At 43.3% G+C, this 144,179-nt stretch overlaps 1 protein-coding gene across 1 annotated transcript; it reads left to right on the top strand.

Moving 5' to 3' along the window:
- Window positions 1–50,313: 50,313 nt before the first annotated feature.
- Window positions 50,314–132,181, top strand: SF3B2 (splicing factor 3b subunit 2). The gene is made up of 21 exons (XM_033956817.1): window positions 50,314–50,944; window positions 68,247–68,293; window positions 68,464–68,628; window positions 75,108–75,365; window positions 76,824–76,923; window positions 78,384–78,484; window positions 81,113–81,218; window positions 87,233–87,324; window positions 106,394–106,579; window positions 106,725–106,859; window positions 107,404–107,484; window positions 107,576–107,803; window positions 107,947–108,096; window positions 108,405–108,494; window positions 126,499–126,606; window positions 127,571–127,678; window positions 127,974–128,116; window positions 128,809–128,910; window positions 130,324–130,420; window positions 130,950–131,135; window positions 131,764–132,181. The coding sequence occupies exons 1-21, from the start codon at window positions 50,839–50,841 to the stop codon at window positions 131,833–131,835; spliced, it is 2,661 nt and encodes an 886-aa protein (XP_033812708.1). The 5' UTR covers window positions 50,314–50,838; the 3' UTR covers window positions 131,836–132,181.
- Window positions 132,182–144,179: the final 11,998 nt, after the last annotated feature.

Below are 144,179 nucleotides of genomic sequence, written 5' to 3'. Positions count from 1 at the left end.
TACGACTATAGCTAGTTTTCTGGCATTCAACTTTTTATCTGTGGAGATGGCAATGTCCCAGATGATCATAACCTCTTTGTTTTCCACAATTCCCTTAGGACAGGACTACTCAGTTTCAAACCCCAAGGCAGGGCAGGTTTTCAGGATATCCAGAATGAAAATGCATGCATTGCCTCCTTCAATCTCCACTGTATTCCCCAACGCTGAAAATGTTTAACACTGATGTCAGTGTAATTTATATATTACAATCCACACTCGTGATATATTTAATATATTATATAAATGAATGTGGCTTCAGGCACACCTCCTCCACCCTTGATAGTAATTTATATCTGGTGGGAATGTCGGTGTATCAGCATCTTCATTGGCCTACATTCTTCTAGCATATCTCCTATTCATTTTCATTTTATTGATTTTTTTTTAATTTTTTAACGTTCATGTGTTTTTTTTAGAAGTTTTATAAGAATATTGATTAAATCTTATAATGAATTTCATACTTAACTTAAATTCATCATGCTCTCATGCTCCTGGGACTAGATGATCTGACATATTTTGCAAAAAATTTGCTTTATCAAGGATCCCCCAGAGCCGCTGTGTCCTCTACCTTACTCAAACTTGTTAGCAAGATGGCACCCTCCTTGGCATGCAAATCTCTCTCATGTATATTCATTCCAGATATCCTGAAAACCTGGTCTGCCAGTGGACATCAAGGACTGAAATTGAGTAGCCCTGCCTTAGATACTCTAAGGAGGGGTAATTTGTATTGTTTATGCACCCCCAATTATTTTGAAATGTTGGCACCTATGGATGCCAGTAAGATTTATTTATTTATTCAATTGTTTTATACCGTTCTTCCAGGGGAGCTCAGAACAGTTTACATGAATTTGTTCAGGTACTGAAGCACTTTTCCCTGTCTGTCCTGGCGGACTCACAATCTATCTAATGTATCCGGGGCATTTATTTATTTTACCCTTCTCCCCCAAAATGGCATTTTTACCTCCCTCCCTCCCCCCTCCCGGGTGGTAGCGATGGCATCTTCTCTCCACTCTGCCCACTCTGGAAATAAGAAGTTGTCAGAGAGGGTGAGCCGCAGTGGAGAGAAGATGCTGAGATCGGCGGCAGGGTAGCTCTGTGTATTGCTACCGCTGCCCGGCAACAAGTTTTACTACAAATGAAAGGTAGATGGGGGGGATGGGAAAAAAAGTCATTTCGGAGAAGGGTAAAGAATTAGATATCAGGAAAAGGTGCAGCAGAGCAGCTGACCAATAAAAGAATAAAGGGCAGGGCTCAATATAGACAGATTTGGGAGATGGATGGGGATGACAAAGGGGCTAGAGAGGAACAAGGAGAGATGGACTTGGGGAGGACCGAGGGGGCAGGAGAGGGAGAGATGGCTTTGGGGAAGGACAGAAGGGGCAGGAGAGGGAGAGATGGTGAAGTTGGGGTCAGGGAGAGATGGGAGAGGGTGTGAAAGGGGGAGAGGGAGAGATAGACTTGGTGGAGGATAACAAAATGGGGAGAGGGAGAGATGGACTTAGAGGAAGGCAAATTGAGAAGAGAGTGAGATGAACAAGTCAAAGATAGCAGAGGGGGGAGGAGAGATAAACTGGGAAAGGCGGAAAGGATATAGACTCGGGGCCAGAAGAGGGAGGGAGGGGGTAGAAGTGCAGAAAGGAGAGATGTTGGACTTGTGGGAGGGAGGGAGGAAGTGAGAGAAAAAGGATCTGTAAAAGTTAGAGGAATGGTCTAATATCTGGCAACTAAAATTCAATGTAAAGAAGTGCAGAGCAATGCATTTGGAGATTAGAAATCAGAAGGAGCTGTATGTGCTGGAAGGTGAGAGGCTGATATGCATGGATGGGGAGAGGGACCTTGGGGTGATAGTGTCTGAAGATCTAAAGGCAAAGAAACAGTGTGACAAGGAGGTGGCTGTTGCCAGAATGATGCTAGGCTGCATAGAGAGGTGTGACTAGTAGAAAAAAGAAGGTGTTGATGCCCCTGTACAGGTTGATGGTGAAGCCCCACTTGGAGTATTGTGTTCAATTTTGGAGACCGTATCTGGCAAAGGACATAAGATGACTTGAAACGGTCCAGAGGAAGGCGACAAAATGGTAGAAGGTTTGTGCCAGAAGACGTATGAAGAGAGACTGGAAGCCCTGAATACGTATACTTTAGAGCAGGGGTGGAGACAGAGACTGTCTGAATTCAAGAAGGCATGGAATTAGCATGTGGGATCTCTTAGAGAGAGAAAGAGATAATGGTTACTGCAGATGGGCCGACTGGATGGGCCATTTGGCCTTTATCTGCTATCATGTTTCTATGTTTCTATAATGTGCCTAGTAGTGGAGAACTTTGTGTTGCTATTGCTCAGATAACATGAAAATCAGGTCGTTGTTTTTTTGTATGGTGACTTTTCATGCAGAAATGTTCTAGTTTATGATCTTCACGTTGTGCTGAGGTAGAATATCAGCTCCCATATAGCTAATTTTATTATAGTGTATTAAACCGAGCTTTTCTTTTGCTTTCTTTCTAATTTTGCTCCTTGTATTTTGAGCATCATATATCTCCTTTGCAGTGGCGTACCTAGCATATGTGACACCCGGGGCCCATCATTTTTTGACACCCCCCCCCCATCTATATGAAAAATATGATTTTTAGTAACAATCCACATATCGCACAAGAGTGTACCTAGGAAAAGGCAGCATCTTAAACACTACACCAACACATACAATGTAAAACTAAACAAGCCAGATCCCGCACAGTCAATTGATCCTGCAGTCAATGCCAACTGAAAACTATGTCCTTTTCATACACACAGAACAGAGATATACCCTCGCCCAATATGGAATAATCACAAACTAAAAATAGAAATATGTAAACAAAAGTTATACTGAACCGCCAAGAAACCAGACTCTGCATACAATGCAACACCACAACACCACAAAAACAGTGACACATGTCCCCTAATACTGGGCAAAATATAAAGACAGTAGATGTAAATTTGAAAAAACTGATACATAACAATCACCACTTTACAAATTAACAAATAAAAATAAAACAAATAATGAGAAATAAGAAAATACAATTTTATTGGACTAATCCGTTTTTCAATTAGCTTTCAGAGACCAAATCTTTCTTCAATACAGTATAGTATACTGCTGTTATAGTGTCCTGACCTGAGGAAAGGGGTTTAGTCCAAAAAATTGCCTTATTTCCATTTCCTATTTATAAACTTTTATCAATACAGTTACAATACTACTTGATTCTAAGTAAAGCAACAAAAAAATCTTTCTACCTTTTGTCGTTTCTGCTTTAATCATTTTCTCTTTGCTCTCTTCTTTCTATATAACATTTGTCCTCTCTCCCTTCCATGCAACATCTGCCCTTTTTTTGCCCCTTACACCCAGCTTTTGCCCTCTCTCTCTACCCCTTCCATCTACTGTCCACCCCCTCTCTCTTCCATATGGCATCTTCCCTCTTTCTATTTCCCTTCAATAAATTGTATATCCTGTGTCCCTTCTCTCCTTTGCACATGATTCATTTCAGCTTCACCACCTCTTCATTTTTCTGTCTCCACCCCCTCCCCTATGCTTTGGCATCTCTCTCTCTCTCTCTCTCTTTCTCTTCTCCTTGCCTTTCTTCCTTCCCACTCCACACCATGGTCTGGTATCTCTATCTCCTTCCCTTCCATCCCCCCCATGCCATGGCCTCTATTCCTCCCCCTCCATGGTCTGATATCTCCTTTCCTTTTTTTTTCCTTTCCCTCCCTCCCATGGACTTGGCATCTCTGGTTCCTCTCCCTTATCTTCCTTCTCCCTCCTTCCATCTCTCTCCCCAATTGGGTACTGCAGCAGTAGCATTTCTCTCCCCCCTTCCCTGCGCAGCAGCAGCATTTCTCCCCCCCTTCCCTGTGCTGCAGCAGCATTTCTTTCCCCCTTACCTGTGCAGCATTTCTCCACCCCTCTTGCCTGTGCAGCATTTTTCCACCCCCACCTTCCCTGTGCAGCAGCAGCTGCAGCATGTCTCCCCCCCTTGCCTGTGCAGTATTTCTCCACCTCCCCTCTTTCCTGTGCAGCAGCAGCATGTCTCCCCCCTTTGCCTGTGCAGCATTTCTACCCTCCCTCTCTTCTCTGTACAGCAACAATATTTCCCTGCTCAAATTCACGGCGTCTATACCTCTATACCTCACGCGATCCGCGGCTGCATTGGAAGCCTTCTCTCTTACGTCGTGATGTCAGAGGGAACGCTTACGATGCAGCTGTGGATCGCGCGAGGAGCTGATGCCGGCCAGAAGCTGAAGAGCCGCCGGAGTGAGCACCCGCGGACACCCCTATTTACTGCTGCTGTTGCTGGTTAAGGAAAGCAGCAGCAGCAGAATAGGGAGGGTGGCCGGCTCTGCATCCCCTTGGGGCATGCACCCGGGGCAGACTGCCCCCCCCCCCTTGGTATGCCACTGCTCCTTTGTGTTTTTGCTGAAAAGCAGGTTAAAATATGTGTGGCGAGAAACATGGTTCTCTGAGTTTGTCTGGCAGGATCTATTGTTTTGCTTTAAATATGAGTGACCTGAGCCTAAAAGGAGAGGTGCATGAGGCTCTGCTGTCATTTACTGTGTTGCTGAAGCTACTATTCCTCTAAGAAGCTGCTGCCATAGGCAGCTGGCTAGTCTTATCTAATAGTTGGGGCAGCCCTTGCCCCCACCCCCATCTTGGATGCTCGGGGTTGGAGGGGGTGGTGGTTGCTCATCTCTTGCGTCAGGCAGCAGATTGCCTTGAGCCACCCCGGCAACCAAGATGATAAAGGGCATGGAACTCCTCTTGTATGAGGAAAATCTAAAGATGTTAGGGCTTTTCGGCTTGGTTGCCAGTTGTGTTTCGAATTCAATACAATGCAATTATGTTATGTCATCAGTTTCTATGCCTAAAAGTTTTAATATGATGTCTAGTTATCAACCACAAAGATCCCTGCGTTCAAAAAGTGCCTTATTGCTGAAAACAAAGGCTAACCCTAAATATGTGGAAACAAATGCCATGACTTTCACATGTGTAGGAGTCAAGCTATGGAATGGCCTTGTTGGCCAGATTCGAAAATGTGGAGAGAGGAATTCATTTAGGAAAATATTAAAGACTCAACTATTTATAGATGCATTTATTTGAGCAATTGGTTTTATTTAGGACTGAATTTGTCTGTTTATATTTTTGTCTTGTTTAGATTCTTAATATTTTATGTATGTAACTCCTTGTAAACTGTTTTGGAAAAAAACAGTATAGAAATTTTGAAAACAAATAAATAAATATGATTGAAATCTACAAAATCCTGAGTGTTGTAGAACAGGTACAAGTGAATCAAATTTTTTACTCCATCAAAACATACAGACTAGGAGAAGCTCAATTAAGTTACAGGGAAATACTTTTAAAACTCAATAGGAGGAAATATTTTTTCACTCAAAGAATAGTTAAGCTCTGGAACTCATTGACAGAGGATGTAGATGAGTTTATAAAAGGTTTGGACAAGTTCTTGGAAGAAAAACCCATAGTCTAATATTAAGACACACATGAGGGAAACCACTGCTTGCCCTGGGATTGGTAGCATGGAATGTTGCTGCTACTTGGGATTTTGCCAGGCTTGTAACCCAAATTGGCCACTGTGGAAACAGGATACTGGGCTATTTTTATATATTACGTTCTTGTAGTTTCAATATTTTTATTGATGTTATAGACATTAAATTTATTGATTTTATAGATATTAAATTTTATAGACACTTTGTATTACTATTTAAAAGGGGTTTTCAAAGAAAAACCCTTCAGTCACTTTTCCTCACTGGGAAGAATACCAGGAGTTCGAAATAGTATACAAATTAAGTTTTATTACATAAATATAGTATTTCTAGCCATAATCATTAATTAAGTACAGAGTTTGAATCAATACGTTACCGGTTATTGCATCATCACTCCGTCGGGGGACCGCGATCAGGAGGCTTATTCAATATGTCATCACACAGCTCGTCAGCAGTGGAAAAGTCCCTAGCTTTTTTTAGGGAAAGCACCATTTATATTGTACTTTTTTACCCATCCCCTCATTGTGGATTGGATAATCAGATGCGTGCTACTTGTATGCTGAACTGATAATCACCAATCAGTATGTGTTAGAAACACCTAACCTGGCTCGTGAGCTGAGTACCCATCCCCTCATTGTGGATTGGATAATCAGATGCGTGCTACTTGCATGCTGAACTGATAATCACCAATCAGTATGTGTTAGAAACACCTAGCCTGGCTCGTGAGCTGAGTACCCATCCCCTCATTGTGGATTGGATAATCAGATGCGTGCTACTTGCATGTTGAGCTGATGTGTTTCTTTGATCACCAATCAGTATGTGTTTACGACTTGTTTTCATAGTACTTGTGTTTTCCCTGTAACAACTGCCACGTATCCAAGGCAATCTCACTCAATATTAATATTCCTCACATTCCATTCGTTTCTCATTTGTATCACACACTTTCCCGTCTTCCATCTTTTCTCGATAAAATCATCATTCCTCTTTGCCCTTCTCGGACACTTAAATCAGCAGATCAGAATCTATTAACCATCCCTTCCATCAAAGAATTCTACTACACCAGGAAAACTAACTTCTCCATAGTTGCTCCAACTTTATGGAACGCTATGCAACCTCAACTCCGCCTCGAAAATTTCCTTGACAAATTTAAGACTAAACTAAAAACATTTTTATTTCAAGATGCATATCACAGCCCTTAAATACTTCCTCTCCAACAGCTAGTAAAACTTAACATCAACCGCTTTTAAGAAGCGACCCCCCTCTCCTGATGTCATATCACCCCTCTCTTTCCTGTTCTTTTATTTTGTTTTTAATGATGTATTTATCGACTCCCCCTTCCCCTCTTTACCCTCAAGTCTAAGTTTGTATTTGTAAATTGTCTTTTAATGTTCACTTTTCCTCAACTTATAATTATTATATATATATATATATATTATTATTATTTTTTTTTTTTTTACTTTTAATTTAATGTTTTTAGCATTGTAAACCGGCTAGATGCATGTCGATGGTCGGTATATTAAAATTAATAAAACTTGAAACTTAAACAGTACAACAATAAAGGTACATAACTAGTATTAAAACAAAAATGAAAAACTACATTTTCTTGTAGGTTTTCGCAGGACAATATTCTACAACTCTTTCAATCTATAAACACGAAAGGATCCAATATGAACACAATACCTCCATTTATCCTAAAATGATTTTCCACTGCTTTGGACCTTTTATTCATAAACTTATCACAAGCAGTTTAGCATCCAGGACCCTTCCTAAATCTTGGAAAGTGTTGACCATTCATCCAATCATTAAAAATCAAAAGAAAAATCAAAGTAACTGTTCTAATTTTCGCCCTATCGTCAACATTCCATTTCTAGTTAAAGTGACAGAGAAGGTGGTCTTCAATTCTCAGTTCATTGAGAAAACAAAAGCTTTACACCCGAATCAGACAGGTTTTCAACAAAATCATTCAACCAAACATTCCATGATAGGCTTCATAACAACAATCCTTTATTACCTAGACCATCACCAATCGGTTCTTCTGATATCATTCAATTTTTTTCGCAGTCTTTGACACTATAGATCATTGCCTACTCCTAAATAGACTCATTTCCATAGGATTCAGCGACCAAGTTTTACAATGGTTTCGTTCCTGTTTTTCAGAGAAATCCTCCATGGTTATTTTCAACAACTCATCCTCAAATACTTACATAAACAACTATTATATGCCACAAGGATCCATATTATCCCTCATTCTATTTAACATTTTTTTGGCCCCACTACTGACTTTGAGTCAATCCATTGGTTTTTCGGCATTTGCCTATGCAGACGACATTCAGCTTCTTCATCTAATAAATTCAAACAACAATGAGGAGATAACATACATCAATCAGAATTTAGCTAAAATAAATCAGTGGCTAAATGACAATATGCTGTCTCTGAACATCCCTAAGACCAAATCTCCTCAAGCGGCATGGACCTGAGGAAAGCGACAGATGCCGCCATTGCTCGGACTCTATGTCCCATGATTCGACCTTGCAGCGAGAGACCAGCCTGAGCGTAGCAAAAGGAAATACAAGCAGCCAACAAATTGGACAAGGTGCACTTAGAAACAGGGCGGCCCAACCCATTAGGATCAAAAGAGATGAAAAGTTGAGGAGCTGTCCGATGAGACTCGGTACGTCGCAGGTAAAAGGCTAACGCCCTCTTACAGTCAAGCGTGTGAAGCGCCACCTCACCAGGATGGGAGTGGGGCTTCGGAAAAAACACAGGAAGAACAATGGACTGGTTGAGGTGGAAATCCAAAACCACCTTAGGCAAGAACTTAGGATGAGTGCAAAGGACCACCTTGTCATGATGAAATACTGTAAAAGGCGGATCCGCAACCAGAGCTTGCAGCTCACTGACTCTGCGGGCAGACGTGAGAGCAACTAAAAACACCACCTTCCAAGTGAGAAACTTCAGAGGAGTCTTATCAATGGGTTCAAACGGAGGTTTCATCAATTGAGCCAGAACCACATTAAGATCCCAAACCACCGGAGGGGGCTTTATAGGAGGATGAACATTGAAGAGACTCTTCATAAAGCGGGAAACCACCGGATGGACCGATAGCGGTTTCCCATCAAGCGGCTGATGAAAGGCAGCAATCGCACTGAGGTGGACTCGAATAGATGTCGATTTGAGGCCAGACTGAGACAAGTGGAACAGATAATCTAGCACAGAAGACAAGGAGGCCGAGGGCGGATCCATGCGGTGTTCAGCACACCACGCCGCAAATCTGGTCCATTTCTGGGAATAGCATTTTTGAGTAGAGCTCTTCCTAGAGGCCTCGAGAACATCCCTCACCGACTGGGAGAAACCGAAGGAGGGAGGCACATGGAAAGGAACCAAGCTGTTAAATGTAGAGACTGCAGATTGGGATGCAACAGCGAACCCTGACTCTGAGACAGCAGAGATGGAAACACAGGTAGTAGCAGAGGCTCCCTGATACTGAGCTGGAGGAGCAGGGAGAAACTACGGTTGCCGGGGCCACCGAGGCGCTATCAAGATCATGGTGGTGCGAACCGACTTGAGATGCACCAGTGTCCTGAGAATCAGAGGAAAGGGAGGGAACGCATAGGGGAACCCATCTGTCCAATCGAGAAGGAAAGCATCCGCCTCGAGACGATCTGGGGAGTAAATCCTTGAGCAGAAACGAGGCAACTTATAATTGAGGGGGGAAGCGAACAGATCTATCTGCGGAGTCCCCCACCGAACAAACACCTGTTGCAGAGTGTGAGAATGGAGCGACAATTCTGCCAGACAATTCCGCTCGCCCTGGATATACACCGCCCGAAGGAAGATGTTGTGGCGCAGCGCCCACCGCCAAAGACAAAGGGCTTCCATGCACAGCGAGAGGGAACCCGTACCCCCTTGTTTGTTTACATAATACATCGCCACCTGGTTGTCCGTACGCACCAGGACAACGGAATCCTGCAGCAAATGACGAAAAGCCACCACGGCATTGTAAATGGCCTGGAGTTCTAGCAGGTTGATGTGGCAGCGCCGGTCCGCACTCGACCAAAGCCCCTGGGTCCAAAGGCCATCGAGGTGCGCTCCCCAAGTGTACGCCGAGGAGTCCGTCGTCAGAACCCTCTGATGCGGGGGAATGAGAAAGAGCAAACCTCTGGACAGATTGGTAGAGTTGGCCCACCATCGGAGCAAGCGTTTCAAGGAGAGAGTCACCGTAATGTGCTGAGAAGCGGGATCCCGATCCTGCCGCCACTGAGACGCCAGAGTCCACTAAGGAACCCGAAGATGAAGCCGGGCAAACGGCGTGACGTGAACGGTGGAGGCCATGTGTCCCAGGAGAATCATCATCTGCTTGGCTGAGACCGAATCCCGCTGAGCCACCAGCTGACTCAGCCGCAGAAGAACCGCCTGGAGGCGGCGGCAGAAATGACCGGAGGCGGAGCGTGTCGAGCACGGCCCCGATAAACTGCAGGGACTGAGAAGGGCACAACTGAGACTTGGGGAAGTTTATCTCGAACACCAGATGCTGAAGGAAGATAATAGCCTAACGGGTCGCTGAAATAACCCCCTCCCTCGACGGGGCTTTGATAAGCCAATCATCAAGGTATGGGAAAACCTGAAGGCCCTGCGACTGCATGACCGCCGCAACCACAACGAGGCACTTCGTGAAGACCCGTGGAGATGAAGCGAGCCCGAATGGGAGGACTCGATACTGCAAATGGAGGCTTCCCACCTGAAAGCAGAGAAACCGCCGAGAAGCCGGATGTATCGGGATGTGAGTGTAGGCTTCTTTCAGGTCCAGGGAACACAACCAGTCCTCCTCGTCCATCAAGGGATACAAAATGGGAAGCGAAAGCATGCGGAACTTCTCCCGAACCAGGAACTACCGTGAATACACACTGGAGCCCTGTTGGCCAGGGGGAACCTCTTCCACAGCCCGCAGGCGAAGGAGGGCCTGCGCTTCCAAAAGAAGCAGAGGAAGCTGCGTCCCGTCAGAAAGAAACTTTCCGGGAGATCTGTCCAGAGGCAAAGCCTGGAAGATGAGGGAGTACCCCTCCCGAATGACGGAGAGGACCCATGAGTCCGCAGTGATCTCCGCCCAACGATGATAAAAGGCGCGGAGAAGTCCCCTGATGGGTAAAGGGGGAACCTCCAATGCGGAAGGGGCCAGCCCCCTCACGCCTGGCCAGTCAAAAGGACGGCTGCTGCTTAGGTGCAGCGGAGGTCTGAGGCTTAGGAGGAGCCCTCTGATGCTGCGGCCGACGAGGTGGAGGGCAAGAAAATGCCAGCGTGGACTTCTGCGGATACCTCCGGGGAGGAAGCCTGTAGGACTTGGGTGGAGCGGGTTTTGCCTGGGCGTTCGTGTTCGGAGAGGAGTTTCGTGGCAGCCTCGATGGAATCATCGAACAATTCATTTCCCAGACACGGAAGATTGGCTAACCTGTACTGCAGGTTCGGGTCCATATCGACAATGCGGAGCCACGCCAATCAACGCATGGCAACTGCGAAGGCCGAGACCCAAGACGACAGCTCAAAGGCATCATAGGAGGCCTGGAACATGTACAGCCGCAGCTGCGACAGTGTATCCAAAACTCTGCACGGCGCACAGAAGGCAAATCATCCTCGAAGGATGGCAAGGACTTGATGCATCACTTAAGGTAAGAAGTGAATGTAAAATTATATTCAGGACTTGGTTCGTCATCATGGAGTTCTGATAGAGGCGCCTCCCGAACTTATCCATGGTCCTGCCCTCCTGGCCCGGCAGGACAGCGGCATAGACCTTTGATGGGTGAGACTTCTTAAGGGTAGACTCCACAACCAGAGACTGGTGAGAGAGCTGCGCCTTCTCAAACCCTTTGCAAGGCACCGTTCGGTACTGAGACTCCATTTTGGAGGGAATAGCTGGGATAGCGTAAGGCGTTTCCAGGTTACGAAAGAAAGTCTGCTGCAACACCGGATTCAATGGCAGCCGCAGGGATTCCCGAGGAGGGTGGGGAAGCTCCATCTCCTCCAAGAACTCCTTGGTATACCTGGAATCCGACTGAAGGTCCAGGTGTAAGGCCCTGCCCATATTCTGCACAAAGCGAGTGAAGGAAGAGGGCCTGCTCTCCGAATGCTCCCCAGGCGAGTGGTGGAATGAGACCGCAGAGCAGCCGAAAAGGAGGAGGAAGCCTCCCGAGAATAATGCGGAGGTACATCCATGTCCACCAGCATGGACGCCGAGGACGCCCCGCTGAAAGAGCGAGGAGGCGTCGATGAGAGTGTGCGCCTCGAAGTCCCCCGAGGGGAGGATCGTGAGGCATGGACCGTCGAAGTCCGAGGATGATACCCCGGAGAACCCCGGCCCCGAAGACAAGCCTCGGGAAAACGAGGCCAGGTTCCCCGAGGCAGGCTCCTCCCTGATCAGAGAATCCAACCGGACCGGCGACCTCAACAAACTCGGATTGGACAGAGTGAGGTCCGAGGTCTTAATGGAGCCCGTAGTGCGAGGCCACGGGGACCTGCCCCTCCTCAGGGGGGGAGTCCCGCGGACGCTTCACAAGGCATCTCGACCGGTGCCTCGACCGGGGCCGGCTAAAGGGAGAAACATGCCTCGATGGAAGAGGCGAGGAATCCGACGAGGACAGACGTCGAGATCGACGCGCCTTGCCTCGAGAAACCTCGATGCTACGCTCAGGCTGGTGCACCGCACAGTGAGCCAACACCGAGGAGAGCTCCGAGGATATGATAGCCTTCAGCACCTCCTCAAACATCGGCACCGTGACCATATTCGGCCGGGCAGGTGCAGCAGGGCGACCTCGAGGATGAGTATTCCCGTGTGGTGGAAGCACGCTTGGAGGATTTGGAGGGTGGTCTCGTCGAGGCCGGCGGGACTACACTCACCACCTGGATGGCCAGAGACTCCGAGGAAGGCTTCTTCGGTAGCTGAGCTGAACCTGAAGGAGGAAGAGGGGACTTACCCGAGCCGAGGTCTTCGAGGTCGAGGCCCCCGAGGCCTTCGAGGTCAAGGGAGACTTTCCCAGGGCTGCGGTCTTCGAGGCCGACGTCGAGACCAAGGCCGGGGTCGAAGCAGGAGCGGCTTCCATGGCGAAAAGCTCCACAATCCTGGCCCTACGTCACCGAAGAGCCCGAGGCTGAAGCATGGCACAGCGAGGACAGGAATCCGTCAGGTGATCAGCACCCAGGCACAGGATACACCAGCGGTGCGGGTTAGTGATGAAGATAACCCGACTGCACTGGGAGCACTTCTTAAACCCAGTGAGAGGTCGGGACATAAGGTAGGATGGCCGCAGCCACTCGAGGCCAAGTGGCCACGGCGAACCGGGAGCCCCCGGTCACCGAACGAAAATGTACAAAAAAAGAAAACCAAAGAAATTAAACAATGAGCAATGCGCACAGCGACTCCTGATGAAAACAAAGAAGCCGCGGTGCTAGAAAGGCACTTAGAGAACGCAGAGAAGAGAGACAGGGCTTTCTGGCTCCGCGGAAAACTAAGAACTGAAGACCATGAGGAGGGGATGCGCCCTCTAGTGGAGCAGAAAGGCACGCATGCGTGGGCAGTACTAGCAAACTTTGAGGTCTTCAATCAAGTTTGCTTGAAAAGCTGTCCGTGATGGGGCTTCGTGGATGACGTCACCCACGTGTAGAGAATATGCTGCCGGCTTGTCCTGGGATAAAGGATGCTACCAGTGATATGCCTAAAGGTTTGGTTCTTAGGCCTGTTCTTTTTAACATTCTGTAAGAGATATTGATTAAGGGCTGTAAGGTAAGATTTGTGGATGATGTAGGAATATTTATGGTAGATACTAAGTAGTTACGTAAATAAATTACATCTCTGATCGTTTTTGTCTAGGGAAAACCATAAACACTGATCCAGGTTCAGCTCTATTGCCTGTTTACACGACACAAGACCCAGGCTAATGAGAAATACTTTTATTATGAAAATAGAAAAATATAATTCACAAGCCAGCTGCAATGTTTAAATATTGATCACAAAATATCTGATTACATAAATGAAACTCAGTACATAAGTATCACAATATAATTGTTAGAAACTAATTAATAATACTGGTTACACACACACTAAACAATTCCTTTTAATAATAATAATCCCTGATTAGCAAATGATTATATTATCACCAATGGAGCTTTACGAACCTTGTCCTTTATCACAATTTGATCCTTATCTAACCCAGCTGATAAGACCGTAAATTCCGTATCCTCACCTTTTGATCAGCCTCTCCGAAATTAGGTGAAATGGAAACTTTTCTTGTCAGCCGTAGTAGATGGAAGAAGTCCTTTGTTAAAGTACACATGTTCGTCCATCCTGGGTAAGGCAATAAATCATCAGCAAACAAGTTCCTTTCAGTGCTAAATTCAGAGCTGTTTAAAAGAGTCCGAATTTCTCTCTCTTAGGCAGAGAGTCACACGAGGTAACTTACAGGTCTAATTATTAAAAAGAAAGGTTACGTGCAGAACACCTGTGTGAAGATGTGAGCTACCCCGCACCTCAACACAGACTAACTAATTAATTAGCACCTTCTTTCTTGGATCTCATCAGATGACCTCCTCGGACCAATCCAGAAACAGAACTTGGATGAATAGCCTTTCTGTGGAAAGTATCATATAGGCTGGTAGACCCAGGGCCGTTAGACAGATAAGAACAGGATAATTTCTCCAAGACTCACACCGTCCCATTATGAAGGCACAGATAGATGTCCTTGCATAGTAACATTCTGGTACATACCCATAATGTATCAGGCAGAAACAGCAAAGCTGTGTACTTCTTTCTTCTTGCAATTCATGCTGGAAAAATCTCTTGTTCAGCAGAAAGATTTCTTGACAATGGTTCAGGCTTTGATGACATCAGAGAGGCCTAACCTACAGGTGTGAATACGGAAACACCCCTACAGTCCCCCCTCTTGAAGGAGAAATATCTTCAATGGAGTCTATTCACCTTCAACCTAAGTAGGAAAGGATCGTCAAGACCCAAGGTGATACAAAATGCAAAAACATAAGCAATACCATATAAATCAGCAATAAATCAAAGATATCAATAATCAATGTATAATAATCATAAAGGGAAGGGCCAATATATGAACCCAGCCAAATAAATGATAACAAAATCACTGATTAATGGCAATATATGATAAAATCAAAAATCATAACTACTTAGCAAGGCACAAAAGGTATGCCATAGCAAAAGTTAAGACAGATAGATCAAAATCTAAAATACGGCTGGCAAAATCACTCCTTCATAGCCGCAATGTAATCATGCATTCTTAAGTCCATATGTGATGGTTTATGACGAAAAAGACGTCGAATCCGGATGGACTCATAGAGTGCAAAAACAGAGAACCCAAATAAGAGAACCCACAGGATGGCAAAAATTGGAATATCAACAGTGATAAAAAGATCAATACTGCGGGTATCAACAACTTCATGTACATTGGAGGAGCCAACATGATAGTCCTCAACATGAAGCTTATCATTATCAACTTTCAGTTCAATAGTGTGGGAAGGTTTTGTCAACAAATATTGTTCCACTTCAAGGGTAAAGTTGATGGGATGTCCACGGAAAACATCCAGGATTTCCAATTCAGTTTCAGTAGGAGAAGAGTCCAAATGGAAAAGAGAAACATCGAAAGAAGATGTTCTGGAGCAAGATCTGGAACGGGAAGAACAAGAAACCAGGAGAATCTTGAAGGACAACACGGGACTGCGGACCAGGATCGATCACTTTGGTAACAACTCCAATCAGCAGGACAACCAGGAACAGCATCAGCAGAACTCTTTTCGCCATCTGAAAAACAGAAAAGAGAGAGAACAGCCTAGGCTGTTGCTAGGTTAATGTCGTTCATCACAACAATGGTTTCATCCTGGGCAAATTTACTGGGATGACATGGTCTCAGTTGATTAATGTGGACCCATTTAAGGACATCTGCACCTGGAGAATTTGACTTGGTACGAATTTGATAGGCCACAGGTGAAGCTTTTTCCACTATAGGGAATGGACCATGCCAGCTTGGCAAAAATTTACTTTCTTTGGTCTTGGTTTTGCCAGAATTGTAATAGAATACCTTGTCGCCAATTTGGTATTCCTTTGTGGTAGTCCTATGATCATAATAGGCTTTTCTACCTTTAGCAGCAGTTTCCAGATTTTTCTGGGCAAAGGAAAATGCATCCTGTAAATGTTTACGTAAATGGGTGACATACTCATGAGCAGTAGTAGCACTAGAAAGATTTACATCATTAGTTCTATACAACAAATGATTTGGTAATGTCATTTCTCTACCTGTCATCATTTCAAAAGGCGTCACCCCCGTAGACCGGTGAGGCATGGCACGAATAGCCATCAGTACCAAAGGTAACTTCATGTCCCAATCCTTACCAGAGGTAGACACGTATTTCTTCAGGATTGTGATGATGGTACGATTTGCTCTTTCCACTTGTCCCGATGATTGAGGGTGGTAAGCTATGTGCAATTTACTTTTCACTCCGAGCATCTTCCACATGTGTCGCATCACATCCACAGTGAAATGTGATCCTTGGTCTGAGTCCACTCGCATGGGCAAACCCCACCTACTGAACACATGATTCAGTAACAAGGTAGCAGTAGTCTCTGCCGTACAATTGGGTACAGGCAAGCACTCAATCCACTTGGTAAACAAACAGGTGACAGTCAACATATACTTATTACCTCGGGAGGAATGGACCACTGGGCCGATTCAATCAATTTGGATGTCGGACCAGGGCATGACCAAACCCTTCTTTCTCAAGGGAGCTTGGTGAAGTGGTGTAGAGGGTTGAAATTGACAACAAGTCAAGCAACCTCTCCTATATAACTGCACATCTTGCCGCATATGAGGCCAATAGACCACTTGCTTCAGTGTCTCATAGGTAACTTCTTCACCTCTATGTCCCGCACAAGGTTCATCATGGGCATGTTGCAACATGATTCCTCGATATGCACGGAGTACAACCCACTGCACAATACCATGCTTACTCGTCCGAGTGAGCAAGTCCTGGTGAATCGAAAATTTCTCTCTGGAGGTGTAGAGTATCCTCAGTTCTTCATCCTTCTGGTCGTCTTCAGACAATGGATGATCCTGTGGATTCTGTATGAAGTTATAGAACTTTCCCAGGATAAGATCTGTCTTCTGAGCGGTTACAAGATCAAAGGAAGGGACATCATTACCCCACTGCACTACAGGTGTTTCAGCTACCTGTTTCGCTTGGCGTCGAGTAATAGCATGTACCATCGAGAACAACTCTTCAGGGCATTGCCATAGTTCACCTGACAAAGCACCTTCTTTGGCCAGTTGATCCGCAAGGTCATTTCCGATCATGTCATGACTATTAATCTTGGCGTGACCTTTCACTTTCTTCCAATAGATGGTCACGTCATTGTCTCGTACCAATTGATCCAAGGCTAGAATCAAGTCGCCATGATGGACAGGCTTTCCTTTGGAATTTAACATGTCCTTCTTTTTCCATAAGGGTAAGTGAGACACAAAGTTCTGACGCACATAATCAGAATCTGTACAGATAATCAGTTCTGTGATCCCCTTCTGTACCGCAGACTGTACAGCGACCAGGGCTGCTACAATCTCTGCATATTGGTTGGTTTTAGCACCCAATCTATACTTCAAGGTTTCCATAGGTGTGTCGACATTCCACACTACACCTACTCCTGCGACCAGAGCATGGGTCGAGGCCTGGTGGAAGGCACAGCCATCCACGTAAACTTGAGGTATATTGGCACAGAGCTGTTCATCATAAAGATGATGACGATGGAGTTCCTCCTCTTCTGGTGGAACATCAGGTTCCGGTATACCTGTAAGAGAATCTTGTTCTGTACAATCATGCAATTCTGCTATCCCTTGGGCTACTGTGTTACGATGTTTCAGGGCATACTTTACCTGTAAAGGCCATCCTTGGAGAGCCAAAGTCCATGAGACTATTCGGCTATTGGAGACATGACCAGTCTTGATCTTGTTACTGCCCAAGAAACTAATGGGTTGATGACAAGTCTCTACAATGAGTTTTTCTCCTTGGATTTAACTCCGAAAATGTTGAAGAGCCCAAACAGTTGACAGTAGAGCTTTCTCACATTCAGAATACTTCTTTTCTACATCGGTGAAGCCTTTGCTTGCATAGGCCACCACACGCTTGTCAGAGTCGTATTTCTGGTACAGGACAGCACTCATAGAGTGTTTGGAGAATCCTAGGTCGATGAAGAATTCACGACCACTCTCGGGGTAGGCCAAGCAAGGAAAGCGACTAAGCTGCTCTTTCATCTCTTGCATAGCATTGTCCTGTTCAGAACCCCACGACCAAGGTACATCCTTCTTCAGTAAGGCGACCAAGGGTCTAGAGATCTCTGCATACTGATCTATGAACTGTCAAGAATAGTTGCATATCCCTAAAAATGAACGAAGTTCCGTCAGATTGGTAGGTCTCCTCAACTGTTGGAGGGCCTGTATCCTTTTCTTCTGTGGTCGAAGACCTTCAAAGGAAATGTCATACCCTAAGTAATTCAGAGATGTTCGGCACCATTGACCTTTGGCAAGGGTCAATTTAGCTCCTGCATTTTGCAATTGTTGGAACACATGTTCTACCTCTTCCAGGTGTTTCTGAAAGGTGGGACTCTTGATCAGGATGTCATCCACATAGACTAGAGTTCCTCGAGCTTCCGCATCTGGAAGGGCTTTAAGGAGAAATATGTTGAACTCAGCTGGAGAGTTCAGAAAACCAAAAGGTGTTCTATTCCACATATACTGTTTCTTCCCAAAGGTAAATGCTAGTTTGTATTGATCCGGTGGATGTACAGGAACTGCACAGGAACTGCACAGGGAAAAAAAATGCTTCTCATACAACTGGACTTAACTGCGGCATTCGACTTAGTGGATCACAACATCCTTCTACAGATCTTAGACGCAATAGGCATCTCAGATAAAGTATACTCTTGGTTTGAAGGATTCCTAAAACTCAGAACCTACAGCGTAAAATCAAACAAAGAAAAGTCAGAATCCTGGTCAAACCCCTGCGGCGTACCACAAGGATCTCCACTATCCCCCACCCTCTTCAATCTCTACACTGCTTCTCTAGGAACGCATCTGGACAATATGGGCATAACCACCTATAGTTATGCTGATGACATCACCATCCTCATCCCATACGATCACTCTAAACCTACCATGACAGACAAACTTCACCAAACACTTGAAACAGTCACAACCTGGATGAAAAATCACAAACTTAAACTCAACCAAGACAAAACCAAATTCATCCTTCTCGAAAATGACAAGATCCAAACCACAACCAACTTAGACATAAACACAATCAAATATCCCATCCAAACCACCATAAAACTACTTGGCATGACCATAGACAGATGCTGCACTATGCAACCGCAAATAAATAAAACAATTCAGAAATCATTCGCAATCATGAGAAATCTGAGACAAGTCCGAAAATTCTTTGAAAGAACACAATTCCAACTTATAGTACAATCCCTAATACTAGGGATATTGGACTACTGCAACATCCTCTTCCTTCCTTGCCCTGCAACTACGATTAGACAACTCCAAACAATCCAAAATACAGCTTTGAGACTCATCTACTCATTGAAAAAACATGACCACATCACTGAAGCCTTCATCAACTCACATTGGCTTCCAATCCAAGAAAGAATCCAATTCAAATTCTACTGCATACTATTCAAAACACTACACGGAGACAGTCCATCATACTTGAACAATCGCCTCATACAAGCACCCACTACAAGACAAAGAAAAACGCACGCCCCATTCATACCCCCCCCAATCAAGGAAGTAAAAAGAACAAAACTACACGACGGCCTCCTAGCCACCCAAGCCGCAAGGCTGGACAACCAGATCTCCAACCTCTTGATGACCACCCCAGACTATAGGACGTTCAGAAAAGAAATAAAAACCACACTTTTCAAGAAATTCCTGAAGCAGCAATAACATCACGACCGCTTAGTAACTCTAAAACTGACACTTGATCTACCCACTACTGCACTAATAATAACAAAAGAACTCCCACTATGACCACCTATTAACTCTTTTACAAACCACCTCACCCTCAACAACCTGCTAAATGTTTATAAGATCTACAACTTACCTCTCTAGCTAATCATTGTAACTCTGTTTTTTTTTTTAAACTAACCTTTTGTAATCCGCCTTGAACCGCAAGGTAATGGCGGAATAGAAATCCCTAATGTAATGTAATGTAATGTAACTGTCCAAAATCCAGACGCTAAATCCAAGCTGGTAAAATACTTAGCTCCTTTGATGGTAGTCAAGTTCTGGTCAAGATGGGCCATAGGCCACCTAGACAAGGGTACTCGCTTGTTTAGCTGTCGGTAGTCCAAGGCAATTCTCCAACTGTTATTCTTTTTCAGGATTGGCCACAAGGGTGAGTTGTATGTACTGTTACAAGGCCTAATGATACCCTTAGTTTCCAGGGTATCAAGTATCTCTTGCACGGACTCATACGAGGCCAAAGGAATCTTATATTGACGCATGAAGATGGGCTTACTGTGGGGATCCGTAGGAATCTTGGTCATATGTAGATCGGTCAGGCCAGTGTCATAAGAATCCACTGCAAACAGATCTCGATATTTGTACAACAACTGTGTTAACTGAGCCTTTTCTTCCTCAGAAGAGCACGCTTCAGCTAGATCCACTTGTTCCTTTACCATGGCATCAAACTCAGAAAAAGGTTGGTTGGAAGAGATTTCCACTTGGTCTTCAATCTGTTCTTGCAAAGATGAATATTCAATGGCATTCACCGCTTTGGATTGGTCAGACAGAGCTAACTTCCTGGATAAAAGCAAACAATCATTCTCCACTGTTACATGGGAAGTCGATGCATCATATGGCCAGAGGAAGTCCAGTGAAATGAGTCCTTTAGGTGAGGTAAGAATACAGTCCAGTATGTCCCCCCCAGGCAGGGGTGGACAATGGAAGACAAGCTGCCAATGATAGGCAAGGTTACCTCAACATCAGGAAAGGATTCACCCACCAGAAAACCCAAAGGTTCTCCAGCGGAGAGAAAGACTTCCGTAGGTTGAGAATTGACAATCAATACATGGAAAGAAGAGGTAGGTACTTCAAGACAGGGTAAAGCACCCAGAGAAAGACCATGCTCGAGAAAAGAGGAATTCGGGTTGAAAAAGCCAATATCATCGAGCATGCGTTGACCATGGGCCAAACGAAGAGGCAGAGCAAAATCCTGCACAAGGCCAGGAATCTTGACGTCTTCAGCACAGACCACTTCACAAACTTGAGGAAGAGGTTGTCCAGCCTTCAGACCATCCATCAGGTCCACATCTTCTACCGGGGTGCCTTGCAATCTGCTCCAAAGCACACCGTTCACCAAATCAACGTAGACTCCTAGACGAACAAGACAATCTGATCCCAAACACAAGGATGTGTGTAGGCCTTTCACCACAGAAAAGTGATGAGTGAAAGTCTTAGAACCCAGGGTCAGCGGTAGGCTATAAACCCCAACAAGAGGCTTGACCCCCTGACCTGGTATAGGTAGGTGAGTAGACTGGCACCTAACAAACGGAACGGGTGTGGTTCGCTGAAGATGACAGTAAAAAGATTCACTAATCATGGAGATGTCACTCTGGAGTAGCAGTTGAGCTTGAACTGGGACAGAACCGTGCAGGTGAACATCAACAGACAAGTTAGTATCATCCTGGTGAAGTACAGCCAGTAGATGAGGATGAGAAGTCAAAGAGCTGGAAACAGATGAGGTGGGATCTTGGACAGTCTCTTGAGGTGGGTCCGGCACGGGGAACGTAGACTTCAGAACAATCTCCAAATGGTCAGCCTGGAGAACAATGTCAGATATTTGTTCCTTGGGAACGCTGACAATCTCGCGGTCTGTGGGACCCCTCTCTGGAACATTGGCGTACCGTAGCTCTAAAATGTGTGGATCCGCTGAATGCAGGAAATTGATTCGAATTGAAGTATCGTTTCGCTCCACAGTACTGGCAACCTGGGGCAGGCGTGTAGTCGGTACCTTTCCAAAAGGAAGGGGACGAGTCACCTGGGCCCAGACCACTTCTTGGACGTAATCCAAAATAGGCCGCAATCTCTTCAAAAGATCGTTTCCAATCAAAAACTCCTCTCCTGGACTTGTGGTAATAATCACTGGGTGTTTAACAGTCATTTTGCCTAACTGCAAGGTAAGCCAAGTTTGACCAACTGTCTCAATGTTCTGATGTCCATATGCAACCAAAGACAAATCACAGGGAATAATTGACAGTGGATTCTGGGTACCCAGGGTAGCCTGCAAACGTTGGAATAGTCCCTGAGAGATCAAAGTCACTTCAGAAGCCGTTTCAAGTAAACCGGGACAGGACAAGACCTGTTGGAGAAGCAAATGTATAGTGTACCGTTGACCCATAGGTGTTAGCCTACCCAAGAAATACTTGTGTGACTTAATGGAATCCCACGAAGGAAGCCACTCTGTGTCCTCAGATAATTCACTGGATTGTACCGGATCTATGTCTTGTGTAGCATCAGGAGATGTTGTTTGGACAGAAGATACAATAGTGGGTGGAGACATTGGTTCTCGGACTAGTCATGCGTTATCGTCCTCCAACAATTCGGGTGTGTCATCCAGGTCGTCTACTGAGGGAGCCTGGGTGTCAGTTGCTACAGACTTGACCACTCGAGTGCCGGAAGGCTTGTAACCGACATTGTTATCCTTTCTCCTCAGGGTCTGTTCCTTTCTCGCTGGGACAGGTACTGCCAGTTGTTTGGAAGTCAGTTCCAGGGCAGAAATACGATCCATCAGCTGCGCCAATTGTTCCGCTATCATGCGTCTGTCCTCATCATCATGCTGCCGTGGCTTATTTGGCCGTCTCTTCTTCTGTGTCTTGGGTCCTTCCCTTTTAGGTGGTGCAGCAGAAGAGGAAGGCAAGTCCGCTGGATGGGGTGATACAGGTCCTGGAGTGGAAACTACAGGGCTACTGGGTTCCAAAGCAAGTGAAGTCTGAACAGCGCATGCACTTAGCTTCTGTTCCTTAGATCGTGCTTTGGGCACCGGTTTCTCAGATTGGCCTGCAGGAACGCTGACTTTATGATCATAGAAATCCTCGGCTACGGCCAGGATCGATGAGTAAGAGGCCTTTTTCATACCAGCCACAACCACACTCATATATTCAGGCAAGGCTTTTGCAAAGAGAGATCGGAATTCTCCATACTCCAGTTCGTCCTCCGAAGGAGTCCTGTCTGGAAAATAATGTTGTTTCAGACGGAAGTATCACAATATAATTGTTAGAAACTAATTAATAATACTGGTTACACACACACTAAACAATTCCTTTTAATAATAATAATCCCTGATTAGCAAATGATTATATTATCACCAATGGAGCTTTACGAACCTTGTTCTTTATCACAATTTGATCCTTATCTAACCCAGCTGATAAGACCGTAAATTCCGTATCCTCACCTTTTGATCAGCCTCTCCGAAATTAGGTGAAATGGAAACTTTTCTTGTCAGCCGTAGTAGATGGAAGAAGTCCTTTGTTAAAGTACACGTGTTCGTCCGTCCTGGTTAAGGCAATAAATCATCAGCAAACAAGTTCCTTTCAGTGCTAAATTCAGAGCTGTTTAAAAGAGTCCGAATTTCTCTCTCTTAGGCAGAGAGTCACACGAGGTAACTTACAGGTCTAATTATTAAAAAGAAAGGTTACGTGCAGAACACCTGTGTGAAGATGTGAGCTACCCCGCACCTCAACACAGACTAACTAATTAATTAGCACCTTCTTTCTTGGATCTCATCAGATGACATCCTCAGACCAATCCAGAAACAGAACTTGGATGAATAGCCTTTCTGTGGAAAGTATCATATAGGCTGGTAGACCCAGGGCCGTTAGACAGATAAGAACAGGATAATTTCTCCAAGACTCACACCGTCCCATTATGAAGGCACAGATAGATGTCCTTGCATAGTAACATTCTGGTACATACCCATAATGCATCAGGCAGAAACAGCAAAGCTGTGTACTTCTTTCTTCTTGCAATTCATGCTGGAAAAATCTCTTGTTCAGCAGAAAGATTTCTTGACAATGGTTCAGGCTTTGATGACATCAGAGAGGCCTAACCTACAGGTGTGAATACGGAAACACCCCTACAATGATACCAAAATCTGCAGTGGTGTGGATAATATGAGGAAGGAACTAGCGAAGTTTGAGGAATGGTCTGAAATTTGGCAGCTAAGATTTAATGTTAAGAAATGCAAGGAGGGATGGAGGAGTGGAAGACCTTGATCGATTTCACAAGGCAACAAAAAAAATTAAGGGGGTTATCATCTGAAAACACAGCACATTTTTCTAAATCAGTTTTTCATGCTGATTTCAGATCTGTTATTAGTTTATTCAGTTTAGCTGTGAAAACACAAGTCAACACATCACTACTTGGAGAGGTTCCCCCACAGTTCTCCCCGTCCTTCCTCAATAATCACAGGAGAACTGTGGGGGAATCTGTCCAACTAGTGCAAACAGATTGCAGATTCCAGGACTGGAAATTGAAAAGTTATTTTTGTGATTTTCTTGAACTGTAAAGATAATAAGCATGGTGGGCTAACAGACTGTTTAGCCACCAATGAGAGTTTTTGTATGTTTTGAATTGTACTACAGTACAGAGCCAGAGAATAAAGTAATCTTATAATTCACACTAAACACCTGTGCTGGACCTTTTTTCTATTTGATTTACGGTAATTGGGTGATGATGTGCTGTCGTTGTGAATGAACCACAGATGTAACAGAAACTATCTGGATGATTAGTACAATGTCACCATTTGTAGCATAAAAAACCAAAGACAACTGTCGTTATATGTTGTGACAGAGAGAGTCCTGTTTTTCTGGAAGAAACCCTGCAGTGCTCTAAAACTATCCCTAAATCTGCTCCTAGAAGCAGGCAGGTTAGGGAAACTGCCCTGCAGAATTTATCCCCAGTGAAAGGCAACTCAAAAGTGACCCGATTATACTTGCCTAGTTCTAGTGTAGGGAAGGCTAAAGGAAAAGAACTACAAGTACCAGCAGGCACCAGGCCGGTGATAGCAAAACCACAAAGGGATTAGCTCCTGCAATCAGCTCTGCTGGGGGCAGGGCTAGTCAGCAGGGAAGCTATCCAGGCTCATTAGCAAAGCACCAGAGAACCATAGGTGTTTCTAAAAACAATCAACCCAATGCTAAAGGAAAGGGTGTAGTCTCTAGGCCAAGGGGACAGCCACAAACTTATAGCATACCTGAATCTTTGGAGAGAAGCAGACCTGTGCAAATCCGGATTCAGAAGGCAGAGACTAGCACTTTCCAAAGCAATCAGGTAGAAAACCTCAGAACTGAAGCCTCTAATCATTCTTCTGAAGGTATGGAATATGATGTGGAAATGCCAGAAGAAATGGTAGTAAATGATATGGAGCCTGAGGAATTAATAATAATAATAATTTTATTTTTTATATACCACCTAACTAAAAATGGTTCTAGGCAGTTTACAACAATATAACTAGTCATACAGTGAAGAATACAATTTAAAAGGAAAATACAATTCTAAGCAATGTACAATAAATAGGAACTGATCCTAAAGTGGAGAATATGATTTAAAAGAATGGTTCTGAACAGTTTACAGCAAATAAGAACCGATCGTACAGTAAAAATGCAATTTAAAAGGTGATATATTGCATGGAATTTTTAAAAGAGAAAACCAGTTAGGATACAAATTTTTCAAATAATTGGGTCTTCAATAATTTTCTAAAATCAAGATAAGAAGAAGATCCAATATAATTTTACCGAACCAACCATTCAATTTAGCAGCTAAAAAGAGAGGCATGTTTGAAGGCATGATTACAGAGTGAAGTTTGAGGGAAGTAAAAGCTGGGTCTGATAATGTGGTGTTGCCTGATAAAACAAACAAGGTAACAGAAGAATCAGGAATTACTGCTTCTGATTTAATTAAGGGTAACAGAAAAGTTAAGAATCGCTGCTTCTGATGATGCAGCAGCTGGTCACAATCCAGAATTATCTGATCCTGATGTGAATGATGACGATTCAGAACCAGAGACCTTTACACCAGCTGAGCTCAATGATCTTATTTGTGTTTCAAATCTTTCAAAAGAAAAAGCAGAACCATTTTAAGGCTTACACAAAAGCACTTGCTTGCAAAAGATGCTAATATAACTCATTACAGAAAAAGGAATCATAACTTAACAACATTCTTCACTGTAAATGGCTCATTGTGCTTTTCTCATGACATCAACGGGATCTTCAACAGTTTGTCACAAGTGCATTGTCCAGATGAATGGCATCTCTTCATTGATTCTTCACAGAGAAGCTTGAAGGCAGTTACTGCACAACAGAAATTCCAAACCAAGTATACCAATTGCCTATTCTGCTCATCTAAAGGAGTCTTATGAGAATATGAAGAATTTACTAGAAGCAATCAGTTATAAAACACACCAGTGGAACATCTGTGGTGATCTGGAGGTCATTGGCATGCTAATGGGAATGCAAGGAGGATTCATTAAATACTGCTGTTTCCTGTGCTTGTGGGATAGCAGATCTATAGCTGAACATTATGTCAAGCGTGTCTGGCAGCTGAGGGATACCTATAACCAGTGTTCCCTCTAAGCTGCGCTGGCGTGCGCTGGCGCACAAAATATTGCCTCGCAGCGCACAATGTCACGTCACAGCGCACGGCGTACGGAGATGGCAGGCCGCGGCGAGAGGAGAATCGGGCGAGTTGGTGCTGGCGCCCGATATTTTTAGCGCACGGGGAAAAAATTTTGCTCACACCACCCGCCCGCTTAGAGGGAGCACTGCCTATAACCCAGGGAAAAGCAGTGTGAAATTTATGCCATTGGTGGATCCTCATAAAATATTTCTTCCACCTCTTCATATCAAGCTGGGGTTGATGAAGAACCTGGTAAAAGGCCATGGGTAAAGCAAACTCGCCAGGTTTTCAATATCTTGTTAAGAAATTTCCAAAAATCAACACTGCAGGATGAAGATTTTAAGCAATCACTCTCAGCAGCTGAGCTTGAAGCTTAGGAGGCATTAAAGTGGTTAGTGGATAACTTTCTGGGCAACCATAAGTCTCCTTCATACAAGGAAGGAGTTCAGAATCTCCTTGACTCATATCAGAAGCTTGGCTGTCGCATGTCAATAAAAATACACTTTTTTCATTCACATCTTGACTTTTTTCCGGAAAATCTTGGTATGGTAAGTGACAAGCAAGGAGAACGTTTTCACCAGGACATTCAGTTAATGAAGCAATGCTACCAAGGTTTCTGGAATGAGAGTATAATGGCCAACTACTACTGGATGTTGTGCCGTGACAATCCAGACACAATTCACAAAAAGAAATCACACTCTAAGCATTTTTGAAGAAATATTGTTTGCTAAGTGACACAGTCCAGTATAATTATGCAATGCTATCTGCTTATTTGACTTTGGACCAAAGATATTGCAACATTTCTTTAAGTTGATGCTGCAATTCTTAAAACCCTATATGCTAAAACGCTATAAACTAACATTACTCATAACTTTAAAAGTTTATGTGACTGAAAAAGCTAATAACAGATCTGAAATCTGCGTGAAAAACTGATTTAGAAAAAAATGTGCTGTGTTGTCAGATGATTACCCAAAAATATTTTTGTTGCCATGTGAAATCGATCAAGGTCTTCCACTCCTCCAGTTTTCCTTGTTGAGAATCCAGGATCTCCCTAATTCTAGAAGACCCCATGATTGGGATACACCAATCAACATCTGGCATTCTAAAATCCCCTAGCTATACGAGTTGTTACCCATAAGTTTGCTTACCAAAATTCCTAGATTCCACCATTTCCTTTGAAGTAGTCCCCTTGAGAATGTATTCAGCGATCCCAGTGTTTTTCCCATGAGTCCATACATCTATGGAAGTTATCTTGGGTGAGTGCCTTGAGGACCTCCTGCGATTCTGCCAGGATCTCTTCAATCGTGTTAAAACAGCACCCTTTCAGTCGTAATTTCATTTTGGGGAATAGGAAAAAATCAGAGGGGGCAAGGTAGGAAAAATGATTTTATTTTCAATTTAGTGATCAAAATGTGTCTGAATTTAGATCTTCTATCTATAGTTTGCACTATGCACTATATTTTGCACCACAGAAACAGTGACACATGTCTCCTAAAGCAATAAATAAATAGAAATTTTTTTTCCTACCTTTGTCTTCTGTGGTTTCTGCTTTCCTCATCTTCTTGTAACTCTCTTCCTTCCATCCACTGTCTGCCATCTTTCTTCCCCTATATGGCATCTTCTCTCCTTCTATGCCCCTTCCAGAAATTGTATGCCTCCCCCTTCCATCTCTCCTTTCACCCCCATTGGTCTAGCATCTCTCTCCTCTCCTTCCCTCTCCCACACCTTTCCTCTGCAATCCCTTTCCCTTTTTTCCCTTATTTTCCTTTTCAATTTATTTTCTGCATCTGTCTAGATTACGTTCTTACTACCCTCTCATCAATGTCCTTTTTTACTGTTTGCCTAAAGCTTGCCACCTCTTTCCATCACCCCTCCAGTGTTTCCCTAACTCAATCCTTTTCTCCCCATCATGTGCCCTCCTTTTATTTATCTCCTCCTTCCATCATGTACCCTCTTTCTCCAACCCTTCCATCTAGTACCTTCTCCTCTCTCTGTCCACTTCCATCCAGCGTCTGCTCCCCTCTTTCTCTTCTCCCATTTCCTTCCTGCATTTGCTCCCTTAACTCTCCCATCTGCACTTCCATCCAGCATAGGCTCCCCACTACCATCCAATGGCTACCCTATCTTTCGCCATCCACCCCTCTTCAATCAGTATCTGCCCCCTTTCTATCCCTCCAATATCCTTCCCCCTTATGTCTCTCCCCTTTCTCTGTACATCAATTCTATCAGCACCACCCTTCCATACCACCCTGCCCCCTTTCTTTCCCTCCACCACTCTTCCATTCCTGCAATCCTGCTCCTTTCTCTCCCTTCATGCAGCAAGGTCCCATGATGACTGTAGCTGCCGGCTGACAGTCCACCCCACTCCGACGTAATTGCTCTGGAGCGGACTCAGCAGCCACATGCTGGAAGGTCCCGCAATGACTCGTCTGTTGGCTCTGCTCTGGCAGACACAGGGAGTTGTGGCAAAGTCTCGCAATGACTGCGTCTGCCGGGTCCACCCCCTCCGACATAACTTACTTCTTCCGGAGCAAACAAGTCATCACGGGACCTTCCTGCACCTCAGCGCGGCTGCTGACTCTGCTGCAGAAAAAGTAAGTCAGAGGTAACGTGACCATTTATTTTATTCATCAAAAGGGGACATCTATTAATTGACTGTGTATCCTTTCTTTCATTTCTTTCTTTCTGCACTCAGGCCCAACAATTGTCCCTTTCTATTCCCTCCCTCCTTCCTTCCCATGTCCTTAGTGCCCCCAGTGCCTCCTTCCCGTGTCTATGTTGCCCCCAGTGCCTCCTTCCCATGTCCATGGTGCTCCCAGTGCCTCCTTCCTGTGTCCATAGTGCCCCCAGTGCCTCCTTCCCATGTCCATAGTGCCCTCAGTGCCTCCTTCCCATGTCCATGGTGCTCCCAGTGCCTCCTTCCTGTGTCCATAGTGCCCCCAGTGCCTCCTTCCCGTGTCCTTAGTGCCCCCAGTACCTCCTTCCTGTATCCATAGTGCCCCCAATGCCTCCTTCCCGTGTCCTTAGTGCCCCCAGTGCCTCGTTCCTGTGTCCTTAGTGCCCCCAGTGCCTCCGTCCTGTGTCCATAGTGCCCCCAGTGCCTCCTTCCCATGTCCTTAGTGTTCCCAGTGCCTCCTTATATCCCCTCCACTGCCTTCCAGATTTTCTCCACCCCAAAGCCAGCCTACCTATCTCCCTCCCTCCCTGCTGCGCTAAAGCCAGCCAGCTTGCCTGCCTACATCCTGCCCTCCCTGCCGCGGAAAAAAAAAGTGTTTCTCTCCTTCTTTTCCCCCCGTCCGCACCTGCAATCTTACATCCCCCCCCCCCCCTGCCGACAAGAAGTCTTTCCGACGTTAATTCTGACATCGGAGAGGATGTTTCAGGCCAGCCAATCACTGCCTGGCTGGCCCGGAACGTTCTCTCTGACGTCAGAAAGACTTCTTGTCGGCGGGGGGGGGGGGGGGGGGAAGGTAAGATTGTAGTTGCGCGGGCCAGGGGATAGGAAGGGCAGGAGAACCCGGACTTGGCTGGCTGTGCACCCCCCAAGCCGTGCACCCGGGGTGGAACCCCCACCTTGGTAGGCCACTGTCTTTTACTCTGTGTTTGTCCTTTTTCAGGCTGGATTGAAGCCTATCCCTGTAGAAAAGAAACAGCTGGAGAAGTGGCAAAAGTATTATTAAATGAAATTATTCCAAGACATGGAATTCCTTATGAGATAGCCACAGATAATGCCAGCCACTTCAAAAATGCATTATTACAAGAATTGGCAAATTCACTATTAATTAAGCACAAATTTATAACAGTTTACCATCCTGAATCGAATAGTTTTGTTGAAAAATCAAATGATTTAATAAAAACTGCGTTGCGTAAAATTATGCCATTGGAGTCTAAAGACTGGCTGAAATATTTGCCAGCGGCACTCTATGTAGTGCGCAATAGGCATATGCCTAGATTTTGCTTTGACTCCTTTCCAAATTGCCACAGGAAGAAGGATGCCCCTTGCTTTTGTGAAACCCGGGAATTGTACTAATGATGCTTTATTTTCTAATCATGTTGTAGCATTACAGACAGCTATAGCAGAGAGATCCAATCGCGATGGACCCCCCTAGTCAGAGCGTGGATCAAGCTCTTCCAGTTTACAGGTTCCACCAGGATCAGTGGGTATATAAGAGGTTACATTCAAGAAATATATGGACTCAGCCATACTTTTATGGACCTTTTCAAGTAGAAGTGGTGTTCCCTTATGCAGTGAAATTAAAAGGGTATACACCATTGGTACACGTGAAAGACATTAAACCAGCACCCATTGCTAATACCTGATTACCTGAGCATATCTATTGTTCCTGTAAGGAAACAAAGGACTAAAGACACTATTAGTAGTTCATCTCAGGAGAATCTACATTAATTCAGTTTTTGAATAGTTGTTATGTTTGCTATTATTATATTTGTCTATTTTTGATACTGTTTATCTTTTTGTTATACTGAACAGTTAGGTGCTCATTTTAGTCATGTTACTTATTTGGTGTTCTCCATTTCTGTTCTTTGCTTTCTTCCCCCACACTTTTGCAGAATGGAACCTTTTCCTACCTATAGTGGGTCAGGGAAATTCCTATGAACAAATGAAATTTTGTGTAGCTAGGTATGCTAATGGAAGCAATTGCTGGGTTTGTGCCCACCTTCCACATCACTCTGGTGGATTACCTTTTCGACCTGTTTCACGGAATGTTTCTGATCTTTGTTATTATTCTCTTTACCTTATGGATAATCTCTCTGCTGACTGTGATTGCAAAGATCGACTTGGCAAGTATTTCTTCAAAATTTGAGCCAAATACCAGGTCGCTTCACCCTAAACCACTTGATGGATAATTGTCAAAATTTTATACGAGGGGCCACTGAAAAGTTCTCAGCCCATCCAAGAAGAGAGTGATATGGAGCTGTGAAACTTATTCCACAGTTATTTACTAAGCCACAGTAGAGGTTTCTACTGGAGCCTGGAGCACTAAGGCCCAAATTCTGTAACCAGCGCCTAATGTTAGGTACCTATTTTGGAGACGCCCAACTAGATAGGCGCCTATCTAAATTGAATAACAAGCTCAATTAAGCTTTTAATTCAGCTCTAAATGAAACTTAGGCGCCTATCAAGAAAGAGCGATTTTGTAACAAGGCGCCTCTCAAAATTTAGGCAGCATTCAAAAAAATAGGCGCTATGCATGTTAGGCGTGGCTGTGGCTTCGCGTTATGCGCCTTGTTACAGAAACGCTGCATGGGCACCTAACTTTTAGTTGTGCCTAGAGCTGGCCTATTTATTGGGCGCCTCCAAAATAGGTGCTGCTCAGCGTAATTCACTAACCAGCACCCAATTTTACTTGAATCACGCTGAATGGTGCCTAATTTGGCGCCTAACTTTTAAGCTCTTCTTATTTAACTTGCCCTTAAATGCTCTGACGCTCATAGAATTCCTATGAGCATTGGAGCAGTGCCAGAGCATTTAGAGCTCTGGGCCATGGTAGAAACCTCTACCGTGGCTTAGTAAAAGGGGGGGGGGGGGGATTAGAGGTTACCAGGATCTGCATCACTGTACGAAAATCAGATACTGACAAAATCGGTTTTACTCTAGAAAGAGTCTGTAATTGAAATAAAGCTCCCTTAATGACCTGTAGTATATGTTCCTGCATTGTAAAGCAAGTATCTAGATCAGACATGGGCAACTCTGGTCCTCGGGGGCCGGAATCCAATTGGGTTTTCAGGATTTGCAACGTGACATAATCAGGCTCGAGGAATGGGCATCGACATGGCAGATGAGGTTCAACATGGATAAGTGTAAAGTGATGCATGCCGGTAACAAAAATCTCATGCACGAATACAGGATGTCCAGGGGGTACTTGGAGAGACCTCCCAGGAAAGGGTCTTGGGAGGTCTGATTGACAAGTCGATGAAGCCGTCCGCACAATGTGATCGGACGGCTATCAGATCGGAGAAGGTTATCATGCCGCTGTACCGGGCCATGGTGCACCCTCACCTGGAGTACTGCATCCAGCACTGGTCGCCATACATGAAGAAGGACATGGTACTACTCGAAAGGGTCCAGAGAAGAGCAACTAAGATGGTTAAGGGGTTGGAGGAGCTGTTGTACAGCAAAACAGTAGAGAAACTGGGCCTCTTCTCCCTCGAACAGAGGAGATTGAGAGGGGACATGATCGAAACATTCAAGGTACTGAAGGGGATAGACTTAGTAGATAAGGACAGGTTGTTCACCCTCTCCAAGGTAGGGAGAACGAGAGGGCACTCTCTAAAGTTGAAAGGGGATAGATTCCATAGAAACGTAAGGAAGTTCTTCTTCACCTCGAGAGTGGAGGAAAACTGGAACGCTCTTCCGGAGTCTGTCATAGGGGAAAACACCCTCAAGGGATTCAAGACAAAGTTAAACAAGTTCCTGCTGAATAGGAACGTGCGCTGGTAGGGCTAGTCTCAGTTAGGGTTCTGGTCTTTGACCGGAGGGCCGCTGCGTGAGCGGACTGCTGGGCATGATGGACCACTGGTCTGACCCAGCAGCGGCAATTCTTATGTTCTTATGATTTCCCCAATGAATATGCATGAGATCTATTTGCATGCACTGCTTTCAATGCATATTCATTGGGGAAATCCTGATAATCCGATTGGATTCCGGCCCTCGAGGACCGGAGTTGCCCACCCCTGATCTAGATGAACCCCCAACAATCTCATGTGTGGCAATATTGAAAATTTCATAGCTAATATATAATCCATCATATTAATAACTAAGTGGTGTACTATATCAAAACACACTAAAAGTTAAGTGGGGACAGAAACAAAGAAAGAAACACTACATTTTTTATTGTTTTTAATTTTGGAAGTTGTATTGAAGTTTAAATGTCAAGTATAACAAAGAACATGTATCCTAACATCCAAGTTTCCAAGTTTCTTTATTCTTTGATATACCATTTATCAACAGGTACCTAAATGGTTTACAATGGAAAACTAATTTTAAAAATTTAAAATTAAAATATACCAAATACAGGTATGATAAAAAAAAAAAAGAAAATAATATGAGAGGAAAACATAACAAATGGACATACTGGAAACAAAAGGATGGATGGATATAGTAAGTAAATAAATACATTGAGGTAGAAAAATAAAAAATAAGGGTGGATAAAGGGTAAGAGCAAAGTGACCCAGATCCACCACGGAGACTGGACACTTTGTGAGTAGGTCCGGAGGGGCGCTCAGATGAAGGCTGCAACCCTTGCGCAGACGTATCAGATCTGCGCACTATGGTCTGTGAGGCCAATCTGGAGCCACCAAATGACCCGGCCTATCATCGGCTAAGGAGGAAATACATACAGGAGAATCTCCCAAGGACATGGCTGCACCAGAGCATCAAGCCCCTCACTTCCGGGCTTGGATCTTCGACTGAAGGAATGATCTGTTTTCTTGTTTCTCGCTGTGATCATTAGGTCGAAGCGTGGCCGACTCCGTGTTTTGCTTTTAAGTTCTTTTGGGTATCTGTTTGCCAGTTAATACAACACACAATATAATGCAGAGAACAAGTTTTTATTCCTTGTACATTAGTCTAACAAACTGCTCATGCGTATATACATAAGTTAAACATATATTAATTATTCACCACCATTGAAGTTGTATGCTTCATCTTATGCCAGTGACCGGAGAGATCCAAGTTGGGGGCAAATACCCTTTGATGTCCACACAGAAAAGATCTCTAAGGCTGAATGTCACTTGCTCCCTTTTATAAATTATTCAAGCTGGATAAGTAACTGATTAATAGAACTGGCATTTTATTTATTTATTTAAAAATTTATATACCACATACAACTATACGGTTTACATATCATATACATAGTATCTTGTGCTCCCTACGATTTCCATACATAAAACATAGACATAACTGGACAACTCCATTTTATGGCCTAAACATCTGTGTTTCGACATTCAGGAATTGACCAGGTTCCAGAGTGAACCAAAGACAGTGTTATTCCTGTTCCCAGGTCCTAACCTATCAAGTAATTAAGTGAGTTAATTGCACACATGGAATATGTGTGTTTTCAATTAACTCAAAACTTTTCTTTTTAAATATATAGTGCTATTCCTGTCCCCAGGTAATTTAATGAGTTAATTGCACACATGGAATACATATTGTATGTGTATTTTCAATTCACTTAATCCACTGAAAGCCCTCTGCCTTTTCAAACAGGTGCCTAGACTTGTCTGTGACCTCACTGTTTGAGCTAAGTGTAACATTTCATTCTCTCATATTTGTAGCTGGCTAATCTTTAACTACTAGTTTTGGATTTTTGATTATTCTCTTGCTCTGAATTTCTGTGCTTTCTCAAAAAAAAAAAAAAAAAATTAAAACTTTTTCTTAATCTGAACTTGTGCACACAGCTTAGTCTAAATTTTCAAAACTGTTAAATCTCTGTGTACTGCCAGCCTTGGTGGAAACTAGATATTTATCAATGGCCCTTCTAATAACTTTATTTCTTTCTTTAAAGTATTTGTGCTAGTCTCCAGTGGCATACCAAGGGGGGGAGGTCCGCCCCGGGTGCACGGCCCAAGGGGTTGCACAGCTGGCCATTCACTGGGGAATAGGCTGCCGCCGGGGAAAGGCTATCACTGCCGTCATCAGGAACAAGCCGGCACCGAGTTCTCCCTCCCTGCTTCTCTTCCCCACAAGCCGACCATTTCTAGTCGTCCGACATCAATTCTGACATCGGAGAGGACGTTCTGGGCCAGCCAATCACTGCCTGGCTGGCCCGGAATGTCCTCTCCGACGTTAGAATTGACGTCGGGCAGCGAGAGTTGTTCGGCCCGTGGGGAAGAGAAGCAGGGTGAACTCGGAGCCGGCCTACTTCCGATGGCCAGTGGCAGCCTTTCCCCGGCAGCGGTGGCAGCAGCATGTTTTCCAATGGCGGTGGCATGGGGGAGGGCAGGGAGAAAGAAAGAAAGGGGGGAGGAAACAGGGAGCCAGAAAGAAAGAAAGGGGAGGCAGGGATCCAGAAAGAAAGAAAGGGGGCAGGGTGAAACAAAGAAAGAAAGAAAAAAAATGGGGCATGTGGAGAAAGAGAGAAAGACAGACATAGAGAAAGAAAGGGGGCATGGAGAGAGAAAGAAAGAAGGGCGCAGGGTGAAAGAAAGAAAGAAATGGGGCACAGAGAGAGAGAGAGAGAAAGGCAAACATAGAGAAAGAAAGGGGGCATGGGGAGAGAGAAAGAAAGAAGGAGGCAGGGTGAAATAAAGAAAAAGTTTGGGGAGGGAATGAGGTCTGGAGGAGAGGAAGCATGCAGGAGACTGAAAGAAGGGAAGAAATATTGGATGCACAGTCAGAAGAATAAAGTGCAACCAGAGACTGATGAAATTTAGTGATCAAAATGCATCCGTTTTGAGAATTTATATATGCTGTCTATATTTTGCACTATGGCCCCCTTATACTAAACCGCAATAGCGTTTTTTAGCGCAGGGAGCCTATGAGCGTTGAGAGCAGCGTGGGGCATTCAGCGCAGCTCCCTGCACTAAAAACCGCTATCGCGGTTTAGTAAAAAGGGAGAGGGATATATTTGTCTATTTTTGTATAGTTGTAAAGTCATCTGCCTTGACCTCTTTGAAAACCCGCGGAATATAAATGATAATTAACATTTTCTCTGCATACAGTGTGCTTTGTGTTTTTAAAATTTTATTGTTGGTAGATCATTTTAACTTGGCCACGAAGATAAGGGGGAGGGAGAGAGGGAAGCTGCTGAAAGACATCTTGTAATCCTTGCAAGCTTGACTGTGCAGGGAATTATTTTTGTAAAATCATGTTTTGTTATGTGACTGGCATTATTTAGACTTTAATTTCTATGAATGAATAGAATGAAAATGATATAAAATTACTTGCTTGTTTTTATGTGCGTGCGCTGAAGGAAAGTGGAGAGAGAGTGGGCTGAGGACGCTGAAGGGAAATGGGGAACAGAGAGTGGGGAAAAGACGCCAGGAGGCGAAAGAGGACTATCTAGAGAGATCTAGAGCTGTCAAAAAAGTAGTCAGAGAGGCCAAACTCCGAATGGAGGAAGAGCTAGCACAGAACATTAAGAAAGGGGATAAATCTTTTTTCAGCTATATTAGTGGCAGGAAAAAAAACAAAGATGGGATTGAACGCCTGAAGCAATCAGACGGTAACTTTGCAGAATCAGATTCTGCCAAGGCAGAACTGCTAAACGATTACTTCTGCTCAGTCTTCACATGTGAAGCACCAGGAGATGGTCCACAGCTTCAGACGGGAGATAACCAGAAAGACCCGTTTCAAGACTTCGAATTCACGCCCAGTAGCGTTTACAACGAACTATCGAGACTCAAAGTAAACAAAGCCATGGGGCCGGTCAACCTACGCCCCAGGGTGCTCAGGGAGTTAAGTGAAGTCCTGGCAGAACCATTATCTGTGCTTTTCAACCTTTCCCTACGCACAGGAAAAGTCCCCTTGGACTGGAAAACCGCCAACGTAATCCCACTCCACAAAAAAGGCTGCAGAACAGAGACAGCAAACTACAGGCCAGTGAGTCTCACGTCTATAGTGTGTAAGCTCATGGAAACTCTGATCAAACAGAATCTTGACATAATCCTGGATGAGGAAAACCTACGTGATCCCCACCAACACGGGTTCACCCAGGGTAGATCCTGCCAGTTCAATCTTATTAGCTTTTTTGACTGGGTTACTAGACAATTGGATGCCGAAGAGTCACTGGATGTGGTATATTTGGACTTCAGCAAAGCATTTGATAGCGTCCCACACCGAAGGTTATTGAACAAGCTGAAATCGACAGGATTGGGGGACACTCTAACTACATGGGTTGGAGACTGTGGCTAAGGGTGGTGGTGAACGGTACCCCATCAGAAGCGTCGGACGTGCTCAGTGGAGTGCCGCAGGGCTCGGTCTTGGGCCCGATTCTATTCAACTTATTCATAAGTGATATGACGCATGGACTTAGAGGAAAGGTATCACTGTTCACCGCCGCCGCCAAAATTTGCAACATAGTAGGCAAAAGCTTGTTACCTGATAATATGACACAGGACCTACTGCTGCTGGAACGATGGTCAAAGACTTGGCAGCTGGGCTTCAATGCTAAAAAAATGCAAGGTAATGCACCTGGGCAAGAGAAATCCGCGCAGAACTTATGCACTAAATGGTGAGACCTTAGCTGCGACCACGGTAGAACTTGATCTAGGGGTGATCATTAGTGACGACATGAAAGCTGCCAATCAGATGGAGAAGGCTTCCTCCAAGGCAAGACAAATGATGGGTTGTATCCGTAGAGGTTTTGTCAGCAGGAGACCTGAAGTCATCATGCCGTTATACAGATCCATGGTGCGGCCTCACTTGGAGTACTGTGTCCAATTCTGGAGACCACACTACCGTAAGGACATGCTGAGGCGAATGGCCACCAGGATGGTCTTGGGACTCAAGGATCTGACATACGAAGAAAGACTAGAAGAATTGCGGCTGTACTCACTTGAGGAACGAAGAGAGAGGGGAGACATGATTGAAACATTCAAGTACATCACAGGTCGCATCGAGTCGGAAGATAATATCTTCTGTCTCGTGGGACCCTCGACTACCAGAGAGCACCCGCTGAAAATCAGGGGAGGGAAGTTTCATAGCGACTCCAGAAAGTACTTCTTCACCGAAAGAGTGGTAGATCATTGGAACAGACTCCCACTGCAGGTGATTGAGGCAAGCAACGTGACGGATTTTAAGAGAAAATGGGATGCTCACGTGGGATCTTTAAGGGAGTAAATTCAGGGGGGCGGGTACTTGGAATGGGCAGACTCGATGGGCTATGGCCCTTTTCTGCCACCATTTTCTATGTTTCTATTGTTTCTTTTTATATTTTAATATAATAAGTTCAATATAAAACAATTCAAGGCTTGTGTGGATGGAATCAGGTGGTTTGCAGGGATGGGGACCGAGCTTATGGGGATTAGTCCAATAAATGGTATTTTCTTATTTCTCATTATTTGTTATGTGGTGATTGTTATGTATCAGTTTTTTCAAATTTACATCTACTGTCTTTATATTTTGCACAGTATTAGAGGACATGTATTACTGTTTTTGTGGTGTTGTGGTGTTGCACTGTATGCAGAGTCTGGTTTCTTGGCAGTTCAGTTTAACTTTTGTCTACATATTTCTATTTTTAGTTTGTGATTATTCCTTATTGGGCGAAGGTGTATCTGTCTGTGTGTATGAAAGGGACATGGCTTTCTGATAGCATCGACTGTACAGGATCAATTGACTGCGGGATCTGAGTTGTTTAGGTTTACAATGTATGTGTTGGTGTTCTAGTGCTCACTGCAGTGTTTAAGATGCTGCCTTTTCTTAGGTACATTCTTGTGCGATATGTGGATTGTTACTAAAAATCATATTTTTCATATAGATAGGGGGGTGTCAAAAAAATGATGGGCCCTGGGTGTCACATATGCTAGGTACAAAAAACTCAGATATTATGAAAACAAAATGCGTAAAATAATAAACACTTTCAATGTAGATTATTGTGATGTCCTATGATATAATGTAAGGACAGTAAAGGCTATATTCCAGTTGAAAATGAAGGAAAAAGCCTCAGTACAGGCCTCCCACCACCATCGAAGTGGATTGTAAAGGTGGTCAAGCGGTAACCTTATTGGCAAAAAACCTTCAATATATAATGGACATTTAAGCCTCAAACTGTGCTTCACTCGAAATTTAAAAGACTAATGGAAGAAAAAATTCCACTTATCTTCTGCTGATCGGCACACCAACGAAGGCCAGCGTTTCACCGACTGATCAGGCTTCTCTCGAAAGGGACACCGAAGCACCTCACACATTTTTTCTTCCATTAGTCTTTTAATTTCGAGTGAAGCAAAGTTTGAGGCTTAAATGTCCATTATATATTGAAGGTTTTTTGCCAATGAGGTTACCGCTTGACCACCTTTACAATCCACTTCGGTGGGGTTGGGAGGGCCTGTTCTGAGGCTTTTTCCTTCATTTTCAACTGGAATATAGCCTTTACTGTACTTACACTATATCATAGGACATCACAGTAATCTACATTGAAAGTGTTTATTATCTTACATATGCTAGGTACGCCACTGCTAGTCTCCTCCCCCCACCTTTTGTCTGGAGGCAGGCTCTATTATTGCAAGCAGAGGTGTGGTTATAGCACTTTTTTTTCAAGATGGCGCTTGGTTAGGCTGTGAGTTGTGGTGCCTCCCACCTTCTTTTTGTTTCTATTTGTTTTATTTTCTGTTATTTTTGCATCCTTTCACTTTATTTTTACTATTCTAGGTTATTTCATTCTTTTTAATATGGTCCGACTCAATGATCATATTTAATCATCTTTTTCTCTCTAACTGAACCACTCGTGCTTGGCTGTTAATAGCCATGAGAATTCTTTGATCTTACTCGCCTGCTGTGTGGTAGCCTGCTTTGGTACTTTCCATCTCTGCCTGGTGATGTGGATGAGCGTGTGGAAGACTTATATTGTGCGGTATGCTCGGAACTCCTTCTGTTTCTGTCACTTCTTCCCTGCTGCTGGTGACTGTTCCTCGGATGCATGGCATCAGGCCATGTCTTTCGCATAGGGGTGAGGTCTGCTGCGGGCCTCCTATCATCCTCAGCCCGTCGCACCCCTTGTCTGCCGGTGCCTGACTCATCCCAATGTGATGGGAGAGATGACGACAGCGGGAAATCACTGCTTCCTTTGGACGCCTCTTCAGGGCGAAGGCAGGAGATTGCTGCTCTTTCCTGCTGCTGACCATGGCATCGGGCCCTGCCCTGCAAGTTGGGTAGGATCTGCTTCATCGGCAGCCAGTTGGCCTGTTTCAGTGCCGATGCTGAGGTGTTGTCGGAGAAGGTCTGTTGTTAGCATTTTGCCTTGCCGTGAGGATCCAAATCCTGGATGCTTCATTGCCGGCCTCGCATGGAGTGGAATTGGTCATGGCTTTATTTGCACTGAACTAAAGTTTCTTACTGACTGAAATTATATTTTATTTTGATTTTTTTTCTGAATTGTTTTATTTTGCTAAGTTATGCTGTATCCTTGTATTATTTTTTTCTTGTGTTAATTTTGATCTGTAATTGTACTTATACTATATAATATATTATACCTTTTCCTCTCAGATATTTACTCTTCTGCCTTTTTTGGTGCAGGCTGTGATCTGAAATGCTTTCCACCCTGCTTTATTTATCTTTCTTTTCTTGTATATTCATTACATGAATAGTTCATACCATTTACTTCTTACGCACTTTAGCTTAAATTGTGATCCCAATTTGGGACAGATAGGGAAATTCTATGTGCCTTAATACGGTGTCAGGTCAAAACCACAGAAGACAAAGGCGCGCGCCGACAACTGAGCGCAGCGCGGAGGCGCGCACCGAAGAAAATAACTGTTTTTAGGGGTTCCGACGGGGGGGGGGGAACCCCCCTCTTTACTTTATACAGATCGCGCCACGTTGTGGGGGCGTTTGGGGGTTTGGGGGGTTGTAACCCCCCCACATTTTACTGAAAACTTCACTTTTTCCCTAAAAACAGGGAAAAAGTTAAGTTTACAGTATAATGAGGGGGGTTACAACCCCCTAAACCACCCACAACGCCACCGTGATCTTGCGCTCAGTTGTCGGCGCGCACCTTTGTCTTCCGCGGTTTTGTCTATGAACCCCTTAATACTACATACAAGTGGTTCTATTAATTTTTAATGTTATAATTTTTCTTCTTCCTTGTATCTGTTTTTCTGTAACTGCATTGAACCAAAAGGCATTTTACGGTATATAAAGACAGGCTTGTTATGAAAGTTCTCTGCCTTTTCAAATATGTGCCTGGACTTGTCACTGTTTGAGCTAAGTGTAACATTTCATTCTTTCATATTTGTAGCTGGCTAATCTTTTACTGCTGGTTTTGGATTATTCTGTTGCTGTGAATTTCTGTGCTTTCTAAAAAAAAAAACCCCAAAAGATATTCAAACTTTTTCTTAATCTGAACTTGTGCATACAGCTTAGACTAGCGTCTCAAACTCGCGGCCTGGGGGCCATATAGGGCCCGCCAGGTACTATTTTGTTGCCTGCAGTCTGTACTAATGCTGTCTGAACTAGTGCTGCCTGCTCTTTGCAGCATCCTCCGGCTTCTCTCCTGGCCTTCCACTCGTACCTTCAGATAATTACCGCAACCTGCAGAGAGGATTGTCGGTGCTGTAGCGATCCTTGCAGGCTGCCATTGTCCTCAGCAGCACATTCCCTCTGTCGCGATCCTGCCCAATGTCAGAGGAGGGGCGGGACCACGGCAGAGGGACTATGCTGTGGAGGCCGATGGCAGCCTACAAGGAATGCTACAGCACTGGCAATTCTCTCTGCAGGCTGCGGTAATTAGCTGAAACTATGACCGGGAGGCCAGGGGGGAAGCTGGAGGACGATGCAAAGGAGGGGGGAACATGCAGGCCTTTGGGGGGGAAGTTTTATAAACTATAAAGAGTTTTACCTCATGCAAAATTGTCATTTCTTTAATAAGACATCAACTATTCTTTCTGTGGCCCTCCAAGTACCTACAAATCCAAAATGTGGCTCTGCAAAGGGTTTAAGTTGGAGACCACTGGCTTAGACTAACTTTTCAAAACTGTTAAATCTCTGTATACTGCCAACCTTGATGGAAACTAGATATTTATCAGTGGCCCTTCTAATAACTTTAATTCTTTCTTTAAAGTATTTGTGCTAATCTCCTCCCCTCCTCCCCAACACACACTTTTGTTTGGAGGTAGGCACTATTGCAGAGTTATAGAAAGGTGCTTTATAGAAAATAACACTGCAGATAGGTTTCATAGCTAACAAATCTCACACATCTCTGGTTGCATAGGTCCTAACTTTCATCTGCTTGCTTCTCTGCTGAATTAAGGACATATTGTCCCTCCCACCCCAGGGTTTGCTACTGAAAAGCATTCTTGACTATTTGGGTTATCTGTATATAAGTCATTTCCCATACCAACCAATCAGAATGACTTTTATTCAGTGCAATCATTGTGGTGCTTTAGTTCCAAGGCATACTATTTGAAGACTGAGGGCTTGCCCCATCTGTCTTTAGCTTTCTAGTATAAAGGAAGAGCTCTTTAATTTTAGGCAGGAATTGGATGCAATCAAAGCAGCTTCCATCACTCCACAGAGTCATACCAATTTATTACCACTGCTCAAAGAATAATGCAATCAAGGAATAAATGGATCACAGTAGGATCAGGTAGACTATGACTAAGGTGACCATATGTCACTTTTTGAACGGGACCGTCCGTTTTTAGATCCCCTGTCTCGATGTCCCCCCACACAGTTTTGGGATACCGAAATGTCCCATTTTCAGGGACAACGTCCCAAAGCTGTGCACGGGGACAACAGGACAGGTGATTGCTTCCTGTCTCTCCCTGCCACGCAAAAAAAGCCTCCCTCTTGCGCCCGATTCAACTTCCCACCCCCGGTCTGCCACCGCTGCTGCTCCAAACCCACCGCCACTGCTGCTAATTGCCGCCCAGAAGCCTTCTTCCCGACATCAATCCTGATTTCGGAGAGGACGTTCCAGGTCAGCCAGGCAGTGATTGGCTAGTCCAGAACTTCCTCTCCAACGTCAGAATTGATGTCTAGAAGAAGGCTTCTGGGTGGCAATTAGCAGCAGCGGTAGCGGCAGACCGGGGGTGGGGGGGAAGGAAGGCTTTTTTTACGCATGCGACACGGGGGAAGGAGGTAGGCAGGCAAGCAGGCTGGCTTTGGCGAAGCAGGGAAGTAGGTAGGTAGGCAGGCAGGCTTTGGGGGTGGGACAAAGTCTGGAAGGCAGTGAGGGGGACATAGAAAGGAGCCACTGAGGGCACTAAGGACATAGGAAGAGGCACTAAGGACATGGGAAGGAGGCACTAAGGACATAGGAAGGAGGCACTGAGGGCACTAAAGATATAGGAAGGGGTACTAAAGACATGGGAAGGAGGCACTGGGGGCACTAAGGACATATGAAGGAGACACTGAGGACACCAAGGACATAGGAAGGGGCACTAAGGACATGGGAAGGAGGCAATGGGAGCACTAAGGATATAGGAAGGAGGCACTGAGGGCACTAAGGACATAGGAAGGAAGGAGGGAGGGAATAGAAAGGGACAATTGTTGAGCCTGAGTGCAGAAAGAAAGGATGCACAGTAAGAAGGAAACGCAACCAGAGACTCATGAAATCACCAGACAGCAAAGGTAGGAAAAATTATTTTATTTTCAGTTTAGTGATCAAAATGTATCAGTTTTTATTTTTATTTAATGATTGGATTTCTGTATGTATTATGAAAATTTTCATTGAAGAATTGTTGGGTGGGGGGAAAGGGTTATAATTTCTACTTTAATGGATTATATGTATAAGAATGTCAAGTGATGTATATTTTATTAGTAATGTAATGTTTTAATATTAATCACTTGTTTGTCAGTTTTAAAATGAATAAAGAATTTTTTAAAAAATTGTGTCCGTTTTGAGAATTTATATCTGCTGTTTATATTTTGCACTATATTTGTCTATAGTTACTGAGGTGACATTGCATATTTTAAAGTCATCTGCCTTGACATCTTTGAAACCCCCCAAATATAAATGATAATTAACATTTTCTCTGCGTATAGTGTGCTTTGTAGTTTTTTTTTAAATTTTATGGTTACCATTATGAATTAATAAGATATTACAGTATGTGTACATGAAAATGAATGGAAGAAATGGGGGGGGGGGGTGGGATTGGGGGTGGGACTGACAATTAATAGATATTCCGTTTTGATGACAAAATAAATGTTCACGTTATGCATGAGTAATCATGTAGTATAACAAAAGAAAGCAGTAAAAAGCTAATAAAAAATTAATAAGAGCATAGAAATGCAATACATAAACCAACAGTGTAAACACAATCTATATAGCATACCTTTTATGACTTTGCTGGAGGACTTGAGTACACCCTTGTTTTTGTCTAATTCTTATCTTATTGCAATAACAGGTACCTGAAGTAGCATTCAGCATTTTGATTTATTTACAGAACACATACAGCAAAGGTGGTGGCGGCACAGTAAGGATTTTCTACCCCAGCACACACACACATTCAGTTCCAGCATGGAACAGCAGAGCTGCCAAGATATTTTTTGACTGGTCCTGATTTTGAAATGACATCCCGAGGCAGTGTGGGATTTATGCCCCAATTTCTGCCCACCAAAATCAGCACTGCAGGTCCCCCATAACGAATCAGCTTGGGGTTATCAGAAATTCAGGAATGGCCCAAAATCATTCTTCTGGAACTGGGTTACTTGGTAGTTCTGCACACAGATAGAGGCACACCAGAAAAGCTTTACTGCAGCTCTCATGTGGATATTAAGGCAGTAGCGAGAGAGCACGAATCATAGCAGTGCACAGCCGAGCCTCCTGGGATTCACACAGGACTCTGTGCAACCTGCTGTAAGATGAAGACAAGGGCCCCCCTCCTGAAACAAGACTTAAATTGTCTGCTTCTCTATCACTGCAAAACATTCCCCCTGCCCCCCACCTTATGGTCAGCGCTGGAGGGGATAAACATTTCTCTCTGTCCTATCTGATTACTGTAGAATTCCCTCCTCCACCCCAAGATGCAGAAGAGCTAGATTAGGGCTGATAAAATCAGGCACACAGAGTCCATTTTCAGAGTCACTGGAGAAGCACAGAGGGGCAGGAGAGGGGACTGGAAGCTAGGATTACAATGCCTGTTGTATGTTCAGGGTGTAGGGCAACCTCTGAGGCTTTCATTATGCAAGTCCCTGAATCTGTTGCAAAATATCTTTGGACCATTAGAACTAGGTGAACAAATCAAGCATTGTCTGGGATCAGTTAAAGACAGAAGATCATAGACTAGTAATAGCTTTGCATGTTCTTGCTTTCTCAGGGCTTCCTACAGTTATCCTACTCTCCTCTTTCTTATATTGTTGGGCAAGTCACTTAACCCTCCACTGCCTCAGGTACTAAACAAGTACCTGTATATAACATGTAAATTGCTTTCATTGTAACTACAGAAAGGCAGTATATTAAATCCCATCCCTTTGGTTCTCAACCCCCCCCCCCAGCCAGTCGGGTTTTCAAGATATCCCTAATGAATTTGCATGAGAGAGATTTGCATATAATGGAAGTGACATCTTGAAAACCTGACTGGCTGGGGGGTCCCCAGGACAGGGTAGAGAACCACTGCTTTAGAGCAAAGAGAAAAATCTCTCATTTATTAAAACTGGCTGCTGGCACCATGATTCCAGTTGGTTCAGCATTGCTGCACAGGGTAATATAGTAGAGGAGTTGCCTACTAGTTAGAATAGCAGACTGAGAATTAAAGAAACCTGGTGTTACAGCGGGTGATCATCTGGCATCCAGGGATTATGGAATGGTTAACGTGACCATTTATTTTTTTCATCAAAAGGGGACATCTACTAATTTTCATTCCTGCTCCCAATCCCACCTTAGCCCTTCCTCCAATCCCGCCCCCAATTTCTTCCATTCATTTTTCATGTATACATTAATATCTTATTAGTTCCACAATTTTACCCCTGCACAGCAAAAAGTCATTGCACTGGTTTTTTACATATTTTGGATTAGCATTCGCCTTTAACAGAGCAGAATTTTCAGAATGCAATGATCTTTTAAATTGATAATTAGGTCATCTTGCTCTTTAAAAATTCTGGGATTGTACCATACAGAAATTGATGGCAAATCATCACTGCCTTATACTGAACTCTGAATACCACTGGCAGCCAGTGTAACTGTTGAAGATAAGGTGTAATATGAGCATATTCGACATTCCCAGAGAAATGTTTGCTGCGACCCATAATTCTCATTAAAAAATCGGTGTACACATTTATGCTTGCCCACACTTTCATTCATTATAACTGGAGAGCCTGAAGAAAAAGGTCAGACTCCTGGAATGCAGAATACTGGAACTATAAGTACTTTGATCAGTGGAGGAGGAGGACAGAGAGGCAGAAGACGCCAAGACAGAGGAAACCATTGAGGAAGAAGTCCGAGAGTTAGAGAAGTTCATTGACGGACACGATCTGATGAGGACCAGCCAGCATGGCTTCAGCAAGGGAAGATCTTGATGAACTTGCTACACTTCTTCGAGGGAGTAAACAAGCAGAAAGACATGGGTGACCGGTTGACATTGTATATCTGGATTTTCAGAAGGAATTTGACAAGGTCCCGCATGAACGACTACTTCAAAAAATTGCAAGTCATGGAATCGAGGGTGAAATACTAACATGGATTAAAAACTGGTTGTCGGATAGGAAACAGAGAGTGGGGTAAATGGACAATACTCAGATTGGAAAAGCGTCACAAATGGAGTGCTGCAGGGTTCGGTGCTTGGACCGGTGCTCTTCAACATATTTATAAACGACCTGGAAATTGGTATGACGAGCGAGATGATAAAATTTGCGGACCAATCGCCTCAATACCTCTATTTATCAAACTAACAGAAGGATTAGTAGCCAAACTCCTCACTATCTGGAGGACCATAACTTACTCCATCCTAAGCAATCCGGCTTCAGAACTAACTTCAGCACAGAGACATTACTAGGTTCCCTTATCGACACAGCAAGACGACACCTCAGCATTGGAAAAAAAAATGCTGCTCATACAATTGGACCTGACGGCGGCATTTGGCTTGGTAGACCAATACATCCTACTGCAAATCTTGGACTCAATAGGCATCTCAGATAAAGTATACTCCTGGTTTGAAGGTTTCTTAAAATCCAGAACATACAAAGTAAAATCAGACAAAGAAAAATCCAAACCTTGGTCCAACCCCTGCGGCGTTCCACAAGGATCCCCACTGTCCCCTACTCTCTTCAACCTATATATGGCCTCTCTTGGCGTTTACCTGAACAAACAAGGCCTAACCTCTTATAGCTATGCTGATGACATCACCATCCTCATTCCTTTTGACCAACCAAAGCTCTTAATGACAGACACACTACACTGAACTCTAGTTACAGTTACGACTTGGATGGAAGACCACAAACTGAAACTCAACCCACACAAAACTAAATTAATCCTCCTAGAAAATAACAAAATCCCAACCATAACCAACTTAGAAATCAACTCTATCAATTACCCTTTGCAAACCACCCTAAAACTACTAGGTATGACTATTGACAAAGGCTGCACCATGTAACCACAAACAAACAAAACAATACAGAAATCTTTCACAGTAATGAGAAACCTTAGACAAGTCTGAAAATTCTTCGATAAAACACAATTTTAGCTCCTAGTACAATCTCTAATCCTAAGTATCCTAGACTACTGCAATATCTTCTACCTCCCCTGCCCTGCAATAATGATTAAACAACTACAGACAATTCAGAATACAGCTCTGAGACTCGTCTACTCACTGAAGAAACATGACTACATTACTGAGGCTTTCATCAACTCACATTGGCTTCCAATCCAGGAAAGAATACAATTTAAATTCTACTGTATACTATTTAAAACAGCCCAATCTACCTGAACGATCGCCTCATCCAAACTACCTCTACCAGGCATAGAAAAACACACACCCCATTCACTTACCCCCCCAATCAAAGAAGTAAAACGGAAAAAACTATACGATGGCTTACTGGCCACTCAAGCTGCAAAAATAAGATAACCAAATCTCCAACCTATTGATAACTACCCCAGACTATAAGATGTTCAGAAAGGAAATAAAAACTATACTCTTCAAGAAATCCCTTAATAAAGCTTAATACCATGAATACCCCTTCTTACCTTCCTTTCCCCAACCCCTGATCCTTCTTATCCCTCTCTTGGAAACGATCTCTGATCTAACTTTGTAACCCTTCTTCCATAACTCTTTTTGTAATCTGCTTTGAACTGAAAGGTAATGGCAGAATAGAAATATGTAATGTAATGTAATGTAATGATACGAAGTTATTCAGAGTAGTGAAGGCACAGGATTGCGAAGAGCTGCAACATGATATAAACACGCTCGAAAAATGGGCTACGACATGACAAATGAGGTTCAACGTGGATAAATGTAAGGTGATGCATACCAGTATCAAAAATCTTATACACGAATACAGGATGTCCGGTGCAGTACTCGGAGAGACCCCCCCCAGGAAAGAGACTTTGGAGTACTGGTTGACAAGTCAATGAAGCCGTTCGCGCAATGTGTGGCAGCGGCGAAAAGGGCGAACAGAATGCTAGGAATGATTACGAAGGGGATCACGAACAGATTGGAGAAGGTTATCATGCCGCTGTACCGGGCCATGGTACGGCCCCACCTGGAATACTGCGTCCAGAACTGGTCGCCGTACTTGCAGGACATGGTACTACTCGAAAGGGTACAGAGAAGAGCGACTAAAATTGTTAAAGGGCTGGAGGAGTTGTCGTACAGTGAGAGATTGGAGAAGCTGGGCCTCTTCTCCCTTGAAAAGAGGAGACTGAGAGGGGACATGATCGAAACATTCAAGATAATGAAGGGAATAGACTTAGTAGATAAAGACAGGATGTTCACCCTCTCCAAGGTAAGGAGAACGAGAGGGCACTCTCTAAAGTTAACAGGGGATCGATTCCGTACAAACATAAGGAAGTTCTTCTTCACCCAGAGAGTGGTGGAAAACTGGAAAGCTCTTCCGGAGGGTGTTATAGGAGAAAACACCCTCCAGGGATTCAAGACAAAATTAGAGAAGTTCCTGCTGAACCAGAACGTACGCAGGTAAGGCTAGACTCAGTTAGGGCACTGGTCTTTGATCTAAGGGCCGCCACAGGAGCGGACTGCTAGGCACGATGGATCACTGGTCTGACCTGGCAGCGGCAATTCTTCTGTTCTTATGTTAACTTCATCCTATGTCCTCTCATTGCCTGAGCACTGTTTCTGTTTGAGTTGGTTCAGATTTGTACTTACTAGCTCTGTGTACTTTCCAGTGCTCATGATTTAGTTATTACCTTATCATGATGCACCACATTTTAAATGTTCTCACCAGTCATGTCATTATTATGCACTAAAAGCATCAGCTATTTTGTCGTCTGTTTATGGTTGGTAGAGCTGAATCAACTAATTTCTGTCTCAAATTTTTGTCTCTAGAAAAAGCTATAGTAGGACGTTTACCACAAAAGCAAGGGTGGAGCTCCAATATATACCAATGTCTTCTGATAATTTCACTGATCTTATGTGTTGGGTGGAAAATTTTAAACAACAGATCATAACTGAAGCTTTCCTGTTGTCTTGACCTGTAACAAGAAGTTCTTCTGGATGTTTTAGATTTAGATTTCCTATCCTATACCCTTCTAAGATGTGTCTCCTGGGATAACCTTAAAGCCATGATTTGTGCTTGTTGTTCAAATTTGGGCAATTCAGTATGAGCTTAGGGCCACGTCTGGAGGGTATCTGCGCATACGTAAATGTCAATGTCCGCACATATGCAGATGCTGTCCAGATGCAGCACCGAGCTCAGGGATTTCAAAACTTGGACAAACTGTTGTGTTTTGAAAATCCCTCCATGTACCTGGATAGTCCTCTATAAAGAGGACATGTCCAGGTTTTCCCGGATGTCTGGTAACCCTATCCAGCAAGAGTACGAGGTAACTCATGAAAGTGGGATTCTCTTGCAAAATACAGGAGACTTGGCAATGGCTTTCTGATAAGCCTATCATGTTGGTATTATTATGGAAACTGCAGCATGAATTTCAACGGACAGAATCAGGGACAACAAATGCTACACAGCTTTGGGGTGTATAGCGGCGTAGCGAAAGTGAGTGGCACCCGGGGCTATGACGCCCCCATTTCCACTCCTCCCCCTGCTGCGCTCGCCCGCGTCATTTCCCGGTACTTTTTTAACTTCGGTGCGAGCAGCGACGAACTGGCTGCCCACGTCAGCTTGGGCGCTCTCTCTGACGTCAGAGAAAGTGCCAAAGCTGACGCGGGCATCAAGTTTGTCGCTGCTTGCGCTGAAGTTAAAAAGGTACTGGGAAGGGACCCGTGCACGCGCAGCAGGGGGAGGGGTGCTGGCGCCCTTTGAAAGACCGTGCCCGGCCTCCTCGCCCCCCTCCCTAACTAAGCCACGGGGGTGTAATTTCTAAACTAGGTTGATGAAAAAGTCTCCCTCCAAGAACTGGGTAACTTGCTTTGGAGGAGGAGGTGCGGGACCGAATTGAGAAACACTGGACTATAAGACCCATGAGTCTCTGTCTCCTACTTCTGCCGTCCCATTCTTTCTATACTACAACTTCCGACGTCACCGCAGAACTTGTCATCGCCTACCCAGAACAAACAAGGACAGAAAAAAAACTCGAAGAGTTACACGTGCTTTCATCAGAAAGAGGCTTGGCACGCACGTGTCGCGTGCGCAGCGATCTTGCCCATGCGCATTGTCGGAAAGCCCATTGTGTTCGCGCGAGATCGATTTTCGGTAGCAAGGGAGCCGCATCTGCTTTGTGCCGTTTACGGAGTGCCAAAGGCCCCGGATCGCCGGTGCTGCCTCTGACCTAAGAGAGCGCGACTTAGCAGGCAGGTCACCGTTGTGCGGGCGCCATGGCGAGCGACGGGATTGAGGGCAAAGTGGAGCTGCCAGGCTACGTGGGCTGGAGCATAACCGAGCTGCAGGCCCGCCTGGCGGAGATCGCGGCCCCGGTACAGGGTGAGTAGCCAGATGGATAACTGCAACTATTTAAACTCAAAATAAGAATTGTGACCCATTCTTTTTTAATTATTTTCCGGGTGGCAGTGTCTAACTGCGGTTTGCCCAGTTGCATGCTGGGTCTCGTAGTTTCTGCTTTTATTATTAATTAGTTTATGGAAATTACAAGTCCCAGTAGACTTTGTGGCTGAGAATAAATGTACAACCAGGTCTGTCGCAACGTCCTCACTGTTATATGGGCTGTTAAATATGACTTTAGGGAAGTGGGGAGCTTTGATACAGTGGTGGTTGCCAGACCCTTGTTGGGACTCCACAGCTAGTTGGTTGTGTTAAAACTCTTTATCTATCTGTACAATATTTACCCACTTTGGGGATCCAGTATGAACATATAACTTAAAATGAGAAATTGGATTTGAGAATGAATATCATATAAACTTCTTTTTTTTAAATTATTCATTGTCTATGATTATATTTACATAAGGACTTAAAAATTGACATATAAGTACATAAGTAGTCGCCTCCGCCGGGGCAGACCAGAGGTCCATCCAGCCCAGCGGTCCGCTCACGCGGCGGCCCTTCAGGCATATTGCCTGGTCAGCGGTCCCTGACTAATTTTATTGCCTACCTCTACACTTATCTCTAAACCTTCCACTGCTCTTATCTGTACCCCTCAATCCCTTTGTCTTCCAGGAACCTATCCAGGTCATCCTTGAAACCCTGTACTGTGCTATTTCTTATCACGGCCTCCGGAAGGGTGTTCCATGTGTCCACCACCCTCTGTGTGAAAAAGTACTTCCTTGCGTTTGTTTTAAACCTGTCCCCCTTCAATTTCATCGAGTGACCCCTTGTTCTTGTGGTTTCTTTCAAATTGAAAAATCTGTCTTTGTCAACCTTTTCGATGCCCCTCAGGATCTTGAAGGTCTCTATCATATCTCCTCTGAGTCTCCGCTTTTCCAGGGAGAACAGCCCCAGCTTCTTCAGTCTGTCAGTGTATGTAAGGTTTTCCATACCCTTAATCAGTTTAGTTGCTCTTCTCTGGACTCCCTCAAGCATTGCCATGTCCTTTTTGAGGTACGGTGACCAGTACTGTACACAGTATTCCAGATGCGGGCGCACCATAGCCCGGTACAGTGGCAGGATGACTTCCTTCGTTCTGGTCGAGATACCCTTCTTAATGATACCTAACATTTGATTTGCTTTCCTCGAGGCTGTGGCGCATTGTGCCGACGCCTTCAATGTCGTGTCTACCATCACTCCCAAGTCTCTTTCCAGATTACTGACCCCTAGCATTGATCCCCCCATTTTGTAAGTGAACATCGGGTTCCTTCTCCCTATATGCATGACCTTGCATTTCCCTACATTGAAGCTCATTTGCCACTTTTTCGCCCATTCTTCCAATGTCGTAAGATCCCTTTGGAGATTCTCGCAGTCAACCGTGGTTTCAACCTTGCTGAATAGTTTGGTGTCATCTGCGAATTTGATGACCTCGCATTTTGTTCCCGCCTCCAGGTCGTCAATGAATATGTTAAACAGGAGCGGTCCCAGCACCGATCCTTGAGGAACCCCGCTCGTGACCCCTTGCCAGTCCGAGTAATGGCCCTTTACACCAACCCTCTGCTTCCTGTCTGCCAGCCAGTTTTTGATCCATCGGTGGACCTCCCCGCGCACCCCATGATTCCATAGCTTCCTGAGCAACCGCTCATGTGGTACCTTATCGAAGGCTTTCTGGAAGTCTAGGTAAATTATGTCTATGGGTTCACCTTTGTCCACCTGGTTATTTACCCCCTCAAAGAAGTACAACAAGTTTGTGAGGCACGACCTACCCTTGCAGAACCCATGCTGGCTCGACCTTAGCTGTCCATTTTTTTCGATATGGTCACAGATGCTGTCCTTAATCAGTGCCTCCATCATCTTTCCCGGGACCGATGTGAGGCTTACCGGCCTATAGTTTCCCGGGTCGCCCCTCGAACCCTTCTTGAAGATGGGCGTGACATTAGCTATTTTCCAGTCCTCCGGGATCTCTCCAGTTTTTAGGGATAGGTTGCATATTTGCTGAAGTGTCTCTGCTATTTCATTCCTTAATTCCTTGAGCACCCTTGGGTGAATGCCGTCCGGACCTGGTGACTTGTCGCTCTTTAGCTTGTCTATCTGCCTGAGGACATCCTCCTGGCTCACCTCTAATTGGACCAGCCTGCTATCTTGATCTCCATTTTCTATTTCCTCTGGTTCCGGAATGTTGGATGTGTCCTCCCTCGTGAAGACCGACGTAAAGAAGTCATTTAACTTGTCAGCTATTTCTTTTTCCTCCCTCACTACTCCCTTTCTATCCCCATCATCCAAGGGCCCCACTTCCTCCCTCGCTGGTTGCTTTCCCTTTACGTACCTGAAGAATGATTTGAAATTTTTTGCCTCTCCCGCTAGTCTCTCTTCATATTCCCTCTTTGCTCTCCTAACCACTCGGTGGCACTCCTTCTGGCTTTCCTTGTGTTCCTTTTGGTTGGCCTGCGTTTGGTCCTGTTTCCATTTTTTGAACGATGCTTTCTTGTTACTGATCGCCTTTTTTACAGCTGCCGTTATCCATGCTGGGTTCTTTATTCGATTTTTCTTGCACTCTTTTCTGAACCTGGGGACGTACAGGTTCTGTGCTTCGTGCACCGTACGCTTGAGCAGGGTCCAGGCGCTTTCTACGGACTCTACCTTCCTTGTGCTGCCATTGAGTTTCTTCCCCACCATTTTCCTCATTGCATCATAATTCCCTTTTCTGAAGTTGAGCGTTGTTGTTGTGGTTCTTTTCACCCTGGATGATCCCAGTTCTAGTCTGCACTGGATCATGTTGTGATCGCTGTTCCCCAGTGGGTCTGATACCACTACTTCCTTTGCAGGTCCCCCCCAGTCCACTGAGTGTGTAGTTTCTATCGCGGGGCTATACGCTTAGTTCAGTGAGGTTTCCATTTTTTTTTCAGATGCAGAAAAAAATGGAAACTCACTGGACTAAGCCCTGGTTGGAGACTACATTGTTTAACTTGCTTTTTTTTTTAATCAAACTTTTCAAGCCACTCTCATACTAGGTCAACGTTAAAGATTCATTATGCCCAGTATCCTGTTTCATCGGTGGCAAGTCCAGGTCACAAGTATCCACAAAAGTAACAAGAATCTGTAATGCTTACCCATCAGGTCTACCTTAATAAGAGTCTATTGACATTTTCTTCAGGAGTTTGTCCAAATATTTTTTAAATCCAGCTATGATAACTGATTTTATAATGTGCTCTTCAGAGTGAGTTCTAAAGTAGAGAATGACACAGTGGGGGGGGGGGAGGACTCACTGCGGGTACGGGGACAAGGCCATCCACCGCCCTGTGGAGTGGTGAATGGCCTTGTCCCTGCAGTTAAGGGAGAGAACGGGCCCCCCTCCCTCCTTCCTACTTACCGGCCGAATCTATCTATCTTCCTCCCTCCCCCTTATTTTCGCGGCGCATTTTAAGTTTACAGAGTAACTTGCTCAAGCGTCAGAGGAGAAGCTTCCGCCCACAGACGCACGCGACTGTAGGCAGGCTCCGGCGGCTCAAGCGAGTTACTCTGTAAACTTAAAGCGCACCGCGAAGATAAGGAGGGAGATGCTCGGACCATGCGAGGGGTGCTGAAAGGCGGTGAGGTGGTGAGAGGGAAGGGTGGTGGTGGAAAGGAAAGTAACAGACAATGAAAGGAAATGGGGAACAGAAAGTGGGGAGAAGACGCTGAAGGGAAATGTGGAAGACAGAGTGGGGAGAAGACGCTGGAGGGAAATGTGGAAGACAGAATGGGGAGAAGACGCTGAAGGGAAATGGAGAAGACGCTGAAGGAAAATGGGGAACAGAGAGTGGGGAGAAGACGCTGAAGGGAAATGGGGAACAGAGAGTGGGGAGAAGACGCTGAAGGAAAATGGGGAACAGAGAGTGGGGAGAAGATGCTGGAAGGGAGGAAGACAGAGATGCCAGACTATGGGGGGAGTGGAGGGAAGAAGATGGGTGCCAGACTAATTTGGGGGGGGGGGGGGGTAAAGGGAGAGGCACAGTAACAGAGCAAATGGAAAACACAGAGAGAAGAGAGACAGTGAATGGAAAGAATTGAATGAGAAGATGAGGAAAAAATTATGTTTGTTTATTTTGCTTTAGGATAAAGTAGTATATTAGTTGTGTTGATAAAAATTTATAAACAAAACCCTGCCAGCTGAACATCTCTTTTTCTAGTTCAGCAGACAAAACTTTGATGTATAAGGAAGGATTAAGCTAAATATTGCAGTACTGAGGCTTGTATGGATGCTGCGGGGACAGTGGTCTCGGGGGCGGGATGGGAACAAATTTTTTCTGCATGTCATTCTCTATTCTAGAGCTTAATTGGATTAAAAAAAGAAGAAATCTCTGATTTGTTTTAAATATACTACATTGTAGGGCACAACTGGCAGCTTAATCCCTTGGGGACCTGTTTGGCCAGTCTGCAGAAAATTTTGTGGAGCTTGGGGGTCTGTGTTCATTGTAGCTTAGCTCATCTACTGAATTGCAGGGGTTTGAGCACAGGCTGTTAGGCATCTGCAGGTGGCTCTTCAGGATGCAGCAGTTTTGATTTCACCTCTCCCCCTTGCGTGCACGGTTCCATGAGGGTTGAGGATCAGTCCGACTGATAGCCTGAAGATTTCAGCATTTGGGGGTTGGTCCGACTGGTAGTCTGAAGATGTCAGCATTTGAAGGGCTGGCTGATTGAGGCAGGGATTCTTCTTTTAGATCCAGCTGTTGCTGCAGCACCTTCAGAGTACATGTCACAGTAAGGCTATTGCAGCCTATAGGCAAAATCAGGAGGAAGGAGTGTCTGAAAAACCCATTTGGATTATTCCATACCAAGTGGTCACCATTATGTCTCAGATTTTGTTCAAAAATTGTATGCAGACAAGCACAGCATTAAAATAAGTTTCCTCAAAAAGCAGATCCTTAGTTGCAATAATCACTGAGCTAGACCCTTTTGTATTATTGGGTGCTGGTAGTATCGTGCACAGCCGTGAATAAAATGTCATTTTTAGCTGCTCATAAAGCTGACAATAATTGATGAAAAATACTCATTTGTGGCAGTCCAGTACAACTTTTTATGCTAGTTTCAGCAATGCTAGTAGGAGCATCATGGATTCAAAAGCCCGGTTATAAGGTTTGCTCAAAGTGTGCCTTAAAACTTGTCGCAGTTTGTCGTGACATATTTTAATCAGTTTATCAGCTGCTATAGCTCTAGAGCAGTGTTCTTCAACCTCCGGTCCACGTACCGAAGCTGGTCCACAGAATAATTCTTTTATTTCTGCCGGTCCATAGGTGTAAAAAGGATGAAAAACACTGCTCTAGAGCACATGTGTCAAACACATGGCGTGCAGGGTGAATCCAGCCCATCTAGCCACTTTATGCGGTCCACGGTGATTGTGCGCTGGCTTAAGGGCAATGCAGTGTTTTCCTCATTGCCGCCTCTTGTGTGTTTTACTTTCTGGCCGGCTCCCTCCTCCTCACTGCTGCAGTCATCTCTGTGTACAAAGCCACAGGCGGCGACTCCTCGTCTCATCTGGAAGCCTTCCCTCATCTGAAAGCTTCCGGTTCCGGCATAGGACACGTGTAGGAGCCGCCGCCCACGACTTTGTGCACAGAAAAGACTGTGACAGTGAGGAAGAGGGAGCAGGCCAGAAGGTAAACACCCACCAAAGGGAGGCACCTTGTTGAGGCACTAAATGGAGGGAGGGAGAAGGGCATGTTGGGACTCGAGAAAGAAGGAGCACAAACTTCGGACAAATGATCGAAGGAGGTAAGGGATGTGAACGTGAGATATAGCATGAAAAGGAGAGAAGGGAACATGAGCCATAGAATGGAGAGAGTGAAGGAAAGACCGGGTCACTCTTGTCTATCTGCCTGTTTACTCCCTCGAAGAAGTGAGCAAGTTTGTCAAGCAAGATCTTCCTTTGCTGAAGCCGTGCTGGCTGGTCCTCATTAGGTCCGTCAAGGTAATCAATGATGCGGTCCTTTTTCAGAGCCCCTACCATCTTTCCCGGTACTAAGGTCAGACTCACCGGTCTGTAGTTTCCTGGATCTCCCCTCAAACCTTTCTTGAAGATCGGTGTAACATTCGCCACTTTCCAGTCTTCTGGAATCCTTCCTGATTTGATCAACAGATTGGCTATTAGTTAAAGCAGTTCAGCTATAGCCCCTTTCAGTTCCTTGATTACCCTCAGATGGATGCCATCCAGTCCTGCAGATTTATCGTTTTTAAGCCTATCAATCTGCCTGCTAGGCTGACCGTCAACCCTGTCAGTTTCCTGTCTTCGTTTCCTACCTATAGCCTGTCGGCTTCCAGTATGTTATGTATATCCTCTTCGGTAAACACAGACGCAAAAAATGTGTTCAGTTTGTCAGCGATGGCTTTGTCCTTCTTTAGTACTCCTTTATTCCATGGTCATCCAATGGTGCCACTGCTTCCTTCGCGGGTCGTTTCCCCATAATATGTCGAAAGAACGGCTTGAAGTTTTTTGCCTCCTTGGTTATTTTTTCCTCATAGTCTCTTTTGGTCCCTCTTACCGCCTTATTGCACTTGTTTTGATGTTTGTGCTTTTTCCAGTTTTCGTCCGTTTTTGACCTTTTCCATTCCTTAAACAAAGTCTTCTTGTCTCTGACCGCTTCCTTCACCGCTACAGTGAGCCACGCCGGTTCCTTGTTCTTTTTCCTCCTGGATCGTGGTATATATAGATTGATACGCGATATATATAGATTGACACGCGGTATATATAGATTTTGTGCCTCGGTGACTGCTCTAGCATTTTTACAGTGCTTATCCTCTTCTTAATCTTCTTCCCCACCATGGAATTCCCTTTTTGGAAATTCAGTGTCGTGGCCATCGTTCTGGATCGATGTTTTGCCCCTGTGTCCAAGTTGAAGTGGATCATATTGTGATCACTGCTTCCCAGCATCCTCGTAGTCCATTTAGAATTAAGTCCAGAATTGAATTTCCTCTCGTATTTTCCTTGACAAGTTGTTCCAGGAAACAATCGCCTACAGCATCCAAGAACTTGGTCTCTTTACCACAGCCAGAGGTGCTTAGGTTCCATTCTATCCCCGGATAATTGAAGTCACCCATGATAATTGCATTGCTTCCTTTGCAGTTGCGTTTAATCTCGTCCATCATTTCTCTATCAATTTCTTTGGACTGCCCTGGAGGTCGGTAGTAGATACTGATCTTCGTTTCCGTTCCATTTTGACCCATAGAAATTCTACCTTATTTTTTGTTTCCGACGTGTTCTCTCCGGTAGACTCAATTCTCTCTTTGACGTATAGGGCAATACCCCCATCTTTTTCACCTACTCTGTCTCTGCGGTATAGCTTGTATCCCGGTAGCACGGTGTGCCAGGCGTTTTCCTTGTTCCACCATGTTTCCGTGATGCCGATGATGTGAAGGTTATCTTTTTTTTTGTGCCATAGCTTCCAATTTCCCCATCTTATTCCTTAGGCTTCTTGTGTTCGTGTACATACATTGAGTTTGTGGCCTATTACTTTCTTGCATTTCCTTACCTCTTGTGTCCCTTTCGATCCGTCAGGATTTCTGTCTTGGCTATGATGCGGTAAGTCTTCCCTGCTATCTTCCTGCACGGTATCCTCTGGGTATACCGGTTCCCGAACCATCGATTCTGGTTGGCTTTCCCCTTCTTCTTAGTTTAAAAACTTCTCAATTTCTCTCTTGATGTTGCTTGCAAGTAGACTCGTTCTGTCTCCGCTGAGGTGGAGTCCATCCTTCCTGAATAGCTTGCTCTTCCCCCAGAACGTCGTCCAGTTGCGCACGAAGTGAAATCCTTCCTCACACCAGCACCTCATCCATGGGTTGACTGCTTGTAGCTCCGTCTGCCTCTTCTTATCGGCCCTGGGTACCAGCAGGATCTCCAAGAATGCTACCCTCGGCGTTCTGGTCTTCAGCTTCCTTCCTAGCATCCGCAACTGGTCCTTCAGTCCTTCCCTGCTGTAGTTCCTGTTGCTCACATTGTTTGTCCTCACGTGGATCACCACCGCCATATCTTTCTTTTCCACACTGTCGATGATCCTGTCGATAAGGCTCACTATATCTTCTACCTTGACTCCTGGTAGGCAGGTCACCAGCCGATCCTGTCTTTCTCCCGCTATGTGGCTGTCCACTTGTCTGATGATGGAGTCACCCACAACGATTGCTGTCCTCTCTATCTTCTCTTGCCTCTCTAGCCGCTGGTCCATGTCCTCTGTGCACTTCCAGCTTCCCTCATCCTGACATTGGCTTGCACTGGACTCGTCTTCCTTGTGGTTGTCCTCCAGGTGGTCCTCTGTCACTGTAGGTGTATCTTGGCAGCTCCACTGTTGTTGATGATTTTCCACGGCCTCCCTGTATGCATGATGAACTTCTCTAACTCCCTGACTTCTTCCTCAACGGTTTTCTCTGTCATGAAGTTTTCTGCCTCTCTGTCCTCCTCTTCCACTGCTCGAAGTGCTTCTAGTTCCAGTATTCTGCCCTCCAGAAGTCTGACTTGCTTCTTCAGGCCCTCCAGTTCCTTGCATCGAGTGCATACATAAGACCGTCTCCCAGAAGGGAGGTAGTCATACATATTGCAAACGGTGCAGAAAACTGGGTAGCTCAACATCTTAAGAACATAAGCAATGCCTCCGCTGGGTCAGACCTGAGGTCCATCGTACCTAGCAGTCCGCTCACGCGGTGGCCCAACAGGTCCAGGACCTGTGCAGTAATCCGCTATCTATACCCCTCTATCCCCTTTTCCAGCAGGAAATTGTCCAATCCTTTCTTGAACCCCAGTAACCGCCTAGAACTCCTTGGGTATGGCGGTATACAAAAATAAAGTTATTATTATTATTATTATACTCTGCCCTATTATGCCCTTTGGAAGCGCATTCCAGGTGTCCGCCACACGTTGGGTAAAAAAGAATTTCCTAGCATTCGTTTTGAATCTGTCCCCTTTCAACTTTTCTGAATTCCCTCTTGTTCTTTTATTTTTTGAAAGTTTGAAGAATCTGTCCCTCTCTACTCTCTCTATGCCCTTCATGATCTTGTAAGTCTCTATCATATCCCCTCTAAGTCTCCTCTTCTCCAGGGAAAAGAGTCCCAGTTTCTCCAATCTATTAGTGTATGAAAGGTTTTCCATACCTTTTATCAGACGTGTTGCTCTCCTCTGAACCCTCTCGAGTAATGCCATATCCTTCCTAAGGTACGGCGACCAATATTGGACGCAGTACTTCAAATGCGGACGCACCATCGCTCGATACAACGGCAGGATAACTTCTTTCGTTCTGGTAGTAATACCCTTCTTGATTATACCTAGCATTCTATTCGCTCTCCTAGCGGCCGCTGCACACTGTACCGTCGGCTTCATTGTCATGTCCACTATTACCCTCCAAGTCCCTTTCTTGGGTACTCTCATTCACTAACATCCCTCCCATCGTATATTTGTACCTCTGCTTCCCATATGTAACACTTTACATTTCTCAACGTTGAACTTCATCTGCCATCTCGTCACCCATTCCCCTAGTTTGTTCAAGTCCCTTTGCAATTCTTCGCAGTCCTCTTTAGTCCGAGCTCCACTAAAAAGATTGGTGTCGTCCGCAAATTTTATTATCTCACACTTCGTCCCTGTTTCTAGATCATTTATGAATATATTAAATAGCAGTGGCCCAAGCACCGAGCCCTGTGGGACCCCACTCGTGACCCTCCTCCAGCCCGAGTAGTGGCCCTTTACTCCTACCCTCTGTTTCCTGCCTGCCAACAAGTTCTTGATCCATCTATGTACGTCTTCTTCCACCCTTGCTTCTGTCTGCTGCATCCATTGCTGTCCGCTTTGCCGGTCTGTCGTCTGAAATGGCTTCTCCTTGTGTAGGAATCTGTGAAGTGTCCTCGGTGTTTCTGTGAAGTCCTTTTCTTGATTTTAAACCTGCTACCCCTGTTGCTTGTGTGTGTCCTCTGTGTCTGCTGTGATTGCCTCTGCTACTACTGTGTTTATTTGTCTATTGCTTGTCTGTCCTGTTGCTCTTGTGGTACTTGCCTATGTAGATGTCCTTCCATAGTGTTTCTTCTTTGCTCATCCCTTTACAAAGGCGCTCTCGCTAAGGTGAGCGCCTTTAATGCTCGCCTTCACATGCCGAATGGCTCCCCTTTTAAGGAGGAGCTCCAGTGGATGATGTCGGGGGGGGGGGGGGCAGAGCTACTTCTCGCCGATGCCCCCTTGCTCTCTCCTGCCTTCTCTGACTCCTTCTTCCCCTCTCCTGTTCTCTTCTCTGCTTTTCTCTCCTGCTTTCCTGCCTGCCTACCTAACTGTTTAACTGAGCTCCGTTGGCCCCTCCCCTTTTAAGGAGGAGCTCCAGTGGATGACGGGTTGGTGGTGCTCTGGAGTTTGCCCATTCCTTGCCAGATCATTTTCTAGCTTCTCCTTGTCATGCTGAGTGGAAGAAGCAGGCTTTTCGCCAGACCCTTAGCTGTGGTTCCAGTGCCCCCTCAGGAGTCTAGCACCAGCAGGTACTCGATTTACTTTGTGGTGCCCAAGAAAGAGGAGACTTTTCAGCCCATCTTAGATTTGAAGGGGGTCTACAGGGCTCTCAGAGTTCTATCTTTTCTCATGGAGACACTGCGATCGGTGATTCTGGTGGTTCAGCCGGGGGAGTATCTAACCTCTCTCGATCTGACAAAGGCCTACTTGCACATTCCAATCCAGACCTCCCATCAGCACTTTCTTTGTTTTGTAATCTTGGGCCAGCACTCTCAGTTCTTTGAGCTCCCTTTTGGTCTGGCCACTACTCCCCGGGCGTTCACCAAAGTTATAGTGGTCGTCACGGCGGACAGAGGGCATTCTGGTGCATCCTTACCTGGACGACTGGTTGATTCGCGCAAAATCCTTCCAAGAGAGCACACGGGGCACTCCTCGGGTGGTGGAGTTCCTGCAGTCACTGGGATGAGTTGTCAACCTTGCCAAGAGCCGGTTGGCCCCCTCGCAGCGCCTGGAGTATATTGGGGTGGTGTTCGACACCTCCTTGAGGAAGGTCTTCCTCCCAGAGGCCCGGGTAAGCAAATTACACTGTCAAATTCGCCTGATTATGGCGTCCAGGTGAAATCGGGCGCAGGATTTCCTCCAAGTCTTGGGGTCAATGGCAGCTTCCCTCGACGTGGTGAGGTGGGCTCGGGCCCACATGCGTCCTCTTAAGTATGCTCTGCTTCAGAGGTGGTAACCCCAGACCCTCAGTTTAGATCATCCTGTTCCTCTGCAGGGCTTGGCTCGCTCCAGTCTTCGTTGGTGGCTCCAGACCTCCTATCTTGTTCAAGGGACAAGTCTGGATCAGCTACAGTGGACGGTGCTTCTCACGGATGCCAGTCTTCTCGGTTGTAGTGCTCAGTGTCTAGGTCACTCGGCTCAGAGCACCTGGTCCACGGAGGAGGTGTCCTGGTCAATCAATGTTCTGGAGACCAGAGCCATCCTTCTGGCACTGTTAGCCTTCCACTCCTTCTTGACGGGTAAATTGGTCCGGGTTCTGTCAGACAATGCCACGGCCATGGCCTATGTCAGTCGTCAGGGGGGCACCAAGAGCACTCAGGTAGTGCAGGAGGTGGCTCTGCTCATGCTCTGGGCAGAGTTGCATCTTCAGGACATCTTGGCCTCCCACATAGCCGGAGTGGAGAATATTCAAGTAGATTTCCTCAGTCGTCACATTGGTCATTCCATGTCAATTGGACCAATACTGAAAACTACCCACGCTCGACCCCCCTTGAAATCCAACCAAATTTTACAGGGGTATTGTCTAGGGCCTCAAATGAAACTCTGCAAAATTTTTTGGATCTAAATTTGATCAGGAGCTAGGTGTGGTTGAACAAAAGCAGTCGATCCACTCCCATGCCTCGTGTGACCTAAAACGCCAACTTTGCTTAAGCACTGCGGCAGAAGGAAACTACCTAAGAGTCTGAAATTTTGCAGTTTGGTACAACACCTTGTGCCAAGTTTGAAATCTTGTGCGAACATGCTTTTATTTCTACAGGTCAGCAAAGTAGGCAAAAAAATTCACAGTTTGGCTCCATACTGCTGCTGGTAGGTAAGTCAGCTGAGGGTACAACTTTACCAGCAGATATGTACCATGAGGTACTTCCAAGATTTGCAATATGAGCTTTTACAGTCAAGTGAAGCTGAAGATATGACCATCCCAAAAATATGGCTTTATGCATTTATGCAAATTTTCACTGTTTTTCAGATTCAAATATCTCTAATGTGTAGGTTTGTTTAAAAATATCATTTGAAAGAGCATATTTTTTTTGCTACAGAAGCTATCCTGTTTCATCTTGGACCCAACCTTTCTTTGGTGAGAATTAAAGCTTCAAAGATAAGCAATACTTGCTTGCGTAAACATGTTATGTTGAAGGGTCATTGGCACTTCATTGTGAATGTGCAGTGGAACTATATTGATCTGAAAACTCATAACCAAGCTTTTCGGAACATTTTCTGACTTGCAACTATCACAGCACAGTGATTGTATGAACAAATCTGGCTTTAAGGTTCATCGTGACCTTATAACACCATATGACTTCATTATTTGACAAAGCTTGCCTTTGCCGGTTGCTTTCCGTCTATTTTTTCTGTGCAGCATCTGATTCTTTCCCTAGTTAACTAGGCTATGCCTGTGTGAATTTTGGAAACTTACTCTGCACTTGCTGACATGCTCAACTTGCTTTGCTCTATTTTCATTGTGTTCTCACACTGATATTTTTCACTGTATTTTTAGGTGACTCTTATCTTATGGAGACTACTAATAAGCTAGAGCCCTGCAGTATTGGAATCTATGATAGTTCTGAGTGCCAGAAACCATCTACCTTCTATTCTGGAGAAAGGTGCTTGAAGCTTATTTCTGATTTCTCTTTGCCTGACCAAGAATTAATTAAAAGACGCTCTGGACTTTCTACTTTGTCTGTGGAATCTAATCCCATGTATTAGCTCATCATGAAGCCTTGATTCTGACGAAGTTTGAATTTCTACAGGAAAACTGCTGTAATCCGTTCAGAAAACAGGATCACAGCACTATCAAAGGTCTACGCCCAATTGAGCTTCCTGCAGCTGATCATTTAAAAGCTATCACAAAACACGAGTTTAAACCAGCCCAAAAGCTTTGCCCAAGAGGCAGGCAAGACTTGGGTGTCAGACTGCAAGATCTAAGTAGCCCTAAGTCTGATTCTGACAGTGATGACCCTACCAATGCATCTGAAAACCTCAATGTCAGCTTTTCACCACTAGGATTTTCTCCTCTAAAGATTCAACGGATTAGCAAGGAAAATTCCTTAAATTATGCTAAAGGCAAATTCTCTGAAGCCCATAATGCAATTGCAGACCACATTGCAGTTATTGGTGACTTAACTCCAGTTGATATCAAAGCAGAACCAGAAAGTGGCTAATGTAAAAGGTGTTCTAACTATGACCTCCTATTGACTGAACTGAAGTAGAAGTTGGAACTATCTAGTAATAGGGAGAAAATACAAATTCTCACTCTTGCTCCACACAGCTGGACTATTGAGAAAACTGCTTTGGAATTTGGCATTTCAACAAGAACGGTTAAAAAGGCCAGGAAGCTGAAACAGCAGGGTGGCATTCTTGCTGTTCCAGCAATAAAGAGAGGAAAAGTGCTTGCTCAGCAGATTACATAGAAAGTCTTGGATTTTTATGAAGATGATGAAATCTCTAGAGTATTCCCAAGGCAAAAAAGATTATGTCTCTGTTCTGATCAGTGATGAAAAAGTGCAAAAGCAGAAAAGATTGCTGCTATTGCCTGTCTGGCTGTCATTCAAACAGTTCTTTTTAAACTGTCAGCAACGCTTCCCCAATTTTAAACTGTTGTTTTCTATTCTGCATTATATTGTAAATGCTTTCTGTCTTTATCTGTTTTTAAGTCCATTATTCTAATTTGTATTTTATCTGTATCCCATGTATTAGCTCACCTTGTTGTGAACCACCTAGAATTTCTTCGGTATGGCAGTATATAAGAATAAAATTATGTTATCTGAAGGAAATGTACACCACCTATCGTAGTTAGCATGGGCCTGAAATTGGGTTCTCAAAGTTCTGTCAGCTTTGGCCAAAGTGATGTGTCACAGTCAGTTCATCAGGGACTCATTCAGTCTGTGTCTGCATAATCCACCAGAATGTGAAACTTATGCTTTCAGCAATTGCAGTTCCAGATGACTACAAGGTGCTTCTGAATAAAACTGTCTGTGATATGAACTCAAAAAACTGCATGTTGCAGCGGTGTGAAATATGTCCTGGGCAGATCCCTCTGGAGGAATATTTTACTGAGTTCTTTGGTGAGCATGATCCAGATGATATCATTGAATTTAAGCAGTGGATACACCGGAAACTCGACAGTTATCCATAGAGAACTTCACTTCAGAATTAATTGGAAAAATTTCTTTCTTTTTTTTTTACAAATCTTTATTCATTTTGCATCATATAACAAGTGTAACAATAAATAACAGTTAAAATTGAATACAACACTTGTAACTTTATCATGTTCAGCATTAAAACATTATAATTTTAACCCAATCCCTCCCAACCCAACCATAATCTATGCATTCTCAAAACTCCTATATAATATTCTTTATTATTGGTCTAAATATTAATAAAATTATAAAATTTCTCCCCCCCCCATGCCTTTCTTTTTATTGTATTTATAATGGAAAAATGGTATCTATTTCTAATTTGGCTAGCCACCATTTTATTTCCAAGTACCAAAGTGCTTATCGGAAGGAACTGAAAGCAAATATAAAGGAGGGGCATGCTATTGTTTTGATGAACTTCATTGAAAATTATTCCTTCATCGTTCAGGATTCAGTACAGGGGTTTCACTGGTAAAATAGCCAAGCAACATTACACCTCTTCGTTGTCTACTTCTGCAATCCTGATTTCCAAAGCTTATGCATGATCAGTGACTACTTGCGTCACGATACTATTGCTCTTCATGCATTTTTGAGGAAGCTTATTCTGCATCTGAAGGAAGTCTTGCCTCTCTTAAGCCATATTCACTACAAATGCTTGAGTACCTGAATGTAAACCACTCAGGTTATAAGTAGTATATAATACTGAAAACTAAAATAACTTTAGTGATGGTTCTGCTGCGCAATATAAAAACTTCAAGAATTTCATTAACCTCTGCAGCTATGATACTGACTTTCAAATTACTGCTAAGTGGAAGTTCTTTGGCACCAGCCATGGCAAATCTCCATGTGATGGGATTGGGGGAACAGCCAAGCGTTTAGCTGCCCATGCCAGCTTATAACGCCCTCTCAATAACCAAATTTTGACACCAAGGGATCTATTTGAATTCTGCAATAAATCTGTCTCGGAAATCAAATTTTTCTTCATTGCTAAGGAAGATATTGAAGCAGTAATACCTGCTCTGGAGCAAAGGTTTAGTATGGGCCACACAGTGGCTGGAACAAGAGGAAATCACTAATATAAATCCATAGACACTGCTAGACTCTGCATTAGCAAAATTTCAAGTGACACCAGCTCATTCATTGCCAATGTCTTAGAGTCTGATACTGATCCTAAACATTTCCTTACCTTTCAAACATCCAGCTTTCAACCTGGATAATACTTAGCTTGCATATATATATATATACTGTTTGACAAATTCATCTCCTAAACAGTAGCCTCACTACCTACAAAGTTATATTTTCCCTCTATCAAATTCTGTGTAATATGTTGTTCCCTCACTTTCTGCATTTTGCAATTCGCTGATTGTTCAGCATTACTCCTTGGGTTGCATTCATGAGAGCTAAATTACATACTTAAGATTTATATTTCCCTTTTAGCTATTTCTTGCTAATAAGTTGTACCCTCACTACTTGTATCCTGTAATTCATTGACTGTCCAGTTTTATTCTGTAATTCACTTATCCGGTAATTTGCTTTACCCTGTAATCCGCCGTATTCTGTAACTCGCTTTATCCTGTAATTCGCTTCATTCTGCAATTTGCCTCATTGTCCAGCTCTATTTTAAATTGTGCAGATTGATCCGCTTTATTCTTTGGGTTGCATACATGAGATCTATACCACATACTTAAGATTTATATTTTCCTTTTATCTATTTCTTATATAATAAGTTGTACCCGCACTTTTTGCATTTGTAATTCGCTGATTGTCCAGCCTTCTTCGATGTGAACCGCCTAGAAGTCATTCGACTGTGGCGGTATAGAAGAATAAATTTATTATTATTATTATATGACAATTCTTGGTGGATTGGCCATGTATGTGAAATTTCAATGGAAGAATGCGACATCCTGGTTGATTTTTTGCATCCACAAGGTCCTCCCCGCAGAGACATATGCTGGATCCCTGAACAGCATATTTGCAGGCCTTAATGCACCTATGACCACTTCATCAGGCAGACAGTACACTTATGCACAAACTATTTTGGCAAACATTGACCAGACTTTCAAAACCATGTACAAGAAACTGAGTTAAAAGTTTAATTTATTTGATTTCCTGATCTTTGTCAGTATGCATGCACACTTTAAATAAGTGTGATTTTTGCACTTTGCTTTTTTGTCTTTAATAAAGCTTAGAAATTTATATGGTATTATCTGACTATTGGGAATGTTTTTCAGACAATGGATCAATAACTGATAAATATATGGTCTCAGTGTATAATACACTTCTCATGATCTTCACGACCAGTGGCAGTGGGTATATGAAAATGCATGGATACAGGGAAGGGGATCATAAAACAGTAGCAATCTATACTTAACTGTGAAACTTCATGTACCTTGTTCATTTGCATGGAAATGGAAGCACACTCGCAAAAGATTTCAAACTTGGCACAGAAACTTGCCCCAAGGTGTTGTGCCAAACTGCAAAATTTCAGACTTCTTGGTAGTTTCCTTCTGCCGCAGTGCTTAAGCAAAGTTGGCGTATTAGGTCACACGAGGCATGGGAGTGGATAGATTGCTTTTGTTCAACCACCCCTAGCTCCTGACCAAATTATATAAAAACAAGTGATTGAAGTAGTTATGAGATATACCGGGTGAGATCAGTGACAACTGCTGCTACACTGACAATCTCCATATCAGAGTAGCGTTCTGAGAATTTTCCCGTGTTTAACATCTGCATACTGCTTTCTTACAAACTTGATTTTATATAGCAAGAGGAGATTAATTCAAGAGTACATTGCATGATCAGCATGTGTATGGTGATTTTGTTTTTTAAATTGTGGATTTATATTATTATCAGTAACTGATGGTGATGTGATTACTGTTTGCAGGAGGTCGGGAGGAGCTAATTGAGCGGCTTCAGACATATACCTTGCAGGTATGTGAAGATCCAAGGAGTTTAACTGCTTTCTTATCTTTTTATGATAAAATATTCCTATTGGAAAATACTTTTCTGGAGGGGGATACCAGTTTGACTGGTCCCTCTTATGATTTAATGCAGTGCAGTGACATTCCAAATGTTTCCTCTGGCTTGTCTTTTTTTAACAGACTGGCATCGTGTTGAATCGGCCAGTGCTGAGGGGAGAAGATGGAGAGCAGACTCTTCTACCTTCGCGTCCTGTGCCAGGAAATCCTCCCCTACCGCACCCAGGACCGTCACACCCAGGGCCTCCGGGAGTGGGAATTGCCCCTCCCCCACCAAGGCTGGACCAGGTAAAAGCAGGAGTTCTTGTGTGTTCAGTAATATATTTTGTGTCTTATCAATAGACAGAAGTTTTGTGACTATCAATGGATAGTTTCAGCTAGTTGGATTGCTGGGTTGTATAGCTCCTTGTGGCTACTACTTGTTGGGAGGAGAATGAGGATGAAAAGCTGAACTTAGCCATGTGCATGCTCATACAGAGTCTGCCAAATCACATCACTTGAGGATTTCAAATTTCCTGTTTAAACTTCATATGATTCCTTACGGATGGGTTAAGCACGTTAGCTCATGAGTTGCTTGCAGATGGCATTAATCATTTCTTGTTCAATCCTACTTTATTCCAGGACCAGTGGTTTATTTCCCTCCTCCCGCCAGGGATCTGTAGTAAGCCTCAAAATGTTTGAAGCTTTTACCCCCTCTCCCTCACATCTTACCACCAAGCTTGCTCCTATATACTCCAGTTTTCATTCCTACAGGCCAGGCTATAAGAGCTTATCTTTTCTGCTCGTGTTTCTTTTAGTGATTTAATAGTAATTTTCAGTTGTGGTTTTGCCCTTGTGCTATGGAGGTTCCCTGCGGGGACATCCTTGACTGCGGGAGATCTGCAGACTATTGGAGAGCGTCTGCTTCTGGGGAGACTCCCTGCTCGACAGTAAGCCCCTTGGAGAGCCTGCAAATCAGATTGGGGCTCTGGGATCTTTCCCTCGAGAGCTAGCTAACAGCTTGAATCATAGATTTTGATTTGTTTTTTTCTAAAAGGGGTTTTTAGGTGGTTTCCCTGCATGCCTATGTCTCCCTCTCCCCACTAAAATCCTAAAATCTCTGTTTTTGAGGATTCTCTGTGGTTTTCCTGGGCTATTTTTAGTCAAAACATGGCCTCAGTGGCCAGATTGATTTTAAAGTTATTTTTTATACTTACCAGCTTTATTTTTGAAAGAAGACCACATAGATCAGTGTTCTTCAACCTTTTTACACCTATGGACCGGCGGAAATAAAATAATTATTTCGTGGACCGGCAAACTACTAAGACTGAAATTTTTTTTAAAAAACCATCGCCGCCCCGTCCCCGCGAGCTCGATCCCACAAACCATCTGATCCCATCCACACAAGCCTCAAATAGTTATAATTTTATATTGAACATATTTTATTAAAGTACTAGCTGATGCCCCGGCGTTGCACGGGTATTTAATTATAGCAATAACACTGTAAATGGATTCAAATAAAGATACTTTATAGTGGTGAATGAAATTATTTTTTTACAGCTTTATAAAAAGTACAATATTCAAATTATAATGTGAAATATTTGACAAAATGAAGACAATACAACACACACAAAACTTGATTATAAACAACATTTTTAGTTTCACCTCCAGGAGCAAGAACATATAAATTCTTGGGTGAAGAGACCCCCAGAACATATCACCCCAGGTAGTGAGGGATCTGCATACCAAGTTTCGTTCAAATCGGTCAAGCCGTTTTTGAAGTACTGTGAGAATGGCAGCTTTTTACTTTTTTCCCATTGACATGAATGGGTGAAATCTGATGTTCTGTTTGTAGCTCCGCCCACGTGTGCAGGTGGGCCGAGAGACCTCCAGAACATATCACCCCAGGTAGTTGGAATTACTTTGAGAATGGCAGCTTTTTACATTTTTTCCATTGACATGAATGGGTGAAATCTGATTTTCTGTTCGTAGCTCCGCCCACGTGTGCAGGTGGGCCGCGAGACCCCCAGAACATATCACCCCAGGTAGTGAGGGATCTGCATACCAAGGTTCGTTCAAATCGGTCAAGCCGTTTTTGAATTACTTTGAGAATGGCAGCTTTTTACATTTTTTCCATTGACATGAATGGGTGAAATCTGATGTTCTGTTTGTAGCTCCGCCCACGTGTGCAGGTGGGCCGCGAGAGCCCCAGAACATATCACCCCAGGTAGTGAGGGATCTGCATACCAAGTTTCGTTCAAATCGGTCAAGCCGGTTTTGATTTACTGTGAGAATGGCAGCTGTTTACATTTTTTCCATTGACATGAATGGGTGAAATCTGATTTTCTGTTTGTAGCTCCGCCCACGTGTGCAGGTGGGCTGCGAGACCCCCAGAACATATCACCCTAGGTAGTGAGGGATCTGCATACCAAGTTTCGTTCAAATCGGTCAAGCCGTTTTTGAAGTACTGTGAGAATGGCAGCTTTTTACTTTTTTTCCATTGACATGAATGGGTGAAATCTGATGTTCTGTTTGTAGCTCCGCCCACGTGTGCAGGTGGGCCGAGAGACCCCCAGAACATATCACCCCAGGTAGTGAGGGATCTGCATACCAAGTTTCGTTCAAATCGGTCAAGCCATTTTTGCGTGATCGCGGCACATACACACACACACACACATACACACATACATACATACATACACACATACATACCTCCGATTTTATATATATAGATAAAAAGAAACAATATTCTATACAATTGTCATTTTATAAATACAAATAATACAGGGCAAAGATCAACAAAATCCCTGTCTCCCCTCCCCTTCACATATATCCCCTCTACTATCAAGAAAACTGAATAAGCCAAATTATTACAGAATGCTACACAAATATCAAGTAACAGAATACCACAGTCACACATGACAGGAATGGTGTTAGGGGAGTGGAACTAGGGCAACTACCCCCTGGTCAGAGAGAGCCCTAAGCCAGCTGGAAGCTAAAGAAGCACTGCCTGGGCTTTGCACTCCCCAATTATGTCTAGCAAGATACATATTTCAAATCTGATATATTTGAATCACAAGATAGAAATAAAATTATTTTTTTCTACCTTTTGTCGTCTCTGGTTTCTGCTTTCATTGCCTTTTCACTCTCTTCCAGCCAGTGTCTGCCCTAAGAACATAAGAATTGCCACTGCTGGGTCAGACCAGAGGTCCATCATGACCAGCAGTCCGCTCACGCAGCAGCCCTCTGGTCTAAGACCAGCACCCTAACGGAGACTAGCCCTACCAGCGCACGTTCTTGTTCAGCAGGAACTTGTCTAACTTTGTCTTGAATCCTTGGAGGGTGTTTTCCCCTATAACAGCCTCTGGAAGAGCGTTCCAGCTTTCTACCACAGAACTTCCTTACGTTTGTACGGAATCTATCCCCTTTCAACTTTAGAGAGTGCCCTCTCGTTCTCCCTGCCTTGCAGAGGGTGAACAACCTGTCCTTAGCTACTAAGTCTATTCCCTTCAGTACCTTGAATGTTTCTATCATGTCCCCTCTCAATCTCCTCTGCTCAAGGGAGAAGAGGCCCAGTTTCTCTAATCTTTCGCTGTACGGCAACTCCTCCAGCCCCTTAACCATTTTAGTCGCTCTTCTCTGGATCCTTTCGAGTAGTACCGTGTCCTTCTTCAAGTACCAGTGCTGGACGCAGTACTCCAGGTGAGGGCGTACCATGGCCCGGTACAGCAGCATGATATCCTTCTCTGTCTCTTCAGTCCAGCATCTGCCCCTTCCATTCACTGTCTGTCTTTCCCTGCCATCTCTCCTCCTGCCCCCCACCCCCACCCCCCAATTTGGTCTGGCATCCATCATCTTCCTTCTGTTCCCCTCATGGTCTGGCATCTCTATCCTTCCCTCCCCCCTGAGGTTTTTAGCATATCTCTCTTCTCATTTCCTCCACTCAGATCTGATATAATTCTCTGCTCTCTCTTCCCTTTTCTTCTCTGGTCTTCCTTCTCTATTTTCTGCCTCCATCTAAATTAAATTCTTTCTTACTATTTAGTCCCGTTTCCCTCTTTTCACTGTGTCTACGCACAGCTTGTCACCCCTTTCCCTCACCCCTCCATTATCTTACTATTTTCTTCCCCCTTTATTTATCTCCTCCTTCCATCCAGTATGTGTTCTTTTCCCACTTCCATTCAGCATCTGCTCTCCCCTCTCAACTGACATCCATCTGCCTTCTGCTCTCTCTCCCTTCTTCTCACTTCCATCATCTGTCCCCTTCTCTCTCTCTCATCCCCTCCATTCCATCGTCTGCCCCTTCTCTCTCTCTCTCTCCCCCCCCCCAACTTCCATCATCTGCCCCCCTTCCCCTCACCTTTGTGGGTCACTTTCTTTCCCCTGAGGGTGGCTCATGTCACAGGGGAAGCTTTGGCCGAGCAGAACCGCTTGATTGACAGTGGAACTTACTTGATTGATGTTGATGTTGGGGCCCGTTGCCGTTTGAAGGAAAAAAAAAAAGGTGGAAAAAAGGGACCTGCAAAGGCGAGAGGAAGGGAAACCTCCAGGACAGCTGCTCTTTGCCCTCCTTCAGCGGCAGCTCTGTGTACTTCTAACTTCGGCACAGAGCTGCCCCTAATCAATAGTTTAGCGCGGTTTCATGAGGCAGCCTCGGGGCCTTTGATAGCCAGCCCGCTTCGATGATGCAATGTGGGCCGGCCTAGCAAAGGCCCCGAGGCTGCCTTATGAAACCGCGCTAAACTATTGATTAGGAGCAGCTCTGTGCCGAAGTTAAAAGCATACAGAGCTGCCGCTGCTGGTCTGGAGGTGCGGAGACAAAGCAGGAGGCAAACGCGGTGGAAGGCAGGAGTCCCGGCACAGCGACTGCAACAGGAAGTTGCAAGTCAGCTGACGCCGGCCTTTCGTTGCGGTGGGGACCGAATCCTTCGCAGACCGGCAAGATTTTGTTTGCGGACCGGCACCGGTCCGCGGACCGGCGGTTGAAGAACTGTGACATAGATAACCTTCCCAGGGCAGAATGGGATGGATTCATGCCTCATTTGCGGTGGATGGCTGTCGGTTGTGCAGCCGTGTTCCATGTGTTATTCTTTAGTGTCTATTTCAACCTCAGTCCTTCTACACCAGCGTTCTTCAATGCAAGGCTTTGAGGGCTCAGTGGCTGTGTCCATTCATATTCTGATTCTTTTCTGTCTTCTTAAGGAGTGTCAATTCTTGGTGGATGGTTTCCCGCGGTTATCCATAGGGACGGGAACGGTGATGAATTCTGTCACCGTGTCATTCTCTATTAGCTAACATTTATGCGTGCCTGGAAACAAATGCAAAGGCAAATGGGGAACTTCTAGAGATATTCATATATTTCTATACCATTGGTAAGGACCAATGCTCTGGAGCAGGGGTGTCCAACCACAGTGCTCAAGGACTGCTTTTCAGTTAGGTTTTCAGGGATTCCCCAATAGATGGGCCGTGGATCTATTTGCACGCACTGCCTCCACTGTATGCAAGTGGATCTCATGCATGTTCTTATGGCAATCCTGAAAATCCAATATAATGAGAGCTGAGGTTAGACACCCCTGCTCTAGAGGAAGGGTTCTCAATCCAGTACCTAGCCAGTCAGATTTTTAGGAAACCAGCAATGAATATGTGTGAGGTAGATTTGCATTTGTAGGATGCAGTAGGATATAAGTCTATAAATAAATTGCTTGAAAATGAATCTCATGCATATTCATTGTGGATTTCCTGAGATCTGACTGGATGGGTATATGGGGTTGAGAACCCCTGTTCTGGACCAGGGATTAGGCAACAGACGAAAGATTACAACCTGTATCCACTTAACACATCTGACTCACTCCAAAACATCTAGATGGTACGGGACAAATATGTATACTTTTCAGATCTGACAAAAGTTGGAGCAGAGACGATCAAACAGAACGTAGCCATGTCCTGTGAAATTTCAGTGAAAACCTTGTTTTTTTTCTTCAGCACTTGTCATTCATGTATATTATTTGACCAGGTTTTGTTATTCATACATGTACATTCAGATGATGTTGGATCCCTGATGCAGGCAAACATGCTGAAACATGGCCCGTGTCAGGTCCTTTTCTTTGAATGTACGTGTTAGGTTTTTAGTAAATACCATTTGGTTATATTGATACTGTTGTAGTGGGGTATTCTGTTTGGTCGTTTCTGCTCCAACTTTTTTTCTGATATTTTGTGCGGAGTTTGTTTTTCTCCTTTTTTGTGTATTTACTTTTCAGATCTGCCCACACCATATCTAGAACATACTCCCTTCAAAATTGTGTATGCCACCGGCGTCTTTGGTCGGTCACTGCTGCTAAGAGTCTCTGTTACCAATTCCCATCAATTAAGTTTATATCTATGTTTATTAAAAATCTTTATATACCGCTTAATTTGCCAAATAGGATCAAAGCGGTTAACAAAATAATCCACTGAAATGATGAATAGAATTCCATTAAAAAATAGGAAAGGAACGAAAAAGGAGAAAGAAAGAAGAAAAAAAATCACAGTATACAAAATAACTTACGTCTATAATATATAATTAAAATTCTAATATTGTGATATAGATTGAAACGTTGTGATATGGATTCTAACGTTGATATAGAAAGCTGTTCCTGCTGTGGGCAGTTGATGAGGCCCTAAATGAAAGAGCAGATTCTTGATACATTCTGTCATTTGACTTTTCTGTAACACATTAGTGTTGCCTTCAACCTTATAGCCTCATTAACCTTTCCCAAACCCATACTCTGACCTGTGTCCTGTCTTTGCAGATGCCTGGAATGCCTTTGCCACCACCTTCAATGGGAATATTATCTCTCCAGCCACCACCACCTCCTCCTCCTCCCCCACCCCCTCCCCCAGGGATGGGCCCAAGCTTCCCTTTAGGAGTAGTTCCTCCTCCTCCAGGTCTTGGCCCACCACTTCGCTTGCCGTCTGTGGATACTGGCATTCTTCCAGAGGAAGAGAGACTCAAACTGGCCCAGCAGCAGGCTGCCATATTACTTCAGCAGGATGAGAGAGTTAAACAGGTAAAAACTACTTGTGAAAAGTAGCTTGCAATTAGAGACCATAAAAGGCACTAGATAGCTGATTCTTATTGGAAAACTCTGGAATTTGGGGATAATGTGAAACTGCTACTACTGTTCATTTCTTTAATGTTACTAGACATACGCAGTGCTGTACACATTATATGCAGGTACTTGTTCCTAGTGGGCTCACAATCTAAGCTTTGTACTTTGGACAATAGAGAGTTAAGTGACTTGTCCAAGGTCATAAGGAGCTGCAGTGGGGCTCAAACCCAGATTCCCAGGATCAAAACTCACTACACTAAACCACAAGCTGCAGCATAGAATTTTATATTAGGCTTATCCAACCTACTACTGCCTGTAGGCCAAAATCCGGCCCATTGAGTGGGTTTTTTTTTTTCTGGCCCTTGGAAAAATTCCTGCTTCCCCCAACAATTCAGCTTTTTGTAAGCTAGAGCCTTATAATGCTGGAAGTTCAGATTGGTCTTGCGGTTGTCAAGTCTTGTGAGATTTGAAACCTCATGACCACCCCTAATTTCTAGCACCACCTGGCTCAGGTTTGCAGAAAACTATGTTACAGTAAGGAATTAGGAAGCCTGCTTTGTCTTCTGCACCTAAAGCCATGTGAGGGGAAAGACAGGTGAAGACAGTGGAGGTGGGGTGCACGTGAATGAGAGTGCACAAGTGAGACTGTCTGAAGGCTGGGGAGAGGGCAGTGCGTTTTTGTGTTTTGCCACTGTTTGATGAAATATGGCAAAAATACATCTATGCATGTTTTGGCCCTCCAAATGTTGCAAAATATGAAATGTGGCCCCTAATAGAAAAAGATTGGATAAGCCTGATTTATGTAGTAATGAGCTGCTAATGCCCTAATGCCCCTTAATAACTTCCCTCCCTTAGTTTGTATGGCAGATTTGTCCCTTAACACTAGCCAAAAGTTCTCTTGAGCTGTGCTTGTTGCCTGGTGTCTCCTTCCTGCATTCATTCTGTAGTACATGAGTTGGTATCTTTGGTCTTAGAATGCTATGCATTGCTTTCAAATGCAGATTAATTTCTTCTTCCCCCCCCCTTCTCTTTTAGTCTAGTGTTCCAATATATAGTGTGCCCACAAAAGCACTTCATGATTTTAAATGGTTACAAAACCAAAATTTATTGGAATATTCTTTCACCTTTGAGGCTACAGTTTCATCAACTCTTAAAGTTTCACATGGTATCTGTTGAATTTCTCTTTAATATTCTCAAAGATTCTTTAATAAATTTAGCTGCTTATTTGCCAGCTGATCAACTTATAACCCACCCAATTGCCATTGTTCTACATGAGGTACAAAAACAATATACAAATACAGTGATGAGCAAATCACTTACAAACACCTAAAATTAAAAGTCCTGTGCATAAGTCTATAAATCAAGAGTTACTTTTCATATGCTGAAAATGGCTTCTGATCCCCTCTGTCTTTTCAGGCAACAGTGGTACAAGAGCGTAAGCAGGACATGATTAGCATGGCCATTCCTATTACTCGGCCCCAGGATGGCATCCCACGACCACAGATCCCACCACCAGGTATGTTGCAATTAAAGTCCTTTTCTAAGTGCTGTGGCCTGGTTGAAATTTTGCTTTAACATCTGGAGAGGCTGCCTTTACAGCTTATATGCTTGGGTTTAGTACATTGGGATCTATTTTAGTGGAAACTGCTAAATTAGAGTGGTTTCAATGTTTTATTCCATATGATGATTAAATAGACCATATTGATCTTAAAAGTGTAGAATACATCACTTAGAAACTGACCCAGTAGTTCATGCCAAGGGACCTTGATTTGATTTCTAGATCAGATCTTCCACTTCTTGGTCCAATTAGGAATAGAGTTTCCAGCCCTTGGGGATGAGGTGTTGTCATCTTTGCACACTATGAATGCTGGACCCCTCCTCTGGAACTTCTTCTCATTACATTTCAGGCTCTAATCCACCTTCACTAGATTTAAAAAGTTGGTTGAAACTTGTCTGTTCAATCTTGAATTTCAGTAATTTCCTCTGCCTCTTCTTTCCACTTCAGCAACAACCCCCATCCCTTACCCTTCCTAGGCCATTCTCTCCTTCATCCCTCTATCCTCTTTCTCTCTTCAGTCTCTTAAATTTTGTAACCTTCAGTTTCCTTCCCCCCCCCTGTGATTTTAATGTAAATTGCTTGGCCAGAGTTACCATATGGCTCCAGAAAAAAAAGAGGAGAGATTGAAATATTCAGGTTTTACTTCTGTGCTTTCAATGAAAGTAAAACCCAGATATCTCAATTTGTCATCCTTTTTCTGAAGCCATATGGTAACCCTGGGCTTGGCACCATGTGTATGCAATTTTAACAGTCTATCAAGCCCCTGCAACAAAAATAAATAAGATCCATTAAAGCCCAGTATCCTGTTTCCATCAGTCACCAGACTTGGACACTAGGAAGTATCCAGCAGAATCCCAAGGAGCACATCATTTTTGTAGTCCTCACTCCCAGACATAATTGATGGCTATTCTAAGTCTGCGTGGCTAATAAATGTTTGTAGACTTTCCCCTAGGGAGTTGTCAAAAAATTTTAACCCTGGTTATGCTAGGCACTTTGATCACATCTTCCAGCAACAAACGCCATGGCTGGATTTGTTTCTCTACTTTGTTTTAAATTTTTTTATCCCCCATCACCATAAGCAGCTGTCTCCTACCTCCCCAGCATTTGTTCTGCCCACACCGCTTCATCCTTCTGCTTATCCCTCAACCACCCTACTCTGAATCTTAGGTGGAATTTAGGGCCTGACATTGCATGGCTTCAGAATGGGCCTTGGTGCTTGATCAGGAAGCAGAGATCATTGTAGCAGTAATTGGCCTAAAATAAAGAGGAATGAGAGAAAACAGGGGAAAAAATCCCCAGGTAATAGAAAATTATCCTTGTTGGGTTCTGACTGAAGAGGTCCTGCTAGGTCAGAAACAAAAATCATTTGTCTTTAAGCAACGTTGGCATCTTTTTGTTAAATATCTCTTTTATTGTAGGGACGGCCCCTGTGGGTCCTTTGCCTTCAGGAGCTCCTCCTGGGGCCCCTGGCCCCAGACCCCGTGGACCCCCTCCACCACCACCAGGCGAAGAAAGAGAGGTGAGAACAATTTGTCCTGAATTTAAAGTAAGCAATTTAGATTCAAGCCTTGTCTACCATAAAATTTTCAGTTGCATTTTGGCAGTTAATAATTATCTTGTTGATCTAAATCATTTAAGAAAAAAGCAACAGAAAAAGAAATGAACTTTTAAATTTTTTCCTAAAGCAATTCTTTCCAAGTCAAAGATCACAAGGCAGTTCATTCTGCATCTTTGTCCTCAAACCAGACAGCAGATCTCCAATATGGAGAATTGTAAGAGTGCAGTTTATAAATTTTTTTAAATAAATAAAACAAGTCTACAGCCTGAGAACTTAGTAATAACTGCAAGTTCTCAGATTGTAGAATTGCTTTATTTATTTAAAAATTTTATTTTAGTTTTTTTTTTTTTTCCAATTCTTTATTCATTTTTTCATCTTACATCAAGTGTACAATATTGCATCAATTGAATCATACACATCACTTGAAAATCTTTCTATTATCATCTTAAATATATAAATTAACCCTCCCCCACCCACCCTTTCCACAAATATTGTAATCAAAAATATCATACATGTTATATTCATAAATATTGATTAAACCTATAATATAACTATATATCACCCCCCCTCCCATTGTTATAATTATACTTTCAGTGAAAAAAGGTGTCTAATCATTGCAATATGCTATCAATGGCCCCCAAATCTTTTTAAAATTATAATAATTCCCTTTTTGTATGGCAATTGTTCTTTCCATTTTTTATATATGGCACAACGAATTACCAGAAGGTGTAATTAAGTCTAGTGTAATTTTTCCAATTTCTAGTGATATGTTGAATGGCAACTCCTGTCATCTAATATAATAAAACGGTAAGCCGCGCATGCGCACTTCCTATGTGTGCGTCCGTTTTCCGTGAGCTGTAGCGACCCATAGGAAGTGCGCATGTGCGGCTTACGGTCTGGCCTCACGCGAGGCAAGACAAGTGCGCATGCACACCCTTCCCTGCTCTCCACCTGCGGAGCGGCAGCTGCCGTCCGCTAGCACCCCCTGCCCTCTCCGTCGCCTCCCGGCTCCAGCAGCGTAGGCAGCACTATAAACACGCTGCTTCGCGCCCTTCTCTGCCGATTTCCTCTGCCGCGTCTCTGATGACATCATCGGAAACAGACGCAGCAGAGGAAATCGCCAGCAGAAGGCCGCGAAGCAACATATTTAAAGTGCTGCCTACACGTCTGGAGCCCCGAGGTTTGTCGGCGGTGGGAGGGTCAGGAGCAGGCCGGATCGACAACGGCAGTAAAAGAAGTGGGGGGGGCAGAACGGAGCAGGGAAGAGAAGGTAAGAGAAGGGAAAGGGGGAGTGGGGGGAAAATGCTGCTACTGCTTCTACAAAGAAATGGGGGGGTAGGAGGGAAATGCTGTTGCTGCTGCATAGGGAAGTGGGATGGAAATGCTGCTGCGCAGGGAAATGGGGAAAAATGACAGACAGACAGCAGGAGGGAGGGAGACAGAAAGAAAGAAAGACACAGGGGCAGGGAGAGGGACAGAAAGACAGACAGAGAAAGGGGGTCAGAGAGAGAGTAAGCGGGAGAGGGAAGGGGGGCGGCTTTGGGGGGGAGGGGTGTGCTTGGGGCAAACAGCTTTGCTCTGGGGGGGAAGACAGAAGGGGCCATGGAGAGACAGGGAGAGGGATAGGGAGTTGCTTTGGGGGGAGGGGTGTGCTGGGGGGGAGACAGAAGGGGCCATGGAGAGATAGGGAAAGGGGGCTGCTTTGGGGGGAGGTGTGCTGGGGACAGACAGCTTTGCTCTGTGGAGGGAAGACAGAAGAGGGCCATGGAGAGACATTTGGGGGGGAGGTGGGTGCTAGGGGCAGACAGCTTTGCTCGGGGGGAGGGGGAGACAGAAGGATATAGACAGCGGCCAAGGAGAGAGAGATAAAGAAACACAGACAGACAGACACATCTATTCTAGCATCCGTTAATGTAACGGGCTTAAAGACTAGTTATTAATAAAAGTTTATTATTGCTTGATGAAATTTGGGACGTCATAAAAAGTCAAATTTCATCAAGCAATAGTAAACTTTTATTATAAACTGCACTCTTACAATTCTTCATATTGGAAATCTGTCTGGTTTGAAGACAAAAGGTTTTATTGGTGACCACCAAGATGTAGAATGAACTGCCTTGTGATCTTTGATTTTGAAAGGATTGTTTTAAGAAGACATTTCAAAGTTAATTTCTTTTTCTGTTGTTTTTTCTTAAATGATTTAGATCAACAAGATAATTTGCAATATGTAAGAGCATGAGGATAGAATGATAATCGTATTTGAAATGTTATTTGTAATTTGATGTTATTTGTAATGTTCTTTGCTGGTGATGTGGAGGAGAGAGCCCACAGCTTTTTATATCTGCAACACTTGATATTGTTCCATCTTCATATATCACTTACCCTATATCAAATCTTCCAAGACCTCGGCGGTACTGCTGTGCAAAACCAGTTTTTCACATACAGACTTTTGCCACCCAAATCGTCACTGGTCACACTTGAGATTGGCCATAAATAGCCATTTTAATCAGTAATCCCTTCCCTGTTTGTTTTGTGTATCGTGGTCTGGTTGATGATGAGATTTCCATAGTAATGTCCTGATATATTTTGCAGCTTGATGATCCCATTTCTGGACCCAAAATTCCTCAGGCTTTGGAAAAGATCCTGCAGCTAAAGGAGATAAGACAAGAAGAACTCATTTCAGTGCATGACATGGCAGGTAATGGTGGAAGATGCTAGTGGAGGGCTTACCACAAATTTAATAATCCGAAATGGTTTATAACGATAAAAAATCCATAATATGTCCAACATCATACATTCTAGTGCAATAGGAGCATCAATCTTGACCCAACAGGTTTTAGCCCTCCTTGACTGACATGTGTAGAGAGTCTCATTTACATACTCTTCTGCTCCTCCTCCTCCTCTCACTCTGAGCTTTGCTAGACTTCCTCAGTCTTTCTCTGTACACACACAGTTGTAGGAGCTTCTCTGTTCTGCTCGGGTTTATTTTCTAATTACACTTCTCCCTTGGTATTCATGGGGGTTTAGGGGCAGAGCCGGACCACGAAGTGTGAAAAATCACGAATAACTTTGTGTTGGTTCTGACCCACCCCCGGACCTTACCTGGTGGTTGCCTCCTCCTCCGTGCGTGTTTGCGGGGGGCCAGTGCAGGTGCTTCGGTCTCCTCTTTCCCCGCTTCGGTGTCGGGCCAGGGGAGCAAAGAGGATGCAGGTAAGAGGCGCTTGCCAGGAGGGGGGGGGGGAAAGTTGGGGCTATAGGATGCTGAGAGCAGAGATCGTTTCTCTCTTAGTACATAGAAACATATAGAAACATAGAATATGACGGCAGAAAAGGGCTGTAGCCCATCAAGTCTGCCCACACTAATGACCCACCCCCAGACTTCACCCGGCTAGAGATCCCACATACATATCCCATTTCTTTTTGAAATTGAGCACGCTGCTGGCATTAATCACCTGCAATGGAAGTTCATTCCAATGATCGACTACCCTTTCGGTGAAGAAATACTTCCTGGCGTCGCCATGAAATTGTCCACCTTTGATTTTCAGCGGATGACCTCTTGTGGTTGAAGGTCCTTTAAGAAAGAAGATATCGTCTTCCACCTCGATGCAGCCCGTGATATATTTAAAAGTCTCAATCATGTCCCCCCCCCCTCTCTCTACGTTCCTCGAGCGAGTATAGTTACAGTTTATTCAGTCTTTCCTCATATGGGAGGTTCTTGAGTCCCGAGACCATCCTGGTGGTCATTCGCTGAACTGACTCGATTCTCCGCACATCTTTTTGATAATGTGGTCTCCAGAATTGAACACAATATTCAAGATGAGGTCTCACCATGGATCTGTACAGGGGCATTATGACTTCGGGCGAACGGCTGACGAAACCTCTACAGATGCATCCCACCATTTGTCTAGCCTTGGATGCAGCTTTCTCCACCTGCTTGGCAGTTTTCATGTCTTCACTAATGATTACTCCCAAATCACGTTCTGCCCTAGTCCTAGCTAAAGTCTCACCATTCAGAGTGTAAGTTCTGCACGGGTTTTTGCTGCCAAGGTGCATGACCTTACATTTTTTGGCATTAAAGCCTAGCTGCCAAGTCGAGGACCAAAGTTCCAATAAGAGCAGGTCCTGTTCCATACTGTCGGGCAAGGTGCTGTTATCTACTATGTTGCATAGTTTGGCGGCGTCGGCGAATAGTGTTATTTTACCTTGAAGCCCTTGAGTCAGGTCTTTTATGTATATGTTGAAAAGGATCGGTCCCAAGACCGATCCCTGTGGCACTCCACTGGTCACCTCCGATGTATTGGAGGGGGTACCGTTAACCACTACCCTCTGGATTCTACCACTTAACCAGTCATTGACCCATGTCGTCAATATCACTCCCAATCCCATCGAAGTCATTTTGCTCAACAATCTGCGGTGCGGAACGCTATCAAAAGCTTTGCTGAAGTCCAAGTACATGACTTCTAGAGACTTCCCCATATCCAGTTTCCTTGTAACCCAGTCAAAGAAGCTGATCAGATTGGATTGACAGGACCTTCCCTTTGTGAATCCATGCTGCTGGGGATCCTGTAGATTCTCCTCGGTCAGAATCGTATCTAATTCATGTTTAATAAGTCTTTCCATGAGTTTGCTCACTATTGAGGTGAGACTGACCGGTCTGTAATTCGCAGCCTCCGTTCTGCAACCTTTTTTGTGCAATGGAATGACGTTAGCTGTTTTCCAGTCCATGGGGACTTTTCCGGTACTTAGGGAAAGATTGAACAGCATGGATAGCATAGGACCTGGGCCGGGCAGCCTGTATTGTGAAAGGCCGGGGAGTAGCTGGAGTCTGCTTGCGTGTGTGTGTTTAGGTCTGTGTAGGCCCCGACTACACTCTTCAGAGTCCGGGTTCTCGGTGCTCTTCGTTTCTCTCACATCGCCACAAAGATGAACCAGTCTGTTATTATGATGAGGCCCTCCTCCGCCTCCCTCCTCACCCCAATCCAAGTCCCGGGGTTGTTTTTTATTCAATTCTCAGGGAGGGGGGGAGCTGGGGAAAAAAAATTGCGAATAATCTAATCTAATCTAATCCTTAGGTTTGTATACCGCATCATCTTCACGTTTCGTAGAGCTCGACGCGGTTTGGAATAAGTGAAACCGCAAACGTCGGAACCGCGAATAGGGAGTGGGAAGTGTATTGTTAGGGGTTTTTTTTATCCGATAACGAGGCTTTTTGTGCTGCAGAGGCTCTCAGTTACCTCGAGACATCTCTGGCTGTGAGACAACACAGACTCTCAGGTTAGAGGTCTGTAGCCCTCAGGCAGCTGCTTTTTTGGATTCCTGTGAGGCCAGCCTGCTTCAACAGTTCAGAGGCTCAGGGACTGTTCCCTTGGAAATAAACTTGCCCCAGGGCTCATCCACAATGGGTTTGAGTGCAGGCTGTTTGGCTGCAATGGCGGTTTTGATCCTGGATAGGGGCCGGCTGTGTTTCTCCCCCATAATTTTGCACAGGCTTTGGTGGAGATCTGAGGATCCACTCCAATGAGGGGTCTGGACAGCAGTCCAAAGAAACAAGCTGTCTGGATGTTTCTAGGCTAGCCTGAGGCAGAAGTCTTCTCATACCTCTGGTTAGAGGCTAAGTATATAGCAGCTCCCGGCACAAGCATGGCTGGTTACAGCCTATGGGAAATATTGATGGGAAAGGAGGTCCTCTAAATGTGAGTTTTTGAGGTTAGGGACAAGTCCGCCTGCCTCTAAAAACTCCTTCCTTGAATTTTTTGAGTTTGTATTAAGTATCCATGGGCCATTTTAGGCACCAGAATCACTGTGGTGGTGGCCATCTTAGATTTTCTGATTTTCTTTTAAAAGCTTCCATCTACTTCAAAACATCTCATTCTTAATGTCCCTCCAGACTGACACAGACAGATAGGTTTATGCTCCTCTTCCAACAGGTAGAGACTCTACAAACCCGTGACTTCAGCAACTCCAGCAAAATGCAGAAATAGGTCTCACAACCTGTAAAAGTCTCCCATAGTCTCATGTCATTTATCTCATCTTTTAAATTGTTTGCAAAAAAAAAAAAAAAAATAGTGCCGGTCTGAAGGGATGTTTTTAATTTGTACTTTCCTTCCTAACAGATTTTTTTGTAGTTGAGGCCTTCCGCATGGTGGTTTGCAATGAGCACTTCTCAGCTGAAGATGTGCTCTGCCTGCTTCCACCGAGGCTTCACTGATGCCATCGTCTGCATTTTAAAAGAGGGGATTTCTCATTGCAAATCATTAAATGAGCGCAAAATTCTTTTTTTTTTTTTTAAATTCTTTATTTATTTTTACATATTACAAGTGTATAAGAAAAATCATTCGAACTTATAAATATACACTTAATTAACTTTCATATATCACTAAAAATATAACTTTTCAGCCAATACCACCTATATTCTATGATATTTTGAATATTATGAACTATTCCTAGTATCTAAACAATTGATATCAAGTTAGAAAACCCTCCCAACCCCTCCCTCCCCTTACAAAAGTTCCATTCCCAATACATCAAAAACAGTTAAATACTCTTATACATTATAGGATTTAATATTTATTACCCACCCACACCCCTCCATGTCAAATATCTTATATGGCTAATTAACCTTGAAGAGATCACTGGGGAAATCATTTTGTTAAGCACCTTAAAAACCAGGCATCATATTTTAAATCTAATAACGCTGTTCAATTGGCAACCAATATAAAATTTTCAAAATAGGAGTAATATCATAACGTGAAGCTCCTACCAAAATTATTGCTGTAGCATTTTGCAAGGCTCGTATATAGCTTTTTGGTAAACCCACCAAAAGGCTGTTAAAGTAATCGAAAGCTGGGAAAACAGTACTTTGAACAATTAACCGAAAATTAGTCTTTTTCAAAAAACTTTTTACTGGGTCTTAGCCCTAGCTTATGAAAAACAGAGCTAATTTTAGAAACTTGATGTTTCATAGATAATGTAGAATCCATTATCACTCTAAAATTTCTCATCTTCTCTACTATTGGAATTTCAGTGTCATCAATCTTAAAATTGTCTAGGACATCAGAAGATTTATAATCAGCCATGGTCTATCTGTAATTGGTTACCCCTCATCCACTGACCAATCACAGATAAACACATTCACAGTGCTTTTAAAGTATTTTCAACAGTTTTATAAATTCTTATAAGAAATTGTATATCATCTGCATAAATTCTGAAATTATGTTCAAGACTATGTAATAGTTTACAGATAGGTAATAAAAAGATGTTAAACAGAGCATCTGATAAACAGGAGCCCTTTGGTAATCCTGTCAGAGAGTGAAACAGTGTGGGTGTATTGCCATTAAATGTAACACAATAGGCTCTAGCATTAAGAAAGGATACAAACCAATTCAATACCGAACCATTAATTCCTGTTGATCAGAATGGAATGATTAACACGGATATACAAAAGTGACCAGAAAATAGCATTCATTTCATTCAAAACTTTCTCTAATCACATCAAATAATGATAGCATTAACTTCTCAGTAACTTCTCAGCATTGCACGGAATCCAAATTGGTTAGAATCAAGAATATTATGAATGTCTAAAATATCTAGCAACTGTTCATACACCACTTTTTCTAGCAACTTTGCCACGAATGGTAAGGAGGAAATAGGCCAATAATTGGTGATTAGATTACAATCAAGTTTGTCGTTCTTTAGAAGTGGCCTCACTGATGTTTGTTTGAGCTGAGCAGGCACTATACCTTCTAATAATGATTTATTGATGATGGTGGTAAAAACATCAGCAGCCAATATACTGATACCTTTCAAAGTAGAAGATGAACAAAGATCTAAAGGACAATAATAATTACTAATCCTTTTAAATAAATAACAGTTGTTGAGTAGTTACTGGTGAAAAAAACCTTCCAAAGCAAAATATCATCTAATGGGCATAGATCCTCTTTAGGTAATAATAATGAGCCAAACTGCTGCACAATTATTGTAATTTTATTTTTAAAAAGCACAAACCTTGTACAAACATTTGACAAGATAAGGACGTATCATTTGCTGGAGCTTTATTGGAAGTAAGCTTAGACACAATGAAAAAGCTCTTTTGATGCAGATCTTCAATAACAGAATTAATGTACTTCTTTTTAGCAGCTATAACAGAAAAATTGTATGATTTTAATTCAAAATTATAAGTCTTGAGCGTTCACATTTCTTGGGGGGGGAGTGTATTGGGAAGATGCTTAAGGCTGCTGTATAAGCACAACCTGATATTTGGGGATTGGAGGCCTAGTTGCAGGAAACTTGACAATTGCTGCATGAGAGCTGGCTGTAGAAGGGGGTTGTTGGTCTGTGACTTCTCTAGGGAAATGTAAGAGACTCAAGGTTTTCATGAAATGTATCAGTTATGGGGTATACTATGTCTGTCACAGCAGCAGGAGCTCTGACTGGAGGACAGAGAAAAGCACTGGCTACAATTACACACAGTAAAATGTCAGGTCTGAATAGGCAGAGCAGTGAAATCACCACTCCCCTTATTCTTCCATCTGTTTTCCATAATGTATGTGTGTGTCTGTCTGTCTCTCTCTTCCCCCACCCTCCGCCACCTTAGCGTGTTAACGTGCCATCAGGCGAACTGATCACAAATGCGAGCCCTGAGTTTGGTTTTTCCATTTGTAAAGCATTGTTTTCCATGCCTTGTTCCTTTATCCTGTTTTTCGTTCTTTTCAGATGATGACGACATGGACACAGAATGGAGATCCTCTGGCGGTTTCTCTGCCTCTGAGACAGAAGACGACTTTGCTGGGCAGACCAAAAGAGAGGTAACGTGGAGCCCTCATGCCAATTTATTGTCAGGTTTGGCTAGATTTGCTTTTCTGAAGGAAATCCCAGGTCAGAGCTGTCTTAAGGCCAATGTGACGGCACTGCACTCTGTAGATGGCGAGAACCCCTTAGCAGTCACATTTGCAAAAACCTAAGAAAAGGTTGGGTGGAAAGAGAAATAGCTTCTTACCCTGTTTTGGCTCTCTGGAGCACAAAAGACAAATTTGCCATGGGAGAAGCAAGTTGAGTTGATACAGTGCTACTGAGGGAAGAGTAAAGAGAATGAATGGCAGAGCAAGGTGAATTGGATTTGGAAAAAGCGGTGCAAAGCAGCTAGGAGAGCAAGGTTTGGAGAATGGGGAAAGAAACAGAAGTGGGTAAAAGTATATGGTAGCGAAGGGAAAAAAGTGGTAGAGGAAGCACTAGGGTGAGAAAGTAGATGTCTACAGCCGGTAGGGATGCAAATGGGAAAGGGGAGAGAAATAAGGGAATTTTATAGTACAAGGATACAAATAGAACACAATATAAATCCAGAATATATAGCAGTGTGTATTGGGAGGGAGAAGAGCATGCAGTGGTAAGGAAGAGGGTAGCGAGATAGTGAATGTGTGGTAGAAGGGGGAAGGAAGAGAATTGGGCAATTGCTAACCCTACTTAGTACAAACAGATGAAAAAAATCCATCTGGTGCTTGTGTTTTTATGGGCCCTGCAAATAGTTGGTTAGCAGACTTGGGCTGTGTCGTTATTTAGGCTTTTTATGATAAAACAAAACTTGGAGCATGTAATATATTTTTGTAATTTGTTAGTGTGGCACTCCTGCTAAAACTTTTCAAGAAGAAATTATTAAAAAAGAATTTTAGAAATGGTGCAATCAGTCCAGGGTGCACATGCAATGGCTGCAGGGGAGAAGGATGCTTGAAAACCCTCCTCTGGATGTCGAGATACCTATTTTTACTGCAGTAATTTTTAAAATGGACCTATGAGTAAAAAGAACCTTCTGATGGTCAATAAAAATGATGTTCTAGAGTTAGCTCACTGCCTTGCTGCGGGATAAAGGATGTATTATTTAGGATGTGAGATCTGAAGAATAATAATAATTTTATTTTTATAGACATAGAAACATAGAAGATGACGGCAGATAAGGGCCAGAGCCCATCAGGTCTGCCCACTCTACTGACCCACCCCAAGTCTACTATCCTAGGGATTCCACTCCTGGTGACAGGTTCCCTTGGCTTAACCCTCTAAGGGATCCCACATGGGCATCCCATTTGCTCTTAAATTCTTGCACGCTGTTTGCCTCGATCACCTGCACCGGGAGCTCTCTCGGTGAAGAAATATTTCCTGGTGTCGCCATGAAATTTCCCGCCCCTGAGTTTGAGCGGATGCCCTCTTGTGGCTGAGGGTCCTTTGAGAAAGAGAATCTCTTCTTCCATCTTGATATGGCTCGATCATGTCTCGATCATGTCTCCTCTCTCCCTACGTTCCTCGAGTGAGTACAGCCGCAAATTTTTCAGCCTTTCCTCATACGATAGACCCTTGAGCCCCGAGACCATCCTGGTGGCCATCCGTTGCACCGACTCTACTCTCAGCACATCTTTTCGGTAGTGTGGCCTCCAGAATTGCACACAGTATTCCAAATGAGGCCTCACCATGGTTCTGTATAATGGCATTATGACTTCAGGCTTATGGCTGACGAAACTCCTGCGGATGCAACCTAATAACTGTCTTGCCTTAGATGAAGCCTTCTCCACATGATCAGCAGTTTTCATGTCTGCGCTGATGATCACTCCCAATCTCGTTCTGTTGAAGTTCTAGCTAAGGTCTCACCATTCAAGATGTAAGTTCTGCACGGATTTCTGCTGCCGAGGTGCATGATCTTGCATTTCTTAGCGTTGAAGCCCAGCTGCCAGGTCGAGGACCAAAGCTCCAACAAATGTAGGTCCTGTGTCATACTATTGGGTGAATTGCCGTCTCTCACTATATTGCATAGTTTGGCGTCGTCAGCGAATAACGTTATCTTACCTTGAAGCCCCTGAGTTAGGTCCCCTATGAATATGTTGAAAAGGAGCAGGCCCAAGACTGAGCCCTGCGGTACTCCACTGGTCACCTCCGATGTTTTAGAGAGGGTACCGTTAACTACCACCTTCTGAAGTCTGCCACTCAGCCAGTCATTGACCCATGTAGTTAGTGTTTCTCCCAGCCCCATTGATTTCATCTTGCTCAACAGCCTGCGATGCGGGACACTATCGAAAGCTTTGCTGAAGTCTAGGTATACGACGTCCACGGATTCTCCCAAGTCTATCTGTTTTGTTACCCAGTCAAAGAAGCTGATGAGATTGGATTGTCAGGCCCTACCCTTGGTGAATCCGTGTTGACTGGGATCCTGTAGATTCTCCTCATCCAAGATTGCATCTAATTTACGTTTGATTAGTGTTTCCATGAGTTTGCATACTATTGAAGCGAGACTCAAGGCCAGCCGATGGGAGACTGTAGGAGCTGTGCCTAGTCCTGAGCACATGGTAGAACAGCCCTGAGCACATGGCAGAACAGTGAGCGGAGCAGGGAGCAGAGAATGTGCTAGCAGGAAGGAGTGGAGAGAGGAGCAGAGAAGGCGGTGCTAGCAGGGGAAGAGGCGAGAGCTAACTCCGCCCACCCCCGATGTCACCAGCCAAACTCCCCCCATAAAAAGGGACGAACCAACGGCGCACGGCAAAGGCGCTCGCCTTAGCGAGAGCGCCTTTGCGAAGGGCCTCAAGAAGGGCCTCAAGGAAAGGCTCCGGATAACGAGAGAGCGGATCAGTAGAGGAGGAAGGAGAAGAAGAGCAAGACAGGGAGGAGGAACAAGGCGCTAGGAGCGCCGGAGCACGAGGGAGACTTTGGGGCAGAGGCAGGACAAGCTCCGCCCACCGCTCAGCCGACAAGAGGCAACGCCACCTTGGACTTGGTCCTAAATGGCCTCACGGGACCGATAACAGAAGTGGAAGTCATGGTTCCACTGGGAACGAGTGATCACAATGTAATCAACTTTAAACTTGACATCGGGAAAGGGAAACATGCCAAAACCTTAACCACCACCTTGAACTTTAAAAAGGGTAAATACGATCGCATGAGAGCCATGGTAGAAAAACGACTCGAAAAGAAGGTGGACAAACTTGAAACGGTAGATCAGGCATGGTCCCTACTGAAAAATACTATCACAGAAGCACAAGATCTCTACATTCCGAGGATTTCCAAAGATCGGAGATCAAAGAGCAAAAGAGAACCGGCATGGCTTACCAAACAGGTGAAGGAAGCCATAAAAGAAAAGAAGGACTCTTTCAAAAAATGGAAATACATAAAGACAACCGAAGCCTGGAACAAACATAAAGATGATCAGAAGAAATGTCACAAGGCGGTGAGGGATGCAAAACAGGAATATGAGGAAAAAATAGCCCAGGAGGCCAAAAACTTCAAGCCCTTCTTTAGATACGCGAAAGGGAAAAAACCTGCAAAAGAGGCAGTGGGACCCTTGGACGACCAGGGAAGAAAAGGGTACATCAAGGAAGATAAACAAATCGCAGACAAACTAAATTCCTTCTTTGCGTCCGTCTTTACGAAGGAGGACACCTCAACAATACCTGAAGCGGAGAAAGTGTTTGCAGGAGAAATAGAAGACAGCCTCACCACAGTTGAAGTGGACTTAGACCAGATATACTATCAGATCGACAAACTTAAAAGTGACAAATCCCCTGGACCGGATGGAATTCACCCGAGAGTCTTAAAGGAATTGAAGGTTGAAATCGGAGAGTTATTGCAAAAACTTGCAAACCTGACAATCAGAACTGGACAGATACCGGACGACTGGAGGATAGCGAACGTCACCCCAATTTTCAAAAAAGGATCGAGAGGGGAACCGGGCAACTATAGACCTGTGAGTCTTACGTCTGTCCCCGGCAAGATGGTTGAAGCACTGATCAAGGATAGCATCGTCCGGCACTTGGACGCACACGACTTGATGAAACCCAGTCAACATGGATTCAGGAAAGGGAAATCATGTTTGACGAATTTACTCCAATTTTTTGAGACCGTGAACGAGCAAATTGATAGTGGGAAGCCGGTGGACATAATATACTTGGACTTCCAGAAAGCGTTCGACAAAGTTCCACACGAAAGACTTCTCAGGAAACTACAAAGCCATGGCATAGAGGGGGATTTACAAAGATGGATAAGCAAATGGCTGGAAAACCGAAAGCAGAGAGTGGGCATAAATGGGAAGTTCTCCGACTGGGAGAAAGTGACTAGTGGTGTACCCCAGGGCTTGGTACTTGGGCCGATCCTTTTTAATATTTATATCAATGACCTGGAGGAAGGAACATCCAGTGAGATCATCAAGTTTGCAGACGATACAAAACTATGCCGGGCGATCAGATCGCAGGAGGATAGAGAGAAACTCCAGAGCGACTTGTGTCGGTTAGAAACATGGGCGGAGAAATGGCAGATGAAGTTCAATGTGGAGAAATGCAAGGTAATGCATTTAGGCAATAAGAATAAGGAATACGAGTATACAATGTCAGGTGCAACTCTGGGGAAGAGTGAACAAGAAAAGGACCTGGGTGTACTGATAGATAGGACCCTGAAGCCGTCGGCACAATGCGCGGCAGCGGCAAAGAAGGCAAATAGAATGTTGGGCATGATAAAGAAAGGAATCTCGAGTAGATCGGAGAAAGTTATAATGCCGCTTTATAGGGCAATGGTCAGACCACACTTGGAATACTGCGTCCAACATTGGTCTCCCTACCTAAAGAAGGATATAAAACTGCTGGAGAGGGTGCAGAGACGAGCAACAAAACTGGTGAAGGGTATGGAGAAACTGGAATACGAGGACAGACTTATAACACTAGGATTGTTCTCCCTTGAGAAAAGGAGACTGCGTGGGGATATGATCGAGACCTTCAAAATACTGAAAGGAATCGACAAAATAGAGCAGAGAAGATTATTTACATTGTCCAATTTGACACGGACTAGAGGACATGTAATGAAGCTAAGGGGGGACAGGTTCAGGACTAATGTCAGGAAGTTCTGCTTCACTCAGAGAGTGGTTGACACCTGGAATGCCCTCCCAGATGAGATTATTGCGGAATCGACCATCCTAGGCTTCAAGAGCAAACTAGATGCATATCTCCTTAAGAGAGGCATATAAGGATATGGTGGACTATAAATTACGCCAGGTGTACACCTGGCAGGGCCTCCGCGTGTGCGGATCGCCGGACTTGATGGACCGAAGGTCTGATCCGGAGATGGCAGTTCTTATGTTCTTATGTTCACCCCCCGCTGCGTCAGCAGCTCGCGACCGGCCACTGCACTGCCTATACCGCCCTACCACATAGTTCTAGGCGGTTCACATACAATGTGATGATTAAAATACAATACTCTAAAATACAATATTCTAAAAAGTTAACTAAAATTATACAATAAATGAGTAGATAATTGAAATGCAATATATTTGAATTCCATAAAATTCAGTCAAAAAGTGCTAACTATATGATCAGTATAAGATATTCTAAAAAGTTGGGCTTAGAATACATTATGCTATAAAACAATAAGATTCAGCAGAAAAATACTAGCTGTGAGATCAATATCTAATTTACCAGTAAATTATCTGGGACATCAATTTACATATTTTTCAAATAAATCAGTTTTTAGTAATTTCCTGAAGGACATATATGAGTGAGCTTGAGAAATAATGGTTTTTAGCCATTGATCCATTTTACCTGCCTGAAAGCTACCTGCAGTGTTTTGTTTGGCCTCAGGAGGTCACTGCTGTATTCTGAATTGCAGGCAACACATTTTAAGATATGATGCCATCTCTGCCATGTGTATGGCTTTTTAGCACCATCTTTGAAGATTTAGCACCTGCTGTAGAGTGGGGAAGAAAAAATTAAGCTATCAACACGCATCTACCACTGTAAAGTTTTGAAAGTCATCCCCCTATTTTTTGCTGATCATTGGCTTCTGGTCCATGCTCAGAGCTCTTGGTCCTTACCTGTCAGGACTGCCTACCATCTGCTCCAGCTTATATTAACAAATTGCTAATCCCTTACTCCCGCAGCAACCTTTTATGCCTTCCCTCACCTTCTCTACATCTCACAATCTCCTGTGAGACAACATTCAGCTATCTAGTATCTAAACTATGGAATTCTCCACCCCCCCCCCCCACACACACACACAAACACACTTAGATTAATGGACTCCCACTGCTCTTTTAAGTCTCCACTCAAGATTTAAATGTTTTCCAAAACCTTACACCCTAGCCCCATGTGTGTATGGTTGCGTTTTTTTGTGGGGGGGTTTTAATTTAAATTCTAGTGCAAAAGAGTCCTGAACCACGGGTTGTATAGAAGGCATCTTCTACTTTTTTTTCTCTCTTGGTTCCGCCTCCTGCATCATTGGGCAGTGTTCTAGCTCCTCAGTTTCTTCCTTCTACATTTGAATTAGAAGGTGCCTTTCTGATCTGCTCTGATCTTTATCTGGATCTGGAGGCTTTTCAGTGTGCCAGAGGTCCCTAGTGTTACTGAATATTTCATAGGGTGTCCTAATTTTTTCACCAAAATTATATACAGGATGAGAAAGAACCTATACTTCTTTACAAAATACCCTTCTGAAAAACAATTCAAAATCTTCATCCAATTTATTCAGAGGTGTTATTCTGCTATGAAACGCTCCTAAAACACCTTAATCGCTTTTAATTAGTGTCAAAGGGGCAGAGCCTCAGATCACTAATTTTTTCACATGACTGCATATCCTCAGTATTGGATTATCTTCTACATTTATCCAACTCAGGTCTTAAAACCACTTCAGTTAGAGTTCATCTCAGTACTATCAATGCTTTTCATGAACCAGTCAACGGCAAACCTCTGACTGCTCATCCTCTTGTTTCCAGATTCATGAAAGGCATTTTCAATATCAAACCGCCTCCAGTGGTTTGGGATCTTAATGTTGTTCTCTCTAGACTCATGAAGCCTCCCTTTGAACCAATGTCTTCGGCTTATCTTAAATATCACACTTTGAAAGTTGTATTTCTCATCTCCATTACTTCTGCTCGTCGAGTGAACAAGCTTCAGGCGCTGATGGCGGACCTGCTTTTTACAGTATTCCACCATGACAGTGCTTCGCATCCATCCAAAGTTCCTTTCAAAAGTAGTCACTGAATTCCATCTCAATCAATCCATTGTGTTTCCAGTGTTCTTTCCCAAGCCTCATTCTCATCTTGGAGAAACGGCTCTTCATACTTTGGACTGCAAACGAGCCTTGGCTTATTACTTCCAGCGTAAGCCACATAGAACATCTCAACTGTTCATCTCCTTTGATCCTAACAAGTTGGGACAGCCTGTATCCAAGAGAACTATTTCTACATGGTTGGCGGCTTGTATTGCCTTCTGTTATGCTCAGGCTGGGCTGTGACTGGGGGGTTGTGTCACAGCACACAAAGTCCGAGCTCTGGCAGCTTCAGTTGCTTTCTTACATTCCACTCCTATTGATGAGTGTGTGGCGCAATGGTTGGAGCTACAGCCTCAGCACTCTGGGTTGTGGGTTCAAACCCCGCGCTGCTCCTTGTGACCCTGGGCAAGTCACTTAGTCCTCCAGAGCCCCAGGTACATTAGATTGTGAGCCCACTGGGACAGATAGGGAAAATGCTTGAGTACCTGATTGTTAAACCGCTTAGATAACCTTGATAGGCGGTATATAAAAACCTAATAAAACTTGAAACTTGTAAAGCTGCTACTTGGTCCTCAGTTCATCTATTCACATCTCACTATTGTCTGGAATCTTGTTCCAGACGGGATGGTCACTTCGGCCAAGCAGTATTGCAAAATTAATTTTCTTAATGGCCAACGCTTCCTCAATCACATTCTAGTAAGTTAGGGAGTACCACATGTGATAATATGCCACCTGCTTGTCCTGGGATAAAGCACAGTTACTTGCCATAAGGGGTGTTATCCAGGGATAGCAGACAGATATTCTTATAACCCACTGACCTCCCCAGTTGGCTTCTTACTTTGTTTACGGAACTGAGGTACTACAAGGCTACGTCGGGCAGGAAGGCATGGTGCAGGCAGTTGCGAAGTTTCAAAAAAATTTTTAAAGCTGTCCATACCTGGGCTCCATGGATGACATCACCCACATGTGAGAATATCTGCCTGCTGTCCCTGGATAACACCCATTGAGCTTCCTGAAGAAGAAGGGCAGTCTGGAAAGGATTAGAAAGATACTCTCTTGGAGGAAGCTCTGGTGGAACCTGAGTGAAATGAAGAGAGTATCCTTCCTGTCTTCCAGTTGTCTTCCACACCTAGATACAGGCATTTTTCTTTGCCTCTTGCACAACGGCACCTAACTCAAAAACATGCACACGTTTTAGCCTAGGTGCCTAATTTCCAACTAACACCAATTATGAGGTGTCGGTGGCCAATTATTGACACAGATTTGGTCTATTAAGTTAGGCACCTCCATCAGCTAGGCGCACCAATGTGGGTTCCTAACTTTAGGCAGACTTTAGAATTTGGGGATAATTTTGTAAGGTGTGCAAAATTTTAGGCTTGAGAGATACGTGTAAATATTGGTGTTTTAGTCAGGCGGGAACATAATTGATTTGTTATAAAATATATTTTTAAAAAAAGGATAGTGAAGAAATTATCAAATATACTGGGGAAAAGTGCAGTCACCCACTGTAGTAATCAAAATTCCCTGTATTTCATTTAAAAAGATGGGGCACCTACTTTTATTTATTAAATAAGGTTCAATAAGGCATGATTATTCTGACCGGGAGTATAAAGTCTCTGCTTATGCAGATGATTTACTGCTTCATTTGAGAAATCCTGAAAAAACCATTCCATGTTTACTTGACCTTAATAGAGAAATCAGGAAAATTTTCAGGTTATAAAATAAATTGGAGTAAATCAGAAGTTCTTCCACTTAATGTCCATTGTACAAAAGGTTTATTTGAAACTTTCCCCTTTCTATGGAAAGAGGATAAGAACATAAGAAATGCCTCTGCTGGGTCAGACCCGAGGTCCATTGTGCTCAGCAGTCCGCTCACACGGTGGCCCAACAGGTCCAGGACCTGCGCAGTAATCTTCTATCCATACCCCTCTATCCCCTTTTCCAGTAGGAATTTGTCTAATCCTTTCTTGAACCCCAGTACTGTACTCTGCCCAATTACATCCTCTGGAAGTGCATTCCAGGTGTCCACCACAGGTTGGGTAAAAAAGAACTTCCTAGTATTTGTTTTGAATCTGTCTCCTATCAACTTTTCTGAGTGCCCTCTTGTTCTTTTATTTTTCGAAAGTTTGAAGAATCTGTCCCTCTCTACTCTCTCTATGCTCTTCATGATCTTATAAGTCTCTATAATATCCCCTCTAAGTCTTCTCTTCTCCAGGGAAAATAGACCCAGCTTCTCCAATCTCTCCGCATATGACAGGTTTTCCATACCTTTTATCAGACGTGTCGCTCTCCTCTGAACCCTCTCGACTATCGCCATATCCTTCTTAAGGTACGGCGACCAATATTGGACGCAGTACTTCAAATGCGGGCGCACCATCGCCCGATACAACGGCAGGATAACTTCTTTCGTTCTGGCTGTAATACCCTTTTTGATTATACCAAGCATTCTATTCGCTCTCTTAGCGGCCGCCGACTGTGCCGTCGGCTTCATTGTCATGTCCACCAATACCCCCAAGTCCCTTTCCTGGGTACTCTTATTCAATAATATCCCTCCCATCGTATAGTTGTACCTCAAGTTTCTGCTCCCCACATGTAATACCTTACATTTCTCAACGTTAAACTTCATCTGCCATCTCGTCGCCCATTCTTCTAGTTTGTTCAAGTCCCTTTGCAATTCTTCACATTCCTCTGTAGTCCGAGCTCCATTAAATAGTTTAGTGTCGTCCGCATTTAGGTATTTGGATAAAAAAACACATTGGAAGAAACAATGAAAGTGAATGAAAAAATTTTATTACAGAAGATAACAGAAATGTGTGAGCAATGGAATCCTTTACATCTTTCTTGGTGGGGCAGAGTCCAAACTATTAAAATGATTATTCTGCCTGTGATTTGTTATCAAATGGGTATGTTAACAATTTTTTTCAGGGGTCCTTTTATAAAAAGTTAAATAGTATACTCACAAAGTTTATTTGTCTGGGTAGAATTGCATTAGTATCTCTACAAAAGCCAATTACAGAGGGAGGAGTAAATTTTCCCAATTTTTATAGATATCATCAATCTTATATTTTGCGCCAGGGTATGTATTGGGTCCTCCCAGATCCCACTGAAAATATTCCAGATTGGTGGTGGAATGGCGACTTGTGTTTCCTCTGCGATTATGCAATGTTCTCAGTATCAAAATGCCTAGATTATATAAAGAAAACAGATTATTAGTTGATACGTGGAAGACCTTACGACATGTTAGTAATTTAACACCTATTCCAATACATAAATCAACAAATCAGACTATATGGCTAAACTCCAAGATTCAAATTGGCGGATTTAAGGTCATCTGGAAGCATTGGATGATGGCAGGAATACTAATTTTAGATGATGTTATATCTAATTGTTTGTTTATTGTTTGTTGTTTATTCAGTTTTTGATTAAACGCTTTTTCGTTTCTACAAAGCGTTGTACAAGATAAAAAATAACAATTAAACAAAAATAACAATTAAACATACTTTCCTATAAAAACTACTAGACTACCAACTGTTCAAACTGGGTAACTATTGACCCAAAGGCCATAGACACAAGTGGGAAGGGGGGAGAAATACAATTGTAATAGAAAATGTGAGGAACATATAAGGAAAACATTTAGGAACTGGGGAACAATATAAAAAAGAACACGTAAAAATTGATAGCTAAAATACAATAGTTCAATTAAAAGCATCTTTAAACAAAAAGCACTTTAGGTTGCTTTTAAAAATTTTTTAAGTTTTTTTCCATTTTTAGATATAAAGGAAGAGCATTCCAGATCGTAGGGGCTGTTACAGAAAAAGTGGAAGTGCGACGTGTGCCTATAATTTATAAAGAAGGAATGTTAAGGTTATGTTGAGAGATAGATCTTAAAGATCTTGGGGGGTCATAAGGGATCAAAAATCTATCTATGAATGCTAGTGTGTTAGTCTGCATTGTTTTGAATGTCAGGAGGGCGATTTTGTAAGTTACCCTGTGTGCGACAGGCAACCAGTGGGCATTTTGAAGCAAAGGGGGTAACATGATCATATTTTTTTGCGCCCGAAATTATCTTAATGGCCGTGTTTTGAATAAGCTGCAAGCGTTTTAAGTCTTTGTGGTAGATTCCTTGTAGTAATGAGTTACAGTAGTCCATTTTTGAAATTAAAAGTGAATGGATCAGAATGTTAAGGGAACTAATATTAAGAAGAGGGACCAATGATCTAATCATTCTTAATTTATAATAACAACTTTTAACTATTGCGCTTATTTGTGGTCGAAATGTTAACTTATTGTCTATCAAAACACCTAAGATTTTTGTAGTTGTGATTAATGGAAGTGGAATGTTTTCGATAATAACTGGAGATATTAGTTGAGCTCCCTCTTTTCCAGGGAAGAGAAGAGTATTAGATTTTAAAATGTTTAAAGAAAGCTTGTTTACATTTAACCAGTCGTGGACTTTACTTAATTTGTGATTAATTGCCTGAATCTCTGTTTGGTTATTTGGGTCAATGGGGTGCAGTAATTGTAGGTCATCGGCATAATCGTAAACCGTAAACCATATTGATTGACAGAGGGTCAGAAGAGGGGCCAGATAGATATTAAATAATAAAGGAGATAAAATAGAGCCTTGTGGTATACCGAAGTTAGAATGATAGGATTTTGATTCTGAATTATTAAAATGTACTGTTGAAGCTCTGTCAGAAAAATAAGAGCGAAACCATTCAAGAGCTTGATCAGCTACTCCTATAGAAGAAAGATGTTGCAATAGGAGATCATGATCGATGGTATCAAACGCTGCAGCAAGATCTAAGGAGATTAGTAGAACGGATTTATGATGGTCCAGATGGTAAAATGCTTGAATTTTCACAGTTGCAACATAAATTTGGACTTAATAAATCACAAAGTTTTAGATGGTTGCAATTGAAGCAGGCCATTCAGGTGGGGTTCCCTGAATGGAAAAATTTAAATAATCAATATAGTTTGGAATTCTTATGCTTTCAGGTAGACTTCCTGGGACATCAGGCCGCACAGTGGTATAAACAGATAGCTGGATTTATAAATAAGAAAACAAAATTAGTCTTAGGGACATTTGGAATATTGAGATTAAACACCAAATTTCTGCATCTCAATGGCCACGAATTTGGACTTGGAGATTGAGATGTACAATGTCAGCATCTATGAGACAAACGTGGGTTTTTTTGTTACATAGAGCATTATGGACCCCAGTTCGTTTACAAAAGTTAGATAGTTCTAAATCTAATAGACGTTGGCATTATTATCTTCAAGCAGGGACTTTAGATCATTTATTATACTATTGTCCATTAATTTTGGCTTTTTGGAAATCAATATGGGGCCAAATAAATTGTTTGTTGGAAAATCCAGTGGCATTATCCTATGATACTGTTTTATTTGGCATGTCAATGAGGGCTAAAAGCCAAATTTCATCTAAGAACAATAGGCTATTACTTATTATGATAGGTGTTGCTGTACAACAAATTATAAGCAATTGGAAAAATTGGAAGAGGCTTAACTATAGTTTTTGGTGGAATTCCTTATGTCATATGTAGAAAATGGAAAGAACGTTAGCCACACAGAAAGGGAATTTAAAGAAATTTCAGGAGATTTGGAAACCATTAACAAAATATTGTAATGTTTAATTATCCCAGGACAAGCAGGCATGATATTCTCACATGTGGGTGACGTCATCTACGGAGCCCCAGCGTGGACAGCTTTTCAAGCAAACTTGATTGAAGTTTCAAGTTTGCTACACTGCACCACGCATGTGCATGCCTTCTTGCCCACTAGAGGGCGCATCCCCACCTCGTGGTCCTCAGTTCAGTTTTTTCCGCGGAGCCAGAAGCCCTGTGGATATTGAGCTCTGCTATTTTGCCTTCTGTCACCGCGTCCGGTTGTTTTTTTCGTCGGTCGCTGTGCTTTATTTTATCTTTTCTTTCTCTCTTTCTTTGTTTTCAAAAAAAAAAAAAAAAACCCCGAGTTTTTCTTTCGGTCGGCTCCGGGGGCTCCCGTGAGCCGCGGCCGCGGCAGGCCTTCTTTCTGGCCTGTTCGGGTTTCATGTCCCATCCCTTGACGGGTTTCAAAAAGTGCACCCGGTGTGAGCGGTTACTCTCCATCACAGATCCACACCGGTGGTGCTTGCTTTGCTTGGGGCCCGAGCATCCGACTGACTCTTGCGATTGGTGCTCCACCTTTCAGGCAAGAGCGCTCCGCCGACGCCGTGCCAGGATGGCAGAGCTCTTTGCGGTCGACTCCGCGCCGGGGAAGGCCTCGACGTCGACCTCGGCTTCGGCCCCGGCCTCGGTTCCCTCGGCCTCGCCTCGACCTTCGTCTTCTTCGAAGCCTACACCCTCGGTTAAGCCTGCCTCGGGTAAGTCCTCTCTTCCTTCCTCGACTCCAGGGTCGACTAAGAAGCCATCCTCGGGCTCCTCGACGGCGGGTTGGTCGTCCTCGGCCCCGCCATGGACTACGGCCACTAATGCCCCGAGGGAATACTCGAGACCGAGGTCGCCCTCCAGGGAGCATCCCCCGGCCTCGGACCTGCCTACCATGGTGGGGATCCCGGCGTTCCAAGATTTGCTCCGGGCATTGATTGCCACGGAGCTGTCTGGAGCCCTCGAGCAGTTGCAGCAGGCTTCGGCCTCGACTGCTTCGGCCTCGAGGACCCCGGCCTCGGCGGCCTCGGTCTCGACTCCCTCGGCCTCGAGTACCGGGGCGGCACCGACCTCGGCCCCGGCCTTACCCTCGACCTCGGCCTCGGGGGCCCCGCCAGAGGGTAGCGTCAGGCCCCGTGACAAGGTGCGCAGGGTGAGGCGGATTTCCTCCTCCTCCTCTTCCTCGAGGTCCTCCCGAGGCTCCTCGCCCTCGGGCCGGCCTCGGGCGAGGCGTCGGCCGAGGAAGCTTAAGCGTTCGCGTGGCTCCCCTCGTCGACGTGGTCGCTCCTCGCCGCTCGGGGGTGAGGCCTTGCGGGTCTCGGAGCTCCGCCTCGACAACCCGAGGCTGCTCCGTTCCCCCATGAGAGGGGGTTCTCATGACTCCTCGCCGAGGAGGAGTGGGCATGCCTCGGTCCCTCGGACACCTGGGACCTCTCCCAGGGGTTCTTCGAAAAGGAGACGCTCCCTGACCCCCTCTAGGCCTTTGGATTTGGCCTCGTGGGGCTCAGGGTCCGGTAGGGAACCACGATATTCCCACGAGGCTTCCCCCTTCTGTTCGGCGGGGAGGTCGAGAACCCCCTTGCCGCCCGCCAGACCGTCCTCCTTCTCCAGCTTCGTGCAGGACATGGCACGTGCCTTGGGTCTGGACCTCATGGCTGGATCTCAATATACAAAGGAGTTCCTCGAGGAGCAGAACCTTCCCACTCCCCCAAGGGAATCCCCTCGGCTGCCCTTGAATAAGGTCCTTTATCAGACCTTGCTTAAGAACCTGACTTCACCTCTTACAGTCACTGCGGTCCCGTCCAAGATGGAGTCCAAATATAGGACGATTCCGCCCAAGGGGTTTGAGAAGGCTCAACTCTCCCACCAGTCTTTACTGGTCGAATCTGCGCTCAAAAAGACGCAACCCTCCCGAGTTTCTGCGGCGGTCCTGCCCGGCAGGGAGGGTCGGACCCTTGACAAATTTGGTCGTCGCCTCTATGCGAATTCCTTCATGGCAACCAGGGTTTTAAATTATGCCTTTACCTTTTCGTCCTATCTGCGTGGCATGGTAAAGGATCTGCCCCAATATCGCGAAGCCTTGCCGGACTCCCGCAAGGAAGGGTTTGACAGGTTTATGTCCAACCTGTCTCAATTGCGGCTGTACCTCTTTCATGCGGTGTACGATACGTTTGAGCTGGTATCGAGGGTGTCCGCCTTTGCGGTAGCTATGCGCCGGTTGGCTTGGCTACGCACCCTCGATATGGACCCAAACCTGCAAGAACGCCTTGCGGACTTACCTTGCGTGGGGTCCGAATTGTTTGATGAATCCCTGGAGGCGGCGACCAAACGGCTCTCGGAACAGGAGCGCTCGTTGGCCTCCTTGGTCCGTCCGAAACCTCGAGCCACGCCGCAGAAACCCTTCCGGCCTCCCCCGAGGCGGTACCCTCAAAAGTCGACCCCGGCTTTTTCTAGGCCGCCGCCTCGGCGCCCTCCTCGACAGGGAAGAGGGGGACAAACCAAAACTCCGGCGCAGGGTCCTGCCAAGCCAGCGCTGTCCTTTTGACAGGCTAGGCGGATGGGGCCGGCCCCCCTCCGCGATCGCGCCGGACCCCCTTCCCATAGGGGGGTCGACTCCGGTCCTTTTACGCGGCTTGGACCGAGATAACATCCGACGCTTGGGTGCTCCGGACCGTCTCCGAGGGCTATTCTCTCAACTTTTGTTTTGCGCCGCCGGAGCAGTCACCGGGGGCTTGCCCATACAATCGGACCCAGCTCCCCATCCTCATGGCTGAGGCCAGGGCCTTGTTGAGGCTTCGGGCGGTGGAACCTGTACCCCCCGACCAGCGGGGGCGGGGTTTTTACTCCCGTTACTTTTTGGTCCCCAAAAAGACCGGGGACTTGCGTCCCATTCTAGACCTCAGGAAGCTCAACAAGTTCCTAGTCCGGGAGAGGTTCCGGATGTTGTCACTTCCGATTTTGTATCCTCTCTTGGAGGAAGGGGACTGGATGTGCTCCCTGGACCTGAAGGAAGCATACACCCATGTTCCAGTGCATCCCACCTTCCGCAAATTCTTACGGTTCCAGGTGGGCGAGCTACACCTGCAGTACAGGGTCCTCCCCTTCGGCCTGGCCTCGTCCCCTCGAGTCTTCACGAAGTGTATGGTGGTAGTCGCTGCAGCCCTGAGGTCTCAGGGGCTTCAGGTCTTCCCTTACCTGGACGTTGGCTGATCAAGGCCCCGACCAGGGAAGGGGTTATCTCAGCGACCCTACAGTCTATCACCTTCCTTCAGCGACTAGGGTTCGAAGTGAACTTTCCCAAGTCACAATTATGCCCGACCCAATCACTTCAGTTTATAGGCGCAGTGCTGGACACTGTTCACCTTCGTTCATTCCTCCCTCCTCCTCGTTTGGAGGCTTTGGTTCGGTTGGGCCGTCTGGTTTCTCAGCTGCCTGTGGTGTCGGCTCAGCGCATGATGATGCTTCTGGGCCACATGGCGTCTACGGTCCACGTCACTCCGTTCGCCAGACTGCACCTAAGAATTCCTCAGTGGACTCTGGCCTCTCAGTGGTGCCAGGAGTGCGATCCTGTCTCTTCTCGCATAACGGTGACGCCTTCTTTGAGACGATCGCTCCGTTGGTGGACCGACTCTTCGAATCTTTCCGGGGGTTTGCTCTTTCTCGTCCCTCCACATCGCAAAGTTCTGACCACAGACTCCTCGGAGTACGCGTGGGGGGCCCACCTCGACGGTCTGCGGACCCAGGGCCTGTGGTCAGCGGTGGACCGATGCTGTCACATCAATGTGTTGGAGCTTCGTGCCATCTTTCTAGCGGCTCGAGCTTTCTGCCACCTACTCCGCGATCAGGTAGTCCTCGTGCGAACGGACAACCAGGTGGCCATGTATTATGTGAACAAGCAAGATGGGACAGGCTCTTGGTCCCTTTGCCGGGAAGCTCTGCGCCTTTGGGAATGGGCGATCTCCCAGAACATCTTCCTACAGGCGGTCTATATCCAGGGAGAACGGAACTGCTTGGCAGACAAACTCAGTCGGCTTCTCCAGCCGCACGAGTGGTCACTCAACTCCAGAGTCCTACGCGAGGTCTTCGACCACTGGGGGACTCCGCAGGTGGATCTGTTTGCCTTTCCGGAAACTCGCAAACTACCCCTGTATTGTTCTCGGATGTACTCCCCGGACCGTCTGGAAGCAGATGCCTTTCTTCTCGACTGGGAAGGGAGGTTCCTTTATGCGTTTCCTCCTTTTCCCCTGATCTTGAGGACGTTGGTTCGTCTCAAATCATCCAGAGCAACTATGATTCTCATTGCGCCTCGCTGGCCTCGTCAACACTGGTTCTCCCTGCTTCTTCAACTCAGTGTCAGGGAGCCTCTGCTTCTGCCGGTGTTTCCCTCTCTGCTATCTCAGAGTCGGGGTTCGCTGTTGCATCCCAATCTTCAGTCGTTACACCTGACCGCTTGGTTCCTTTCCCCCTGACTTCACCAGTTTCTCAGTTGGTGAGGGAAGTGTTGGAAGCCTCGCGCAAGGTCTCGACCAGGCTTTGTTATTCCCAGAAATGGACCAGGTTTTCCTCCTGGTGTTCCTCGCGTCATCTGGAACCGGATTCGGTCCCGGTGTCGTCGGTGCTGGACTACTTGTTGAATCTATCTAATTCAGGCCTGAAGACTACATCCGTTCGTGTGCATCTCAGTGCCATTTCTGCTTTCCATCGTCACTTGGAAGGACGTTCTCTTTCACTTCATCCTCTGGTGACTCGTTTCATGAAGGGTCTAATCAATGTTTGTCCCCCTCTGAAGCCTCCTCCCGTCGTTTGGGATTTGAATGTTGTCTTAGCTCAACTGATGAAACCTCCCTTTGAGCCTATCGACAAGTCTATCCTGAAATTTCTTACTTGGAAGGTGGTATTTCTGATTGCCCTCACATCTGCTCGACGGATTAGCGAGCTGCAAGCTTTGGTTGCGGATCCGCCTTTTACTGTATTTCATCATGACAAGGTGGTTCTCCGCACCCATCCTAAGTTTTTACCTAAAGTTGTGTCTGATTTCCACCTCAATCAGTCCATTGTCCTTCCTGTGTTCTTTCCTAAGCCCCACTCCCATCCTGGCGAGACGGCGCTCCACACGCTTGACTGTAAGAGGGCGTTGGCATTTTATCTCCAACGTACCAGGTCTCATCGGAAGGTTCCTCAATTGTTTTTGTCCTTTGATCCTAATCGTTTAGGGCACCCTGTTTCCAAGCGCACCTTGTCCAACTGGTTGGCTGCTTGTATTTCTTTTTGCTACGCTCAGGCTGGTCTTACGCTCCCGGGTCGAGTCACGGGGCATAAGGTCCGGGCGATGGCAGCTTCGGTTGCTTTCCTCCGTTCCACTCCTATGGAGGACATATGTAAAGCTGCCACTTGGTCTTCGGTTCATACGTTCACCTCCCACTACTGTCTGGACTCTTTGTCCAGAAACGACGGCCGGTTTGGACAGTCGGTGTTACGTAATCTGTTTTCCTAAATTGCCATCCTCCCACCTGCCCTTTTTTGGTTGGCTTGGAGGTCACCCACATGTGAGAATATCATGCCTGCTTGTCCTGGGATAAAGCACAGTTACTTACCGTAACAGGTGTTATCCAGGGACAGCAGGCATATATTCTCACAACCCGCCCACCTCCCCGGGGATGGCTTCTTTGCTGGTTATGGAACTGAGGACCACGAGGTGGGGATGCGCCCTCTAGTGGGCAAGAAGGCATGCACATGCGTGGTGCAGTGTAGCAAACTTGAAACTTCAATCAAGTTTGCTTGAAAAGCTGTCCGCGCTGGGGCTCCGTAGATGACGTCACCCACATGTGAGAATATATGCCTGCTGTCCCTGGATAACACCTGTTACGGTAAGTAACTGTGCTTTATTGTTTTTTCCCTTTACAAATGCACATCCGGAGGGGGGTGGAGGGAGGGGGGAAGATGATGATAATGAATTTTAATATTTTAAATATGTTAAGTATTAGAAATTGTGAATGATTGGGGGGGGGGTTAATTCTGACATGGGCATTATTGGAGTTAAGTGTGATATGGAGTATAAAATGTTGTAATTACTGTTACACTTATTGTACGTTTTAAAAAAGAATAAAGAATTGCAAAAAAAAAAAAAGGCATGGTTTGCAGCCTTACACTAAGCAACTAGTTATAAAATTACTTTCTAAAGCGCTGACTGTTTCCATTATCACAGAGAAATCGGCGGCGGCGGAACAGAAAGAAGAAGAAGAAAGGAACAGCTGAAAAAATGGTGATCAATTTGAAGAGCACACGCGAGGAGAGAGAGACCGAAGAGGTGGAGATTGAATATGTGACAGAGGAACCTGAAATCTACGATCCTGGCTTTATCTTCTTCAAGCGTATCTTTGATGCCTTCAAGGTGAGTATGGTGTTGAACAGCAGGTAACCCAGCTGAGCCCTATACCTTATCACTGCCATACATTGCAGAGAACAGCGGGAAAGTTAATCCCTGAGAAGCTGGCAGCACTACCATTCGATTCTTTTTCCCTCTTTTGACCATACAGTTGACGGATGATGTGAAGAAGGAGAAGGAGAAAGAACCGGAGAAAACAGACAAAGTGCTGATCTCAGCTGCACCTAAGAAACGACTGGAGGAAGAACAGATGGATAGCGACGACTATGATAGTGATGAGCGTGAGGTATGAGGGTTCATGGCGCACCTGTGGTCTTAAGCAGTTAACATTTCAAAAACCGAAAGCCTAACAGCACACATTTGAAAACTTCTCTAATGAATATGAATCATTGTGTAAAGCCTGTGGGCAAACTGAGGATTAAGGCGCTAGGGCTAACTCTTTCCTCAGTAAAAATGGTAGGATATGGGAGAAGTGTGAGGAGGTGGATTTGTTCTTTGTTCTCAGCAGGATGTTATAGAGTGGTAGTGGTTCGGATGTTGAAGAAGCAGTGAGGTTTACCATTTGATGTCAGCAAGAACATATAGAATGGGGGTGGTGGTTATGGTGTGGGGGCACACTCAGGTTTGTCTTGTTTTAGCAGAATGGGGAAGAAGAAGGGAGCTGTGGTATATGGGTAGTAGTTGGGGTGTAGGAGAGCAGTGAAATGTTTGGTCTCTGCAAGAAATATTGAGGTTTATGGCCATTTCTCAATAAGAGATGTGTTAAATGGGGTGTTTTGGACTTTTATGTCTGTTTGCAGGAAGGGATAGTCTTTTGTTTTTGCTTATAGGAAAAGAAACCAGATGTCCCCAAACTGTCCAAGAAGAAGCTTCGAAGAATGAACCGTTTCACAGTGGCCGAGCTCAAACAGGTGAGCTGAAAAGCTAATTCTCACCAAATCCTTGCTTAGAGCTATAGTCATGAGGGAACATTTATCCTCTCCTGGTCTTTTCCATGCTCAGCTCGTGGCCCGGCCAGATGTGGTGGAGATGCATGACGTCACTGCACAGGACCCAAAACTTCTAGTTCACCTGAAGGCCACTAGGAACTCTGTGCCTGTGCCCCGGCACTGGTGCTTCAAGAGGAAGTATCTGCAGGGCAAGCGGGGCATTGAAAAGCCCCCCTTCGAGCTGCCTGAGTTCATCAAGCGGACAGGCATCCAAGAGATGAGAGAAGCACTGCAAGAGAAGGTAGATCCTTGCTAGGGGACAAGGGATCCCTCATTGCTGGTTCAGGGAGAAAGATGGGAAGGGAGGGTCTCATGCCATTGTGTCTCTGGAAAGGAAGGGCATAGCTTTCTGCTATCCTTTGACTCATTTCTTATTTCTTCCAGGAGGAGCAAAAAACCATGAAATCAAAAATGCGAGAGAAGGTGCGGCCTAAGATGGGCAAGATTGATATAGATTATCAGAAATTGCATGATGCCTTTTTTAAGTGGCAGACTAAACCCAAACTGACTATCCACGGAGACTTGTACTATGAGGTGAGTCTGAAATTGCTTCTCTGCTTCATCATCTCTGTACTATGAAATAAAGTAATCTATCTGCTTAGATTTTAGGATATCCTTCCAGGTTGTTAGTTCATCCCCATTCCAAACTGTCGGTGCTGAGCTCCCACGCGTAGCTTCTCTTATCCAGATCCCTAAAGTCTTGGGAGTGTTTGTGTCTATCTCTAGTCCCTGTCCTTGAAATAGATGCCTGAAGAATATATGTTTTTTTTAAGGGGCAGGGATTCAACAGCTTTCAGTGGCCCATACCCTTTGACATTTGTTTCATCACTCCATTCCCATAGGGTAAAGAGTTTGAGACGCGGCTGAAAGAGAAGAAACCCGGGGACTTGTCAGATGACCTGCGCATTGCTCTAGGCATGCCCGTTGGACTGGTGAGTTGCTTAGAACAAAGACACTTGGGAGTTTCAGGACATGTTGCTAAAAATACCTCAGGTAATACTGAGATCACAAATAGAATAAGATCTCTGATAGCATAGTTGGGAAGTACAAGTGGGTTGCCTGATTGAACCAGCATCATTTGGGTTTCCATACTGGTAGGGACAGTCAGTGCTGGTAATGCAAAAGTGCTGGGGAGGCCAGTACTAAGGATTATTGTTTCCACATTCCCTGAGTGAAGAACTAGTGACAGAGGACTCATTTAGCCTATCTGAAGCTGGAGCCTACAAGTAGGGCTGCCTTCAAGGGGACAGTTTCTAGTTACTGTGTGATCTTGTTTGCACCAAGGGACTGTAGTGTTTGAGTGTGAGGTGTCAAACGGCAAAGCCTAGTGAGAAAGAAACATTTATACTCAGTAGTGTCTTTTTTAGCAAGAGGTACTCAAAGTGATTAATAACCATATAGAACAGCGGTCTTCATTAATTCTTAAGTTTCAAGTTTATTAAAAGTTTGTTATCCTGGCTTAGCGTGCACACAAAATGGTCGTGTGATCGCAGCGCTCCTCTTACCTGGGCAACCGTTGAATAAATAAAGATTTCCTTTTAAACTGTTTTTGGCTGAAAACATCGGAGAGGACAGCGGGAGCATGGCGAGCACCCGACAGAGTAAGAGTGAAACCGGAGGGGCTGTGAAAAGGCAGAAGCAGGATCAAATTACCCCGAGTAAGGTTCCGCTTCCTGCTGATGTATCAGAGGAGTTAAGCAAAGCTGAAGTTATGGGGGAACTGAGGCAAATCAAACAAATGCTGACAGAGACTGTGAGTAATATGGCAGAACTGAAGGAAGAAATCCTGAATATACACAGACAAATGGAAGTAGCTAATAAAAGAACAACAGAGTTAGAAGTTAAAATGGAGAGCTTAGAATGTGAAGGAAAAAGATGCAAAAATGACAATTTGGAAATAATTCAATTGAAAAGTCAGCTGGAAGATTACGAAAACCGTGGAAGAAGAAAGAATATAAAACTTTTTGGAATACAGGAAAATTTGGAAGGGAAAAATGCAATACAGTTTTTAGAAAATTTAATTCCTAGATTATTGCAGTTGGATTTCAAACAGCCTTTGGAAATAGAACGGGCGCACAGGATTCCAATAAAGAGTCTGGAAAATCAAGGGAGACCAAGACCATTAATATTCAAGATGTTAAGATACCAGCAAGCAATAGAAATTTTAAATGCTGCCAAAAAAGATAAAAACTTAAACTATAAAGGATCCAAAATATGGTTTTTACCAGACTTTGCTAAAAATACAGCAAATATTAGGAAGAAATTCCTTGATCTGAGATCTCAATTAAAGGAAAAAGGATATAAGTATGGGTTATATTACCCAGCAAAAATGAGGGTATCTTGTGGGGATAAATCTTTGTATTTTGTTGATCCGGAAAACTAAAGACCTTTCTTTCAAAATCAGAACCTATGTCATTTTAGCACAATGGGTGTTGAAATGAAGGGATAAATACTAAGACTGGATTGGTGGATATTGAACAAAAAATTAAATATAAAGAACTATGGGACTTTTGTTTGTTGGAAAAAGAAGAATATGCAACAAAGAACAGGAAATAAAAATGGACAAGTGAAAAAGAAAATAAAAGAATGTAAAGAAGAAAGAAGGATAGACTGGAAAGACATTAAAATTAAGTTATTGGACTGAACTTTTAGGAGACTGAAAGATGGATGGTTGGAGTAAAGAATGAACAAGAAGGATTAAAGGACTGGACAAATTAACACAAAAGGAAAAGTGAAGACTGAATAGGAAAATAAATAGATGTGAAAAAGAAGAAAGCAGGACTGATAGACTAAAAGGATATTATAAAAAAAAAAATGAATGACAATTGGCAGTCAAAAGTCTTTAAGAGTGGATGGATGGAGATAAGAAATAAATATGAAAGTTCAGTTTATTTAATAAGTCAGAAAAAGAGAAAGTAAAGAATGAAAGGACAATAAGGAAAAGATTGCAGAATGGACTAATGATAGAAAGGACAAGTTATATGATATTTAAATGCAAGTAAAGGAAAGGAAAATGAATAATATAAAAGAAAGATACATAACGTATTTGGTCTTGGAGAATTAAAGGTACGATGTCAGCATCTATTAGGCAAACATGGTTCTTTTTGTTGCATAGAGCATTCTGGACCCCTACTAGATTACAAAAATTAGATTGCTCTAAGTCTAATAGATGCTGGCATTGTAAAATTGAAGTTGGAACTCTAGACCATCTTTTATTTTATTGTCCATGTATTCAGGCATTTTGGATATCAATATGGGATCAAGTTAATATGTTGATGGAGAGTCATGTGGCTTTATCCTATGACACAGTGATTTTTGGAATGTGTATGAGGGCCAAATGCCAAATATCTGCAGCAAACAATAAATTATTGTTGATTCTTACGGGAGTGGGAATTCAACAGATAACAACTAATTGGAAAGACTGTTCTAGATTGAATTGTAATTTTTGGTGGAACTCAGTTTGTCATATGTATAAGATGGAAAGATTTTTTGCGATACAGAGGGGGTATTTTAAAAGATTTCAAGAGGTGTGGAGGCCATTAATTGAATATTATAACGAGTAAAGTTTATTCTTTTTCCTTAGGGGATAATATATAGAAATGGGATGGGATGGGAGGGATAGGGAGGGAAAAATATTGGAAAGATGTTGTTATGAAAAATAAGGAGATATATGTAATAGGATGGGATATTTATTGTTGTGCATTACTGGGTATAATAAAATGTTTAAAGTGTTTGAGGAAGAAGGATGGGGGGAGGGACAGATTTCATGTCAGATTAATTGTATTATCAAAAAGGGATGTATAATTATATATAAATTTGGAAGGAATATTTTATTGATATGGAAAAGGGTGGGAGGTGGGGGGGGAATAAAAACATGTATAATAATATTGTTTAAGAATGCCAAGTGTGTTATGTAAATTAATTGTAATAATACTGTACACTTGTTGAAAGAAATAAAAAGGAATAAAGATTTAAAAAAAAGAAAAAAAAGAAAGATACATAAGAATTTATTGGTAGCTGAAGGAATGTAAAGATTGATGTTGTGATAATATAGTTTTAAAAAGATTGGATTTAATTTGGAGAAGAGGAAATATAAAAAGGGGGGGGGGAAATTATTTTGAAAATGAAATACAAATGTTTAAATACAAATAGGGGATAAAAACTTATAAAATTGAAGTTTGTTTGTTTTTTTAACAGAAATATATGAAGAGATGGATATTTGTTGTTGGATATTTAAAGGAGGATAGGAGAAGATGGATTAGATAATATAAGATATAGGAAAATGATACTTTTTATTAAATATATGACTATGATAGAATTTTCTTGAATGAAATAAAATGTTGGGGGAATGAATTAGAGATTAGTGAAATGATAAAAATGCATTAATGGAATGTTAGGAAATAAATATGGTTATATGACTAAAGGTTAAATAATAGATAGAGAAATTAATTACTTTAAAATGGAAAAAAAAAAGAAAAAAGGTTTTATGATTAGAAGAGAGATATAATTAGATATATTGTGGAGAGGTAGTGAGTTTGTCTCAATAAAGGATAAAGGGGTTATTAATAAATATTGGTTGCCTGGGGGGAGGGGGGAAGTTGGGATTACTGTCCAATGTGTGTCCTTAAGCAGTCATTATATTGGGGAGGGAGGGGTGGGAAGAAGGTGGGTATTAAAGATATTACTAGGATGATTAAGGAAAAGATTAATAAGGGATTGGGTAATTTGGAGGTAAGAATGTGTGCCATGGGGAGAAGTTTTTTAGATCTTAGTTATGGAAGAAGGGAAGAGGAAGATTATGATAAGGAGTATAAAATATATTATGTCTTTTAAGATATTTTCTATTAATGTCAATGGCCTAAATCATGTAATCAAAAGGAAAAAGGTATTATCATTTTTAAAGAAGCAAAACGCGGATGTTTATTGTCTGCAGGAGACCCATCTTAATATAAAGGAATCACAAATACTAACGGGTGGGTGGGTGAAAGAATGTTTTTTTTGCTCCAGCAGAGGGTAAAAAAGCAGGAGTAGCAGTTCTTATAAATAAAAAGTATATGGCCAATTTTAAGATAGTAAATTCGGACCCACATGGAAGATGGCTACATGTTGATATAAGTATGGGAAATAATGCCCTGACATTGTTCAATATATATGCCCCTAATTCGAATCAATCAGAATTCTTTAAAAAATTGCAGAGTATGTTGTTACCACTGGCTGCTTCTAATTTAGTGGTGGCTGGAGATTTTAATGCTGTAATGGATCCATTAATGGATAAAAAACCAGGTAAAAGTATAAAATCTTTAGGTTTAGATAATTTGGTTCAATCATGTGATTTGAAGGATATATGGCGTATTCTTCATTTTAATGATCAGGAATTTTCATTTTGTTCACAGGTTCATAAATCATTTTCAAGAATAGATTATATTTTTATTTCATCACATAAGGTGCAGCAAGTGATTAAGGCTTCCATTGATCCCATTATCATTTCGGATCATGCGGGAGTATGGATAGATTTACAATTAGATCAATTAGAAAATAGAAGACCTCTTTGGAGATTTGATAATGCATTGCTTGTGGATGAAAAATTTTTGGAAAATTTTAAAACACAAATTAGTGATTTCTTTCAAATTAATTTAGTGGAAGATACATCTATTGAAAATGTATGGGACGCTTTTAAAGCGACTATGAGAGGTCATATTATATCATATTCGGCTTTTGTTAGGAAACAGATTAAAAAACAGTATATAGAGTTAGAAAAAGAAATTAAAATACTAGAAACTAAATTGGTAAGCAAATGGGAACATGATGTATTACAAGCTCTTTTGAAAGCAAAAGGTAAATATAACGAATTAGCTTCAAAAATGATAAGAAGAGACTTGTTTTCCAAACAGACAATGTATTATGGAAATTCTAATAAGGCGGGAAGATTATTGGCAAATTATCTTAAAGCAAAAAAAAGAAGAACTAACATTAATGGGATAAAAGATGATAATGGTATAATAACCAATCAAACGGATATAATTTTAAAGCAATTTCTAAAATTTTATAAGGACCTGTATTCTTCCGAGCCTTATTTGGAGAGGCAAAAAGATGGTAAAAATTTTTTAGATTTAATTATTGGACCTAAGGTTCCTGATCATATAAAACGGAGTTTAGATGAACCTATATCATAAAAAGAATTAGAAACAGCGTTGAGATCTCTTAGAGTTGGATCCGCTCCAGGTGGTGATGGTTATACAGTAGAATTTTATAAAACATTTCAAAATGTCCTTTCCCCATATTTACTAAATTTATATCAGACACAACTTATAAAAGGTGATATTAAAGGTACTATGGCTGAATCAATAGTAATTGTTTTGCCTAAGCCAAATAAAGATCCTACTTTGGTTTCAAACTACAGACCTATATCTTTAATAAATGTGGATAATAAACTTTTGGCGAAAATTTTGGCTTTGAGATTAGCCAAAGCTCTCCCACATATTATAGACACGCATCAGACGGGTTTCGTTGCTAAAAGACATTCCTCTAATAACTCTAGATTATTGTTTCATATGTTAAATTTATCAAAAAAAATGGATGAACCGGCTTTTACAGTTTCCTTGGATGCAGAAAAAGCGTTTGATAGGGTAGAATGGAATTTTATGTATCAGGCTTTAGAATGGTTTGGTATAGGTTCTGGATTTATACAAATGGTAAAAACATTGTATAGCTTCCCGATTGCAAGATTAAATATTAATAATATGATATCTGATGGTTTTCAATTGCAGAGGGGAGTTAGACAAGGTTGTCCTTTATCTCCTTTGTTATTTGATGTTGTATTAGAACCCTTATTGTTAGCAATACAGCAAGCAAGGGGGATACAGGGTATTCCATATTCTGATATGGAATATAAAATTTCGGCTTATGCGGATGATATTTTACTTTATTTGAGGAATCCAGAGTCTACCTTATCTTGTCTATTGGAATTAATTGATATGTTTGGCAAATTTTCAGGTTATAAAATTAATTGGAGTAAGTCTGAACTTATACCTTTAAATGTTCATTGTGTAAAAGGATTATTTGACGCTTTTCCGTTCATATGAAAAGAAGAAGGATTTAAATATCTTGGCATTCAAGTTAAAAATACAATTGAAGATACAGTAAAAGAAAATGAAAAATTTGTATTGAAAAGAGTTACAGAGTTATGTGAGCAATGGAATCCGTTACATCTTTCTTGGTGGGGGAGAGTTCAAACTATTAAAATGATGATCTTGCCTGTAGTTTGCTACCAAATGAGTATGATACCTATTTATTTTCAGGGGTCCTTTTATAAAAAGCTTAATAGCATTTTAACGAAATTTCTTTGGCTTGGTAAAACGCATAGAATAGCTTTGGTATCTTTGCAAAAATCAATTAAGGAGGGAGGGGTAAATTTTCCAAATTTTTATAGGTACCATCAAGCCTATATTTTACGTCAGGATATGTATTGGATCCTCCCAGAACTGATAGATAATGCACCAGATTGGTTATATTTGGAATGGCGCCTTATGTTTCCCCTAAATTTAGTTCATCTTCCAAGTATCAACATGCCTAGAAGATACAGAGAAAATAAGATATTAATGGATACTTGGAAAACGTTGAGGTTTATTAGTAAATTAACACCTTGTCCAATAAACAAGTCAACTAATCAGTCTTTATGGATAAACTCCAAGATTAAAATTGGCGGAGCTCAAATCCTTTGGAAGGAATGGATTATTGCAGGCATTAGATCTCTGAATGATGTTATTTCGGAAGGTAAACTGCTGGAATTTTCACAATTGCAACATAGATTTGGTCTTAGTAAAAAACAAAGTTTTAAATGGTTGCAATTGAAGCAGGCCATTCAGGTTGGGTTCCCTGAATGGAAAACATTGAATAATCAATATAGTTTAGAGTTCTTATGCTTCCAAGCAGACTTCCTAGGGCATCAAGCCGCATTGTGGTATAAATTAATATCTGGATATTTGAATAAAAAACCAAAAAATGGTCTAAGAGACATTTGGAGCATTGAGATTAAGCATCAAATTACTGCATCTCAATGGCCACTAATTTGGTCTTGGAGAATGAGATGTACAGTGTCAGCATCTATGAGACAAACTTGGTTCTTTTTATTACATAGAGCTTTTTGGACCCCTACACGTTTGCAAAAATTAGATAGTTCTAAGTCCAATAAATGCTGGCACTGTAATCTGGAACCTGGGACGTTGGATCATTTACTATATCATTGTCCCTACATTAAAAGTTTTTGGAATGCAATTTGGCCACAAATTAATAAATTGATGGAAAATCATGTAGCAATATCATATGATACAGTGTTATTTGGAATGATGATGAGAAAAAAAAGTCAAATTTCACCAGAAAATAACAAGCTTTTACTGTCATGACAGGGGTTGCCATTCAGCATATAACCAATAACTGGAAGAATCATAGTAACCTTAATTATACATTTTGGTGGAATACAATTTGTCATATATTCAAAATGGAAAGAGTAATTGCAATACAAAGAGGGACATATCCTAAATTTATAAAAATATGGGGGCCATTGACAAAGTATTGTACTGAATGAATAATAGGATTTATCTTCTTCTTTTCTTCTTTTTCTTGTCTTCTTTATGGCACACATGGAGGGGGGTAGTGAAAATAATTTTACATAACATGTTATAATATGGTATACAATATGTATAAGGTGATTGGAAAGTACTTGAAGGGTGGGGGGTGGGAGAGGGGATAAAAAAATTTGTTCAGAATATTATGTAATAGATATAAAAGTGATATTGTGTATTCATTAGTTGTAACTCAATATTTTGTACACTTCATGTAAAATATGAAAATGAATAAAGAATTATAAAAAAAAAAAAAAAAAGTTTGTTATCCTGCCAAATCAGGCTTCAAGGCGGTGTGCATCTAATAATTAAATTTAAAATAACAAAGGGGTATAACATAAGTCACAATATAACAAAAAGACTTTAAAACCGAATATTAATACAGAGACAAACAACAAGGAAGAAAACATACAGAAAACAATAGGAAAAGGGGGAGAACCACAATGTATCAAAGTACAGAAAGGAGAAGGGAAGATACAAGAGGGAGGGGAAAACAAAAAGTTACAAGCTGAGAGAATTAAAGATTAAAACGTCCTTAAGAGAATGGTTATGGCCCGAAGGCATCTTGAAACGGAAAGGTTTTCAGTTGTTTGTTTGTTTTTTTAATTCTTTATTCATTTTATAACTTACATCAAGTGTACAGTAAATATCACACAATTATAATACAACATCACTTGAAAAATCTTCAATATCATACACCAATAAGATTTAACCCCCACCCCCTCCCAAATTAATATATAACTAATATATACCACCTGAAAATAATATCTTATGACATTCATATATTTATTCTTAATGGAAAACCAAGAAACCCCCCCACCCCAAATCCACATGTGTATTAAAATTGGGAAAAGTGTAACTTATTCATTACTATAATTTAATAATGGTCCCCACACATCCTTAAATTTATTATAATAACCTTTTTGAACTGCCAATACTCTTTCCATTTTATACACATGACAAACTGAATTCCACCAAAAACAATAATTCAGTCTTCTACAGTCCTTCCAATTATATGTTATTTGTTGGATGGCAACTCCTGTTAATATCATCAAAAGCTTGTTGTTATTAGCAGATATTTGACATTGGTTTGAAATAATTTAGGGTTGTTTTGTCTCTCTTAGAATATTTGGGGCAGAGTTCCAAAGCCAGAGCCACTTTGGATTCTAACTAGAGTTGCAATTTTTTTTTTTTTTTTTTTTTTTTTTGTGTTTTGAATTCTTTATTCATTTTTGTGTTACAACAAGTGTTACAAATAAACTCAATAGGAACTTAAATACACACTTGACTAACTCATATATTAATATCAAGTTTATCATTAATATAATAATCCCCTGTCCCACCCTCCTTCCCAACCAATAATACATAAATCAATTTTATTATATATTCTTTAAATATTAATTTAGTATATAATAATCAAAATTGAAAAACCCACCCCATTTCCCTCTTTACAATTTTCTTATCATGGGAAAAGTTCATTAGAGAAATTATGTTAACGGTCTTTAGATGTTTCCAGTGTTATTTATGGGAAAAATTATCCTTCATTACAAAAATCGGTTAATGGTCCCCATATTTTTTTAAATTTATTCATGTATCCTTTGTGTGTTGCAATAGCAAGTTCCATTTTATATATCTGGCATACCGAATTCCACCAGAACATATAGTTCAATCTATCATGTTGTTTCCAATTGAATGTAATTTGTTGTATTGCAATTCCAGTTAAAATAAATAAAAGTTTGTTATTACTGGATGAAATTTGGCTTTTTGTTCTCATAGTTGTTCCAAATAATATAGTATCATATGTCAAAGCTACTGGATTTTCTAACATTCTGTTAATTTGGGGCCAAATTGATTTCCAAAATAATAGGATAAATGGACAAAAGAATAAAAGATGATCTAGTGTCCCAATTTCAATATGACAGTGCCAGCATCTATTAGATCTTGAACTATCTATTTTTTGTAAACGAGTAGGAGTCCAAAAAGCTCTATGAAGAAGAAAAAACCAAGTTTGTCTCATAGATGCTGACACCGTACATTTTAACCTCCAAGACCAAAGTCGTGGCCATTGAGATGCACTAATTTGGTGTTTTATCTCAATGCTCCAAATGTCTCTAAGACCATTTTTTGGTTTTTTATTTATATATCCGGATATTAATTTATACCACTGTGCGGCTTTGTGACCTATTGAGTCCATCTGGAAACATAAGAATTCCAAACTGTGATATTTAGCGAGATCTTTCCATTCAGGGAACCCTTTCTGAATAGATTGCTTCAATTGCAACCATTTAAAATATTGTGTTTTATTGAGACCAAATTTTTGTTGCAATTGTGAAAACTCCAGCAATTTATCATTTTTAATTACATCATCCAAAGTGCGAATGCCTGCTATCATCCAATGTTTCCAGATGACTTTAAAACCGCCAATTTTGATCTTGGGGTTTAGCCATATAGTTTGGTTGGTTGATTTGCTAATTGGAATTTGAGTAAGATTACTTATGTATTTTAGAGTTTTCCAGGTATCCATAAATATTTTATGATCTTTGTATAACCTTGGCATTTTGATACTAATTACATGATTAAGACGTAATGGAAACATAAGCCTCCATTCTAGCCAAAACCAGTCTGGAATATTATCTGTGGGTTCTGGGAGGATCCAATACATACCATGACGTAAGATATAGGCTTGATGATACCTATAAAAGTTGGGAAAATTTACCCCTCCCTCCTTAATTGGTCTTTGTAATGACGCTAGAGCAATTCTTGGTTTTTTATTAAGCCATATAAATTTTGTCAAAGTCCTATTTATTTTTGTATAGAACGAATCTTGAAAGAAAACTGGTATCATCCCCATTTGGTAACATACTATCGGTAAAATCATCATTTTTACAGTTTGTACTCTTCCCCACCAAGATAAGTGCAAAGGATTCCATTGCTCACACATTTCTATTACTTTTTGTAATAAGCATTTTTCATTAATTTTCATTGTTTCATCTACTGTTTTTGTTATCAAAATTCCAAGGTATTTAATATATTCTTCCTTCCAAACAAAAGGGAATGTATCAAATAAACCTTTTGTACAATGTATATTTAGTGGAAGGATTTCTGATTTATTCCAATTAATTTTATATCCTGAAAATTTTCCAAATTTCTCAATCAATTCAAGTAGATGTGGAATGGTGGATTCTGGATTTTTCAGATATAGTAATAAATCATCTGCGTAAGCAGATATCTTATATTCTTTATCTGAATGAGGTATACCCTGTATCTCCTTAGCTTGTTGGATAGCTAATATTAAGGGTTCTAAAACAATATCAAACAGCAAAGGGGATAAGGGACATCCTTGTCTAACTCCTCTCTGTAGATTAAATTTTTCTGAAAACGTATTATTAATATATAGTCTAGCAGAAGGGGAGCTATACATTGTTTGTATCATTTGTATAAATCCAGGACCTATACCAAACCATTCCATTGCTTGATACATAAAAGGCCATTCTACTCTATCAAAGGCCTTTTCTGCATCTAATGAAATTGCAAAAGTAGGTTCATTCATTTTCTTTGTTAAATATAACATATGGAATGTTAATCTGGTATTGTGAGATGAATGTCTTTGAGCAACGAATCCTGTTTGATGCATACCTATTATATGGGGGAGAGCTTTAGCTAATCTTAGCGCAAGTATTTTTGCTAATAATTTTCCATCTACATTTATTAAAGATATTGGTCTATAGTTTGATACCAAAGTGGGATCTTTATTGGACTTTGGCAAAACAATAGTCAAAGATTCTGCTATAGTGCCTTTAATACAACCTTTGTTGAGTTGATATTGATAGAGATTTAATAAATAGGGTAATAAAAAGTTTTGAAATGTTTTATAAAATTCCACTGTATATCCATCACCACCTGGAGCGGATCCAACTCTAAGGGACTTCAAAGCTGTTCCTAATTCTTTTAGTGATATTGGTTCTTCCAAACTTCGTTTTATATGTTCAGGAATTTTTGGACCCTCTAACATTTTTAAAAATTCAAAACCATCTTTTTCTTTATTTGGATAATTTTCAGAAGAATAAAGAGATTTATAGAATTTTAAGAATTGTTTTAATATAGGTTCAATTTGTGTATATGTATTTCCATTTTCATCTTTTATTGCTATTAATTTTGTTTTTCTTTTTTTCGCTTTAAGATAGTTTGCCAATATTCTTCCTGATTTGTTTGAATTACCATAGTACAATGTTTGTTGAGAAAATAAATCTTTCCTAATCATCTTAGATGAGATCTCATTATATTTACCTTTTAATTTTAATAATTCTTGTTGAATAGAATATTCCCATTTTTCTATAAGTTTTGATTCTAAATTTTTTATCTCTTTTTCTAAGATTAAAAATTGTTTTTTAATTTGTTTTTTTAGAAAAGCCGAATAAGAAATTATTTGTCCTCTAATGGTTGCCTTAAAGGCATCCCATAAAGTTTCTCTGTTAATATCATCATTATCATTTATTTGAAAAAATTCTTTCATTTTTGTTAGAAGATTTTCACAAAAATTTTTGTCAACCAACATTGTATTATCTATTTTCCAAATTGGTCTGTTATTATTTTGATCTGTAGTTTTAATTTTGATCCACACTCCACCATGGTCAGATAGAATAATTGGATCAATGGCTGCTTGTGTCACTTGATGTACAAGATGTTTTGAAGTAAAGATATAATCTATTCTTGAAAAAGAATTGTGAACATGAGAACAGAAAGAAAATTCCCGACCATCAAAATGAAGTATTCTCCATATATCTATTAAATCGCAAGATTGAATCAAATTATCTAGTCCCATAGATTTCATAACTCTACCTGGGTTTTTATCTAATAAAGGATCTATTACAGCATTGAAGTCCCCTGCTACTATAAGATTTGAAGTAGCCAGTGGTATGAACAGTTGTTGAAGAGTTTTAAAGAATTCATTTTGGTTCGAATTAGGGGCGTATATATTGATTAACGTCATGGTAGTATTTCCCATATTCATTTCCACCATTATCCATCTTCCATGAATATCTGAAGCTTTTAGTTTAAATGAAGCAGAGCATTTTTTGTTAATTAAAATAGCAACACCTGCCTTTTTCCCTATAGCTGGTGAGAAAAAACACTGTTTGACCCAGCCTCCTTCTAGCTTTTTAGATTCTATATGTGAGAGGTGGGTCTCTTGTATAAGGCATATATCAGCATCTTGCCTTTTTAAAAATGATAGTGCTTTTTTCCTTTTTATCATATGATTTAGACCGTTAACATTTAAAGACATAATTTTAATATCCATTTATTTTTAAATTTTCAGGTATTAAATTATGTATATTTTCCCAATGTTTTAAGTATTTCATTTCTCTTTTTTCCTTTATTCCCATGATTTCCTTATATATTTCCCTTTTATTCCCTCCCATCCCTCTTATCCCTCCCTTCCCCCCCTTATTAATTACGAAAACTTGGATACGCAGGTTGAGGTTAGATTTAGATAACTCCCACAAGCTATTAATAATTATCTAAAGTACTACCATTTTTCCCCCTATTTTTGTATATTTTCTTTTATTTTATTATTAATTATAAGAATAAGTAAAAAGTTTTTCATTCTTATGTATTGAAAGATTATTTTCTGTATTTGTATATCTTTAAATCCATAAGAATGATTATATTAAATCAATTATATCTAATAACATTTCAATTACTATTCATTTCTTTTCAGGTGGTATATTATTTTTATTTTAAAAAACTTTCCAATTTAGCCTCTTTCCTCAGAACTATAACAAGAGTTTACAGCACAGGAATCCACCCTTCTCTTATATTCATTATTTTCTTATGATTCACGAGAGAATTGTCAATTAAGAGGAGCTAACATTCCCATCAGTGTTTTTGTAAGTTTTGTCTCATTAGCATACTCTCTAGACATCTATGATTTTAAAGTATCTGAGGCCTGTGCAGACAAGAGTGAAGTCCTGTGCCAAAAACTCTCTTTTTATCTCCCATAGAAGATTCCCAGGTTGAACTATTGTGGATACTAAATTAAACTTAATAAATAAAAGAACATAAAATTTGCGCTTCAGATTCATTCTTTTCATATATTTCGTATTGCAATGCATTTTAATGTATCTGAAACGCAAATTTAAACCTGAAGTACCACCTTCAACCGGAAATACAACAAACCAATCACTTCATCTTTTTTTTTTTTTTTTTTTTTTTTTTTATAATATTCTTTGTAATTGAAGGATGATTTTCTTTCTCACTATTACTCCGCTTTCAAAATTTCGGATTCAATCAGTACATTTTTAAGTTTGTTGAAGAAACTTTCTTCGTCATCACTTGAGTTCGGAGATGTGTTTCAAATCATTTACGTTCCTGCCATTCAGTTTATTCTATTTATTCTATTTATTTTTATATTTTTCAGTTTTTTGTTTTCTATGTAGAATGTTGCAAGTTGTTTAAGTCTTTAATTTGATCCTTGTGTGTTCTTTTTCCATTGCTTTCCGTTTTGATCTATCTTTAACCGTCAATAGACTTTAGTATGAACCCATTAATTGTTCTTTAGATTGTCATAGGTTGCTCCAGTTGATTTATAAATTCCTGTAGTTTTTCTGGATCTGTAAAGTTTTGCGTTTTGTTAGCAACGGTAACCTTCATAATTGCCGGGTACAGGAGCCCAAATCTAGCTCCTAGAGATCTAAGTTGTGGTCTCATGTCTAAGAATAGTTTTCTTCTTTTTGCTGTTTCTTTTGCAAAGTCCGGGACAATGTATATTTTTGAATCTTGGCATTTAAGATTTTTGATTTCCTTGGCTAATTGGCATATTTCAATTGCTTGTTGGTGTCTTAAAAGTTTGAAAATTAAAGTTCTTGGACCTGTTTGAGTGTTATTTCTTTGTGTTGGAATCCTATGGGCTCTTTCAATTTCCAGTTCCGTTTTAAATTTCAATGGTAGTATTTTAGGTAGAAATTTTTCAAGAAATGCAATCGGATCATTCTTTTCCACTCCTTCAGGTAATCCGATTATTCTTAAATTATTCCGTCTTTCACGATTCCGGCTGTCTTCAAGATTTTTTTTTATCTCTGTTATTTCTTTCCATATGATTTTGCTGTGATTCATGTCTGTATTTAATTGTTCTGTAATATCTTCTAATGTTGAAATTCTATTCTCTGTAATGTCCACTCTTTTAGTTAGGATTGCAGCATCTTCCATTGCTTTTTGTAGTTTTTTGTTACTATCTAAGACAATTTCTTTTATTTGTCTTAGTTCTTCCATAACATCCAGATTTTTTTCTGTTGGTAATGGAATTTTAGAGGGTGTACCTGGCTCAGGTTTCGACCTCTTATTGCTTCCTGATGTTCCAGCTCCTAAGTCAGCTTTATTTTGTTTAGTTGAAGTCATATTTCAATATATATTTTAGTTTCTTTAAAATATTTGGTAGTGATTCTTTTTAATATATTTTTTAATATATTTGCTTATAAGGAGCTATTCGTTTATCCAACCATTCGACAAAGCCACGCCCCTTTTTTTTTTTTTCAGTATTCTTAAAGCAACTGTAAGTTATTTGTCTTAGGCTCTATTGCAGATTCTTGTTGGCATCTAGCCTGAAAAAATTTTGCAGCCTTCTTGTTCTAGCTCTCCTCTTACAAGCCCAATCGCAGCTTTTGCCGAGGAGAGCAATATTCCATCCAATATGTTTACTTTAATCTTTCAATGTGCATGTATATGTATTTCAGTGTCTCTCAACTGTCTCAACTGTCTCAATGTCACTTTTCTTCAGGTCAAAGAAATTACCAATCCTTTTATTTGACCTTCCTCAGAGCCCAAAAACCTATAGTCTTTTATATCTGAATCTCTTGAATTATAGTAGGAGAGATTAACAATTATAGTGATCCTTCATAGTTTATTTTTGAAGTTGGCAGCAAGGAAATAGTTAAAAAAAAAACCGTTGCCAAGTAGCTTTTACTGCAGATCTCTCTTCATTTCCAGCAGAGGACAGCTATTTCAAAGCCCATTCCCTGATTTAATCAGGCATCAGGTATTTCAAAAAAAAAAACTAATCCTTGTCATTAGGCAGACCCAGACTTTGTAAAAATTTCTTTTTTTTTTTATCCAATATGGCCGCGGTCGTGGTGCACCGAGCAACTGCCTGTTAACCCCACCTTCGGGAAATCTTTCCTCTTGCTCTCTGCCAGAGATCGTGTTAAAGAGGAGGGGAAGGAAAGCCTCCCTGGCCTCACGGCGTCCCGGATTAGCCCACCCTGGTAACGTTTAATAATAAAACTTGTTGCCTCTGCCAGGGGGACCCAATCTTGCCGGTTCTGCCTGGGGGACCCGATTTTGCTGTTTTTGCCAGCGGAGACCCGATCTTATCGGCTCTGTCAGCAGGGATCTGATCTTGCCGCCTTTGTCAACGGGACCCGATCTTACTGGCTTTGTTAGCAGGGACCCGATTTTGCTATTTTGCCGTTGAGACGGATTCAGCCCTCCACACCTCGTTTCTCATATATCAAATGAAAACGGCACCTCTTTCTCCTGATTTCCCCTTCAATTTTCCTCTCCCATCTAATCAAAGAGGTAAACTCAATTTGTTATACCATTAATAACGTTTTTTTTTGTAGTTTTCTGAAATTTAAGCTTGTTTATACAGGAGCTCTTTCTTCATCCAACCGTCATCGTTCGCGTCCAAGCCACGCCCCTCTTTTTTTTTTTTTTAATTCTTTATTCATTTTTGTATGTTACAACAAGTGTATCAAATTAACTCATATAAAACTTAAAGATACACACTTGATTAACTCACATATTAGCATCAAATTTAACATTTCATTAGAAAATTAGTATTCTATAATGTTAAAATATTATGTAAGAAATCTAAATTTATATCATTCTTATTGAATATAATAATCCCTCATCCCTCCCTCCCTCCCAATACAATAATACATAAAATCATCTTTATTGTGAATTCATTCAAATATTGATATATTATATAATAGAGTTGCACATTTAATGCATTAATAACGCAATTAATGTGTTAAATGTTTAATGTGCGTTAAAAATTTTAACGCAGGTACTCTTGCCTCCTCTATCCGCCCTGCCTTCGCTGCCTCCACAGTCCAGTATGTCCCCTCCCTCTCTTCCCCCTCTGACCTTTCATAGGTTGGTAGCAGTAATAGTGATTCAGGCAGAGCACTGCCGGCAGGCTAGCTGACTCCACAGTGTCTCGCTGTCTCTAGAATCCTTGCAACACTGGAAAAGGAAGTTACATCAGTTGGGGGGGGGGAGGAGGAGGAAAGAGATACTGGACCAATGGGGAGGAGAAGGAAAGACATACTGGACCATGGGGAGGGTGAGAAGGAGGAGAGAGATATCGGATCATGGGGAGGTAGGGGAGAATGGGAAGGAGGAAGAGTGAGATACCAGACTACAGGGAGGGGGAGGAGGAGGATTTGGGAGCACAAGAAGATCTGCCAAGGAGAAGGAGAAAGATCATAGACCACAGGGGTTAGAAGAAGAGGGTTAGGGAGCACTGGAAGTTGGGTAGGACCAAGATCAGTAGAGCATTTTGCAGTGCATATAAGAGGAAAAGTCCCATGGATTCTCTCTTGAGTGAGCAGCAGCAGGCAATGTGGATCTGGAGTTAAGGGCTAGGATTATGCAGTAACTGGCACTAAAAAGAGAGCATCTGATTGGCCACCTGGTTGAGGGGAGGGCCTTGTGTAAAAGCAAATACATCATTACCAATAATAATCTTACTGGTACAGTTGCTTATTATAGGAGGGAGGAGGCAGGGCCAGGGATGAGGAGGGGAGAGAAGGGTAAACTGGCTGTTATAAATTGGAAAAACAAAGGAATAATGTTGGTGTTGTAGGGTTGATCATTATGCCCTGAATAGAAAGCTATATGTTTATTTTTTTTCCAATTCTTTATTCATTAAAAAAAAAACTTACAATAAGTGTAACAGCATTTATAGCATTTTAAACTCCAATACAACACTTAATATTCTGTTAAAATCCATATCAGAAATTATCCCCCTCCCCTCTAATCAATTACATTCTTTAAATTCAAAAAAACCTACCATAAACCCCATTCCTATATACCTTATTTAATATTCAAATCAAAAAACTCCCTTTTTTTTTTTTATAAAGCTATATGTTTAATAAAACATTCAGTAAAAAAAGAATGGAAAAGAGGTGTTCCTGAAGCATTTTTGCTACTGGTACAAAAATTGTGGCCAAATTCAAAATCCTTTCCTTTTCAGTACATTTCTCTCTCTCTCTCTCTATTTGGCATTGCATTTGACATACTCTTCATCCTATTGCAGAATGCACACAAGGTGCCACCACCATGGCTGATAGCCATGCAACGGTATGGACCACCTCCATCATACCCCAACTTGAAGATCCCAGGATTGAACTCTCCAATCCCTGAGGTAAGCAGCACCAAGAAAGTTGACAAATGCATCTCTTTGTTCTTGACTCTGTTCCAGTTACTGTAGTTGGTTTGTGGTAGTGGTAGGATTGGAGTTTTGGTGTTTGAGTATCTTGGCCATGATCACTTAGTGTATCCTTTTTTTTTTAATTTCTTTTTTCAGTTTTGTATATCACAACAAGTGTATCAGAAAAAGTCATATGATCTTATAAATACACACTTGATTTTCCTTCATGTAACACTTTAAGTTCAACATATCATTCTTATATTCATATTCTATAATATCTTGAATATTATGTAATACAACTAATATGTAGAACAATTATAATTAAAATAGAAAACCCTCCCAATCCCTCCCTACCCGTTTCAGGAAATCCAACCTAATACATCAAAAATATTAATTATTCTCGGTGTGGTGCAGTGGTTAGAGCTATAGCCTCAGCACCCTGAGGTTGTGTGTTCAAATCTCTTGCTGCTCCTTATGACCCTGGGCAAGTCACCTAATCCCTCTAAAAAATACTCTCTTCACCTTTCACCACTTCTTAATAAGCGAAAACATAGATGAGATGGGACAGTTTTACATTAGTTAGAACAACTGTTACTTGTCATAATATAGGAGGAAGAAATGGTCCCAGTTTGCCGCTGGCTATTTGGTTAAGCCTGCAAATCATAATGGGACTGTCCTCATAGGTTTCAACCTCCACTTCCCAGTTACTGCAGAAGTCACCAAATCCCCCCCCCCCATTGCCCCAGGTACATTAGATAAAGAGTGTGAGCCCACTGGGATAGATAGGGAAAATGCTTGAGAACCTGAATGTAAAACCACTTAGACTATAAGTGGTATAAAGTGGTATATAAATGGCAAATATAAATAAACCTCATTTTGAATGACTCCAGTAATGAGAGCTTACATCTACTGTTCACTTTCTTCTCTCCCTTTCCTTCAATACCCCCTCCAATCCCAGGGCTGCTCCTTTGGATATCATGCCGGAGGCTGGGGTAAACCTCCAGTGGATGAGATGGGGAAGCCACTATATGGTGATGTCTTTGGAACCAATGCTGCTGAGTTTCAGGTAAGAGGTAGGGGACTCGGCTGGGCAGGTACAGAACTGTGCTCTTTTAAAGAGGGAGGGCACTGACAGGAGCACAGTATAAGGAAAAGCTGGTGGGTAAATTTTAGTGCGATTAGATTATTTTTTGAGTGGAATTGTGGGAATTACTGAAAAACAGTGACCAGCTCTGACCTTAAAGAATGTTCCTTGTTAGAGAAAACGAATAAGGGGCTGGAGGGTGCTTCTGTTAATTTCCATTACTTTTATAGGACTCTCTGCAGCTAATTCTTTTCTTGCCCACAATCTTCCCTTGCAGACAAAAACAGAAGAAGAGGAGATCGACCGCACACCCTGGGGAGAATTGGAGCCCTCAGATGAGGAATCCTCAGAAGAAGAAGAGGAGGAGGAAAGTGATGAGGAGAAACCAGATGAGACTGGATTCATTACACCCGCCGACAGGTGCTTGGCAGAGAGGGGTAGCTTTTTAAGGTTCATAGGAGGTACTGTGACTGATCTGCATGGCTCTGAAACTACTACATGTGATACTGGAAACCATTTCTCTCACTATTGTACCACAAGTAGGAGAATGAGCAGTGTACAGGAGCCAAGGGTCATGTTCTTCACACACAGTAAGGTGGATTACATCATTTTTGTTTTTCACATCTCTGCATTCATTTATTTATTTATTTATTTTAAATCTTTATTAAGTTTCAAACAATCATAGTGCATAACAGCTATCTACACAAATAATGTTACAACAAAAGCTCTTTTAACTAATAGATATATCTAACAATCACTTTAACCCCCTCCACCCCCAAATTAATAATCCATTACACAAAATCAGGTTAGAATTATCATGTGAATCCCCCCATATACATATACATGGCCTCTCCTCCAATTACCCCCATATTTGAATACATTAATATAATCCACTATTTCAGAATTGGTGGCAGCTGTGTGATCCTGGATCCGCAGTTGGTCTTAGCACTACGTCACATTGAAAGATGCTGCAGAAGTAGGCTCGGATATTGGATCTGCAGATGGTAAACAGGTCTCTGTTCTCAGTACTAATGCTCATTTTGTAGCAGAGAGCACTTTATTGACCCCTTTTCATGCTAGGATATTGCTAACTCTTGCTTTTCTTTCCTTAGTGGCCTGATTACACCTGGCGGCTTTTCATCTGTTCCTGCTGGTATGGAGACCCCTGAGCTGATTGAACTGAGGAAGAAGAAGATCGAAGAGGCCATGGATGGGTATGACATTCCTTCTTTCTGAATATTTTCTTCATGTAGTACTATAATATTTGAGTGTCTTTAGAACGGACTATTGCAGGAAAAATCCTTATCCCATTCAGTTGTCAGGTCTGTCTGTGAACTCTTTCCTTCTGAGAGAGTATAATACTGATAGAATTGTCTCTGGATTACGCCTTAGTTGATGTTCTTCATTATAAGACCAGCAACCCTTAGTGCTACTCTGTAGCCCTCTTCAGTATAGTCCCACCTCTGAAAACTTGCTGACAGAACTACCTTTCGAACTGTTATTCTGTTTTCTACGGTTCTTAGTGGGTTTTAGTCTCATGGTGGCGAAACTCTTGAACTGTTCTTATGAGACTAAGAATTGGGCAGTGTGGATCTCAAAGCGCTGAGAGCCATATGTTGCTAAAAGAAAATAAAACAGCATCTTTGGAGATGCTTCTGGCTGCAAACTTTCAGTGAAAGTGGCCTGATATTAACAAACAGACGGCTAGGGGAAGAGAGAGGATGCTGGAGGCTGGTGGGAAAAACAGATGGGGTTCAGATTAGTGGGAATAGGATTTGGGGAAGAGCTGGAGGGGGAGATGAATTTTGGGAGTAGTGTTTCAGAGAGAGAATATGGGGAGCAATTGCTCTGAGAGGGACTCATTTCCCCTTTGCCCAGACTACTTTATCCTTCAACAGGCTTGGCTCTCGCATTATAAGAACATAGCAGTTACATAGTGAGACAGACAGAAGGTCCATTAAGCCCAGTAACCTGTTTCCAACAGTGACCAGTCCAGTTCACAAGTACCTGGCAAAATTGTAAAAGAGAAAACCAGATTTTATGCTACTTATCCTAGAAACAAGCAGTGGATTTTCCCATGTCCATCTTAATAATGGCTTATGGATTTAGGGTTTTTTTTTAAGGAAATTATCCAAACCCTTTTTTAACCCTGCTAAGCTAACTTCTTTATCACATTCTCTGGCACATTACATATTAAATGAAAAAATATTTTTTTCTGTTTTGTTTTAAATCTACTACTTAGTAGCTTAATGATATGCCCCCTAGTTGTATTTTTGGAAAGAGAAACAAGTGATTCACATCTGCCTGTTCCATTCCACTCAATACTTTATACATCTTTATCATATCTCCCTGAGCCATCTCTTCTCCAGACGGAAGAACCATAGCCACTTTGGCACAGAGAAGGGCAACAAAATTGATAAAGAGAATGGGACAACTTTCTTATGAGGAAAGGCTCCTCATAAGAAAGTTGACCCACCCTCTTTATCAATTTTGTTGCCCTTCTCTGTGCCAAAATGGCTGTCTTGAGAATTTGTGAATAATGGTGCCTTAGGTAATGTCTTATATGCTATGACTGTTAGACTATACCCAGATTTCTCTCACTCTTTTCCCTCCCCCTCTCCTTGCAGCACAGAGACACCACAGCTCTTCACAGTGTTACCAGAGAAAAGGCCGGCCATGATGGGAGCAGCCATGATGGGTTCCACACACATCTATGATATGTCGGTAGGTAGCACAGTAGGAATTATGCATGATTCATTCTGCAATCTGAAACCTCTCCACTATCTAGCAATGGCATGCAGTTCAGCTTCTGTAACAATAACCAGTCTCTCTTCCCAACCTTTATATTTTGTGTGACTTCTCTGGCATTTTATCCTTAGCTATGATTGAGAGCAGAGCAATGGGAATATCTATAAAATTTTAAGAAACTGATCTGCAGTGTATTGTGCCATCAGTGCATAGAGTGCTATGTTTAAAAGATTGTGAAGGCCCAGATTGTGAAGGCCCAGAGAGATGAGATGAGAGAAACTTTTATTTGAAGTTGCACATAAAGGTATTGAAATGGGGTCATAGGCTTGCAGTTCTATGAGATATGCGTCCTTGCCGTAGGCAAGATCTTGCCATTAATGAATGCCCCTTGTAGATCTGTGCTCTATGGACTGTGCCCTCACCTATTAGAGGTCTTAACTACAGATATCTCCCTTCTCCCCTGGAGGTGCTTCTCTAACAAATTCTGCCTTGTACTTCCCCTCAGGTAATGAGCCGCAGAGGCCTGCCCCCAGAACTACAGGGTGTGGAGGTGGCTCTGGCCCCCGAGGAGTTGGAGCTGGACCCCATGGCAATGACTCAGAAGTATGAGGAGCACGTGCGGGAGCAGCAGGCTCAGGTGGAGAAAGAGGACTTCAGTGACATGGTGGCAGAGCATGCAGCCAAGCAGAAGGTAGGAACTTAAAAGGGGAAGGGACTTAACCATGTACAAAAACAAGAGGCCAGCAGGGAAGAGAGCATTTCATCTCTCAATTGCACTGTCTGCTGGATTTTTGAACACAGGTGTGGCACAGGCTTTTCTGGGGAAGGGAGAAAGGGGGCATCTCATAACAGCACCATGTGCTGGATTTTGTAGGATTATTGGTGTGGAATAAGCATGCCGAGGGAGGGGAAGAAAAACCACTAAGTTTCTGCAGCTGCAAGACTAGGGATGCAGGATGCTGTGGCCCTAGCTCAGGCAGGTTCTTGCTGAGCAGGATGAGACTGCTGGAGTAAACAATAAATTTTAAAAAAAGAGGATGGCCCTGGAGAAACGGAAGATGGTAAAAAACACTCTGCAAGTAATGACACCCTGACCCCTACCAGTCACACCATCTCTAAGCACACCTTCATATTGGAATGAAAAGTCTTGGGGTAGTGGTTTTTACGTCATTCTGAAGGATGCACAAGGATCAAGTTCATTAGAGAGAACCTTAAAACCTGACCCACTTAAAGTCCTTGTAGGCTGTTGGTGAATGCCACTCATCTAGTGTCTGGGTGCAGTGCAGTAACCTATGTGAATTGTCTTTTTCTCCCTACAGCAAAAGAAGCGGAAAGCTCAGCCACAGGACACTCGTGGAGGAGGCAAGAAATATAAGGAGTTCAAATTTTAACCCCATCCTCCACCCCTTCAATTGTTGGTTCTTATCCCAGGCTCTGGTGGGCATCCTGTTCCTCTCATCGCTGTTGCCTTTACCCTTTATTTTTAATATTTTATCAGGCAGGGCAAGGGAGTATAAAAGACATGACCTACTGGGATGAAATGGAGCCTTTTTTTATTTTTGTTCTTTGATTTATTTTTTTTTGGGGGGGGGAGGAGGAGGAATTATCGGCAGAGGGGGACTCATGATGCCTCACCCCCAGTCACTTAATAGCACATAGTAACAATCTGTTTGTGCAAATTATTCCTCTTGGTGTCAGATAATTGCTTTGTAAATAAAATTCTAAGAACGGAAGTATTGCCGGATTCACCTTGTTTTCCCTTTTCCTGGGTTTCTTTAGCTGTGAAGTGGGACTCCTTCCTGCAACCAGTTCCTCCAGTACCTGCGTGCAAGTACAGCCGCAGTACATAGAGAATGAGTGTTTCTTTTGACGTTTTCTAGAAAGGACTGAAGCTGATGGCCCTGCAATATATCCTAACTAGCCTAGCAAGCAGGAAACATAACAGGATGTGCCTGAGCCTGGGAACAGTTCAGGGTTGCCAGATTGCAGGTTGTTCCTCTCACTTTCCCGCTTGGTTGGTAGGAGTCGTAGGAAAAACTTTCTCTAATTCATCACTGCTTGAAAATGGAGCAGTCAAACCCTCAGATGCATACCAAGTAAAGCCTTTATTTTATTTATTTATGATCTAACGTTGTAACCCTTCTTCCATAATTCTTTTTGTAATCCGCTTTGAACCGAAAGGTAATGGCGGAATAGAAATCTGTAATGTAATTTCACTTATACTTAAGCAGAATGCAAAAACCCCCAAAACAAACAACCCATAATCATAAGATAAAAGCACACAAAAAAGTATAAAACACAATAAACAAAACATATATAGGAGTCCTTAGTTGTATTTACCAGGCAGGAGAGGGCTGATTCTAGTACAACTGGAATATCAGTCTTGACCAACAGGTATTTGCCTTGCTTTACTGAGAAGTCTGTAAGAGCCTACTTTACATATTCTTCTGCTCTTCCTCCTCTCACTCTGGGCTGGGCTGGATTTCCTCAGTCTTATTCTCTATAGCGAAGTTATAGGAGCTCCTCTGTTCTGCTCGCATTTATTGTCTTTATTTTGGGGGTTTTCTCCCATAAGTGAGGCTTTTTTGTTGCTGCAGAGGCTTTCGATTCCCCTGAGACATCTCTAGCTTCAAGGAGATACAGATACTCAGGGCAGAAGTCTGTAGTCTGCAGGCACATGTTTTGGCTGATTCCTGTGTGGCCAGCTTTCATTACCATTCCAGAGGCTCAGGGACTGTTCCCTTGGGAGCAGGCTCGTCCCCGGTTTCGTCTGCTGTGGGCTTGAGCACAAGCAGTTTTATACCAGGCTCGGGGCCAACTGCATTCCTCCCTCCATAATGTCATGCAGGCTCCGGTGAGGGTCTGAGGGTCCAGTCCCACAGGGAGACTGAAGAAATAAGCTGGTTTCCCTTTATCAGGCTTGTCTGAGGCAGAAATTTTCTTATACCTCTGACTAGAGGTTCTCCCAGCATAGCACAGTGAGTATTAAGGCTGTTACAACCTATGGGAAAGTCAGTGGGGGGAACCCCCCGTTTCCCTAAAAGCTAAATTTATAGGTTTCTGAGACTAGGCATAATGTCCCCCACCTCCAAAAACCCATTCCCTGAAAATTTTTTTGTTTCATTTTTGCCTCCATGGGCCGTTTTAGGCGCCAAAATCACTATCATGGTGGCCATCTTGGATTTCCCATCTGCCTCAAAACCCTCCATTTTTTATTAAAAAGAGCATAAGTGGACTCAGATGGAGATTCTTTAGATTCATATCAAAATTGCGACACATGCCTGTCTGAGGTGGGGGGGGGAGTCTTTGTTCCACATGCGGCGCATGGAAAGTATGTGTCCGCCAGCGAAGTATAGCCGCAGGTCAGCAAACATAACCCTAGAAGGCACCATGGGAGATCAGTGCTTTACTCTCAAATTTAAACATATGATGTGTGAAGCTTTTTTAAGTTACAGAAGACGGCCTGTCCCCTCAGGGTCTCAGCAAGAGTGGCACCTGGGCTTCTTGTGAAAGGCATGGGATCCCCTAGTCAAAGCCACGTTCATATGTCGCGGACCCAGGAAGTGCAAGATTCAGATGAAGATGGTTCAGAGTCCATGCCTCTGCTTTCTTGGGGACAGCGATGTTCGATCTTGTGGCATCAGCTAGCAGCAAGAAGGCTACTCAGTTCTTCAGTCAAGATACGAGCCAAGAAGCGACCACCTGGACCTCTGGTCCAGACCTGGCCTCAAGCAGAGCTTCTGTATGTGTTTCCTCCATGACCGATGATAAGAATATTCCTCCGGAGGATACAGTCCCACAAGGGGCGAGTAATTCTGGTTGCCCCGGACTGGCCAAGATAGCCGTGGTACGCAGACCTGGTGCATCTGCAGAGGGGCAAGGGGCTCAGGCTTCCTTCTCATCTGGGACTCCTTTCACAGGGCCCCATTGCCCCAGAGGATCAAGACCGCCCTTTGGTCTTACGGCTTGGCTCTTGAGCATGAAGCCTTAGTGATTATCACCCTGCTAAGATCTAAGAAGCAGTCCACTTTGTCAGCCTATACAAAAGCTTAGAAGTGTTTCCAGATGTGGTGCAGTCAGAGAGAGTGAGACAGATCTGACCATAAGCATAAGCAGCGCATCCGCTGGGTCAGACCAGAAGCCCACGTGCCCAGCAGTCCGCACACGCGGTGGCCCAACAGGTCCAGGACCTGAACTGTAATCCTCTATCTATACCCCTCTATCCCCTTTTCCAGCAGGAAATTGTCGAATCCTTTCTTGAAACCCAGTAACGTACTCTCCCCTATTACGTCCTCTGGAAGCGCATTCCAGGTGTCCACCACACGTTGGGTAAAGAAGAACTTCCTAGCATTCGTTTTGAATCTATCCCCTTTCAACTTTTCCGAATGCCCTCATGTTCTTTTATTTTTCGAAAAATTGAAGAATCTGTCCCTCTCTACTCTCTCTATGCCCTTCATGATCTTGTAAGTCTCTATCATATCCCCTCTAAGTCTCCTCTTCTCCAGGGAAAAGAGACCCAGTTTCTCCAGTCTCTCAGTGTATGAAAGGTTTTCCATCCCTTTTATCAGACGTGTCGCTCTCCTCTGAACCCTCTCGAGTAACGCCATATCCTTCTTAAGGTACGGCGACCAATATTGGACGCAGTACTCCAGATGCGGACGCACCATCGCCCGATACAACGGCAGGATAACTTCTTTCGTTCTGGTTGTAATATCCTTCTTGATTATGCCTAGCATTCTATTTGCCTTCTTAGCGGCCGCTGCGCACTGTGCCGTCGGCTTCATTGTCATGTCCACCATTACCCCCAAGTCCCTTTCTTGGGTACTCTCCTTCAATAATATCCCTCCCATTGTATAGCTGCACCTCAGGTTTCTGCTTCCCACATGTAATACTTTACATTTCTCAACGTTGAACTTCATCTGCCATCTCGTCGCCCATTCCCCTAGTTTGTTCATAGAAACATAGAAAGATAAGGGCCATAGCCCATCAAGTCTGCCCACACTATTTACCCACCCTCTTAAGTCTACTGACCCCCTAAAGAATAATTGTAATTATACTGTCACTCTACTGACCCGCTCATTCAGTCCTAGTGACCCTATCCCTTGGCATGACCTCGTAGGGATCCCACTTGTTCTTGAAGTCTGAGATGCTGCGTGCCTCGACCACCTGCACTGGAAGCTCGTTCCAATGCTCAATCACTCTCTCCGTGAAGAAGTATTTCCTGGTGTCTCCACGAAACTTCCCTCCCCTGAGCTTGAGCGGATGTCCTCTTGTGGTCGAGGGTCCCCTGAGAAGAAAGATATCATCTTCCACCTCTACCCGTTCCGTGATGTACTTAAATGTCTCAATCATGTCTCCCCTCTCCCTACGCTCCTCGAGAGTGTAGAACTGCAATTTGCTCAGTCTTTCTTCGTACGGGAGACCCTTTAGCCCCGAGACCATCCTGGTGGCCATCCGCTGAACCGATTCAACTCTGAGCACATCCTTACGGTAATGTGGCCTCCAGAATTGAACACAGTATTCCAGATGCGGTCTCACCATGGCTCTGTACAGTGGCATCATGACTTCAGGTTTCTGTTGACGAAGCTTCTCTTGATACAACCTATCATTTGCCGTGCTTTAGATGAAGCCTTCTCCACTTGGGTGGCTGCTTTCATGTCAGCACTGATGATTACTCCTAAGTCTCGTTCTGCCGTAGTCCTGGCTAAAGTTTCTCCTATCAGGGTGTAAGTTCTGCAAGGATTTCCGTTGCCGAGATGCATGACCTTACATTTCTTGGCGTTGAAGCCCAGCTGCCAGATCAAGGACCAACTTTCTAAAGTACGCAGGTCTTGCTCCATAGCATCCTGAAGATTATAGTCTCTTTGCAATTCTTCGCAGTCCTCTTTAGTCCGAGCTCCACTAAATAGTTTGGTGTCGTCCGCATATTTTATTATCTCACACTTCGTCCCTGTTTCTAGATCATTTATGAATATATTAAATAGCAACGACCCAAAGAACCGAGCCCTGCGGAACATCACTCGTGACCCTCCTCCAATCCGAGTAGTGGCCCTTTACTCCCACCCTCTGTTTCCTACCCGCCAACCAGTTTCTAATCCATCTATGTACGTCTCCTTCCACCCCATGGTTCTTCAGTTTCCGAAGTAGGCGTTTGTGGGGTACATTGTCAAAGGCTTTTTGGAAGTCTAGATATATGATTTCTATGGGGTCACCTCTGTCCATCCGTTTGTTAATTCCTTCGAAGAAGTGCAATAAGTTAGTTAGGCACGATCTCCCCTTGCTGAAACCATGTTGGCTGGTTGTCAGAAGTTTGTTTCTTTCAAAATGTTCATCGATGTTGTCTTTTATAAGTGCTTCCATCATTTTCCCTGGAACCGAGGTCAGACTCATCGGTCTGTAGTTTCCCGGGTCACCTCTTGATCCCTTTTTAAAGATGTGCGTGATAGTTGGCTATCTTCCAGTCCTCTGGGATCACGCCTGTTTTCAGGGATAGGTTGCAAATTTGCCGCAGTAGTTCCGCTATCTCCTCCTTTAGTTCCTTCAGAACCCTTGGATGGATTCCGTCCGGACCCAGGGATTTGTCAGTTTTTAGTTTTTCTAGCTGCCTGCGTACGTCTTCCAGGCTCACTTCCATGGATGTTAATTTTTCTGCTTGATCTCCCTTGAAGATTTGCTCAGGTTCCGGTATGTTGGATTCATTTGTAAATACAGACGAAAAGAACATGTTAAGTCTTTCTACTACTTCTTTCTCTTCCTTCACCACTCCCTTCCTGTCTCCATCGTCCAGCGGTCCCACCTCCTCCCTGGCTGGCTGCTTCCCTCTAATATATCTAGACCAAGGCCCCAATTGCCATTGTTGTAGCCTTTCTTTAAGAAGGGCTCAATAAAGGCCATGCATTGGGTTCATTCAAGGTACAGAAAGCAGGTCTTTCCTGCTTTAGAGGACAGACTAACTGGCAAACCTTGGCTTCTCATCCAGATGTGTCTAGGTTTTTAAAAGGAGCATTGCATTTTTGCCTCCCCTGTGGACCAGCCTTTTCCATCATGGGATCTGTCCTGCGGGCACTAACTCAAGCTTCATATGAGCCCTTGAAGGAGGCCTCACTCATGGACTTAACAGTCAAGACTGTGTTTTTAGTGGCCGTGACTTCAGCCAGGAGAGTATCAGAATTGCAGGCTTTGTCCTGCAGGGGTGGCATTGTCCTGAGCAGTCTCGCCTGAATAAATTTGTAAGGCAGCCATGTGGTCAAGCCTCCACACTTTTATCAAGTTTTACAAAGTGGATGTAGCAGCCAGAAGAGATGCAGAGTTCTGTGGTGCTGGAAGTAGGCTCACTTGTCCCTCCCTAGGCATTAGGAACTGCTTTGGTATGTCCTGTTGGTCAAGACTGATATTCCTGTTGAGCTAGAATAGAAGATTAGGTTCTTACCTCTGCTAATCTTCTTTCTTGTAAACAGGAATATCTGTCTTGATGCCCACCCTGTCAATTCGCTCGCCTGCTTTCTGTCTGACATGTCTGGAAGGTCAGACGTCTTGTTTACTCCACTTTCCCTTATGGTCAGAGAGGAAAAATGTATTACAATAGTGTAAAAGAAAAATGATGAACTGAATATCTTTCGAATTGTTGATGCAGGTTGCACACAAGTTTTCACCTTGTTATGTGTTGCAAAATGTTTTTAGTTGATGCAGGTTGCACACAAGTTTTCACCTTGTTATGTGTTGCAAAATGTTTTTAATTAATGCTGTTTTTGTTGAGCAGATCAGACTTGTGTTGTCTCAGGGAGAATCTCCTCTTTCTTGTTCTACACACTAGTGCTGACTAACTGCTTTGATACAGACTGAGGAAATCCAGCACAGCCCAGCGTGAGAGGAGAAGAAGAAGCATAAAAATATATAAATTAGGCTTTCTACAGACTTTGCAGTAAAGGAGGGTAAATACCCATTGGTCAAGACTGATATTCCTGTTTACAAGAAAGAAGATTACTGAAGGTAAGAACCTAATCTTCCAATTACTATTAAAAAGCATTCAGCCCTTCCACTCAATTCCTGCTGTCTCCTGGTAGACTATGTTACAGGAACATTCAGCCTTTCTTAAACAAAACAGCAACAACAAAAACTTTGAAATGACATGTTCAAGGTTATGTGTGAGGTTATACGTGCATATTCATGGATGGGAAAGAAGGATTTCTTGAACCTGCACATCTAAGATATGCCTGCCTGCTGGCTTAATACTATAACTATTAGGCTACACGACAGTTGATGTTCACACTGTACTAGGGGTGTTAGTTTGTCAAGAAAGGTGCAATTAATCGATTCAAGATGACAGAAGCAAAAGAAAAAAAAAGAAAAAGCTGTGAAACTGAAAAGGAATTGATGGCAGTGTATTCTGGTGAGGGCTGGTGCTGAGAGAATGGAATTACCACTGGTTAATAAGCTACATTCCCTGGGGGATAAATGTTCTCTCAGTTCCTGGCTCTGTGTGATTGTGATGTTGAGCGAGAAAAATTAATTTACAGATGAATCTCTTTTGAGCAGGCATCTTCTGACGACTGGAAACCTAAGCCAAGAGAAAGGGCAGGTTTTCCTCTTGACTGACTGGAGCTAAATCTTTCTGGTACATTCATGAACAGAGCCAGGAGGGCAAAGAAGGGGTCCTGAGGCAGACTTACTGTCTACTGGATGTTCACGGGCTCTAATGGAAATTTTTTCTTTAGCTTTTCCTAACTCTGCATGTGTGTAAATATATCAGTGTAATTCCTGCATGGGGGCTCTGATTAGGACATTACAAACCTTTCAACATTAATATGTGGCAGCCTTGACTAGTTTATTAAAGAGCTGGCAAAACACCCAAAGCTATTATCAGGCCCTAGCACCCACATGTTTAATAACAGGATGATCAGATGTTTGAATGTCGTGCAGTTAAAGATATTTATAAACCAGCAGCTGCTTTTGGCTATTACCAGCAAGCCACAACCATTGAAGTAATTTAAGATGCAGACCTGGGAGACAAGGAGCTAATATGAATCATCCTAAGAACTCAGTCAGTGGCAGCTGGGATTAGAACAGAGGTATAGAGACTCGCTCCAAGGTCACTCACAGGGAGCATACACAATTAAGCTGTGGACTCTGCTGTAAGAGGATGCTGTGGTTCATTTTAAAGTCATGTTTTAAAAATGTTTCTGCAGAAGAAAATCTGTTAGCCAGAGTGCCTTGTAGAAAGCATAAGTAGCACCATGTTGAGTTGGTGACATTCAGCCAAGCCCAGCATCCTGTTTTTGACAGAGACTCATCTGGATCACAAGTAGCCCACAGATCCCAAAACATAGATCCAGTTTTTCTCATAGCTCAGTTCAAGAGATAAGTAATGACTTTCTCAAGATTATTTGGCAACAGCTAGCCAGGATTTTTGAGTGATCAGGATTAGCCACAATGAACCACTTCTTATCTCTTCAAGGAGTGGAAGAGTAGCCTAATGGTTAATGCATTGGCCTTAGAATCAGGGGAACAGGGTTCAATTCTCACTGCAGCTCCTTGTGATTCTGGGCAAATCACTTAATCCTCCAGTACCCAAGTACAAAATAAGTGTAAACCGTTTTGATTGTAATCACAGAAAGGTGATATATCAAATCTCATCCCTTTTCCCTTAAACAAGGATCTTTGCTCTATTCTTGACCTAAACATAGAAACATAGAGTATGACGGCAGAAAAGGGCTGACGGCCCAACAAGTCTGCCCACTCAAGAACCCTCCCTCCTTCTGACCTGAATTACCCATGTTTGAACTAGATGGCCTTCATAGACTTTTGGATTAAATTATTATCCCAGGACAAGCAGGCATGATATTCTCACATGTGGGTGACGTCATCTACGGAGCCCCAGCGCGGACAGCTTTTCAAGCAAACTTGATTGAAGTTTCAAGTTTGCTATGCTGCACCACGCATGTGCATGCCTTCTTGCCCACTAGAGGGCGCATCCCCACCTCGTGGTCCTCAGTTCTGTTTCTTCCGCAGAGCCAGAAGCCATGTGTGTTTTTTCGCTCTGTGCTAGTGCCTTCTGTCACCGCGGCTGAGTTTGTTTTTCCTTAGTTGCTGTGCTTTCTTTTGTTTTCCCTTCTTTTGCGATCGTGATATTCGTCAAAAAAAAAAAATTGTTTTACTTTCTGCTCCGGGGGCTCCCGGGAGCCGCGGCCGCGGAACCTCGTTCGTTCCCGGCCGGTTTTTGCTTCATGTCACGCCCTTTGACGGGCTTTAAAAAGTGCACCCGGTGTGATCGGTTGCTTTCGATTACCGATCCCCACCGGTGGTGCTTACTTTGTCTGGGTCCCGATCACCCGACTGACTGCACTCGGTGCTCTACATTTCAGCCTAGAGCTCTCCGCCGCCGTCGCGCTCGCATGGCGGAGCTCTTTGCTGTGGACCCCGCGGCGGGGAAGGCCTCGATGTCAGCCTCGGCTTCGGCCCCGGCCTTGACCGCGGCCTCGACTCCCTCAACCTCGCCACGGCTGCCTTCCTTGTCGAAGCCTGCCCAGGGTAAGTCCTCGCTTCCTTCCTCAGCTCCAGGTTCTGCTAAGAAGCCATCCTCGGGCTCCTCGACGGGGGCGGGTGGGTCGTCCTCGGCCCCGCCCCGCGTGTCGAAGTCGGGTGCTCCGCGGGAAAACTCGAGACCGAGGTCGCCCTCGACGGAGCACCCGCCGGCCCCGGACTTACCATCCATGATGGCCGTTCCTGTTTTTCAGGATTTGCTCCGGGCGCTGATTGCCTCGGAGCTATCCGGCGCCTTGGCGCACCTCCAACACTCGGCCTCGGCGACCTCGGCCTCGGTGGCTCCAGCCTCGGCCCCGGTACTGGTACCGGCCTCGACCCCGACCGTGGCCTCGACCTCGGTAGTAGACCAGCCTGAGCGCATTGTGCGGCCTCGGGAAAGGGTGCGCAGGGTGCGTTGGATTTCCTCATCCTCTTCCTCGTCGAGGTCCTCCCAGGGTTTTTCGCCCTCTGGTCGGCCTCGGGCGAAGCGTCGACCGAGGAAGCCCAAGCGACCTCGCGGGTCTCCTCTTCGACGTGGTCGCTCCTCGCCGGGCCGGGAAGCTGAAACCCTGCGCGTCTCGGAGCTACGCCTAGATAATCCAAGGCTTTTCCGATCCTCCGAGGGAGGGTTGTCGAGGGACGCCTCGCCACGGAGGAGGGAGATTGCCTCGGCTCCTCGTACCCCGGGTACTTCTCAAAGGGGGTCCTCGGGGCATCGTCGGTCTCCGACCCCAACAAAGTCGTTTGGGGTGGCCTCTTGGGGGTCGGAGTCTGGTGGGGGTCGGGAGCCCCGGTACTCCCGCGAGGCTTCCCCTTCCTTTATGGCAACGCGGACCTCGCGCTCCCCTTCTCCACCTTCGAAGCCCTCGTCCTTCTCCAAGTTTGTTCTGGACATGGGAAGGGCTTTGGACCTAGATCTTTTGTCAGGATCTCAATACACCAAGGAGTTTCTGGACTAACAGGACCTGCCATCTCCTCCACGCGAATCGCCGCGTCTGCCTCTGAATAAGGTTCTTCACCAGACGCTTCTGCGGAACTTGGACTCCCCTCTGACGGTCACGGCGGTGCCTTCCAAAATGGAGTCAAAGTACCGCACAGTCCCCTGTAAGGGCTTCGAGAAAGCGCAGTTATCTCATCAGTCCTTACTGGTGGAGTCTGCTTTAAAGAAATCGCAGCCTTCTCGGGTCTCTGTAGCGGTCCCGCCCGGGCGGGAGGGGCGGACCCTGGACAAGTTTGGTCGCCGCCTCTACCACAATTCGATGATGGCGACCAGGGTCCTCAATTATGCTTTCACCTCCTCTTACTTACGACATATGGTGAAGGTGATGCCCCATTACCATGGGGTCATGCTGGATTCTCATAAGGGGGACTTTGGCAGGTTTATGGACAATTTATCTCAACTGCGTCTGTACCTTTTCCATGCCATTTACGACGCCTTTGAGTTGTCCTCCCGGGTTGCTGCCTTCGCGGTAGCTATGCGCCGTCTCGCGTGGCTCCGCACAGTTGATATGGACCCGAATTTGCAGGAGCGCCTGGCCAACCTGCCATGCGTGGGCTCTGAGTTGTTCGATGAGTCCCTAGAGGCGGCGACCAAACGCCTATCTGAACATGAGCGCTCCATCGCCTCCTTGGTTCGCCCCAAACCCCGGGTGGCGGCTCCCAAGCCGTACAGACCTCCGCCGCGGCATTATCCGCAGAAGTCTACACCAGCGTTCTCCAGACCTCCGCCTCGGCATCCCCCCCAGCAGAGCAGGGCGGCCCATCAAAAGCCTCAGGCGCAGGGGGCTTCTAAGCCGACGCCGTCTTTTTGACGTGCTGAGCGGATGGGGGTGGGCCCCCTCCGCGCTTTCGCCGACACCGCTTCCCATTGGGGGACGTTTACGGGCCTTTCATCCGACTTGTGCTCGGATCACTTCGGACGCGTGGGTACTCAGGGTCATATTGGAGGGCTACTCACTAAACTTCTTGACTGCGCTGCCGGAAAATCCGCCAGGTGCGTCTCTTTCCAACCGAACCCAGCTTCCTCTCCTCCTCTCGGAAGCCAGAGCCTTGTTGAGCCTTCGGGCAGTGGAGCCGGTACCCCCCTCACAACGGGGACAGGGGTTTTACTCCCATTACTTTTTGGTTCCAAAGAAGACCGACTTACGTCCCATTTTGGACCTCCGGAAGCTCAACAAGTTCCTGGTCCGGGAGAAGTTCCGTATGTTGTCGCTTCCGGTTCTGTACCCTCTGTTGGAGGAAGGGGACTGGATGTGCTCCCTGGACTTGAAGGAAGCCTATACTCACATTCCAGTGCATCCCGCCTTCCGCAAGTTCTTACGGTTCCAGGTGGGGGAGTTGCACCTTCAGTATCGGGTCCTCCCTTTCGGGCTGGCGTCGTCCCCTCGAGTCTTCACGAAGTGTATGGTGGTAGTCGCGGCTGCCCTGAGATCTCAGGGGCTATAGGTCTTTTCCTACCTGGACGATTGGCTGATCAAGGCATCATCCAGGGAGGGGGTTATCTCAGCGACCCAACAGACTATCATCTTCCTTCAACGTCTGGGGTTCGAAGTGAACTTTCCCAAATCTCAGCTGTGCCCTGCTCAATCCCTTCAGTTTATCGGGGCCGTGCTGGACACGGTTCGCCTTCGTGCGTTCCTCCCCCCTCCGAGGTTGGAGGCTCTGCTTCGACTGTGCCGTCAGATTTCGCTGCAGCGCTCCGTCTCAGCACACCGTCTGATGATTCTACTTGGCCACATGGCGTCGACGGTTCATGTCACACCATTCGCCCGATTGCACCTGAGGCTCCCTCAGTGGACCTTGGCCTCCCGCTCTCCTTTCCTGTAACAGTGACTCCTTCCTTGAGACGCTCGCTCCGTTGGTGGACCAACTCTTCCAATCTTTCCGGGGGTTTGCTCTTTCTCGTCCCTCCGCATCGCAAGGTCCTGACCACGGACTCTTCGGAGTACGCGTGGGGGGCTCATCTCGACGGTCTGCGGACTCAAGGTCTATGGTCAGCGGAGGACCGTCTTTGTCACATCAATGTGTTGGAGCTTCGTGCCATTTTTCTGGCAGCTCGAGCGTTCTGCCACCTACTGCACGATCAGGTAGTCCTCGTGCGGACGGACAACCAAGTGGCAATGTACTATGTGAACAAGCAAGGGGGGACGGGCTCTTGGTCCCTGTGCCGGGAAGCCCTGCGCCTTTGGGAATGGGCGGTCTCCCAGAACATCTT

Source organism: Geotrypetes seraphini, chromosome 8 (assembly GCF_902459505.1).
Source record: "Geotrypetes seraphini chromosome 8, aGeoSer1.1, whole genome shotgun sequence".
Taxonomy (NCBI): Eukaryota; Metazoa; Chordata; class Amphibia; order Gymnophiona; family Dermophiidae; genus Geotrypetes; species Geotrypetes seraphini.
Note: the sequence above shows the minus strand (reverse complement) of the source record. Positions and strands in the feature narration are given on the sequence as shown.

Excerpts from the sequence above, each read along its gene's own strand:
- SF3B2 (XM_033956817.1), top strand. The coding sequence starts at position 50,839 with ATGGCGAGCGACGGGATTGAGGGCAAAGTGGAGCTGCCAGGCTACGTG. Across the intron at positions 50,945-68,246 it reads GATCGCGGCCCCGGTACAGG|GAGGTCGGGAGGAGCTAATT; the intron begins GTGAGTAGCCAG and ends TACTGTTTGCAG. Across the intron at positions 75,366-76,823 it reads AGGATGAGAGAGTTAAACAG|GCAACAGTGGTACAAGAGCG; the intron begins GTAAAAACTACT and ends CTGTCTTTTCAG.